This window comes from Bactrocera tryoni, chromosome 1, assembly GCF_016617805.1.
Source record: "Bactrocera tryoni isolate S06 chromosome 1, CSIRO_BtryS06_freeze2, whole genome shotgun sequence".
Classification (NCBI taxonomy): Eukaryota; Metazoa; Arthropoda; class Insecta; order Diptera; family Tephritidae; genus Bactrocera; species Bactrocera tryoni.
The window spans coordinates 80,519,422-80,663,600 of NC_052499.1; the positions used below are offsets into that span (position 1 = coordinate 80,519,422).

At 36.8% G+C, this 144,179-nt stretch overlaps 7 protein-coding genes and 1 pseudogene across 12 annotated transcripts; 5 read left to right on the forward strand and 3 right to left on the reverse strand.

Moving 5' to 3' along the window:
- Positions 1–31,952: 31,952 nt before the first annotated feature.
- Positions 31,953–36,857, forward strand: LOC120766635 (ATP-binding cassette sub-family G member 8-like). Its single transcript, XM_040092253.1, has 10 exons — positions 31,953–32,083; positions 33,746–33,877; positions 33,946–34,179; positions 34,255–34,379; positions 34,476–35,035; positions 35,100–35,487; positions 35,546–36,015; positions 36,082–36,202; positions 36,265–36,545; positions 36,624–36,857. The coding sequence occupies exons 1-10, from the start codon at positions 31,953–31,955 to the stop codon at positions 36,855–36,857; spliced, it is 2,676 nt and encodes an 891-aa protein (XP_039948187.1).
- Positions 36,858–37,448: 591 nt separating this feature from the next.
- Positions 37,449–39,856, reverse strand: LOC120777670 (annotated as a pseudogene).
- Positions 39,857–40,852: 996 nt separating this feature from the next.
- Positions 40,853–43,097, forward strand: LOC120782865 (protein YIF1B-B). Of its 2 annotated transcripts, none has more exons than XM_040115405.1 (4): positions 40,853–41,002; positions 41,352–41,926; positions 41,994–42,380; positions 42,445–43,097. In XM_040115405.1, exons 1-4 carry the CDS (start codon positions 40,969–40,971, stop codon positions 42,679–42,681), a joined length of 1,233 nt encoding a protein of 410 aa, XP_039971339.1. In that variant the 5' UTR covers positions 40,853–40,968; the 3' UTR covers positions 42,682–43,097. The 2 variants fall into 2 exon arrangements, with proteins under 2 accessions (XP_039971339.1, XP_039971338.1); XM_040115404.1 differs by having other exon boundaries at positions 40,952–41,017.
- Positions 43,098–46,549: 3,452 nt separating this feature from the next.
- On the reverse strand, positions 46,550–57,330 carry LOC120770803 (WD repeat-containing protein 20). Of its 2 annotated transcripts, XM_040098391.1 has the most exons (5): positions 56,083–57,330; positions 49,474–49,662; positions 48,200–49,403; positions 47,481–48,142; positions 46,550–47,405 (listed from the first exon to the last, which is right to left on the reverse strand). In XM_040098391.1, exons 1-5 carry the CDS (start codon positions 56,617–56,619, stop codon positions 47,343–47,345), a joined length of 2,655 nt encoding a protein of 884 aa, XP_039954325.1. In that variant the 5' UTR covers positions 56,620–57,330; the 3' UTR covers positions 46,550–47,342. The 2 variants fall into 2 exon arrangements, with proteins under 2 accessions (XP_039954325.1, XP_039954319.1); XM_040098385.1 differs by having other exon boundaries at positions 47,481–49,403.
- A 776-nt stretch (positions 57,331–58,106) lies between these two features.
- On the forward strand, positions 58,107–59,049 carry LOC120777751 (tyrosine-protein phosphatase non-receptor type 23-like). Its single transcript, XM_040109289.1, has 2 exons — positions 58,107–58,119; positions 58,175–59,049. Exons 1-2 carry the CDS (start codon positions 58,107–58,109, stop codon positions 59,047–59,049), a joined length of 888 nt encoding a protein of 295 aa, XP_039965223.1.
- Positions 59,050–60,400: 1,351 nt separating this feature from the next.
- LOC120777160 lies at positions 60,401–78,587 on the forward strand. 4 transcript variants are annotated; one of them, XM_040108316.1, is made up of 2 exons: positions 60,401–60,533; positions 78,128–78,587. In XM_040108316.1, the coding sequence occupies exon 2, from the start codon at positions 78,147–78,149 to the stop codon at positions 78,393–78,395; it is 249 nt and encodes an 82-aa protein (XP_039964250.1). In that variant the 5' UTR covers positions 60,401–60,533; positions 78,128–78,146; the 3' UTR covers positions 78,396–78,587. The 4 variants fall into 4 exon arrangements, with proteins under 4 accessions (XP_039964250.1, XP_039964241.1, XP_039964259.1 ...); XM_040108307.1 differs by lacking the exon at positions 60,401–60,533 and adding an exon at positions 66,008–66,118; XM_040108325.1 differs by lacking the exon at positions 60,401–60,533 and adding an exon at positions 66,155–66,243.
- A 12,783-nt stretch (positions 78,588–91,370) lies between these two features.
- On the reverse strand, positions 91,371–93,867 carry LOC120766290. The gene is made up of 2 exons (XM_040091693.1): positions 93,807–93,867; positions 91,371–91,925 (listed from the first exon to the last, which is right to left on the reverse strand). Exons 1-2 carry the CDS (start codon positions 93,829–93,831, stop codon positions 91,462–91,464), a joined length of 489 nt encoding a protein of 162 aa, XP_039947627.1. The 5' UTR covers positions 93,832–93,867; the 3' UTR covers positions 91,371–91,461.
- A 7,743-nt stretch (positions 93,868–101,610) lies between these two features.
- Positions 101,611–103,023, forward strand: LOC120782331. The gene has a single exon (XM_040114557.1). The coding sequence runs from the start codon at positions 101,815–101,817 to the stop codon at positions 102,421–102,423; it is 609 nt and encodes a 202-aa protein (XP_039970491.1). The 5' UTR covers positions 101,611–101,814; the 3' UTR covers positions 102,424–103,023.
- The last annotated feature ends 41,156 nt before the right edge of the window (positions 103,024–144,179 follow it).

The following is a 144,179-nucleotide window of genomic DNA, read 5'->3' on the forward strand; positions in this document are numbered from 1 at the left end:
AGTACGCAAATATTGTATAAAGTCGTGCGCCCAAAAAGGTTACACTCGCACGCGAATCTCATGGACGAGGCGCATCAGCTTGTTTACACTACATAGACACCATATATTGCCGATTTGGCTTTACTCGGCTCACTATGTCACATCGCATTAAGTTATGCGAGGATTACGTTCGCTTGCAGCGTGTAGTCAACCGTGAGAGGAGTAAATTTTAAAACAAAAACACCTCAAATTTGGTGCTGCTCAAACAATGCCATTCACCTAAATCTGCGCGGTGAATAGGTGAATAATTTACATACATACATACAGACTTGTATACAATTTTTACCAGCTTAACGCTTCCTCAAAACACAATTATGCTGTCGTCAAACGGGAATTCACGTCTGTGTGTGCACGTGTGTGAGTGTATTTGCATGACAGTACCACTTTCACGACTCAAATCCGACAGCACATCGAGTTCCACTTAGCGCAGCAGATACTTTCCATTCAACACTTGCTGCGAAATTCCATGTAAAAAAGAAATCATTAAAAAATTCACGGCTTTGATGACAGCGACACGACGAGTGCGGCATTTCGTCAGCAATGATTGTTAATGTATACCTATATATAGTTATAAGTAGCATATATGTATGTATGTATCTTAAAATATGATAATTTTCAATGCAAAAGGTAAATTGTTTTTTTTTTATCCATAGAATATATTCGGAGTACGAGCTTAAGAAACTCTTAGTTTATACCAGTACTTTTTGATTATGCTTAATTTTTTAAGTTAAGGAAGCGCAAAAAGAACAGAAATCGTTCAAAAAAGTGTAAATTTTTTTTAATTATAAAAATCTGAATACTGCTATCAGATGGTCCATCCGTTGAGTTCAATTTTCGATGACTCGAATGACATGCTAGATGGTATGCTCCAACGCTTGACCCACATAGATCGGAAATGTCACAGGAAAAACTTAAACTGTAGAAGAAACCACACCATTCCATTGTTATTTCTGAATGAAATGGCACCTTTTGAATCTGTTCAGGTTGCTCATCGTCCCAAATGCTTGTTTACATATCCATTGAGTAAGAAATTGGCCTCATCTTGGCTCAAAAACATAGGAACTTCTTGGAACTTTTCAAGAGAACGTGTGAAGACAGAGCAGCTTCAGTTCTTGCACAAGCTGTATTTTGTACGTTTTAAATTTCAGATATCTATGAAAATGCGCTAAGTCGTTCCATACGTCAGTCCGAGTTGCTGTGAACGGCGCCGAATCGACTCTCCATGGTCTTCTTGTACACTCTCAGTTACGGCTGCTATATTTTCTTCACTGCGTGATGAACGTGGTCTATTCGGTCAAATACTATTCAATAATGAATGCTGTGTCTTAAGATGGGTGATGATGCAGCGAATAATACGCTCAGGAGGCCGATTATGTTGACCAAAAGGTGACCTCAAACACCTTCTGTAAAGAATTATTAATAGTTTTTAAAATGATATAAAAATTAAAAAGCACATTTGAAATGACAAATCTTACTTCATTCTCAATTCTCAGAAATTCTGGGAACAGTTTAGTTTTTTTTTAATTTTTCTTCATCACTAATTTTCAGAAATTCTGAGAACAGTTCATTTCAACCAGAAACTAGTTTTACAGCAAACTTTACACCTACCTTAACAGTTCTTGGCACCTAAAGCGCCTAATAAGCATTGTCTCAAAAATCAAATAAGCAAAAAATTTAAACATTCGAAATCTTTTAATTGCTTCTAAGCTTAATGACTAGCTAATAAATCGATTCTAAATAAAACGATAGACTTCGGACACAAACTCGTTGCTAGCGTATCGTCTATCTGAGGCAATGAAATCAATCATCGTTACAGCGATTCACACATACACACGTACGACTGCTTGAAACAGTAGTTAATGAAGCGTTTGCTGTTTTCGCATTGACAGCCGGCAATACTTGTGCTAGTGGCGATCGTATCTTATACACGTCGCTAGATATTCTAGCGCACTTAACGGTTTAGCGGTGGCAGGAGGTGTGGCCGCCGCTGTCAGTTGCTTCGAACCGACGCTGAGCACTGATTGCTGATTACTGATTATGGTTTGGTTCTTTGTTCCATTTTTTATTTATTTAATACAGATTTGTGACTTTGTTATTTAATTTATTTTCTTTTTCTAAGCGTTCTTGCTTACATTGAACCGTTATGAGGCTTGCCAACGGGAATTTGCGGTATTTTTGCTGTGAACACCGCAAAAACAAATATTTTTTGTTCACTTTTTTGGTCACTTAATGTTGCTAGTTTGAGTAGGATTATAAAGCTTTTATAATATGGATTTGCAAGTAGTTTGCCTAACTATTGTCTGAAAATGTTTATAAAGAATACAAATTTTAATTTTTTTTTATTTTTTTAAGTCGTCATGAAATATTCTTTCATATGGTGGTAAGCAGATATCTAGCTTAGATCTTAATATGCATGAAACTTGGTCACAGTTCCATAATTTTAATTCAATATGCCACTATTTTATGTAAACGAATTGGGCAAATAAAATCACTAATCTCGATTATAACAAAAAATGTGTATTTAATTTAGTTTGGGCGAATTGAATTACAGTTTTTTCAAATCACGGACTGAGGACGTCTGCAATAAAAATAACAAAAGAGTAACCAATTTATTCAATTTTTATAATAAAATACAATGTAATTTTTACCGTTTTAATATTTAGAATAGGCTCCTAAATAAGCGCTTCAATCTACTTTGGAACATGGTTAACTAAATCTGCGCATTAATTTTTACTGATGGAGTTCCATACTTCTATACATCTACTAAATAATTCCGCCTTTGTTGTCGGTGGACTGGCATAATAACCTTTTTTCACTACTTCATTGTCTTCTTAGCTTTTTGCTTGCGATTTTTGTCTTTCATTACAACGATTTTGCCACTGTCCGGACCCTATTTCTCCAACGAAGAAAAATATCCTTGCCTTAATATGTCTATACATATTCTTGTTCATATTTCCGTCGATTAGAACTAGGTCCCCAACACCACTTTTGCAAAAGCCACCCCAAAAAAGTACTTCTCCACCCCCAAATTTGTGTGTTCGGATGACATCGCGGCTCTGGTAATAGTATTTGATGACTTCTTCCAAACGTAAAATGTTCCGACTGGCCCGTGAAGACTAATCTTGCTTTTCTCTGCACAAAATACATTCGCCCACAATTCTAAAGTCTACTTTTTTTGCGTTTTAAGAAAAGACGTAGTTCTTGATGACGCTTTTTAATTTCGAGCCTGGCTTTAAGCCCTGGTTTTTTTAACATGCGAGAGAACCAGAAGTTGCCGTGTGATCCTCATTCGAGAAACTTGTATTCCGTAAATTCTCTCCACTACTTTTTGAATCTCATTACTTCATTTTACTGCACCCGAGGTCATCAGACGGCTGACAGTTGACTATCGTGGTTATTTAAAACGGGTTGTCAACCAGATTGATGTTTTGGTATTGATGTTTTATGACAATTTGCAATATTTTTCACTGACCCAAAGGAAATTTCAGCTATATTAGCAACTTGGCCTTCATTCAACCATTAAAACACAGCTTTTTGACAATGTCAGCATTTTTCTTTATTTTGCTAAAAAAAACGAAGTTAAACAGCTTCGTAAAAAAACATATTCCTAATTTTATAAAAAGAAAAATATTTCTGAAAATGTTAGTTAATTGATAAATAAATATTTGAAATATTTTTTATTTGGTCTTAGCTATACTCTCAAGCCTGAACACAATCTCAATTGTAACACAATTGAGCAAGTGTACACGTGGCGCAAAACAGACACCGCCAGAAAATATTGAGAAATTGTAAGAGTAAATTTCCACGAAAAACAAATCAACTAGTGTAGCTATTTGAATACAAATATATTCTTTTTGAAGTTTACTTTATTGAGTTAATAATATAATTTACGATAAATGCGCCTAATTGTATACTTCACTACTTTTTATACGAACCAAAAGAGTATATTGCCTACCTTTAGGAGATATGATAAAATTTTTTTTGGTAGAATCAAAATAAGCAATGAGACTTATAAACTGTAAGTCATATTAGACCAAATATTTTTCCATTTCTCCCATACCAATTGCTTCTCCTTCAGATTTGACCGCATTCCAATATGAACAAACCATCAAACCATTGCAAACATTTATTTTAATTATTTCACGCTAATAATGACAAAATTAATTGCTGATGCCGATAACAGTTATGTCGTTGATTGGTAATCAAATATGAGCAGCGATTCGTTCTCGTTATTTTTCTTTAAAATTACTTTGCGTCTTTAAGCTGTGCTACTTTAGGTTGGCCAGACAGGTTTGCCTTGATTTTTGCGCAAGCTTTCGAAATAATTTAGTACCAAACTACCAGTAATGCAAGGAAATAATTACAAAACAGTGATTAATAAAGTAGCCAGCTTTTGAAATTTCATAACACTTCTATAAATATGGCATTTTCCAACAGCTGTGCAATAAACCTGTGGCAAGCGCATACTCAAACAATTTTATCATTTATTTTATGATTGAAGGTACTTAATACTAAAAACACACACATGTACACAAGCATGAAATATGTATATATTAAAAAGGAAACATTAAAAGCCAAAGCAAAGCAAAGCAAATACAATTTTCTAGACATACTTAAAGCTGAATCACATGCTCGTTGATACAGACATACGTACATACACAAATATACCTATACACATAGCATTTAATATGACCGGTTTGCATTTAATCAATGACTGCGCCGGATATGTGATGCAAGTGTGTTACTATGGTTTATCGAATAACCGCAAAAAATTTACTCACGCCATTAAACTGGAAGTTGGTGTAAAAAAATAATTCAAAAATCGTAAAAAAATTCAAAATTCGCAAAAAATGTTAAAAGTGGTTTGAATGCTTGTATTTTTTAAATTGGAAATGAAATATTTAATGATAAATGAAGATTTGCCTTCAACGATGAATTTATTTTAATTTTTTATTTGAATATTTCAAGCATTCTGCTTCCCTTTGCTATAATTAATACGCATATGTAACTATATAACGCATGTGTGCGCTTAAATGTATGTTGTTTACTGTCAACGCCTTACAAATTTTACTGATACTTGATGTATTTGATGGACATTTGTAAGTATAGTTGTCCAAATATGAGCGCAGCTCTTGCCGACAAATGAGTAATTGCAGTCATATATATATTTGTACATATGTATAATTATTTAGGTGTGAAAATGTGTTTGTTAGTAGAGTGTGCACATATAAATGTCTTTACATATTTTTCTGTTCATATGCATAATTGAAACGAATGCGCAGTGCTTGAGTTGGCATCGATTCAAAAGACTTAAGCAGCGAACTCACTGAGCAGTGAAGTCATTCAACACTCAAGTAATAATTTTACAGCAGTTTTCGTAAGAAAAATATGTAAAAAATAAATAAAAATATCAAAACAAGTTTCTTGCATAACAAAATAAATTTAACATCTTAAAAATGATGATGGTAAAGAATATTTAATCTATATTTTTTACGAATTATGTTTGTAGAATTTGAAGATAAAGTTTTACATATTTTCGTAAATTTTTCCATAATAAATAAATATTATAGAATAAATTATGAATAAATATAGTTTTTAATTTTTTTTTAATATTTTTAATTTTGGTTAGTATTTCTTAATATTAATAGTATTAATAGTTCCTTTACTTGCTACGAAGATCTTTACATAGTCTGTTGGGCATATAAAGTATAATACATCGCTATATTTGTTGTATTTTTTTTTAACTCACTTTACTACAAAAAGCCTTTTTGTTCCTTAACAACAAAGAAGTATATATTTTCGACACCTAAGGTTAGGTTAGATTAATCTGGTAGGCCAATGAACCATAGACCGTCCTTTGGTTCTTTGCGATACCAGATGGAGTTCACTTGCTAAGTCCAAGAGGAATAGTCATCGTTTAGGATGCCTGCGCTTGAGACGAATTTTAACAGACTCTGCGGTCTCACTATCGATGCCTCTATCATTGTATCATAACATGAGAGCCCCAGATGCTTACTGCGTAGTACTTGCGTAGTGCACATGAGATGATCTAATGTTTCCCTGATGCCCTGCTCAAAGCATTTCCTACAGCCTTTTTGTTCTGTCAGCACCATCCTGCGGGCGTGTGTCGCCACCAGACAGTTAGCATTCCCATCATATTCCTACCGTCTCTCTTATCGAGTGCTAATAGGAATTTTGTGTGCTTGATGATACGTTGATGGATTTTGCCACGCTTAATATCCTCCAGTCGGTAGTTGACATGTCCGGATTCTGTCTGTCTGTTGTGCCGCTGAGCATTTTCGGGTCCACCGAGGTATGTATGGTTATCTTCACTACGTGCTGCAGTCTTCCACCTCCAGCTTCGCTGCTTCCACACGTTTGGAAGAACTCTGATCGCTTCCCTTACCCATGTTAGCGTCGAGTCGTCGTTGCATTTCAAGATTTTGACTCTGCTTAGCCATCCTGCTCCATCAAATGACGGCATGGGCACGCTCGGATCGGCGTTCATTACCGTTAAAAAGGCTTCCAATAGCTTGATTTCCACTATAACGCTGTTGTGACATTTGTCTCAGCGTGTTCCTGCGATCTATGAGCGCGAAGGTCAAATGCCGTTTCGCAATCTAAGTCAACGTCTTTGCACTTCCTCTTTTTCGAGGCTGCCTTAGGTTCGCTCTCCGTCGAACGCTGCTTCTTTTCAGCAATACACTCTTCAATGCGATTAGCATACGCTGGATCCGAGGCATTACACCAATTACAAGCAGCGAAGTGAGCCCGTTTTTCACCTCCTCTCTAGCCTAAGTCAGCCGTTTTACCTCTTCGTCCTTCAGGCTGGACTTGCCTTTAAGGCGGTACATTAAAAACAAAACTTTTTTCAGTAAATCTAAATTTTTATAATATTTTTATTGATCACGACAAAAATCGTCTGAAGGTGAGGAAGTCATTTTTATATGAAATTCTCTCAAAGCCAAAACCCGACATTTCGTATTATAACAACAGATGAGTACAGGCAATGGGACAAGAATTTGGATTTTGGCAAAATGGCGGCTTTCAAAAAAAATCGATTTTTGTATAAAAAAACAATCAGAGAAGCTTAGAAATGGTAATTTATCATTAAAAACAATTTCCTTCAATGATTATCTAAGAAGGGCTTACGAAAATTTGATTTCGATCGGTAAAATTGTTTCGAAAAAATTTTAGTCACCGATGCTGAAGCAACGTCCCTAGAAATAGGCGTTTAAGGGGAAGAAGATTAGAAAATTTCTGAAAATGTTTTCAATTATATATGCTATCGATTAATAAGGGGAACCCCTTTAACAAAAAAAAAGGAACCGAACCTAACTTTTCGTAACTGAAATTCAAAAATTACTGTCGATACAGTCCATACTAATGCACCCACACATAGTTTGTAGGGTTTCCATTAAAAACCTGACTTGGAACACCTTCAATTCTATCAAATCAGCCATGACTGAGCCCCTTTGGTTTGATTTAATTGATTCGGTTGATTTGATTGCATTTTCACCACGGTTCACAAAGTGCATAACAATTAATAACAAGTTCGAAATAACCGTAAACAATGAAATTTATGCACAGTTTTCAAAAACGTGTGTTGCCCCTTTACGCACCCAGCTAAGTGCGTGTACAAATGGGCTGTCTGCCAGTAATGCTGCAGCAGCGCAGTGCGTGCGCACTAACTTCTTCGCATTGCCACTTAAGTTATTTTTCATTGGATTTCAATTGAATTAGCATAGCAGAGTGTGTGAAAGCAAGTAAACATGGAAAGTAGCAAAAAATGCCTAAATATGTAACTTACAATAGCTGAGACGTGAGCGCATGCGTTGCGGTCGCGTGCGTGACGCCGTACATACGCAAACAAACACGCGAGTGGAAGTCGGGCAAAAAAATGAAATTCATTTGAGGAATAAATTCAAACATTGCTACAAATACACTAGCTTTGACACAATGACAGCTTTGACAACACACACATACACGCAAACATATACACACGAAAGCCGCAGAGACTCATGCTTAAATGTTAATTCAAGAATGGCACAAAGAAGTCTGCACGCAGCGCCTCAAAAGCGCAACAAATTCATTTACCAACACACACATACATACAAATACAAATACACTGTCCCCCCTTACACTTAACTCGGGCACTTTCATGTCATTCAACACGCATTGTTATAGTTCCCGCGGCGGCCTCTTAGCCAACTTCTGCGCTATGCTTTTCTCAGCGGCGCAAGGCAGCACCTTCGACGGTTTGCCACTTTGCCGCGCTGCGCATAAATTTACCGTTAAATTTATGTCATTCAACTTGTGAATTAGCAACTTTCCGCCACTGCGCCGTCTCACCGCTTCCAAGCCGACGCTCATGTTGTGACCGCATGACAGCTGACGGCCCATTGGCTGAGTGACTGAATGCTTATGAATGTGTGTGTAACTCTTAGTAATTATGTGGCTGTGTGTGTTGCGGGGTATTACGAGTCCGCCAGCATAGTTGTTGCTGTTCGACGCGGCGTTTACTTGCCACACACAAGCGAGCGCTCATGCTTTGGCCATTACATCTTTCATTATCTCTCGCCAAACGACCGTGGGTGGGAACCGGCAAGGAGCCAGCAGTAAATGTATACTTTCGTGATCATGCAAGTACTCAAATGTGCGCAAGTGTGTGTGTATGTGTGTAAGCACTTATGCATAGATATGTAAGTGAATTCACCGTTGGCATGACTGTCAATAGATAAAGCCAAATTGTTGCTGTTGTTATTGCTACTCAATTGATGTGGTAGACACTGCGCCAAAACAAAGCCGCATGCTAAAGTCACTGGAAAAGTTGACAACAAATTCTCGCCAACAAAGCAAAAAGAACGCCTGCTGAAATTCAATTCGCTAAGCATATGAATAGGCAAGTCTTCTTTTGTTGTTGTTATTTTTTATATTTTTTTGTTCCAGCTTTGTTGGCTGAAATTTATGTGTGCATTGTGGAATTTGTGTCATTCGAATTTTGCCAATTTGCTTTTTCGTTGTTTTTGTTTTATTTCAGTCTAACAATTTCTAATATATGCATATACTAGACATTTTACATCCATACTATACATGCCTTCGTCTTACCCATGCAAGCATAGCAGTACGTGCCGCGCAAATTACATGAAGAAACTGCAAGTTAGATGCTGGCGAAAATTACTTGACTGCTGCAGCTGCAAGCCCTGTAAATAGTAAAAAATGTAAAAAAATTGCATGTGGAAATATTTAAGCGCTTTCATGTATACACATGTGTAAATGTGACTTATAAACATACAAACATGTGTGCATTTACACAAGTTATATGTAAAAGGTTGGGAGCCAAAAGTATAGAGCGAGAAAAAAAATATTATTGCGAACATAGTTTTTCCACGCCAGAAATTTCAAATGGTGTGAGGCAGAATTTCATGAAGAATTTATGAAAATACATACATAGTCCTCTCATTTTCAAACTTTCCTCATTTCAAATTGTAGCAAAATCCAATTCCTATAGTTTAGGTTAGGTTAATCTGCCCTCTAACAAGTTGAATAATCCAATGAGCACGCATAGACTAGTTTTGGTCATTTGCGATACCAGATGGAGTTCAGTTACTAAGTCCGTGAGGAATAGTTGTCCTTTAGTAAGCCTGTGGTTGACGTGAATTTTAACGGACGCTGTGGACTCACTAACGATACCTCCTCTAGTATATCATACCGTGGGGACCCCTGATGCTTACAGCGTAGTCTTGCCAATGCAGGACAAGTACACAAGATATGCTCCATTATTTTCCTGGTGCTTTGTTCCAGACATTTCCTGCAGTCTTCTCGATCTGTGAGCCCTATTTGGCGGGTGCATGCCGCCACCAAACAGTGACTAGTTAGTATTCTGATTATGTTGCTACAGTCTCTTCTATCGAGTGCCAATAGGAATTTTGTTTACTTCCAATCTAGCGTTTTGCAGTTTTGCACCCAGATAGTTCATTCTAACGTGTTTTGATAACTTTACCATAATTCTGTCTAGATCGTCGTATAGTCAATGCATGGGTTTCCCAATGTTGATCACATTGTTTCGGCTAGCCGTACACCATTCTTAACAATCTCCTCCACTATTTCATTGCCTTCGATGCCTTTGTGGCCTGGCACGCAGTAGAAGTGAAGTTGATTACTTCTGGCAGCACTTTCCATTCCTGACCTGCTTCTCAATACACTTCTGAATTTAAGATTAAAATTAGTTTTAGTTCTTAAAATAAACTCATCAACACTCAACTGTGGGCATGTCATACCTAAAACCTTTTAGTTTAAATTTCGCGCAAAAAATAAAGTAAAGGATTTGGTGCTTGAGAATCGGCGATTAACAGTCAGAAATCTTACTGGCATCGTTGTAATATGGGAAGATTCATTGAAAACCATTTTGAATGATCATTTGGGCCTAAGAAAAGGGAAAGCACGATTGAGACTTGAATTTATGCTTACGACCCCGAAATAGAGGATCATTCGGCCGAATATGGTGGAAAAGGTGAGCCGATGTAGAAAAAATCATGGCAAAGCAAGCCAAAAATCAAAAAGTTCCTGGACAAGATTGTTAATAGAAAAGTTTTTTCTCAATATACATATATTTGAGGAAAGTGATCATTTCGAAGACTCTTTAAAATACCTGTATTACTTTAAAAAAAAAAGTTTTCAATACCGGTAATACATTCAAAAGCTACCTACTGATAGTTCGAAGAGAGAAAACCGCTTTAAGAACAAAAAATATCAATCACTTCCAAGAGAAATAAAATAAGATTTGTACTTTATCTTATAACATAAGAAACTGCAATTTCGCTAAAAAATTTCAAACAAATTTCTAACAAACTCAAATGCACTGCTGCGAAGAAGCTTCATTAGTCATTGAATTGTGAATTGCATGCAAATATGCACAAATACATACTTACACATGTAAGCTTACTTTAAGCATAGCACGCCAACACATACCGTAGTGTCTAATCAGCGAAACTTAATTGTTATGCCACACCAACAAAATGGCAGGCGACAATTCTGAAAGTGAGACCGCACCTAAAGCTACAAGTATGGCAAATATGCGAGAGAAACCCCAATGCTGGATGAAATCAGACAAACATGAAAATTACACACATATGAAAAAGTTGATTTATGAAATATGCATAACAAGCAAACACATAATTAGTGATTTATAATTACGTTTATTCAAATATCGGCACATATCTAATACTTGCTTCTTTCGATTTCGAAATGCCGTAAAATAAATTAGCGGTTTTGGAAAAATTTGTACATATAAAAAATATATTTACAACATATAATATATGCAAATCTAGTTATTAATGTAAATAGAAGCTAAATAGTCAAGGTAATTTGCCGTTAAGTGTCATTGCCGTTGTATATATACCATATATTCATACACACTTATACACTTGTTGTTTCATACTTGTGTGTATGTATATGTGTTGTTTGGGTGCTTATTAAAGCATTTAAAACATCGGTACTATAACAAAGTCATTTAATTGCGCAAAGCCAACCCAGCGACACATATCAGAGATCAAATTTAATACTTTGTTAAACAAATGCGACCGACCTTCAGCGTGCTGAACTAGAGCTGTTGAAATTATATTTCAACACATTCTTCATGCTACTAGCATATGTTCAACAATGTATGTACTCAAATATGTATATACATAAGCATTTGTTTACGTGTGTGCTTATGTTTAGCTAATTAAAATGAATCTGAACCAAAAACGCATTTTAAATATTTTTGTTTATTTTTTTTTTGTTATGGTATGTGCCCTCAAGTCTATAAATTTTATGGAACATTTCTTTCGTTCATAGGCACTTGCTGACACGTACTGCTTTGTTGTTTGTTTGGTTATTATTATTACTATATTTAATTTTCTTGACCTTGAGTTTGTGCTCTTTAAGTGTACACAATTAAAATCAAAATATTTGTTTGTTTTAATTTAAAAAATTATTTTAGAAATCAGTGTGAAATAGTTTTCAAAACTTTTTAGGAATCATTATCAAAGGGAAATCTGCTCTAACAAATTTACTTGAATTTGTAAACCTTGTATCATTGGGTGTCAGGGAGCACAAGCATACGGATGATATATACACTGGCTTTGGCAAAGCTTTCGATAAAGCAATTATCTCGACTCTCGTACACAAACTTGATCTTCCGTGCTTTCAACCAAGATTTCTTCAATGGGTATCTTCTTATCTTTATAAAAGAAACACTCTTTCAGATTCAATTAATGTCTCTTCAGGTTTCCACATGCAGTCATCATTCTGTTCTTCTTATTTATTAACGATATCTCTTCTGTCATAGAATTCTCAAATATTTTATTAAATGCCGACGACGTAAAGCTTTTTAAATCATATACTTCAATTGCTGAAAGGTGTCTGTTTCACACAGACTGAAACAATTTGATTGCTTGGTGTGATATAAATGATTTGTCATTGAATCTCAAAAAAATGTTAGTCGATGTGCTTTTCTCGTTGATATGGTTTCTACTCTCCTTATGTAATAAAATACTATTATATTTACTAAAGCAAATTTATAACTTTATTGATTTGGGAGTTACTTTGGTTCCTAAGCTTAATTTTAGTCTTTATTTTGATCCTTTATATAGTCCTGAAAGCAAAAGGTACTCCCAGTTTTGTTAAACGTTGATTTAAAGAATTTAGAGATTCATATGTTATTAAAATACTTTTTACAACTTTGGTCAGACCTATATTGTAATATGGCTCTGTTGTATGCAACCCTAGTTTCCAAATCCATTTTGAGAAGTTAGAGGCGGTATAAGTAATTTTTAATTTTCGCCTTAAGACATTTCTGATGGGATTTTAGGTTAAATCTTCCATTAATACACCACTAATCGTAGAGAAATGCTTGGTGTTATATTCTTAGTAAAAATTCTGAATAGAACAGTTAGCAGTTTCTTCTGTCTAAAGTTAAATTTAATATCCCGGTTCGCTTTTCGTGACAATTTAAGTCTTAAATTTTTGGTGGGCTGGAGAAGGGTAATCGTTGGGTTATAATAATAATAATAAATGTTTCCTATTTTATTAAACGCACAACACATTCAACTCAACACTATTTCAAAAAGAGGTCGAAAATTGTTTAAATATTTCCACAAGTAACCAATAATTTGCCCTAATAGCCACTGCATACGTTCACTAGCCCTATATTATATGTGCATAAAATTGTATTTATAATAACTAACTTCTCACTCAAATGATGACAGCGCGCTTTGAAGCATGTAAGGCGCCAAGCGGTGTTCACCATGCGGCGATGATTGAATTATGAATGCAATGCAAATGGCTTGAAATGTAAACAAATGCAATTTCCAAGTTTCTTTTGTGCACTTTTTCCTCTTTCTTGAACATTTTAATTGTTTTGGTCAACGCATAAAGAGAAAATGCTAATGGAATACTGTTGCCTAACAATTTTGAGAGCATTATGTGAAGTAAAGTTATAGCGCTTTAAGACAACATTGATAAATGTTCATTTTAAATGCAATTTAAAAACCAGAAGTGCAGCATGTGACTTGAGTATAAAAATAATGAGTTACCTAATGTTGCAGCACCAACCGGACAGTCCTTCATCTTAAATACATATTAATTATTTCTTAGAAAAAAAATACCTATTGAGGGTCTTATTCTTGAAAAGGGAACCAAAAAAGCAGTAGATTGTGGCATTGAAAGTCATCCATCTTAGAAAAAGAAAGCATCGAATTATTTCGTTATAACCTATCAAAGACAATTACATCAAATCGTCTGCTATTTGTTTTGACAAGTGACAACATCAAAGAGAGAAACAAAGTGTAGGTGATCTTAAGTTGTTCATTACGCGCATACTAAGGAATAAATCCATATGAGACACAATTCCGGAATACATACTATGCTTATGGATATTCGTCGCATCATTGACATGACAAATCCTCAACTATGCTTTTGATGAATAAAAAGCTTCTGAAATCATTCTAAGCCACCTTAAGTGGAGAAATAAGATTATGATAGCATTTTCTTAATGTTTTTTTTTTTTTTTTGGTTTTTGAATGTTTTTGTGGTGTTCGTTGGAAATTTACAAATATTTTAGTGAACACTACAACATTTTTGAAAGATTTTTTTTTTTGTTTTTTGCATTTTGCATACATTATGGGGACTGCAAGTTTCATCTGAAATCAAATAAGGTTGGAATTTACTTCTAAAATTTGTCCTTTTCTATAAGAACCTAAATGCTATTAAAAAATTGATCATTGAAGCTTAAGAATTATATTTTGCCATTATTTCAACTTTTTTTTTTAAATAAAAGAAAGTTGAAAATTTTTCAAACTAGTTTCAAATTAAAAAAAAAAGTCGTATTGAGAAAAAAAATAGAATTTTATTTGAAGGGCATAAGCTACTTACATTAATAACTGAAGGTGTTGGGGGCTTTATTTGCAATATACTTTGATAATTTTGCCAAAAATGTATAAATTTTATTGAATCGCCTAACTTTGGTTCCCCCTTAATACCCGTTAATTGTACATGATAGAGACACCTGTCACAAATAGCAAAATAATCATTCAAATACCTACGTTGGATCTCTCTTATTATTATCTCATCATTTAATAGCCACACTATGATCATAACCCTTTTCAACGGCCACTAAAACTTTCGTTTACACCTGAAGCGCTTACTTTCACTAAATTTGGAGGAGTTTATACTCGCCTTCACATTTTGCGCGAACTTCGTTAATCGGAGAAAATAAGTTACGTTTTTATTTAGTCAAAACTTAATTGTCACAATGTTGTCATGTAAAAGTAAAATCAAAAACCAAAAAAAAAACTATTAATTCGCTTCCCACGTTCGCTCAGCATTTTGGAACTCCGACCGTATTCCTGTTGTAATGACTCAATCATGCGCCATGAAAAATCCTGACTGATCACTTTTGGCTCACTCAAGGCTAAATTATAAACGCACGTACAACGAAAACAAAAACAACAAAGCACCAGCCCACTAGCCGCTCTTTGGAAAGGCGCTACAACAACTTGCTTTCTTTGGTCATCAAAAATTTAACACGAATTTAAGCGGACTGAGCCGCGACAGCGAGCCGAGTGTATATATACGAACATACACACACACGTACACACATGCTTATGTGGCATACGCGATACACTTGCCACAAACTGCGTGTTGCAACAGCAATTTGCTGTAGGAAGATAAAATGTACAACAACAATTTGAATTTTGCAGTAGCACAACAATAAAAACAACAACTATACATAAAAGTGCAATATAAACTTGCATTACAGCATTCCATGTCAGCGCTGGCAACGATAAAACAACAACAAAAGCAACACCAACAACAGCGAGTGCATTTCATATTATTTTTGTTTTTGTAAATACCGATTATTGAAAGTGATTGTTGCGACCAGACAACTAACGTCCAAAAGATATCAGCAATGTCGAATTGGTAGGACTGAGTAAAAAGCGCGTAATGCAAAAACCAAACACAACAACAAAAACCGTGTATAAAGGCGATTGCAGAATTTTCAGCGAGAAAGTGAAATTTTTCATGTCAAAAACGCTTTTTCTGGGAAACAAAAAAGGGATGAGCACAAAATGTATGCAATGATTAACTGGCGCAGCCGCAAAACGTACAACAACAAAAAGATAAAAACACAATGGATGTATTAAAACACAAAACAAAAAAAAATATTGTGATAACTGTAACAAACATTTAACAATTCGAACTTTTTGCAGCCGACTGGCTGCCACAATGAAATGGAGTACATGCGGTGGGTGTGTGTGACTCTCTGTCTGCCTGCGCATGGGTGTGTGTGTGTGCCTGCATGTGCTGTTTGAACTCGTTGGCGCGCTGTGGCGAGGGTTTATGACTTGGCTTGTACGCAACGATGCCTGACGTTATAAATTTAGCAAATAAATAACATGCTGGCAGCAACAACAATAAATTAGAAAAGACAAAAACAAAACACATGACTCACTTGGACGTGTGCATAATAGAAATGTGGGCATTGTGGGGCAAGCAACTTCTTAACCCGCTTAAAATGGTTTGCATTTTTTATTACAAAGTCTTGCATGTGAATGCGTGTGTACTCAATGGAGATATAAGGGGAATTTGAGAAACAATAATTAATTATCTCCAGCTTATTGAGGAGTAAGCAATTTTTATGTTCAAAATTTATAATACTGAAAAAATGGAATATTCGCTGTTGCTAGATGTTTCACCGATCTCCACCTAAAACTTGTGGAATATGTTTCTTTAGATTTAAATACAAGGTCTGTCGCAAAAGAAACAGGACTGTTAAAAAAACAACAAAAAAATTTATATTTTTCAAAAGTTATATTTTTTTATTCAATGTAGTTTCCTTGTGCTTCGATACAGCGTTTAGCCCGGTCAATTAGCATTTCAAATGAGTGTTTAGGGTAATTTTTCGGAATGCTCTTGAGAATATCGGTCGTCGCCTTTTGGACAGCTGAAATGTCCTGAAACCAGTGTCTTTTCATGGGCAAATGAAGTTTTCCGAAAAGGAAGAAGTCGCACGGTGCCATATCAGGTGAATACGGGGAGTGGTTAATGGTTAAAAGGTGATTTTTGGTCAAATAATCGGTCACAAGCGTCGATCGATGAGAACAATTTTTGGTCGTCAGTCAATTTGTGCGGAACAAACTTGGAGCACACCTTCTGTAGACCCAATTTATCTATCAAAATGCAATGAATGGAGCCTTTGGTGATATTTAACTCCATTTCCATGTAACGCAAAGAAGATTTCGGCTCATTCTTAATAAATTCCTGCACTTTTTCAATATTGTTTTAGGTAATCACTGATTTTGGCCGGCCCGACTTCTGATCGTCACAGAGGTCCTCACGACCTTCTTGGAATCGCTTAAACCACTCATGCACATTACTACGGGATAGGCACTGATCACCATAAACTTTTTTGATCATTTGAAATGTTTCAGTAAACGTTTTCCCAAGTTTAAAACAAAAATTAATATTTGCTCTTTGTTCAAAGACCAAAAGCTGCTGTCACTTTTTGATCGATAACACAGATTGTAGTTATCCAATTGTCTTAAAATTTTTACGAAATGTCAACAAGAGATCAAACTTTTTATTTCATATATCCACCAATAGGTGACGCCACCAGAAACAGTTATATTTAAAAGTTCTGTTTCTTTTGCGACAGACCTTGTAGATGGATCTTCAAGTTTAAAGCTGCCGCTGATGATTTTTACTTTTTCTGTGAAGAGTTAGCTATTAGAATCACTTTTATGAAACTATAACTGAGTTCCGACAGTACTGATTATGTAATTAAAGTGAACAATGTTAACTTCGGTTGCACCGAAACTATAAAACTTTTCACATTTGCATTTCTTATACCATGTATGAATAACGGAATCATGTTTTTTGATATAAACTATCATCAAGTCCAACTAAGGTTACCTAATGAAGAAAAAATATCATTTAATGGTTAGGCATCTTAATTTTGGTCGGTCCGATTGTATGCCAACTATATATTATAGTGATCCGAACAATATGTTCTAAAATTAATCAAAGAATGTCACATTTCGTGAAGATATCTCGTCAAATAAATAAGTTTTCCTTACAAGAACTTGATTTTAATAAGCTATACGACAAGCTAACAAATATAATAGACAGACAGACGTATATGGCTAGATCGACTCAGCTCGTTGGTGGTCATTTAATATTGGTTAGTCACAAAAGACTTTTCGTATTTCTAATCACACTTCAACTTATTTTTTTATGATATATTAAAATATATCTGGCAAGGATTGTCAATACGCCTGCATGTCTGAAAACGAATTTGAAATCTTTTTTAAAAAAGAGTTTTTTGGGTAATGCGAATCATAACCACAACATTATCTTTACGCATAACTTAAAAATTTACCAGCATCATTTTCGCTGTCACAGCAAAAAACAACGCCATTAAAACAAAATATAATAATTATTACCCCAATTTGTTTCCATATTGTTTTTATACAACTTTTGATAAATGACTAAGAACAAAATTTCGAGCACTTAAAGTCTAGACATAAGAATTTCACTTAAATATGTGACGGCTTACTTAAATCGAGCTCATAAACGTTTTTTACATACATTCATTTCTAGACGAGCTTACGACGCACTAGTCTACATTTCTGCATACGAAAAATTGGTCCAGCCTTAGCGTAATTTAGCCACTCTTGCCGCGCCTTTCACCTTTCCAACAATGCCTAGCCTCAAAACATTTTTCACACATATCCGAAAGTGAGCAGCGAAACATTCACTAAATCCCAACTTTCATTTATGAATTTTCACATTTCCGCTGACTTTCGGTACACAGCATTCACGCACACACACATACACACATGTTTATAATTATACTATAATATATATATACATATATACTATATGTATATGAATGGCCAGTGCTGAGTCTGCGCGTTGTCAGAACATCTCTACTCGTAGCAAAGTACGCGCACATTAAATCAATTCATAAAATCAAGTTTGACCGACATTCCAACGCGACGCGTTAGTGAAGATTTCTTGTTTGCTCACAACCTCTTCTGCCATCGATATGTATGTATGTTGTTGTGTGTGTTGGTTTTTTTTTTGTTGACCGAGCAGGTGCCAATGAGTTAAGCTTACGCTCGTCTCATCAGACAGCAAGCATGCGCAGTTATTTGCGCGTTTACTCGCTACAAGATAGTCGGCGCTATTCTCTGAGCTCGAGTTGGGGGGTTGACTGCGTGACGTGCGGTGCGCGGCGGGTGTTCGGCAGCGCTAAATGTTTCTTGTCATAGACAAATTGCTTTTCTACTCTTCGAAAGTTTAGTTTATTTTAGTTGAGTTGAATGGCTACATTTTTACCCAATTTATCATCATCAGCAGCGTTACTCCATTTGAGAAGATTCTTTTGCCTTGACAGAGCTTTCTAATATTGTTTAGTGAATATCTGTAAATGATTGGCATTTATGTGTATATGTCAGAAGTCATGAATGTATTTTATATATGAGTATTTAATTAGTATACAACATTTTTTCTCAATTACTTTCGGACATTAAAAATATTTGTAGTAAGATGAAGTTAGCGTCAAAGGGTTAAAATTTGAAATTAAACTTCTTCAGAGGTTCCATTAATATATAGAGGCGGCCAATTGATTCGACCACTTCGTGAGATAACACGTTCACCAAACTTGGTTTTCAATACATCGATTTGGTATTCGCTGTGTGGCTTGTGACGCCGTTCTGTTGGAACCACATATCATCCAAGTCCATATCATAAAATTCGAGACAAAAATATTCGATTAAAATTAAGCGGTAGCGATTCCCATTCACAGTAACGTGCCGGTCTTGATCATCACGGAAGATGTATGGTCCAATGACGCCGCCGGCCCATAAACCGCACCAAACCGTAATTTTTTCGGAATACCATGTTGTCTCATGGAGTACGTGTGGATTGATGCCTGACCAATAACACATATTTTGCTTATGGACGAAGCCATTCAGCCAGAAATGAGCTTCATCGCTGAAGATGTTTTTTTATGAAAATCCGGATCATTTTCAAGTTGTTTCTCAGCGTAATTCACGATCATATGGCGACTCTGGTGGTCAAGCGGCTTCAGTTCTTGCGTCAATTTGATCTTGTAAAGTTAGTAGGTCCAGATCTTTTCGTCACAGAGATGCTCAACGCTTGAGAACGACATGCTGCAGACTGATTTAGGTCTTCCTTAATTGATGCGATAGCGGAAGCAATCTTCCCGACACTATGGGCTCTTTTTTGTCTCACTGGCACGGGAACATTTTGCACTGTGCCTGTGAATTCAAATTTTTTCCTAGACGCTCAATAGTTGATGTGACAGAACAATTATGACGACCATAAATTAGAAGTAGCGCTCTTAAAGTTGAGGCCACTGGCTCCGAAGCCAAGCGGCCCTGCTGAAAAACCCGTTATAAAATATTAAAATTACAAATTAAAAAGACAAAAGCCTCTTCTTAAATTTGTCATGCGAAAAAAGTATGTAAATAGAGCACAAAATGCGTTTCACAAGAAAACTACAGTTAATAAACAACAAACAGTTAGCAATGACCTATGTGCTATAGTAGCAATAAATGAAACTTTGAATGAAAAACAATTTACACAGATGGTCATAAAAGTATGTAAACATCAGTTGGGAGCAGAAAAGTGCAATGTGACATTAACCGGACGACACAGTTAGAGATATGCCGCAATACATTCACATTCGAACAACACTCACTGTTAGTCAGCTCATTGAGTATCTTCAAGGAAGTCACACACATATGTACATACGTACATGAAACCTCTTAGAGCCTAACATAATGGACATTACATGATGCGCGCTGCATTGCCGTCATTAAAAATGACAATTGCAAACTATTGGCGCAGAAAAAATAAAAATCACAAACATTATAACGCAGCCACACACAAATACGCACATACGTAGGTATGTATGTACATCGACACAAACGCATTTGTTTGCGGCTTTTACAAGTTGCCAGTTGCTGAGTGCGGTAACAGTATATAATCAAACAAAACGGTTTATTGCAAACGGGTTTGTTTGCCACGCCGCCGTCGACATTGCAACAAACAATGAGCGCGAATCTAAATTGATGGCCAATCGATCGCTTGCACGGTCACTCTGCTGTGCTCTGTTTAACTTCAGCCGTGGTCGGTGGCGTTGCGTTGACACACATACATTCACACATATAAATATTCACTTAGACGATGTAGTGGACTTGTGACTCTATTCCTTTTGACTTTGCCACCGCGAGTAATAAATGGTTTCTTCTTCATGGCTAATTAATTTGTTTGCATTAGTATCCATTACATTTAACCAGTACCGTTATACTGAGTACAGTAATGATTATAGGTTGGTGATATGAATGCCACTTGTTGCAACCAAGTTTTCGACAGCTCTGACCCATAAAGAATTACTTTCGAGTGGTTGGTTCTTCATTATTAAATATACTTAAAAGGTGATCCATTTCGAGGTTCCCTATTTAAAAAAAAAAAACACAGAAAATTCAAATTGAATGTGGAATATTTATTCTCACTCGAAAGAACATTCTTTGGCATTTATATTTTGCAATACTCCCTCTTTCAAATGTTGACCGCGGCTAAAGGGTTTGTCCGGAAAGTAATAGGACTGATTCGATTTAAAAAAATTTATTTAACCAATCGTTACAATTCTTTAAAAACTTCAACGGCCTTATCAGGCAAGGAAACAAAAAAAATGTCGGAAAGACGGTGTGAGCGGGCGTTGTCGTGATGCAACTTCCATCCTGGAAGTTCCCTCGGACCTGAATGACCCTTCGTTTGAGCCTCTTGAAGGCTTCCACGTTAAACTTGGCGTTGACGGTTTGTTCAGGAACAAATTCATAGTGGACAATGCCTTTGATGTCAAAGAAGACAATGAGCATCGTCGCAGGTCTCCCAGTACGATCTTTATCAGCGACCTCTTCCCGGCCCTCCAAAAAGGCCTGGTGCCACCGAAAATCATCACATCTGGGTAAGCCTGCTTGATCATATCAAACGTCTCTGTCGGATTTACCGAGTTTCACATAGAATTTAATCGCGTACCCCTATTCAAAAGAACGCTGCATTTTCATCATGCACTACTCACAGAAACACGTCCCGCGAAAATGTTTGTCCTGACTCTGACCGAAATACAGTCGCGGCAGAAGAAAATCAGTCCTATTACTTTCTGGACAAACCCTGTTTGTCTCAGATGGTCCATCCGTTGAGCCCAATTTTCGATAATTTGAATTTCAATTCATGAATTTCGAACTTTTCGACTGGTAACTGCCAAATGACACCCGTGATATTTTTCTCTAAGGTCTGAATCGAAGCGGAAGCTAACAGTGTCATATCACACGATATTGGTGGGCAATCAAACGGCCCAAACCGTGAAGAGTTCTCTCAATAAATCCATTGATTGATGCGATGTGTGTGAAGTGGCGCCGTCTTGTTGAATCCAAGAGCCACCGAGATCGCGAGCTTCAATTTCAGGCATCAAACAGTAGGTTATCATTGCCCGCTAACGGTCACCATTGACGGTTACGTTCTCCCCGGAATCATTTTTGAAGAAATATGGGTCGACGATTCCACCAGCAAACAAACCATACCAAACCGCTTTTTTCTGGATGAAATGACAGCTCTTGAATCTCTTCCGGTTGCTCTTCATCCCAACTGCGGCAATTTTGCTTATTTACATACTCATAGAGCGAGATATGGGTCTCATTGCTGAATAAAATTTGGCTCGAAAATGTCGGATCTTCTTAAAACTTTTCAAGAACCCATAGAGCGAAACTATGACGCTGGGAAGTTTGAGAGGCTTAAGTTCGTGCACAAGTTGTATTTTGTTGCTTTCAATCTAAGATCTCGATATAAAATACGCCAAGTCGCTCCAAATGTCAGTCCGAGTTGCTGGTAATTCTCCGCCTTCTTCGTGTACTCGATCGAATATTACTCAATAATGAATACTGGATCTGAAGATGGGGGATGGTGTTGCGAATAGTGCGCTCAGTAGGTCGATTATGTTGACCATAAGTTGAGCTAAGCGCGCGAAACACATCCTTACAGAACGTAAAGTTGAACGATTCGTAAACGTAGTTCAGGCGTAAGTCTTGCCATGATGAAATACTAAACAATATTGAACAAATAAATAACTTGCTTGATACGACTTACGCATGATCTGTCAAAAAATGGCTTTTGAGCAAAGTACCTCAACTTGGATCACTCGTTATTTCATCAAAAGCCATTAAAAAGGTATAAGGAAATTAAAAATAAGGCAAGTTATTGCTCACATTAAAACACTGAGCACACACTCCACTATAAAACACTCTAGACTTTCTCAGCTTTCGTACAACAAAAACCTAAGCTGCCTTACATTAGTTACGTAAGTTAATAATAAGTTAAGTGATATGAAATTAATGACTTAAAAATGTTTAATGCCATTTTTTACGAAATTATGAAATAACTAAGATTCGCGACTTTCGCTTTCTTTGGCTGCTTCGCCGAAAGCAAAAACAAAAAGCAGATGAAAACTCATAATTAATGAGGCTTTATAGTCGATTTTGACCCGTGGTCGCTGATAGCGGCAGACAAACACACAACTGTTAGGTATCAGTTTACCTACACTCATTTGCATATGAACACAGTTTAGGCGCTCTTTTTATGGCTCAACACATGGCAAGCCACTCATTTACACACATAAATGTCGGAAAACACACATTTTAATAAAATTTATTTTAATCACTTGTTGGGAGTTGTGAGTTGGAAAATTTGGCATCACTTTTTCAAGTGCTTAACACTTTCATTGCGTGAAAGAAATGCTGTAATAGGCAGACGCGTCTTTTGTTTTTGTACCGCAAAGTTAATGTAAAAACCGTTGAAAAATTAAAACTAAAAGAAAATAACAGTAATAAAAAAATGAAATTAGTGGGCAATATTTTGATTGCAAACAACAGGCATTAAACAGCAGCTTCATTATTCGCACGCACCAACTATCTGCGCTTAACTGCATTTATTCCAAGAAAAAATTTGTTTAATCTATGTACATACATACGTACATTTGTGTAAAAATGAGCTAATAGTAAAACAAAGTGAACCGCACATTGCACTTATTTGAAAACAAAAATGGTTGGTTAGTGGCTGCAACTAAACTACTTTTAGGGTGCGGCGTCAACACTGGCACACTATTGTTGGAAAGTGTAGCAGCGAATAGTTTACTAATATTAGGATGACGAATTCCTTTAATATTATTTAAAGTTCTGCAAAAATTAAGCCTTTCGTCATTTTGTGGGCCGAAATTTGTTTCGGTTTTTTATTGTCATTCAGTCTTCTCGACCTATCAGCCCCATTCAGCGACCAGTTAGTATTCCCATCATGTTCCTACAGCCTTTTCTTTTGAGTGCCAATACCGTTTTTCACATGACGATTGCAATCTTGCACCCAAGTAGCTCGTTTCATAGTTTTTTGATTTTCTTTACCATGCTTCTGTCGAGATCGTTGTATAGACAATGCATGGGTTCCCAATGTTGATCACATTTTCTGGTATTAGCCGTACACCATTCTTGGCAATTTCGTCCACTCATTGCCTTCGATACCTTTGTGGCCTGACACACAGTAGAAATGATGTTCCTTGCTTTTCACAATACTTTTTACCGCTGTCCTGCTTTCCAAGACACTTCTGGCCGATACGTGATACGAGGTTACTGCCTTGATTGCTGTTTGGCTGTCTACGTAGATGTTGACTCTGGAATTACCTGCAGGTGCATTAGAGGCCAGCTCTGCTGCTTTCGCAATAGCAAAGACCGGAATATACTGCAGTGGTCCGGCAACTTAAAATGTTGTCTTATGCCCAGTACTACTATATACTATACTATACTACTAGTATATGCCCGCACCAACTCTATCTTTCATTTTCGAGCCATCAGTATAGATGTTTAGAGTGCTGCGCGTAGCTAACATACCTTTACGCCAACTATCTTCTTCTGCGTTTACTTTGAACCGTCTTTCCCAGTTGAAAAGTGGAGTCGTGTAGTCGGTGTTTGCCCAACCGCCATTACCCACCGAGCTATGGCCGAATGTTCTATATGTAATAGTAGTCGTCCCGCCGATTTTGCTGCGCAATTTTCCGCTAGAAGCACAGTGGGGCAAAAATGGTCTAAAATTAGATGTTTAGCATCAAGGTACTTGGTACGGTCCTTGAGAGAGAGTTGTGTCGCATTTATAGAAGAGAACCTCCATAGAGGAGTTTTTTGTTTTCTTGTTAACACAAGTATATCCGTTTTCTACGGGTTCTACCCTAAACCCACTTACAATGCCAAACTCTGGACTGTATTGATAATGGTTGTCATAATACTGCTAATGGTCTGTAGACACCTACCCTTTACTAAGATGGCAATGTCATCCGCATATATCACTATCTTAGAAACTTTGCATTCGAAGTTTCTTAGCAGTTTATTCACCACTAATGTCCATAGAAGCGGAGTACCTGTACAGACGTCCTTGGTCATTTTGCGTCGTTCCATTCTGCTCTTCTCCGTCTAGAAGTCAAAAGGCTTCTGATCTAGCGATTTATAGTGGGATCAACACCGCTTGACTGAATACTCTTCAGAATGGATTCCGTAGAGACGTTGATGAATGCTCCAGAAATGCCCAGAAATGCTCCAAGAGCGTGTTCCTTATATTCAAGAGTCCTTTCAATATTAAATACCAGTGTATGGAGCGCAGAAGCGAAGCAAATGGGTCTGGTGGTGAACGAGGGCAAGTCGAAATATCTCCTGTCACCAAACAAACAGTCAGCGCACTCGCGACTAGGCACCCACGAAACTGTTGACAGTCATAACTTCGAAGTCGTAGATAATTTCGCCTATCTTGCAACCAGTATCAACACCAACAACAAGGTCAACCTTGAAATCCAACGCATAATATCCAGCTCTGAAATTATTCGACGCTGTACCTGTCGGGGGAAGCAGAGGAAGACCTCCACTCTGTTGCAAAGACCAGATAGAGAAGGACCTGGCTACGCTTGGAATCTCCAATTGACGCCACATTGACTGACGCGGTGTTGTTAACTCGGCTATACCGCGTAAGCGGTTTCTACGCCAGAAAAGAAGAAAAGTATGGAGTGCAGTCTCTACTGGTTTGCCCTTCGTATATGCGTGCTGTACCTTGGGCAAGCTTCTAGGAGGTGCTGCGGCCCTAATGTGTACGTCCAAGATCTTGTCTAGCGTTTTCATCAGGAGGGAAGTTAAGCTAATAGGCCTAAACTTTTTTCAGAACAAATTTTCTGCTTATATAATTTACGTCCAAAGACCAAAACACTGCCAATTTCCTCAACACAACTGCATATTTACAGCTAAAGCAGGAAAGATTAAGACAAAAGACCTGAACTGATGGAAAAACCATCTCACTGCCGGCCGCAAATTAACTAAAATCGCCGCTATTACGCTTACAACTAAATTTACAAACATTAAGCATACATAAGCACTCGGGCTAGTGTTAGTTCGTATACTCGTACGTCGTCGTACGGCCATATGTGATTAAAAGGTAATTCACATTGTTGCTTTGTGGTCATAGCTATTTAACAACTGGCCTACTATGCCAGGGTGATCATAAATTAAAACAATAACAACAGCAACAACAACGACAGCAATAATAACAACAAAAATAAAAGCAATTAACAAAACATTAACAAAGTGATGTTGTGTGCATTGAACCCGCCCGTTCAACGTAGAAAGTAAAAGTGCGCCGAAGTGAATGAATCTATTCAGTAAACTCATGCACATACGCAAATAAGTGCAACTATATACGAATGTGTATATGTATATGATTGTACATATGTATTAAGAAACGTATGCATGGCAGCGGGTATAGAAATGTTGTGCCAGCGTTTTCATTCGCGTCATATTTGCGGGTTATCAGCTAATCACTACAAGCATACACCGTTTCATACAAATATTAGCGTTCAAACAATATTTAAATAGATGCGTTATTGTTGTTGCAAACTGTTGCTAATTCTCGTCTAATATTCGCCGTTCATTCATAGCGCTTGTGTACCTTTCCTCAGGGCTTAGACGAACGCTTTAATAATTTTCAGCATTTACAACAAAAAATTCAGGCAAAACAAAACGGAAATTCATACGCCTCGTTGCACCGGCGCGCCAACACAAACAGTAGCTGCCGATGCCACTGCGCCGAGCCACAGCCAAGCCATTTTATTTGGCGGTGCGCTAAATGCGCGCAGCTGGCTTTGTTGTCATTGCTGCATTCGGCTGTTGCTTATTTGTGGTTGTTGTTGTTTAGGCTTGTTTACGCTTGCTGGTTGGCGTCGATCTATTAGCCAAGCCATTGCCATCGCTACTGCCACATATGGTGCACGTTGGCGGCGCTGCGTCTGCTGCCTTCAGATCCGTCGGCCGCCAACCAGCCGGGCAGCCAGCAGCCGTCATCCATATTGGTCAGCTTATGCGCTTACGTAATACCGTTTTCGCACGCTTATGCGTTGTAGTCTTTTGTGGTGGCATGCCTCCGATTGCTTGAGTTGCAACTTTAATTAAAAACTCATTTGCATGCGAATTCCGCGCCACCCGCGTGCCGCATAACTACTGTTACACGCGTAACCGTAATGGAAGTAGAAAATTTAAACAGCAATTAAAGAAAATAATGCATTAACTAGAACGCTAATGTCGTAATATGCGCTTCTTATTGTTCTCGCTGCTCAATGCTTGAATTTGCACATTCTCAGAGTTGTTGTTGTTTGTGTAGGTTTATGTTTCTATGAAAAGTCATAAATAATCATAAGCGGATTATATTTTTTTCTAAGTCTGACTTGTCCAATGTGTTTCCTGTGAAAATCGCAAGAATTTCATTTCCGCTCAGCCATTCAGAAGGCAGACACTTGACAGGTGTTGCGAAACCTGTTAATTTTCCGTCCTAAATTTTAAGTCGAGTGGTTTCGAATGAAATACCACATCTAATTAAATCATTCAAGGTTATAGTTGTACTTAAGTTATTCAAGGAAATTAAAATATTTATTTTTGATTTTATATTTGCATTTTTTTGCTTGGAATTACGCAATTGAAATAAACTCAGCACTGCTCATTTCATGGTTTGAAATCACAGAACCGTAATGTGAAACTAATTTTTTGTCAAACTAAAATTTGTATTAGTCATTTGTCGTATCAAAATCGGAATGTTGGATTTGACGTCTACGTCATACTTACGGTGACTCATTCTTCTTCTTCTTTATCGGCGTAGACTCCGCGTACGCGTCAGTCGTTCTTCCTTTTCGCTGTTTAGCACCAACTAGAGATTCCAAGTAAAGCCAGGTCCTTCTTCACCTGGACTTTCCAAAGAAGTGGAGGTCTTCCTCTTCCGCCGGCGCGTACTGCGTCAAATACTCTCAGAGCTGGAGAGTTTTCATCCATTCAGATGCCATGAGTCGTAACCGCTGTCTCAATGCCCTCGTATATTTGGTACAGCTCATCGTTCCATCGACTGTGATATTTACCGCTTGACAATGCACAAAGGACCATAAATATTCCGCAGAAGAGAGTTCAAACATCGACTCAACAGATTTTGTCATCGTCCTTGCCTCTGCATCATAGAGAGTTGTAGAGATTGGTCTTTGTTCGTCAAGAGAGGGCTTAAGTTCTCAATTGCCTACTCAGTATGAAGTAGCACCTGTTGAGACTGCGACGACTGTTTTTTTTTTATGACAAGAGATATTTAGTCTTGCCCGCGTTCACTATCAAACCCATTTGCTTCGCTTCTTTGACCAAACTGGAGAAACGCCAGCAGCTGTACACTCTTATATAAGGTTGTACCTTCTCGGTTTAGTTCTACAGCTCGAGCTCCTTTCTCCAAGAGTAGATTGAAGAAGTCACGTGAAAGGAAGTCGCTTTGTCTGTAACCTCCTTGGTATCGAACGGCTCGGAGAGGTCCTTCCAGATCCTGACGAAGCTTTTGGTGTTGCTTAGTCTTGTGGAGATACCAAATTCAATCATCGCAGCATAGAGGCAGCTCCTTTTCGTGAAGTCAAAAGCAGCTTTAAAATCGGGCATCAGTCACTAGATCACCTCTGGGGGTTCTATAAGAGTATGCTACGGTCTTGAATTATTCATTTAGATACAGCATCTTTTCGTGAAAGGAATAAAACAGACACGGATGAAAGGCTCTCATCATGGTCCTATTCTGTGGTAAGCAAAAAGCTCACTACCAATATGTTTGTAAATAGTTTAAATAATCCCCTAACGATTTCATCGGTTTCATTAATCACAAGACGCCACCGCAAGGATTTCACTGTCATCTCTCTTTCCTCTCGGCCATAAATAAAACAAGAATTACTCCAATTATCTTTTCGGCATCAGGCAATATGAGATGTAGTTGCAGTTTGCAGCAAAGGAGTTATGAATTCATGGCGTGCCAAAGTTCGGTCTATTTGATTTCAAAAGCATATAAATCTTGTCTAAGCCAGGATAATAATAAAATTTTCAGAAAACGTTATACTCAGGTGTCATTTCCACAAGCTCAAACATGAATACAAAATATTGCCCCTTCAAATTTATATAGTAAATGCGCCGCTTTTGTGATACTACCGCTTTTGGTTAGACATGAGTACCCATGAGCAAGCGACTTTTATGACATTTTTAATTTCCTTTGCTTGGATGCAAGATTATTTTATCTTTGACCAAGTCTCGAATAAAATCGCGCTTATATTTATTTTATATACATATATATATCTGTTAGCACATATAAATAATTATAACGAAGCCAACAATATGGCTTAAACTTAATTGCTGCAAAAAACCCGCTGAGGTAAATGTCAGACATTTTTGTGTCATGATTCTTCCGCCGTTTCTTAAGCAATTTTATGAATCATATGAAAATTTAATGACTCTGACCGCCGCAGCAATTTCGATAAATGCATGTATAAGTTTTTTTGTTAAAGGTGCGTATGTGTGTGTGTCACCATGTGAGAACATTAGATTGGGACGTATTCAATATAAAAATCTTGCTCAATTTTTTACGATCTTTTCAGCGGTACAGAGTGGAAAAAGAAGTGAAAAAGAAGTATAAAGTGATCTCACAAATGAAGAGAAGAAGGAGAAGGAGAAGGAAATAATTATTTAATAATCAATTGGAAACTATATACAGTCGAAACACTCTATAACGAATTCCAAGGGACTGGATATTTACTTCACTATAAAGAAAATTCGCTAAATGGAGATTATAATATGTACGCTCAAAGTAGACCCAAAACACAGTGTTCTTATAATTGCTTCGCAATAAAGAAAACTTCGTTATATGGGAGTTGCACAATAGACCTAAGGTCGCGATGCATTCCTCATTTATTTATATAGGAGTTCCTTATAGAGAGTTTCAACTGTAATTAAGGCTTGGGTAAGTATATAAGGGAAAAGAGCGAAAATTTTAGGAAAAGAAAAACTAAAAATTGAATTTTCGGTAGAGATTTTTACAAAAAAAAATGAAAACTTCGCAGCATTTTTTTCAAATAGTTGCATTCGAAAAAAGTCCTTGATCCAAGTCCTTAAGAATTGTATCTCAAAGACCTGTGTAAAATCTCATGAAAATCGGTTGACTTGTTCTCGAGTTCTCTATAAATCTTGCCTACCGACTACAAAAACACAGTTTCGAGAAAAACGTGTTTAAAGACAAAGCACTTAGCCTAGCTAACCTCGAGCGCATAAGTTCTCAACTACATATCTCCGAAACTATTAGTTGAACTAACTTAAAAATTTAAGACTTAAAATCGATTTTTTGAAACTCGTAAACTCATGTAACCTCTTAAACTTTCAGTTCACTGGAATTCCAATTCTTCCATTCCTTGCTTCAAAATAAGATTCCTTCCTAAGATACTCGATTCTAAATCTGTAGAACATGTTAGATAGAGACGTCTAATATTTGGTATAGCAAGAGCATTTATAACTTAGTTCGTTATACTTTCTGGCAAGCAAACCCAATTTTTTCGTTTTTACGCACTCTAATAGTTAACTAAATACATACATACATATGTACATATACGTATATTGAGGTTTTCTCCAAAGAAATTGTTATAAATAATAAAATAAATACTAACTGTTAAGGAATGTTGCTGACCGCACAGCAGAGTTCAGGTAAATGCCTAATAAACAACAACAACAATATTTATTGAATAAGCAAAATACACCAGTTAGTCAATATTACCTTAAACGCAGACAAAGCGCGTGCGCAACAGCAGCACAGCGCCATAAGCGTGTATTACTTATAAAGGTTGGTAAATATATATGCTTGTATATACGTACATATATATATTTATAGAGAGATATTATACATACATATATATGTATATATATCATATATACATACATATATGTACATCGAATCACACATATATGTGAATATTCGCGCAAAGAAAGGCTGAAAGCAAAGACCACACAAGAAACCCGCAAACTCAAACTCTGCAAATTCTAACTGGATTTCATGTTAAAACGCCAAAATTCACGGTATCACGTGTTTTTTATGAGTTCACTGAAGTGGAAGCTGGGCGCCAAACGCTTATGAGCGTTCTTTGTCTTCTATTGGCTTTGAGTGTTTGAGCCCGCGTGGCCAGCTGCTTGACCCAATTCGCGACTTGTTGTTGTTTTACGTTGAAAAATTGTTAACGGAAAGTAAAATTAGATGCAGAACGGACCGGCAGAGTTGCTAATTTGTAATGCTCTTGGCGCGTACGCTGTTGCCTCCGCTTCTGTGTTCGGTGTTCTGTGTTCTGCGAAGGAAAAGTAATAAATAATTTTGCTAGGGTTCATTAGAAATGCTAGAAGAGAACATTTATATAACTGATGATGTGTTGAGCGCATATTAAAATGACAAAGTAGGCTTGAAGAAACCCAGCACTAGCGCCCTGCAACACTTCGTTCGTCGTAATGAGAAATAATGCCCGCTTTTTATGGGTGCCCCACTAACGCGCCACGAACAGGTACCTGCCACCAAAGTTGTAATTATAATATATCGCAACTAAAAACATGTAGCACCGTTGGTAAAACCGCTTCTAGCCCCAAGCTGCAGTTAATGTGAAAAACGCCAGCAACGGTTATAGCAAAGTGCTTTAAAGTGTTCTTCTCTAAACGGTCAACTTTTTCTCAACGGACTTCGTCGTCGTTTTTTGTTTTGGTTTACGCGGTATTACTCAAGAAATTTGCAGTGTGTGAAAATCTTAATGAAGGTTCTTTTTGCGCTTTGTCACTATAAACGCTTGTCGTAGTTGTTAAGTAATATTTTTAGATTTTTATACGCAGACTTTTATGTGAATATTTTTATGCAAATTTTTGCTAAAATATTTTAATTTAATTTCTTCTTCTTCTTTGCAGACAATGGAGTTGAGCAATTTCAATGCATCGAAAAAGATATCGCGCGAGGAGCGCCGATATTCTGTACCTCACGGCCCCCATACACCACAGCCGCCAGCGGCCTCAGAGGACTTGCATGCCTGGTCGATATATAGGTAATATGCAGGAAGTATGCGGAACTTTAGAACCCAAAAACAATGTTGAAAAATGTTAGACCTAAATTAAAGATAGATAATGATATCAGATTATTTCTACGCGGAAATCCTCACACACTTTGACTTCATAACGGATCACTTGGATCAAGGAGTCGCCAAACCGAACTCTGGCGGCTGCTTCTCTGCCCAAATACCGGCTAGGGAATTGTGGGTGGGAAGAAGCCGTTGGAGTTGAGGGGCAGTGAGCTCTTTTCTGATGGGTCAAAGCTTGTGGGAAATGTTGGTGGAGGCGTTTACTGTCAGCTCTCTATCATCTCCAGCTTCAGACTTCTTGGCTATTGCAATGTTTTCCAAGCCGAGGTTACAACCATTAAGGTAGCAATAGATTTACTGCTCCGGAGTGCAGCCTGCTTCAGAGAATTGACCATCCATTCCTCATATAGCAGTGCGGCGATACCAATCTTGAACTCATCAACAGTACTACTAGATAGTTGGTCTTCGCGGTAGCTTGGCCAGCGCTGGTATATGCGCTGTTGCAAACAATTTTTGGGCCAAAATGAATCGCAAGATCTCTCTGCCCTCATTAAGGCTAGCCTCTCCCTAGTTGTGGGGCTTTTAACAGGCCATAGCTATATTGGCCGTGATTTGCAGAAGCTGTATGGATGAAGATGAGGTGGGAATAACTTAACACTTCCTTCTTGACTGTCCCGCGTTTGGGAGGTCAAGACTGAAACACTTGGGAGTGCATTCCTTCAGACATCCCACCGAACTGACGGGAATGGAAGTTAAACGCCTATGCAAATTTGTATTGGCTACTAACACAGGATTTCTACTTTTCTTTGGCTTCACAAGAGCCTACATATAGCATGTAGTTATAATAGTACATAGGCTTCTGTTTCTAAAACAGCGGGTTTCTGACCCGGACTGGTTCCATTTAAAATGCTTACTTAATGGGTGCTTAAAACCAAGGTCTCTCACTTCATCTCCAAATAGAAACGGTTTACGATATTACCATTCATATGAATTCCTATATGAAGCCTACAATTTGAAACTGTCAAATAATCCGTCTTTATTTGAACGCTTCGTACTCCAAACATTTGACCTTAATTTTCGTTAAAAAATTAGCTTTCATCTATTTTGGAGTAAGCCACTTATTAAGCGCACCTGTCACATGAAGTGTACATCTTTTATTCTATTACTTATTTCCGCTTCTGCGCGCACAAATCAAAAAATAGGACTGAGTGGTCGCATAGGTATGTGGGCTGCAACGCTCGCAGACAAAGCTTCGTCGATGCATTCTGCGGTTGAGTAGCTCGCTTAGGCGGAAGTGCTCATAAATTAACATTGATTGATTTTTGACGTTAAATCAAAATCGTTGAGCCGCAAGAGCCAATGTCAGGTAGCGCTTGAGCGCATCACAATACACCACACCACACCTTCCATGGTTGCCCGTTTAGGCATTTTGTTGAACGCCAAGCCCTTGTAACCACCAACCTCAACACATTTCTGTTTTGTTGTCATTGCACAGCAATGCCGCCAACAACTTATTGCATTTACGGTTATAATAAAATAAATCCATAATGTCATAGAAAACCGCACACAAAGCTTGAATTAAATGTAATTCTCCTGCGCATTGTTCCGCTCTTCTTCTTGCAATTGCAGACAAAATCTCAACTCCGACTTCACCGACTCCGCTTTGGGCTCATCGGACAAATCACCGCTGCCATATGGAAATTTCCAGCTACGCGACACCACTGTGCAATCAATTCTCAATCATCCGCGCTACGGACCGAAGTAAGTTCTCACTGCGAGTCAAAACGAAAGCTAAAACTTAACAACTTTTTTACTTTCCGCTTTCATAGATCCCCCTTGGGATCGAATATGTATACATATTTGAAATTCGGACTGCCGCGCGTATTTCCACCGAATGCCGGTTCGCAGCGTTCGCACCGACCGCCGGGTCCAGGACCGGGTGGCGTGCGCGGCCGTGTTAATCGTGGCTTCCGCGATAGTTCAGGTGTGCCGCCAGCAGGTTCATCTGGCTACGATAGCAGTGACAACGAAACAACGCGCAGCCGAGTGCCGCCCAACTTGAGGTGAGCTCACTGGGAAAACTACAAAACTCCGCATTTGCAAATACATTTAACTAAATTACGTGTTATTCCTTATAGAAAATACCGCAGTGAGTCGGACTTCCGTGCCATTGGCGGCATACCAAGCTCACGTCCCGAATCGCGCGCACAAGGCGTACCCATGACGGCGCTGCGACAGGCGAACAGTCGCGCAAGCATAGCTGGTAAGTGTTGTTTACTTTATCGATTCGCCTTTTTTGGCATACCGGTGCTAATTTTTCTATAATGGCTACTACTTTCCTCTGACACCCGCACGACAGTGGGCACACACATTAATACTCATCACTATGTGCCGAATGGCAAGCATTACGGTCATCGTTCGCACAGTGAAGCCGATTTGTTGGCCGGTGGCGCTGACGTCATCGGTTATGACTACGGCGAGTCACGTATCTATGGCACATCGCGCAATCGCAGTTCAGACCATCCGAACGGTGGACACGCCAGCTACATTATGTCCAGCCGGAAACATTCGAGTATCGGACTTGTCTATCCCAATATACAGGTGCACTGTCTGGATGTGAATCCATGTCTACGCGGAGTTTCGTTACAAGCTAAGGCAGGCGATTTGTTCGCCATAATGGCAACGTCGCAACGTGAAGGCACAGCGTTGACGGAGTGCTTGGCGGGTTTACACGAGCGTATGGGTGGTGAAATTCTTATCAATGGCCAACAAATCAATAGACGCGGCTTACGTGAGCTCTGCAGTTATGTGCCGGCGTTAAAAGTATCCTCGTTGGATCCGCGTATGAGCGTGCAATGTACTTTGAATTTCCATGCCGCATTAAGAGGACCGCTGGATCGAACGGACCTCAAGGAGAGGGTAAGTGTGTGAAGTAGAAATATTTTAGGAACAAAGCAAACTAAGTTATCTCTTTCCGCATTAGATGGATGTGCTAATCGAGGATCTGGGTTTGACTACCGTGCGCGCATCGAACGTGTCTTCGCTCACACACTCCGAGAAGCAGCGTCTGAGCGTCGCTTGTCAATTGCTTGCACAGTCATCACTGCTCATACTCGATCAGATTACCAGTAATATGGACATCTTCGACACATTCTTTCTGGTGGAATATTTGCGACAATGGGCTAGTGGTGGCCGTATTGTGATCATGACACTACAACCACCGACATTCGAAATACTCTCAATGTGTTCCAGTGTGCTGCTGTTATCAGGCGGGCGTACTGTCTTTTCCGGCAGTCGTTCCGATTTGCCACGACATATGGGCGAGTTGGGCTATCCTTGTCCGCCCTTTAAAAACCCAGCCGATTATTACTGTAAGTGTTGGTTACAAATAAATATTTATGTATCTACTAGCATATTATTCCGTTGCAGTGGATTTAGTTACATTGGATGACCTGTCAGCTGCTGCCATGCTGGAGTCATCGGCACGCATCGAATCATTGGCCAATTCGTGGGATCAAATCAACTCCGAACCACCGCTAGCCGCGCCACCGGCATCATTGCCCAACTTCACAAGGAAAGCGGGTTTCTGGGGACAGACGAAAGCTTTAATAAAACGCTTTGCCGCCTACAAACAACCGGGATCGCTGCTCACCTGGATTAGTAAGCTGATTGCGGCGGCGGTGCTTTCACTTTGCATCGGTTGCATATTCTGGGATGTGCCCGCTTCAGATGCACAACTCACTTACAACGATCGCTTTGGTTATCATCACTGCGTCATGGCGGTGGTCTACTGGCCATTGCTACTCTTGACCATACGCGACGCACAAGAGGATCGACGACATGCCGAGCGCGACATACGCTTGGGTCTCTACTCGCGTGGTCTCTACTTTACCATACAGGTAGGTTCAATTTTGACTTGCTGCTGAAGTGTAGTGTTTTCAAAAGAAGTCTTCATATGTTTATAGTGCTTATTGGGACTGTTTCCGAGCCTTTGCATCTGGCTGGCTTACTTGCTGCCGGCGCACAGCATGGCTGGGTTATACACATATTCGACCAGCAGCGATGCCGGCATCTATCTCTATATGGGTAAGTCTCAAAGTGTTGTTTATGGTTGTAAACGTACATTTAATATAATTTTGGTTTCACAGGCTACATGCTGCTCTATCTCACCGTCATACAAACACTTGGCCTATTCTGTGCTCACCTTATGCCCTGCAAGGTGTCCGCTAGCATTTTCAATGCACTTATCACACTGGGTCTGACCGCTGTGGGCGGTTATGCTGTGCATCCGCGGGATCTCTCGAAATTGTGGTCCTGGTCACAGCTTATATCACCCGAAAAGTGGTTGCTACCTGTGCTGGTGCAGGATGAATACAGCGCAGACACGCTCACCAACTCGGCGGGCCTACAACTCTGTCGCAACAAGCAGGTATGTGTGCGGTTTATCAGTAGGCCCTTGCTTCCGGCAACAAGCTTATGGAATTTGCTTATATTTTCGGTTTTGCAGGTGCAACATCAGGAGATCATTGTGCAGCAGCCGTGCCCACCACCGAACGGCACCCATGTGCTAGCTGATTTTCAGTTGCTGCCGCGCAATCACATACTGGATCCGAGCGAGACGTACGAGCAGACCACCACACTCGCTTTGGTGCTGGCCTCGGTCATATTGTTCGTGGTGACGTTTTTCGTTTTCGTGTGCAATTGTCGCAATACTTTTCGCAAGAAGCAGAAGCGAATGTAAAATAATTTTTAGAATTTTTTTTTTTTTAAATTTTTGAAAAAAAAAAAATTTTGAAGAAAAGTTAAAAAAAAAAATTTTGAAAAAAAAAATTGAAAAAAATTTGTTTTATAAAACAAATAGCTTAAAATTGTAGAGAAGAATGAACTTGAGCTAAGTGCTAAAAAATAAAAAAAATATTTACGCTGACTTCCATAGTTTGTAGCAGAATACGCACATTTTAACAACGCATTTACCGACGTAATTACTATAAATAGATATACTATATGCTAAAAAATACTAAATAAATTTAGCCAACGCGTTCCAATTGAAAATGATTAAGTGCGATGCGATGTTTATACAGCAAGTATGTATGTATGTATGACTACAATATTAACATACTTAATTCTTCTTAGAGATAAGCGCTTAAGTTTTATGTATAAATAGCGTCAAAAGGAAAATATATGAATATTTAAAATTTAGAATAAACGCAAGAAAGTGTTGTCAATGAGCGCGCAAATGATAAGCCGTTTGTCTGGTTTTAGAAAAATATGTATGTATGTATATTTGTATATTTTATATTTCCAATTGCTTTATTGTCACTAAGAAGGATTATGCTTTGCTTGCTAAATGAAATGTAGTATTTCTTATCAATGATGGAATAGACGCAAGTTTGTATGAGCCAACACGATGCCGTGTTCATTGCAGGCCTCGATAACGCCAGCATCATTGGTGGAACCAGCCGGACTGCCGATGTATGATACGCCACTCTATATAAATAAAAAAACAACAACAAATTTAGTATTTATCCCATATAGCAACAATTGCGCTTGCTTACCAATCTAGCGCGATCGATATTATCACGGAATGGGAAGAAGGCATCGGAACCCAAAGAAACGCCGTCCAATTGCTTAAGCCAATCTGCCTTCTCTTGCGCGCTCAACTGTGGTGGCACCTCCTCAAACCTGCAGCGTCGTTACAATAACAATAATTACTTTAAATATATTTTTCAAAATATTAACACAAACTTACATCGCCTCGAACTGGCTGAGCGGGCATGTCCTTGCCCACAAGCGCCGTTCACGTAGTTGTCGATGGCATTCGAGATTTCCGCGCGCTTGACGCCCGCCTTGAATTTCATGCTGGCAACACGTGGGTGTTGGCGCAGCCACCACCGTCGGCCTTTTCGCCAGCCAAACGTGTGCAGTGTATGCGCGACTGTTGGCCGGCGCCAATGCCAATGATTTCTGGCCATCGCGTGCATAGCACACGGAATTACTTTGCGTGAACTTCAGCGCGATGGTTGCGACAATTAAGTCGCGTATGGCATTCTCAGGTAGAGTGTTGAGCTTCGTGACGACATTGGCGAACAATGAGGCATCGATAACGGCATCATTGCGTGTTTTGTTCCAGCGTTAAACCGAAGATGGTTTTGCGTTCCAATGTGCTTGGCTCATAATCGGGATCCATCTGTGGCATAAATTAACATTAAAACCAATTTTAGCAAATTAAACGTTGCAACTTACCTGTAGAATGCAGTAACCGCCGTTCTTTTTCTTCTTCAATAACTCCAACGCGGCTGGCTCATAACCGGGCGCAATAATACCATCTGACACCTCGCGCGAAATTATTCGCGCAGTCACCACGTCACAAATGTCGGAAAGCGCAACAAAGTCACCGAATGAGGACATGCGATCGGCACCGCGCGCACGCGCATACGCGGTGGCCAACGGTGTCAAGCTGTCATACAAATCGTCTACCATGCATAACTTGGCTTGCTCACGACTCAATGGTGTGCCCACGGCTGCGCCAGCCGGTGAGACGTGCTTGAAACTAGTCGCGGCGGGCAAATTTAGTGCACGCTTGAGTTCGCGTACAAGTTGCCAGCCATTAAGCGCATCACACAAATTAATAAATCCCGGCGAGGCATTGACCACCTTCAGCGGAAGCGATTCGAGTTGTGTGAAGAGCTGTGCGGGTTTCTGGTGTGGGTTCATGCCATAACGTAAGTTGAGCTGCGACCCACCTGAAGAATATTGCTTGCGGAAATAATCGGAAATTGCATCGTCGTACGTGGCAGTGTGTGTGAAGGCTTTGAGCGCCAAAACTTTTCTAAAATCGAAATACATACATACATACATATGTTATTTTCAAAATTGGAATTTGAGATAGCCGACTCTTACCTAGTGTCCAAAGTAGTATCGCCATGCTCCTTGATTTCGCCGAGCACCTTGGCATAATCGCCAGCCTCACAGATGACCGTGACACGCGCATGGTTTTTGGCTGCCGCACGTAGCAGAGTGACACCGCCAATATCAATATTCTCAACAGCATCGGCCACTGTCACATCAGGTTTGGATACAGTATTTACAAACGGATATAGATTGCACACAACCAAGCTGACCAAGTCGAAGTTTTGCTGCTTCATATCGGCTAGATCGCTTTCTGTGGTGCGCGAAAGTATGCCAGCATGCACGGCTGGGTGCAGAGGTCTTGACGCGACCACCAAGCATTTCTGGTGCGCCGGTTATGTCGGAGACATCATCCACAGCTAGACCAACATTACGCAACGCCGTGGCAGTGCCACCACTAGCAACCAGACGAAAACCAAGCGCGGCAAGGTTCTGACCCAAATCGATCAGTCCGGTTTTGTCGGATACACTCAGGAGAGAGCTGGAAATATATTCCAAATATGACAAAGATTGATTTTTATAAGAAAATATAATTATGTAAATTAATGGACACTCACCAATACGTTTCAGCTGCCATTTTCCTTGATGAAGTCTGGAGGATATGTGGTAGAGAATCAGTACCGTTGCGAACACAGTTCAACTGTAAATAAAATGAGTTGGTTTGGTTTATTATCAAAATAAACAGCAATGATTTCTGGAGATATCGGTTACTTTCAGTTGTTATTTTAAAATATTGCAAGCAATGACCTGCTTTTAACACCCATCATCGCAATTGCTAGAGATAAGCAGTGCGTTGCTTTCCGCCTCTGATTTGAACCTGAAGTTGTACATGTGTATGTTGGATTCATATTCAGGCACGGGCCTACATTTAGCTAACAAAAAAAGAATCGTCGCTAATCTACTACTTTCGTCAGTACTCGGCAACCCCAAATCCTATCAAACACGCTCGCCAACAAGATTTATGTTTGTAAATATGTGTATACACGTGTTTAACTATGTACATATGTAAGCATGTTCTGCCTTCGCATGCGGCTCAAATTGCTTTGCGTCAATGTAAACATGTGGGTTTCGAAAACTTGTTACATGCCGCTCTACAAATACATAACTTTGCAATTTATAAAAACTTCAGGCTCTGTTCTGAAATCCTTTTTAAAGTCATTATAATCGCGATTGCTCAAAAATCATATCCGATTTCAAACTTTGTTAATTATGGTTTCTATTCTTCAATACTAATACCTAACACACTATAACATAATTAACTAACGTAACACTAATTAATGATAAATTTTAATATACAAAATTTAGAACTTAATATTACCACTGTCAACCAAATACACGTTATGACTGAATATAATTATTTCTAATTAGACTTTAATAAGTTGAGATTAGTTAGATCGTTAACGAGCTGCCAGATCATAAAAATGTGCAGTGAAAAATATATTGAACAGATGTTTCGCAGGAAGCATCCTTTACTTTTAATTAACTCTTTGGTCTTATTTTTTATATATATTTTTAAAACAAATTTTCGAATTTGACATATTAGCCATTATAATATAATGTCAAAACACAATCACAATTTTTTCGAACAGTTTTCAAACCAGATCCTTAGAATAATTATTTAGTATAGTGAAATGTTATAATTTGGATGATGTTCAATTATATTTTTTATAATTTTATTATAAAAGTAAAGCTACTAATTAAAATTTTCAACTGTAGCAGATCGGTTTTCGTAACATACCTGCATTTGAAATATGAACTTATACTCAGCTGGCAACACTCAGTTATTCTAATAAGAAACGTCAGCGCTGCCATCAGCTGTCAGCGGTACTGTCAAATTGATCTGATTGGTGATGTGTACTAGCTGCTTAAACACTTACTAAATTTCCAATAATTAATCTGAAATTCTCGAAACGGAGCACTGTGCATTTATAAATAGGACAGAGATGAACTACAATCCAAATGCCGGGATCCGGAATCGTAAGTTGGAAACCTGTAAGGATGAAGATAGCGCAAGTACAATACAAGCATCCGCTTGGTTCAACTGGTGGTGACTGCTTGAACCAAACATATCCACAAACGAAGTGGTTTATTGTTCTAGTTTTGTTTACCTTTAAATTAAATTTCATCTAATATTAAAAGTTGCTATCTGGTGTTTTATCAATTTGTTTGCTTGTTTGCTTTATTTGTTGTAATTCTAACATTTAATTTATATATACATATGTATTTGCTTGTGAGTATTTGTTCTGCGCGTTTTCGTCTTGCAGTTTTTATGAAATGCAATGGTATACATATATGTTAACATTCTCAATACTTTTTGCAACAAAAGCTCAAGGTCCATCCCGCAAGCCAAAACGTGTCAGTGATATAAATGCTATGGGACCAACGGCTCCAATGAACGCACCGCTGCCTTATATGCAGCCAACAGTTGGAGCCCCATTACCTGATCACACGACTGGAGTAAATGTGGGTTATGGCATGGCACCACAACAAACAGCCACCAACATTGGTGGATTCAACACTGGACCAGCGCCAGTGCAAAATCAAAATTACAGCTATACTGCGCCACCAACTTCGCAGCCAACAACATTTGCCGCAGCGCCTGCTGCTCAGCCACAATATGGTGGAAATATGCCAATGGGCGGTCCGGGAGGCATGGGAGCAGCACCAGGTGCACAAGGTCAATTTCAAGCAGGCGTACCACAATTCGCTATGTTCCAGCAACCGATTGTGCAAGATATGGCTATGCAATATGGTCAGCGTTTGGCTGATCAAGGCAAGCAGCTGGTGGAGAATCAATTTGAGAAGTGGGTGTCAGTTGCCAAATTGAAATATTATTTCGCTGTGGACAACAAATATGTAATAAATAAATTGCGATTACTGCTCTTCCCATTCACACATAAGGTATGGTATAAATATAATAAATTTTTCTTTATAATTTAAATATCTAATATAACTTAATCTGTTTAAGGACTGGTCACTGAAGTATGATCAAGAGAATCCTGTACAGCCACGCTATGACATCAATGCACCAGACCTCTATATACCTGCTATGGCCTACATCACGTATGTGGTGGTGGCCGGCCTCATGTTAGGCTTGCAGAATCGTTTTTCACCCGAACAACTCGGCATACAAGCGTCCAGTGCTTTGGCTTACTGTATCTTCGAATTAGTTGTCTATTCGATCACACTGTATGTGGTGAACATAAAAACAAGTCTGAAAACGCTTGATTTACTCTCATTCGCCGGTTACAAATTTGTCATAATCGTAACAAGTTTGCTGGTTAGCACACTTTTCCATGGCGTTGGCTACTACGTGGCACTGCTTTACACAAGTCTTACGCTGGGTTTCTTTCTGGTATGCTGATTAGAAATTTATAGCATTGCATTTTTGTAAATATCTCTCTCTTTCAATTTCACAGTTACGCACATTAAAGACTAAAGTGCTGCACGATGCTACACCGACAGTCAACAGCGGCGCTATCAACTATGACCCATACGGCAATCCGCAGCAACTCGACTACACTGGCGGTCGAAAGCGAAAGTTATATTTCCTCTTTCTCATTGTAGGCGGCCAAGCACTCTTATCATTTTTATTATCGAAACACTTGTACTTTCCGGACGCTGCGGTACTAGCCGTTAGAAATGAGCAATTTTAATGTCTAATCGTGCTTATATTGGTATGACCAGTGTGTGTACTTTTATTTCGGTTAGTGTTTTTGTTGTAAGCTGCTTTAAAGAAGTAAAACCATGAATTTTCGCCTGAAGGTTATGCATAACTAAAAAATAATATTGTAATTTTATTAACGAAATTAACCTTAAGTTGCCTGAAGTGAAAGTAAACATAACGAAACTTTGCAAAAGAGTGGTGTGAACAAAGGATATTGGTAGTTTTATAAAAGAAAATACAGAAATCGGCATTTCAACACTAATGTGACAAAAATAGAGATTACTAATTAGAAAGCTTTGTCATACGAATATACATACATACAAACAAATATTAAATTCGATTCCATATTCTAAGCATATTTTTGTTAGCGAATGACTAAAATAAAAACGAAAGAAACCATATAAAGCAAAAGGTGTTAATCATGTGCAGGTAAATATGCTTCAATATTGCTTACTGCTAGATTTTAATTTTCTAATTTATATTATTTTTAACTGTAACTAACCGAAAACTTTGAATTACTCAATATACTCACCGGCAGAGTTGCGAGTTTTTTAGTTATACTTTTGGATTTAAAATTTTCAATTCCGAATTTTGACTTTTCAAAAATTTTAAAATCTAATTTTTAATTAAATTGATTATTTTTTGATTTGCAATAAAAATTTTAAAGTTAATTTTCAATTCCAAATATCTCGGATTGAAAATTGAGAAAATATTTGAAAAATTGAAAACATAAGTTTTATTAAAATTGATTATTTTTTAATTAAATATAAAAATTTAAAAATTAATTTTCAATTCTAAACATTTTGCATTGGAAATTGAGAAAATACTTTCCAATATAAATATTTTAGGAATAAATAAAAATTATTATTTTTCAAAAAATAATAAAAAATTAAATGTTTAAATATTTCTAATTGGAAAACTATAATTGCAAGCGATTAAATGTAAATGAGGCAATATGAGCTAAACTACATACATATGTATGTCGACATTTTATTAAAGAAAATCTTTTCTAAAATAATTTATTTTCTAATTTTTATTGATAAACTAAGGACTAAATTCTTTTTATATTCATCCAGTATTTGGAATTAAAAAATTAAAAGTATTTGTAATTAAGGTTTTCGGGATTACGCAATTAAAAAAAATATTAATTAATTTATTTTTTTAAGTTTTTCGGGATTATGCAATAAAAAAATAATTAAATTACTTCTTAATGCATTATTTGCAACCCTGCTCACCAAAATATACATACAATATGGCACATACCAAACATATATTTGAAAGACTTTATTTTGTAATAATAATATTTATTGAATTCTTTAGTCTCTTTAATTATATGAAAACTTTCATCGGATGTTTTGCAAACGCACTTGTATACATATTTACATTTGCATGCACACTACTGTTTACACGTGTATGTATGTAGATTGCATCATCTCACACATGACTATTGAATGTCATGTCGTCTTCACCGGCATAAACGCTTACATCATTGTCAGTACTATTTTAATTATGTTTTAATAACTTATGCTAGAAAGTATAATGTACGCTTACGCATTCGTATTTGAATTGCACTACAGCACACTTTACTACATATGCATACATACAAGTATGTACAGAAATATTTGTTGTTATCGTTTATGCTCTGCAATATGCTCAATTGTCTATAACAAACTTGCTGTTAATGTTAAGCTAGCTTTCTGCTTTATTTGCTAAGTTTTTTATTATTTTCATATAAATTTTTATTTATTTAGTTAGTTTATGTTTAGAGTTTCGTAGTTTTTCATTCTTTTAAATGTTAATTTCATTACAATGATGCATTATATGTGTGTGTACGCGTGTGTATGTGTGTAATATTTCAACAAAATTTGCATTGTGATAAAGAGTCTATGATTTCTATAACTATTACTCAACTCAACAGCGCAGGCGAAATTTTTTTCTTACATTCGCTTATTTTCGATTTCAATAAATTAGTCCAAACTATTCTGTAAGCAATCAAAGATCATGGTTACACCACTCTATGGTATACATATGTATATGTATTTAATTTTCATAAATTAAAAAAAAAACATTTTCCAATTTTTAAAATCTTCTCCGCAAGTTTGCATTTTCGTATTTTTGCTGTAACATTTTACCGTTAGTGATTTTCACAAGTTTTCTAATTGATTTCAACCAGATGCTCTATAAATTTAGTATAATTTTCTCGTTTAATAATTTTTTTGTTCTTCAAATAATCAAATCATAACTTTGTACACTTTTTACATTAAATTTTTATATATTTTACATACATAACCAAAAGAAATATACATACATACAATTAGTAAGGCAAATTATTATTGAGGAAGGTTTGTTACGGCTCACAATTTCAACGAAACGAACTCACTGCTGTATTTTCATCGCAAAATAAAATATAAATTTAACCCATATTCGCTCGGAGAAAATTTAGCATTTTTGATGTCAGCGGAATCGAAGTAAGTGCTGTAACCAGGTTTAGCAACTGAAGAGCAACAATAAGACAACAACAATGATTTATGCTTTAACAAAACAAGAACATGTCGCAAATGTATGTCCATGGAAATTAAATATCAAATACAAAATCAAAAAAATTTAAAGATTTTTGAGAGAAATCATACAAATTTCCTGTCATAACTCGAAGTCTTTCAACTCGGAAGTTTTTTGTGTGGATTATGGTGATCCGAGTTAGGGAAGTTCAACTGTATATAATTTTTTAGGCAGTCGGGTCTACATAAAAGCTGCAAGAATTTATCCAAAATATTTGCGGAATGCTTTATATTGCAGCAACAACAACAAGAGAAAAGTCCCAATTATACGCAATCAACTGAATTAGAGCACTTGTAGTTGTTGGAAAACTTTGAAAGCCCGTTATTAACGAAAATATAACGAGATTTCAATGCTGCGGCAGCGCACAAGAAGTAGCTAATTAAATCAAGATTTTAAAGTCACCACAGCAATTTTCTTTTTTTATAATTTCTATATTTTTTGTTATCATATATGTACATACACTTAAGCAAAAACTTAAATAATAAAAAAAAACAGCGTTTAACAATTTTCACACGCGCTTTCGCTCTCTCGCTCTTTCTCCCTGTAATTAACGCTCTTTAACTTATTAACAGTAGCCATACAAATTCATCCAAAAAGCAATCGTCGCACGTACCGAACTGCTCCTCGACAAGACGCCACTACATCGTTCAACGCACTACAACTAATCAATAAATTTGCAATTTTAATGATATGACTTTAATACATACATAAATAAGAGCATAAAATCAAAAACGTATATACTATATATAATATTTATATATAGCATACAGTATATACATACATACATACAAGGTATATGAATTCATTATTGTTTTTTGTTTTGTTTTATATATTTATAACACATTATTAACATAGCGTTGCCCAACATAAACTACTAGTAATGCACATTTTATAATTAAAGCGATTTCTCTAGGATACTAAGATACTACAACATGGAAAATAAATTCAATTAAATTAGTTAAGCAAAAACGGTTCGAAATGATTTGCAATAAACACGGAAACAACAACTTTAACTCGACGCAGTGCTGCAGCAGCAACAACATTTAGCTGCGCTTCGTCGGCTTGCAGCGCGAGCCCTGAAGCATTGCTGTGTTGTAGCGCATCTCGACGCAGGAGGCGTGCAAAGCGCTGGCTATAACTTTAACAATTACCGCTTTGCGTACTTTGTGACGTGAAATACCTGCAGATGGGGACATTTCTGTGTGTGTGTGAGTGTATGCGGCGGCGTGGTTAATTGTGAAATCTATTTAGTCTACTATACATTCGATTTTAACAAGCGACTGCTTAATCGTTCAAAGTTTCAGTTCTACTGCATTTCGCATATATTTTTGTAATATAACAAAATTCACCGCACAAACACAATTACACACTACGAAATATTCTCTAGAAATATACTATGTACGACTTTGTTGTGCACTGAAGTAGACGCTGACGTGACGCACGCTGCTTTCTAAAGCACTCTAAATAGTTTGCTATTGCTAAGCTTCTTTCCTTTCGCTGCAGTTTTTTGTTTAGTGAGTTTATTGTTTTATTGTTCGCGCGTTTACTATGCGTTATGGTGTATGTGTGTAAGTGTGTGCTCACTATTTGCATACCTTAGTATTAAATAAATGTTTTATTTGTTTTTGTTTTCCTGTTTTGCTGTTTCATTCCATTTTCGTTATTTTATATCTTTGTTTTTGCTTTCAACAAGTTGACTTAAAGATTACTAAAAATATTTAATATATTTATATGCATAATAGTATTGTTTTACATACTTTGCTTGTATATATATATTTATGCTAATTACAGTGGAATATTTGAAAATAGGTTTATAGTTTTATCGCCGTCATTTTAAATGACGTTTAAATGGTATTTTTGTTTGTTTTGTTTATATATAAATTTTGCTTCTGATTTTCTTTTTGTTTTTACTTTCCAAGTGTATTTTGCATGCATAAATCTCACACCAGTTTAAATCCACGCACTCTCAACGTTCACTTTGTGACTTAGGCCGGCGCGCATGAGTTCGTAAATTTATTCTGGCGTTTCCAATGACATGCGACTGCTCCTTATGCGATTCTGTGCATAGTTGTTCATATTTATTTTATCGAACTATATTACCGTACCACCGGGAGGCGCCGCTTGACTTGGTGATAAATGCTGTGGTACATTTTGCTATAGGTTGTGGTACAAAAACAAAACAACATATGATCAGCACAACATTTGCGTAGATATTTTATGCATACTTACGGTTGCATAGCCGGGCCGGGCCCATGTGTAGATAAAGCCATCTTGGCACGCGGTTAGGAAGCAATCTTCACGAAATATCAACGCCGAGAGACGCTCATGCGCGATTTTCTTGCATATCAGCGGCTCGAGCAGTGGACATTCGTCGAAGCGTGGACACGAGGGTGTGCCGATCAGTTTCATGGGATCGTAGGAAGTCACTACAGCATTGGATGCTGCGCTCAACGATGAGCTGTGTGAATGTGTATTGGATTTGCCCAGCTTAAGTGAACCGAAGCTATGCGCCGTCGTGCTGCTGCTGCCAATGCCGCCGCCGGCGCCGCCACCGCCACTATTGTGGTCGTTGCCGCTGGCTGTCGCGCTGCTACCCGCACCATATGCTTGGTGGTTGTGATTGCTGTTATTCGTTTGGTTGTTGGACTTGAGCAGACTCATGCCCTTACGATGTGTGCGATGCGTCGCCGCAATTTGTGACGCATCAAAGGAACCAGTTATTGAGGAGGTCGTCTTCTTGTCCGAGTTGCTTAGAAAGCTGAAATTCGAAAAGCGCTGCGTGAGGCTGTTGAATGCCGAGACGCTCGAATCTGAAGACTTGGTGGAACTATTCGAGTTCTTGCTGTTGTAGCCGGACGTGGAGACTGTCGAAGCGGTGTCCTTGTTGTTACCTTCAATGGAGTCCGATTTGGTGGCACTGATGCAGTTGGGAAATTTTATTGAGTTACCTGTTGCATTCACCTTGTTGTTGGCATTGTTTGCTTTGATGTTACTGTTGCTATTCCCTGTTGTATTGCTGCCGGCTGGCATTGCCTCATCCGGTGGCGTATTGGCGTTCGACGATTGCGATGATATGGTGCAGTTCGCTGTAGAAAATTTACTTGAGCTGCTGTTGCTGTTGTTCTCAGGCGCTACTGTTTCTTTCGTTGGACTGCTGGTGTGTTGTGGTGGTGAGAATGGTGCCGATATATTACCTATGGCTATTGGCCGTATCACTTTGATGCCATCCGCATCGATACCGCCGTTCATATAACTAGTATCATTCAAATTAACGCTATTGACTCGTTGACGCAGCGACAATGGGTGTCTCAGCACATCCTCTGTTATGTCCCACAGACAAATTTGCGTATCCTGACTGACCGAGCCCAGACGATAGCTAATCGCCAGTTTATCCGGTGCCAGCGCCGCTGATGACGATGCATCCGAACGAAACGATGCTGAATGTGGCCGCTGTCGTGTATGATTCGGTGTGGAGTTCTTCTCATGCGCAATGCTGCTGACACCGGGTATGTAATCGAAGCCATTAGCCGTTGAATCGGCCGAGAAACGCGCCTCTCGCCCAATGCCGTATTCGTTCATTTGATTTTCGTCGTCGGAAAAGTCACCGCCATCCCAGTTGGTGTACGATGTGGTGTAGGGATCAAATGCCACCACGGACACCCATGAACGATGACCTTGACCGCGTGCCACTACACGTCGTTCATGCAGCGACCACACCGTCACCAGGTCATCTTCGCCGCCGACCACAATGTATTTGCCGTCTGGCGACCAACACACACACAAAAAGCCACCGAAATAGGAACGCGCTATGCCCAGCAACTCCATGGTGTCATAGTGAAAGACACGCAGAAAGCCATCCTGCGAGACGATGGCCAAATTGGAACCACATGGCGAGAAGCAAAACTCGTTGATGCAGCAATTCTCGGTGTTGAATATCCATTTGTACAGTGGATTACGCGTCGATTTCGATTTGCAGGTGAGTATTGTATAGCCGTCGCCCATTTTAAAGGGCTGATAGTTGGGCGCAGTCGGTGTGCAAGGGAGGTCCTCGTTGTATAAATACAGATTGCCTGATGCGTGCGAAGCCAAAAATAAATTCGGTGAATTCGGTAACCATTTCAGGCATGTCACTTTGGTCTTGTCAATCAGCCGCTGAAGTCAAAAGTTTAATTAATTATTTTGTTTCGATTTTTCAGTTATTATTTATATTATATATCTATACCTCTTCATTGTATAGCTTGCGCAGCTCACGTGGTCCTGGCTGTGGGGAAACGAGCTGGATTTGCCCTGTGGTGAAACCGACGAGCAGCGGCGCGCCAGTCGAGGTGGCTGTAGTCGCGTTGAAGTCATGACAACTCGGATTGGTGCCTTTATAGAACTTCTTGTCGATCGGTTTGGTCATTTCTGCACCCTATAAAAAATAAACAATTTTAAATTCATTTTCTTTATTTACGATTAAAAAAATTACAAAACTTTATAAGTATTTCATTGAAGTATGGGCTTTAGTTAGTCAACAAAGAAACAAAAAAATATTATTGGCTGGCATTTGTAAAGAAGTGTGTATGTATTTAAATTAAGTTTTGATAAGTTGCTGACGTCAATGTTTTTAAGTTAAGTATATTTATGCTATTTTGATCCGATCTAAACTACTTCTGCAGAAATTGTTGTTGTTGAGATTGTTGTGTTGCCTTGGACAATAATCTTTGCCAAATTTTGTAAAGATATCTTCACAAATCAAATGAAGTCTTCCATACAGGTATCGGATTTTGAACGATTAGTTTGTATGTCAGTTATATACCAAAGTAGTTGTTGTTGTTCTTGTAGCGGCAGAATTCTCCCGAGTTCACAGTTCTTGACCGAATACAAATTTGGCGTCTGTTCCGGTTACGTAGACCCGACTGTCGTGGGAACATTACCAAAATGGTTCAATATCGGCGGTTTTGATTTTTTTGGGGAAAAAGGGTGAGTGAAAAATTTTAGATGCACACATATAGGGACAATTACATATGTCTAAAGCGAATCAGCTCATCACGCTAATCATTTATATTTGTCTCTCGGGAGGTTGATTAGACTTTTGAACTCAGGGAGGTTATAGTCACCCATTAGCAACTTTGCCTGACCTATGCCTGTGAGTTGTTGTCATTGCTTTGCCTTTCTCTCCTCCTTGCTATCTGGACTAACCGCAATGCAGGATTCCGGTCCTCCCATCCTAAAAGAGCCGGCCGTTCCCCGACAGTCGGGTCTAAGTAACCGAAATGGGCCCGGATTAAAATCCGGCCAAGGACTACCAATTCGGCACAATTCCTTGAAATTACTTCAGGAATATTTTCTACCAAGAACAACAGCGGGCAAGCTAGTCGGCCAGTTCATTATCGCCTACACGCTATTGACCTGACACTAAGTCTCTACAAAGTTACATACCAATAGAAAGTGAATCAATTTAGAAACGTGATCTTCTGATATTATTAACATACATACATATTTACTGAGTATTGTGACTGTTACAAAAAAAATTAATATTCATTTGATTGATATATTTTTTCATTATAAATAATTTGTTTGCATTGTCATTATGATAAAAACTAACGTCAACATCATTACGATCGATCTAATAGTAAAGGAAAAATTATTTAATAAATATATAGAGATTTATGATATAATCGCAAAAGCTGTGGTGTTATCTTAAATCACCGATTAAGTAATGTAGAATTGATGATTTGCATTTGCGAACCATTTTGAGCTAATTCATCACAATATGATCATGCCGTCAATGAAAGTAAAGTCTGTAATTGATTTGATGCCTCATTTAATAACTAATTACACTTGAAAGAGTAGGCAATTAGCGATTCTTTACTTCCTAATACAGAAACATACAATATTCACCTACATACATACATATGTGGATATAAAAATTAATTGGCTTTATTTTTGAGTTGATAAGTTAGAAAATGCTTAACTAATAATGGTGTTATCACGGTGAAAAGCGTTTTATATGAGCTGTGGATAATAAATAAAGAATGTTTAGGTTGCTACAACTTGAAGAGATCGAAAAATGCATTACACTCACTTAAAAATAGCTTAAAATTCTTGAAAAGTGTGTTACTGTGGGTCAAGACATATTTTATAAACCGCTCCCACGACAATGGGGTCTAATTAATGGAAAGGCACGTGGACTTTTATCCGGCCAAGGACTGTCAACTCGGTACCATGCATCGACATTACTTCAGAAATATTTTCTGCTGCTTCAACAACCAAAACATATTTTATGTAAGTATAATCATGAAAGAAATTCTTTTGGCAGCTCAACTTTCTTAACAAACACGCTGAAGACGAAATCAAGGTCTTTATTAAATGAATTTGTGCTATAATTTCTTTCCGGCTACTCGGAATTTTCCTAATAGAAAAGTAAACAATTTTGTTGAGATTTAAAAGTAACTTTATTTCAGTTATCTTTTCAAAGACTCTCCAAGCGGCAGTTGTAAAGCATTAAATACTATTTTTGGAAAATATTATTTATAGAAGAATGTTTATAAATATAATTTTTTTATCATTAAAAGCACAAGCGGTTATTTACATCAACATATAACAAAATAAATATTCCATACAATGAGAAAAGCACAAAACCAGCTGTGCGCCTGTCCTCCCCTCACACGTACAATCCCGAAAACACCTAAATAAAAGAGAAATGCTTAGCTTACTTCTACAGCTGGATGGAACCGGCTGCAAGCACGCAACCTTAAATTCATTAATCTTTGACGTAGTCATGATATATCTACTAGTATTATCGCTCCAGAAATAGACAAATGTGCCTCAATATAAAATATTCATACATACATACACATATGCATACATACATATGTATACTTATTTTGTAGCGTCTCAACTGTAATTATGATATGCGAATATGGCCATAACGACGAAAGTGGATACATGCAAAGCATGCGAAGAGATTATACACTAATAATATTAGATTAAAAAAATATATACACATACATACATATGAATATGTATATGTATGTAGTGCATATGCTTGTACATCATAGATATACATACTTCATTTGTTCGTTTACATAATTAGTTTAGAAAATTTACAAAGTAAAAAATGAACTAAGGGTGTGAACAAAAAACGTTGACGGTATCAAATATCTATGAAGTTGTATAGGGCGCATTAGGGTGTCACCTATGATGTTTTTTAACTCATTTTTTTTTTAATGTGCACAATCGGTTCCCATACAAAAACTTTTCCTGTAATACAAATTTTTTTTCATAATCTTTATATTTTTAAATTATTATTTGGTTCCATCTGAAATTAACAGTTTTCTTCTAAACATCTTAATTAATTAATTGACAAATAAAATTTTAATGTATTTAAAAAGATAGAGCCATTTAAAAAACAAATCAAAGAAAACCCGTTAATTTCTTTTGCAAGGAAGCTGTAATACCTTTCAAAATTTATATCTTATGGCAAAAAGGGCATAAAAAGAGCGCTTTATCTTGTTTTGAATAGCCTAGTTTGAGTAACAGCTTTAGCTATATATGTACATATAAGCCCGATCCGAACAATTTATTTGGATATTATACCTTTACCTTGTATAATAATCCAAGCCAAATTTCGTGAAGATATCCCATAAAATAAAAAAGTTTTCCATACAAGCACTCGATTTTGATCGGCCATTTTGTATGTCAGCTGCATTTAATATTTCCCTAACAATTAATGATACTTTCTAAAAACATTTGGCATTATAAAAATACCCGAACACCCTAATACGGCTAGTTACAATCAGCTGCTTGCAACTGTATTACGGCAAGCGCAGCTTGATGCTTTAAGCTTTAGATCAAACTAAAAAACGAATATTGCAGCCTGTATATGAACTAAAAACCCACAAGCGAAATTGTAAACAAACAAACTCACATACACACATCTATCTACATAGACTTATTTGATTGAAACAATAACATGTGCGTCCACATAAAGTCGAAGACGAGTACTTGAATATTATATAATTAAAAATTGTGTTTTTCCCCCTTTCTTGTCGATCACATTACTGCCAAAAGTTTGTGATATCATGCTTGAAGGCGCTATGACCGCCATGAACGGCAAGAACTTCATGCTCAGCAATAGCGACATTCAACAGCAGCAGCACCCATCGTCGTCACCATCAATACACGCGATCATAAGAACTGTCAAGTTTAAGTTTGATTCGTGGCGATTATCTTTATAATTGTTGCGTAAGAGTTCAGTGTGACACAGCCGAGTGTTGTCACTGCTCATTTGAGTATCATTGTTGCTTCTCGGTAGTTACTGGCGGAGTGCGCGTGTATAGTATTAATGCCCACTGACGACTGCCATGTTTACATTTACACAAGTGCATTCTGTGAATGTAGTTGTATTCAATTGACGTTTTTGCAGTCGCAGCTATGTAAATGTACTTATTGTATGAGTGTACATACATATGTATGTAAGTAAATGCTTTGCTGCACTTGCCACTTTTATTGTTACAATTCAGAATTAAATTGTTGTTGATGGCAACGGCGCGCAATGGACACCAGCGTTTACAATTGCTCAAACACGCGCCAGTTGCTCAGTAGTAGGGTAAACATATATGCATTCGTTTGTATGTATGCACCCTATCGAAATGGAAGTGTCATCATAAATGGGACATCGTACTGGACAACGCTTGCAACATACTAACCTCCTTGCAAGTGTTCTATAATCTAACGATTATTATCAGAACAAGTTTGTGTATTACAACCATATTTCGGAGTTTGAATGGTTTTTTTTTTGTGTGTGAATAGAAATTACATAAGCATTATACATATATGTATGTACATCTCAGAAGGATCTGTAAAATCTTATCAAATTCCCCTTCTTCATTGATCAACCCAGTATTTTCCGAGCCTTTATCCATGCAGACATCGAAATTTTACTGCTACAACGATCGCTCTAACGGTTATAATAACAACAACGGAAGATTTCTAAACTCCATTAAAACGAATTTCCGACAAATGTCCAATAAATGTTGGTGTACTTATTTATATGCACATGAGTGTATGTAAGAATCTGAATTGAATAAAAATTGACTACATTCAGCGCGAATGCTTGAGAATCAATTAAGTATATCCAATTGAAAAGTTTGCCATATACATATTATAACTGAACGTTAGATAATTTCTGAATTTGATTTCATGAGTGTTTTTTTTTTGTTACAAATAAAATAACTTTTATATATAAAATATTTGCGTAAAAGAAAAAACGATGTTGTTGTTTAAAACTTTCAGTATATTTTTTCAGTCTGGTTAATAAGCGTAATAGTGAGTTTCTTGGGAGAATAAAAAAACAAAATATATAAATAAGAAGAAAAAAACGTTATCTTTGGAAGCTATATGCTATCTTAGTTTGATCTCAACAATTTGTTTGGTAATATACCGTTACCTTGGACACTAATTTTATTTCTTGTCAAATAAAATAGTTTTCTATATAAAAATATTTTTCCTATATAAACCACATTAGATCGATCAGTGTGTATGGCAGCTACATGCTATAGTGATCCGATATAGGAGTTCTGATAAATGAGCAAGGAGCTACTTTACAGGGGAGATAAGAATGTGTGCAAAATATCATATCGATTTTCAAAATATTACGGAAACAGTTATATCTTATCTCGTCTCATTGAACATTTATTTATATATTTTATAGGGTCTCCGAAGACTCCTCTCCGTTACAAACTTGGTATCAATCTTAATACTCCCTGTGAAGGGTATCAAAACAATCAATGTAATATATTAAAAATATCTTTGTAAATAAATAGATATTTGCCTTTAGGGTAACAAGTCTCGCGGCAGGTCTGTACAATAACATAAGCTCAAACAAGCATGCGGGTAAATTTCAATTTGTAATTTCTCGATCACCCAAAACTTTGCCTATTAGATGCCGCTTTAGAGCATCGTTTACAGCGAACGACTGTGTTTTTTGTTGTTGTGGCAGAGCATACGACTAATCGAGCCCAGTGGTCAGCTGCTGCACACAACCGCTAGCCGCACAACAATTGCCCGACAAATTAACCGATTGTTTGCAAATCATTTGAATGCATTTTTATACACATTCACACATATGTATACGTTGCAATGAGTAAACAAACTCGTTATATTTCAATTTTCATTTGCCACAAGCACTGCAGTTGTTTTGCTTTTTCAATTTTATACCAAGCAAATTCATTTAATTTCCTATTACAGCAGTTTGTTTTGCATATATTTATGACAATTCCTGTCTTTCTGTGTGAATCTAACACAATCTTATTTTGCAGGTTTGTTCTTTTACTTTACTTCATATTTGCATACTACACGAGCAATTTAACATTATCAACGCCAGCCATTACTTGTAACAATTGGTTGCAACTTGCAGCAAACAGCATGTATCACAACAACAACAATTTGGCAGTGTGTTAACACTTAGCAATCGTCCATGGAGTGACTGTGGGAGTTGTGTGAAAGTCGCTTTGACTGCTTTGCAGATGAAATGTCGGTATGCAGCAGCAGACAGACGCGCATTAGATAAGATAAGAAGTGTGTTTGTTATTTATTTAAATTCGTGTTTAATTTATACTTAGACTTTTAACAGAAGTAGAGAAGAAGTATGGCGGTGTTACTTTTGAAATGAAAAGGTGGTACGTATGGATGTGCCTTGCGATTGTGTAATCGCATTTAGAGCCCAAAACTCAGCTACGGCATCATAAAAATATTCTACTAATAATCGTTTTCATTTACTATCTATGAACTACAAACATAAACTTTATGATATATTTTTATTGTTTTACTGTTACAAGTCATTTACCTTTTTCACTCCTCTAAATGCATAGACGTATAATTCCCTGCCGAAATTGAAACAAATCCGATCACCTCCATAGATTTGACTAGCCAGACCATTTTGTCCATCCGAGCCACCGTTGATCATTGTATGCATAGAAATGCCCGCACCAAGTCGCGCATCCATGGTAGCTGGCACACCGTAAGCAGCCTGTTGTTGACCATTCACTAAAGAACCAGTGGCGGACGCATTGCTACCATTCGCAGAACCATCACCACTTCCTTTGGAATTATTTGTTGCAGAACCATTCACATTGCCATTTATAGAGCCAGCTATAGCGGTGCTACCACCACCGCTTGTGCCACTTATTGTATTTGGACACGGGTTATTATTAGGCAGCGACACAATGGAAACACGCACTTGCGGTGAACTTTGATTGGTATTGTAGCCAACACGATTTGGACGGGAGTACTCAGACAGCGTGAGTAACCGGTAGGTGCCTTCACGCGTCACGAACTGAGTCTTCAAGTCGTCCTTGACATTCGGATCGAGTTGTGCGGCCATTACTCCGAATCTATTATTTGTTTTGACTTGCTGAAGGTTGTATTAGCCGACTACGCAAGCGGCTGATTGTTTTCAGCTAATGTGCTAGTGTTAAAGTAGGTAAGTGGGTTTGGCGAAAAATTGTTCAAATACCTTTTGGCAACCCCCCTCCACCTTAACCCACCGACCGACTCGTTGTCGTCACAGCTCTTGTGGCACTCGCCACTGACTTGCTATCCCCTAATCGTTTGATCACACAACCACCCGACAACACAATATAATAAAGGAATGCTAAAACACTTGCACGTTATCTATTTGCTGCTTGTAAAATTCGTAACTTTTCCTATAACTAAACTTGTTTCTCGATTTATATGCAACGCGATATAAGAATTTTCTTTTGCAAGGGAATCACTATGACCACCAGTGCTATTCTTCCTGGCAGTAAGTGGGCTTGGGGGCGCGGCCGTATGAGTTGCTTTGCCACTGCTGCATTTGTTGTTGGGAGGAATTTTCTTTTCGCTTTTCACACTATATGCATTTTCATTCTTGTAATTTCAAAATCGACCACACGACGAAATCTCATTTTTTATTATACACAAATGTGACGTAAATTTTCGGTTACCAATTGGATTATTTAATTTATTGTAATCACTTAGTCCACCGCTATTTGTAATTAGAACTTTTTGCACTTTTTCACAATTTTCCGTCGATTTCTTGCGTTTTTACTTTCATTCTAATTTTTTCTTATTTTCTAATTGACATTTCTCGCTAATTTGACAGTTCTCTGATAAATTCTCTGATTTGACAGCTGAGCAGAATGTTGCCGTGCAACATTCTCCGGAACAGGTGACATAAAATGTTGCTTAACGACAAGTGCGTAGCTATGCAACGATAGGTGGCGCTAAATATTATTAGTTTCACATGCAGGTGACGCAGTTGGTGATTTTGTTGGACTAGAAGAAGTTTGGTTACGAATTTGCAAGTGTCAGCGCTTTAAAAGTATTTTAATTTCTCTCAAGTCCAAGTGTCGTCTATGATGCTCACTCGTTTATCGGTAATGCACGCTATGTTCTACGTTAATTTCTCATCTTCCATTTTTTCTAGATATCTAGAACGAAGAATGTTTCTTATTTATAGAAAAATATAATATTTAACGATAGAAGGGAATCAGTTAATATGTATTAAGCAAATAATGAGGAGACAGTGATCAATGGCATTGACAGAGCTAATCGGTCAGTGTAAAAAGGTTGCCTTTGCAATACGCAAACATATATATGTACATATACGCACATTCCTGTATAGCTTTCCCTTATATTTCTACTTACGCATTTGTTACACAACTGGGGAACTTACATTGAACTAAGCAAAGATATTTATAAAAAGAAAAAATAAAATAAAGTCTTCTTCGTAAAAAGTCTTCAGCAGAAGTATAAAAGGGTTACCAGTGACACCCGCGTGGTCATTCAAAGCTAATTACTTGGCGCATCTAACGGGATTTGCAGTTAACGATGCAGCTTATAAGTGAGTTAATTTTATTCCAAATAACTTTTATCAAAGAAATTTTAACCTTTTGTAGCTCACATACCGCTGCTCCTTGCGCTTAGTGCCAGCCTTTGTTATGCTTCGAGCAGCACGTACGATGGCAAGCCGGGTTGCAAGACGCCGGGCGAAATCGGTAATCTGTATAGAAACTTTTGGGATCCGATGCGTTATTGGCGTTGCATTGGTTTAGATATGGAGCCGCTGCGAGAGAGTTGTCCCGATGTTACCGCCTTCCAACAGAGTTTGGGTCGTTGTGTTCCGTGGCGATATTGGAAATGGGAGGTGCCTGTGTATCCGCCTAGTTGTCCCACTGGTGTTATGTGCATACAAACGGAGCCACAGCCTTCGTCATTATACCTCCAAGAATTATATCCACAACAAACGCCGCAAGCTTTATCGCCAATAAGTCCGCTTTATCCACGAGGTCCACAGCAAACACTAGTACCTACAAGTTCGTTATATCCTTATGCAGCGCCGCAAGCATTTATACCTACAAGTCCATTATATCCTCAAGCTTTGCCGCAAGCCCTAGTGTCAACAAGTCCATTATATCCTCAAGCTTTGCCGCAAGGCCAAGCGTCAATAAGTCATCAATATCCTCAAGCAGCGCCACAAACATTAGTCTCTCACTTATATCCCCAAGCATCGCCGCAATCCCTAGTGCCCACAAGTTCGTTTGCACAACCACAGGTATCCACGAAGCCGCAATTTATAGGTCCACTAACACCGCAGCCGTCACCGTCTCCCCAGAATGTGCATTCTCCTCAACCCTCGCAGCCTTTTGTGTCGCCACAGTCTCCTCTAGTCTGGAGTTCGCCACATCTGTCGCCGCAGTCTCAACAGGTACTGAATACACCATATCCGATGATTTCATCACGACCACAATACCCAGTGGGTCACAACGTTTAAACTGATTGACTAACCAGAGAAACTACTTGGAGAAGGGTTTCAGAGCTTGACTTTTATATAAATATGTATTTGTATTGATTTTATTAAGAAGTTATTACATTTGGTGCTGGTGAAATAGAGACTTTTGCCCTTGGGACTACAGCCAAGACATTACCGTAAGTAGAAGTGACTCTTTTAAAATTGATGGAAAGTCGATTATGGCAAACTAAGAAAATTAAAGATCTATACATAATCTCTTAGCGGATACTTTGCGCCATGAGAGCTTTATTATTACTTCGGAAATAAATAGGCGGACTACTCGAAATCTTTTCCATACTGTTACCCTTGACATTGTGGGACGAGTTGTCTCCTATCAGGGTATTTATTTTAAGTTTCCTTCAAAGTAGATAACACGAAACACCCGAAATCCTACATACCATAAATGATACGTGACAAGGTGAGTCGATTTAGCTTTGTCCGAGTCTCTGTCCGTGAATACGCGAAATAGGAACTGAGTTGTTGAGTTAACGATATGGAACTTTGCACACATTCTTTTCTTCTCAAGACTCTGCTAATTTGCTGGAATCGGCGATATCTGGCTACTATAGCGTATAGCTGTCATACAAACTGACCGATCGTACTCAAGTTCTTGTTTGGAATACTTAATTATTTGTTGAGGTATCTTCACGAAATTTGGCAAAGATTAATATTTAATGCATTCCTACAATATTCGAAAATATTGTTTAGATCGGACTACTATAGCATATAGCTGTCATACAAACTAACCGATCGAACTCAAGTCCTTGTATGGAATACTTATTTAGTTGAAAAGGTATCTTCACGAAATTTGGCGTAGATTAATATTTAATATATTGCTACAATATCTGCATAAATTGCTTAGATCGGACCACTATAGCATATAGCTGCCATACAAACTGACCGATTGAATTCAAGTTCTTGTATGGAATACTTGTTTATTTGACAAGTTATCTTCACGAAATTTGGCATAGATTATTATTAAATGCATTGCTACAATATCCGAGTAAATGGTTAAGATCGAACTACTATAGCATATAGCTGCCATACAAACTGACCGATCGAAATCGAAATAATGATTTTTTATGCACTTTTTTGTTAGCAGAAATAAACCTAAGAAGGATGTTATAACGGTGAATTTGAAATTAGCTTTTTTTTGTTTTTGTTTACAATTATTTTTTAATTTAATTTCCTAATTATTTGCTACTCAAAAGATAACCGTACTAACATTTCCCAGCTTGTGTGTAACAAGCAACAAATGCCTTTGCGAAAGCTCGCCAAAGCTCTCTATAGCTCACAACGAATGCACTAGGCACTTGTTCGTAGTTTTCCTAGGCCTCCCGCACTCTAGCAAATATTTTTCGTAAATCACAGCTGCTTTCAGTTAGTGTAAATATAAATTGAATGCCTTCACTAGTAAAAAATATCAACGAAATCAAATTTATAAGCCCAAGACACTAAAGAAAAAGGTAAATATTGACGGCGTGGCAAATAAGAAATACAGTTATTTATGCAAATATTAAACAAGTGTTCGTCAGCATCAACAAATAATTTGCTGCCCAAAAGTGCAAACGAAATAAATGTGTGTAATTAGTGTCGAATACATTTATATGTGGGTGTGCGTGTGTGTGTGCGCGCTGCGGGTGCCTGTGACTATTTTAACGCAATTTTTGCGGAGGTCAAGTGCATATTTTATATACTCGAACACATTTCTGCGTACATACTTGGCAAATGCTTATGGAATCGCGCCTAATTGTATGCTCTGCTGTTGTTGTTTTGTGCCTGCAGTTGTATTTGTAATTAAGCGTAGAGATGCTTGTTTCCGGTAGCTTTGCTGGGAAGTAGGTCAGTGGGGCGTGCCACAAGTACCACAAAGCAAACAAACAACAGCTGCTCGAGACGCCCCGCACGGCACACCTTCGGTGCGCTGCAATCGTGCCGTTTGTTTGGTCGTTACGAATAACGGTGAATATTATGCAGTTTTTATGTGTGTCTATGTGTTGCTTCGTACCCAGTAGGAAAGGAAAGGCTGATGATGTCAATGCCGATTTTAGGAAAAATATTCAAATAATGACCGCTGCATCTTTTTAACAGGTCAATGGTAAAGTCTCCGAATTGACACATAGTTAGCGCTACTATGTAGATGAAATCCATATGATTTTTAGTTATTCCTAACCTATAAAATACGTGTGCATAAATTTTACAGCTGTCGGATCATTCGCTTGCGAATTATATCGTTCTGAGTGAAGCAACTTTTCTTATTGTGAAAAAATTGAGAAAACGGAACTTGTTTGAAGGAAAAAGAAATACAGTTAAATCAAAAACTTGACTTGATGACGAGTTTCCCGATACTGCACTACGGAAATCAACTGTTGCAAAGTGGTTTGCTGAGCTTAGACGTGGTGAAAGTAGCACCGAAGACGGTGAACGCAGACGATGTGATGATGATCTCACGACAGACTGGTCTAAGTAGCCGGAACGGATCCGAATTTTAATCTAGCCAAGAGCTGTCAACTCACCAACAATTCCCCGAAATTTCTTCAGGAATGTTTTCTACCGCGACAACAACAACAAATCTGTGGACGCCCAGAAGAACTTGTTACCGACGAAACTATCAAAAAGTCAACTAAAGAAATTTTTGATGACCCTAAAGTGAAGTTGTTCAAGTTAGCAGGCACTCTAATGTTATCAACTAAATGTGTACATCATATCATTCACAAATATTTGGGTATGAGAAAGCTCTGGGCAAAGTGGGTGCCGGGCGAGCTCACTTTCGAGCAAAAATAACGATGAGTTGATGATTCAGTGCAGTGTTTGGAGATGTTCAAGCTTAATAAACTCAACAACTATGTGTCAATGGATGAAACTTGGCTCCATTATTTGACTCCGTAGTACAATCGACAGTCAACCGAGTGAACTTCACATGATGAACTCGCTCCAAAACATGGAAAACTCAACAGTCGGCGGGCAAGGTTATGGCGGCGGTACTTTGGAAGCGCATGAGATAATTTTTACTGACTACTTTGGAAAGGGAAGGACCAACAACAGCTTATAAGCGTTATTGAATCGTTTGAAGGACGAAATCGCTGAAAAACAGCCGCATTTGAAGAAAAAGATAGTGCTGTTTAAACAAGACAAACTACCGTGCCTCAAGTCAGTGAAAACGTTAGCAAAAATCAATAAATTTGGCTTCGAATTGCTGCCGCGTCCACTGTATTCTCCATTTCTGGCCCTCAGCGACAATTTCCTGGCCGCAGCCTTTCAATTGACCTTTCATGGGAAGCTTTTATGATTTAAACTTCGCTATGTATCCCTTGAAGCAAGAGTTTGAAGTGCTTACAACTTCTCCTTATATCAAATCATCATCTAATGTTACAATTTTCTCAGTGAAAATGACGAAAAATTTAAAGCTGCTTCTTCGATGTAAAACTTGGCAGCACTGAACTTTCCAAGTTTTGAAATAAAAAGTGGGAACTCTGAACAAAATCAAGACTTAATAGAGTATTGCATCCTATTTCAAAACTCTTGGACAGGCTTTTTTCAATTTAAAAACTTTTGGTTTAAAAAGTAGATATTCATAACGAAAATCTCTCTAATTTTGGATATTTTGAATTATTTTTTTTTTACCGAAATTTGAAAATCAGTTTTAATTAAGATCTAGATTATTGATTCAAAAATTAATATTTAAATGTTAACTATTTTTTTTAAATAAATCTAAATGAATAATATATTTTTAATTGTTGTATGTAAATTCTTTAGTGATGGACCCTTTAATCTAACAAGGTATAATACATTTTTATAATTTTTTCATAAAAAAATATTATAAACACTCATTTAATGCCAAAATAGCGGTTTCTCGTCATCACATTTCCTGCAGGGCACACGCACTGCGATTTGCAAATGGCCTTGCCAGCGTAAGGGTACTCAAGGTCACACATTTTATTGCACTTGAGTTGATACTTTCAAAATATTTTCTATTTACCAGCAAGCATTTCTCACAAATGTACAAAGCCATTAAACAAACGTGCATAAATTGACCTCTAAACTGCAATTAGGACCTGCCTGGCAAGGTGAGATTTAACAGTTATTCACTAAAAGCTCACGCGTTTTGGCACCTTTTCGAGACAGTGTGTTTTTCACATTTGCATTGTACAATTAATTAATTACACTTTCTACACGTTTCCACTTCAAATTTATCAGCAAAAGTTAAATATTATAAAAAAAAGCAGATAACTCAATGTGTGAATGTACATATGTATATGTGTGAAGCATTTTTGTAAGCGATAAAACTCGCCACTTAATTATAAGTCGACATGCAAGTATGATGTACTCGTATCATACCGTTACTCTACGCTATGTCGGTACATGTGTAGTTACATAAACACCACAGGAAGTAGAGTGAACGCTGGTGAGTAAGTTGAGTAAACGCCCTGTAATTGCTTGTTGTTCTTGTATTGATAAGATAAGCTCTGATTTGATTTTGAAGGCAAAGTAAAAAAATAAAAAATGCAATAATCGAAAAAAAATATAAAATGACACCTACACCATCATTGATAGCACAACCACTGTCAATGCGAAGGTGAAACCCAAAAGTCGCTCGCAGTAAACACGTGACAACCTTGAAGCTGACTAAGCAATTTGGAGTTTGCAGCGGTTGACGGTCGGTTTTTACTGACTATATCTACAGTCAAAATTTAAGCGACGTCAAAATGATATTTTTGCCGTATATTTCGTTAGGTCATGCCTTTAAAAATAACAAATTAAAATTCTAGTTTTTGGGATACTGCCCTCCAAGTGTTTTATCAGCTGCATCAGTTTGTCTTTAACCCCGTTGTTCTCAAGACTAGATTTTCTATTTTTCGTAAGTAATTAAAATCAAAATTTATCTGCTTTTATTGAAGCCCTTATTCGACTCGTCGACAGTAGGTCGTAAGTAGGATAGTAGGTAAGCACATTATCCTCTATACAAGATTTTTCTTTCGATTTAATCTATTTAGAAGATTGGAATCCATGTGACAATATGACTCTGTGTTTTCATCACCATCACCAGAGAGCGCATGTAATTCGAAAAATATTGAATTTGAATTTGAAAAATGTTGTGATCCACTCTGGTGAAATCGAGTTCCTTAACTTTACATATCCTGAAGTAGTATTTCTAACATTCTATTTAAATCTATCGAGTTACAGCGAAGTGCTCAGTGCTGCTTGAGTTTGTCATTCTCAAATACAAGTATGTGCGATTCTTGCATAACGCTGGAGACTACTCAATAAGCATTAAACGTTTGCGCATTGTAGACTTTAATATATGTTATATATGTATTAATGTACAAGTGCATATATAAGAAGAATATATAACTAACCAATTATAATTACTCTTAAATTGAAAAGTTAATAATCAATTCAATTACCAGGGAATTACCAAGTTACAAACGGCAATCAAAGCTTTCATGCCTATTCGCGCTGCACAGTGGTCTAGTTGCAGTTAAATGTTGAGAAAAACAGTCAAAGAAAAATTAAGGAGTCAGCTTTTATAAATTGAAAATAGATTACTTTTGGAAGAAGGTGACTAAATTTGTTATTTGAAATGAGCGCTTAACAAAGTTTTAGAATATTTAAAGATGAGATTAGATTCGATTTATGCATATAAAATCACTAGTCTGCCATTGAAAATTATAAAAAAGAAACTAATTCATTGTAGAATGCAATCTATCGCAAACGAAAGATAAAATAAAAAAGATATAGGAAAAATTATTTATGAGCGAAATGAGTGAATTTTTAAGGGTTAAGAATGGTTTATCTCGATTTCTAGCAGAACTACGAGCCCAATAGAAAAAATGTGTATGGCAATGTTGTGGGTAATAAAAAATTCTATAAATTTTCTTTTATTTTTTTCACATAACCTCAAAATTTATGTGAAAATTTCAAAAAAAAACCGAGATTTTGGGTTTTTTATTTTTGTTTTCTTAATTTTTTTTCTTTTTACAACATTTGGTGAACATTTATCTTCTTAGATCCCTAACATACTATATATTTTTAATGAAATTATCAAGGAGAAAACCTTATTTCGACTTGAAATCGAAAAATCTCAAGTCAAGCTTTCAAATTTTTTTCAAAAAAATCTCAGCTTTATATTGTTAAAAGGCTTTATTTTCTGATGGTATAATAATATATATACATTACTATGGCAAACTTGCTCAGAAGAAAGAAAGACCCCACCTTTTGGTACCAGGCATTTCAAGCGACTCTAAAAATTTATCTTTCAAAGGACTTTTCGCAAAACTGCATTTTTCGAATTTTATAAAGTGATTATTCGAAGACAAATGATCCGATTTCTAACAAATATTTTCTGCGAGTCCTTTATTTAGCAAAAATCGAAGTTTGGGTTGCAAGGAACAAAAAAAAAAACAAAAATTGGGAAAAATTAAATTTTTTTGAACGCTACCATTCGTAAATTTTTATTTTCTTTTTCGATAGTAAGTCATATTACGAACATATCCAATAGATTTTAGTAGAGATTTTTTTTTGTATTATTAAAATGTGCATAAATATACTCTTAAAAGTAAAAAAAAAAATTACAACAATTTTGTTTTTAACCACAAAAATCGTTTTTTAAAAATCTGTAGCTGGGAGTTAAAATAAAATATTAATAAAAATATAATATAAATAAAAATATAATATAAAATAAAAATGTTAATAAAATTGTTAATAAAAATATTTTTATTTTAGCAAAGTTTTCTGAATTAAAATAAAAATATTTCGACACCACTGTGCAGCGCCTAATACTAACGGATTAGTTCAAGATTACGAAACATGAACACGTACAAAATTATGAATGTCTTTTAGCGGGCGCTTGTGAAAAGCTCATATCGAAAGCTCCGCTAGGCAGTCAATAGTTTGCGCTAATGAAGTCTTTGGCACGCAACAAGTTGGAAATCGACTTTAGTTATTTACTTGCATGCGCTCCAAACGTCGAGAAACAGCTGTTTGGCGAATATTTTACACAATTTTTTTTATATAACGGTCATTGTGTTTTTCCACTCGGTAATAGAATATTGTAAGTAGTGACACGTTTTGCCAATATAGTAAATTATAAAGACTTAATTAAGTGATCAAGTGTTTAATTAAGTGTTTCATGTAAACATAATATAATATGCGAACGCCATCGCTTAGTAACATATGTTTGGTATGCCGGGTAGTATATCGGTGACCTTTGGTGCGCAAAATATTTACAGTTTGTTATGGTACTGCTATGAGCAAAAAATAGTAAGACTATGTTCATAATTTTAAAATTCTTAATTTGTTCTTCAAAATCTATGTGCTCTCCCTCTTAGTGGCCCCAATACACTTGCGTCAACGTTTTTTCCCAACCTTGTAACAGTTGTTAAAGTCAATTTCTGGGATAGCCTTCAATGCGCGTAGTGATTGTAGTTTAATGTCTTCAATTGACTCAAAACGGTTTCGCCGAAGTTGTTGTGTGAGTTTGCTGAATAGCCAGAAGTCATACGGAGATAAATCAGGCGAATATGTAGCTTGCGTTGGTTGAAAATTTGGCGAAAAACTCACGACGTATCAATGCAGTATGCGACGGTGCATTATCGTGATGCAAAAATTTTTACGAATAACTTCGCGCAAACGACGCATAACATTCAAATAGTATTACTTGTTGACAGCTTGGTCGTTAGCATAGATCCCAGACTCTCTAACTATTAATCGTCGATTTTTAAGCACCAATTCCTATATTTTATTGACGTGTTGTTCATCTGTTAACATTGATGGCCGTTCTGTATGTGCGAATGCGTCCTCGACCCTCTTTGAATAATTTGTACCAATCAAAAAAACTTGCTTGCGAGAAGCAATTATCACCGAAGGCCTTTTACAACATGCTGAACGTTTCGGCAACAGAAAATTGATTCTGTACACAAAATTTAATGTAAGTTCTTTGTCACTCATCACAAAAATCGCCGAGTACACTTTATGTACTTCAGAAAGACAAGCATTTACTAAACACTAATGATTATTTTGATGAGAAATTTGCCACTGTCAGTGAAAAGTCATAACAACCTAGAAAAAAAATGTCGATGAATGGGTTTTCGCGCAAAATTTATATTAAAAAGTCTTACTATTTTTTGCCCGCAGTAGTATAAATACATATTTGATTCTTGTGAATTTTGGAGTAAAGTTGCGGGGCAACCAGCAGATCTAGTATGCCCTTCACTCACACCTTTAGCAATTCTGGGAAGCTAACTAGATTAGAAAACATTATTTTATTTTTTTTTTATTAATAATCTTTATTTTAATTTTTCAGAATCAATTTTTGTATTATTTTTACTCTTAAAAACTGCCTTGTTTAAGCTATAACTCTACTTAGCCGTGCCTTAAGAAGATGTGTGTTGGGTTCAAGGCACTTAGTCCGCTAGAAAGGGGTTCCATTTTCATGCATTTATATTATGTTTAGCTAATTTTATCAATATTTTCACTGTATAACAAAAACAATAACCAAACTAATAACCAAAACAGTAACCAAAAAATAACCTAAAGTAACCAAAATCTTATCCAAAAAATAACCAAAGAATAACCAAAACAATAACCAAAAAATAACCAAAACAATAATCAAAAAATAATCAAAATAACAACCAAAAATAAACATAAAATAACAAAAACATTAACCAAACTTATAACAAAAAATAACCAAAACAATAACCAAAACAATAACCAAAAAAATAACCAAAATAATAATCTAAAATAATCAAAATAACAACTAAAAATAAACATAAAATAACAAAAACATTAACCAAACTAATAACCAAAAAATTACCAAAACAATAACCAAAACAATAACCAAAAAAATAACCAAAAAATAACCATGTAATAACCAAAATAATAACCAATACAATAACCGAAATAATAACAAAAAATATCCAAAAAAATAACCAAAATAATAACCAAAAAAATAAGCAAAGTCATTCTGACAATTAAAATTATATGTTTATCTATATGAAATTCAAAAAGCTAAACAAATGATATAATATTTCACTCGGGTATATAATCAATAACAAAATTTAGTTATATTTATTACTTAGGCACTTATGCCGTTAACTCTAAATATGCATGCGTATACTACCTTTCTTAAAAATTAGGGAGCAAATCTGTAAAATCTATAAGCAACACAAAAATTAGTGTGCAAAAGACATGAAATAATCGTTGCAACTAAATTTTCTCATAAAATACAAATGTCATAAAAGAACAACAAACCATATAAGCTAAAATTCCTAAAAATATAACAAAATTCTAACAACATCTCTGAGTGGTGGCAAGTTTAATCTGAATTATTAAGACGATTTCGGCAAATGTATGAAGCGACACAGATATAATCGAGCTTTGCAACAGCGCACACTTGTAGGTAAATATAAGCATGTGTATGTGTGTAGAAATCCACAGACTACACATACAAGTATATTCAAATGCATATATTAGCATAAAATATTGCTTGTATACACACATATACATATGTACATACGCACACTGAAATGTTTGCTACCAATTTGAGATACTGTGTAAGCAATTTATTTTCGGTCATAGGCACACACATTAAGCCACAAACACCCATAACGAAGCACACACGCACACTATAGCACACACACATACATATATAAACTATGAGCTAAGCAGACAGGTCGTATACGCAACTCTGACAATAAAGCGACCAGGCGACCTAAGCACATGTTCTCCTGGCTCTCATGTAGATGCGTGCGTGTCTGTGTGTGTGTGCGCCTACATTTGCTGAGCTTGGCGAAACCGCAAATGGCTACAAACAATGCTAATTAATTCAAAGTACACAGCTCAAAGAAATTTTCGTGCAACAAATATTTTTAGCATTTCAGGCAGAGCGAAGCTCAGACGGACAGCTGCTCAGAGCTCCGTTGCTCAGCCATCAACCTTCACAAATGGCCACATTTTCATTCAACTGCTTGGATAACAGAGGTGTTATTGCGCTCATTGTTTTTGTTGTTGCTGTTGTTTGTGTTTTGTGGTTGTTTTGGTTGATATTGAAATGGCTAAGAACGCTTGCAGAATGCAATATTAAATTGTGTAACGAGATATTGCCCGGAAAATTGCAATCAAATTGGAATTATGTGTGTGTACATATATGGTAGTATTGGTGGTGTTGATCATCAAAGTAAGGTAATGCATTAAGTAATTCTATTTACAGTTTATAGCTGTTTGCAGCGGTTTCACTACAAAACAACTAGTTACAAACTGCTTCCAGACGAACTAGTTACAAGTTTCAGAAGAAATGATTTCAAGCGCACTATAGCCAGTAACGAAACCAATTCTTTTGAAACCAGTTATTCTGGAACTAGTTCTTCTGAAACCAGTTTGTAACTAGTTGTTTTATAGTTTTTAAATTATTTTGGCTAATGAAGTTTGCGACTATTTTTGATCTTGAACTACTATTGAGTTTGTTATAGTGACCTTAAGGTATCACTATGGTACATAATTCTAATTGTTGAATTAAGCACTTGAAGAGCATTGTCTCAGGACTATATATATCATTTATAGAAACATTGCTTAAGGCTTGGAAAGCTTTTGAAAAGCATTTGATTACATAGATTGCCTTACAAAATATATAACTATATGATCAGTGTGACGAGTTGAGTCCAGTTTTGCCAAGCCTGTCTTTGTCTGTTATTTTATCTTTTTTCTTCCTAGAAGCTGCTCATATGTTGAAATTGCCGATATCGGACCATTGTAGCGTATAGTTGCCATACCAATCTCGATCTAAACTAACATAAATATCTTCATTAAATTTCTTTAAGACCGCTTTGTTTCCAGTTGACGCATTCAAGTCCTTTCGACGCTTTGAAGTCCTTTCGATGCTTTCAAGTACTTTCGACTCTTTCCGATGTTTCCATCGCTACAGCCAAGTGTATTCAGTGCGAGGCTTTCACTTAGAGGATCACGGATAGTTTAATCGTGACAGAGACGAAATTAGAAAGTTAATGTTAAAAACTTTCATTGCAGTGACTGATTTAAGACAGGTAATATCATACCTCCATGTGGATCTCTGAAGTGAAAAATATTTAAAAAAGTACGTTCATCGTTAGGAACACACTTTCAGACAAATACATCTTGAGATGACTACCTCTCGAGGGCTTTTGCCAAGATTTTCGTATCCAAATAAAAAGGAGCTTTCATGTGAATTCTCAAAAAGCTTCAATAAATACAGAATTTTCATATCTTTCCTATCTTCAAACTAGTTAAAAAAAAACTAGTTAAAGAGCTAGTTATAGCACTAGTTAAAAAGTAGTTAAACTTGTGTTCCATGCAATTTCAACACACTTATGTACATATAATCTACATATGTAAGTGCTTCTGCGAGTTCATGGCTCCCAACATAGCAGAGCACTATAAATCCCGTGTCACCAGCGTAAATGCGTAATACATCGCATTCGCGCTAAGCAGCTGTAACCGCAGCCAAAACTTCAAGGCGACACAATGCGCTTTATGCGCACTCAAACACACACACACACACATACACCTGCATGGACATTCGTTGGTATGCGTGCGTCTGCCGTTGAAACGCTCAACAATGTGGGTGCATAATTTAGGCTTTATCACAGCGTCCTATTTCCGAGCAACATTTGTTGTCATTGCGGCTGTTGACGTCGCCATTTGCCGTTGCCTCGTGCTGGCTGCCACTGCCATCATCATTGTCGCAACGCCATCAATCCGAGCCGACTGTGTAGTAGTGGTTTAGTGCCTTAAGCCGTACCGTAACATGGTAAATAGTTTGCACACTTGAGTAATTGCATGTGCGGCTCGGCAAAGTAGCTGAAATGTAGATGCCAGTCGTCTGGGTAGCGGTTTTCGGGCACAACAACAACAATTTGGCAAATAATTATAGAAGGCAAGAGATAGGTGAAGTGTGGCTGGGGGTTGTGCGGTACACTTATGAGAGCATATATGTATTTTGCGCGTAAGTGTGTATGTGCGCACATAACGGCAAGGTTAATGTGGGCTATGCAGCGTTCTCACCGGGCAGTCTTTGTGTGCGTGTGGCATGAATTGCCAGAGCTAATGGTTTTGGTTGGATTTAATGCTGGTTGGAGGCTGGCTTTGTTTTTGTTCGTAAATTCCTCATAAATTAATTTGAATGTTTAATGGCATGCAAAGTGGCTGGCTACCGGGCTGTGATTTTAGGCGTCTTTTGTGAAATTTATAGTTTAACTGCATTTTATAGTCTGTATTTTAGTTATATGCGGTTGTGAGTAAATATGTAATGTATGTGTGTATACCATACATATATACATACATATGTGTACATTTTTTACTTTTTAAAATTTATCTAAGTAAACTTTCTGCTATGCTTGAGTTTCGCCTTCTTTGGTGCATATGTAAAAGTGTCAGCAAATATAAGCATATAGCTTCTAGCACCTAGCGGTTTTTATGTACAAGTGATAGATATCAATGTAAGCATATATATGGAATGAAAAATCCATGTTTACTGGATCTGCAATAGCAATCAATTGCTTGCTTTGATCCTAAGCTTACGAAAGTCAACGAAAATGAAGTGATACTTGGTATACCGTTCACCACATAAATGCAATAAATTTTCTATAGAGTTGCAAACAAAAATAGGAAGAGGTTGGACCGCTGAACTTCGGTATGTAAAGTACAGGGTTTGTTTGGAAAGTAATAGAACTGAGTCGATAAAAAAATAAAATTTATTGAACCAATCGGTACAATTCTTTAAAAACTTTCAAAATAGGCTCCTTCTGCTCTCCGAGCTTTGAAGGCGTAACGGAAACATTCTCCGGAATAGTCTTGAGAGACGAGGTGCGTGCTGCTTGGATCCTCTCTAACGTCTCAAAATGCTTGCCTTATATCGGCCTTTTCATCTCTACGGCGGCTGCGGAAGCATTGGGATGCCGGCCTTGGTTAGGTGGGTCTTCACAAGAAAGGCGCTGTGAGTCGGGGCGGGGCGGGGGTGCAACTTCCAATCGGTTGCGATGTCTTGTCGGACCCGATTGACCCTACGTTTGAGTTTCTTGAGGACTTCCACGTTAAACTTGGCCTTTGATGTCAAAAAAGACAATAAGCAACGTTTTCACTTTGGATTTGAAGGTCGCAGGCCTCCCAGCACGGTCTTCATAAGCGACCTCTTTCTGGGCCTCAAAAAATGCCTGGTGCCGCCGAAACATACCACTTCTTGCTAAAGCAGCATCTGGGTAAGCTCGAGCTTCACACAGAATTTAATCGCGTACCCTGCTCTAACGAACGCTGCATTTTCGGCATGTACCACTCACACACAGTAAATCGACTCAGTTACAGGCTTTTCGGTTCTGGCTGTTACAAGCTTTGTGAAAAACCTAATATACTCCGTCTTATGGTACGAGGGTTGCCTTTTTTACTTCGGGATTTGGCAACCTTGCAATCTGGCAACTCAGAGCTTTATCGTAAAGTTTCACTGTTATAGCAACTCAGAACGTATTAACATACGTTTTGCGTAGCTTACAGTGACTTAAAATATTCATCTCGGCCATCTTAGTGCTAACAAGAGAACATTTGCGCACGATTATTTTTCACAACTTTCGGCATGGCTTACCTCAGCAACAGTTCATCGACAAACTCGATTAAATTTTTGGCGATAAATCTTCAACAAGCACCAGTGTTTATCGCTTTATCGCTGGTATGGTAAAATTAGTAACTTTTAACCAATCCATGTTTTTAACTCGTTTAGGGTATACATACATACTCCAGTTGCTAGCAATCGAAGAGTGAATTTGAAACTCCCACGTATATTCGGTTAGTTGGCAATTTGTCGCCTGTCACCAAGCCAAATTGTAACACGAAATATTGCATACACACATCTACGCTTATACATACTTACATATATTCACCTATACAAATACACACCCACCCCCACTGCACTCGGAAAACTCGTGCGCATAGCTTCCGGCTAAAAGCTAAAGAAGCTTTGCTTTGTGTATGCGGTACAAAGCAGCCACTTGACTGCCAGACACCTGTAAATATAAATAAACATGCACGCTCACACATACTTAGGCAAGCTTACACACACATAAATGCACATGTGCGCTTGTTTACTTTCGCTTTTGCACTAAAGATCGTTGCCGCTGAGCGTCGTACGCGACACACATACAAATGTTTGCATTGTTGGCGTTAAAGCTAAAGCGTTGTGATTGCCGATATTGTTGTTGTTGTTGTTGACAATGCTGCTTTTGATTTGTAACGCTTACAATAAACAAAAGTAAATACAATTTAAATCTTTTTTCAGCTTTTTTGCAAATATTTTTCTCGCGTTGGAGCAGGAAGAGATCGAACGATTTGCTAAGCGTGAATGTGTTGGCTGCGTGATGTTGAAGCCACCAAAAAGCGTGCTTGTATTTGACACACTTGTAACCGATAACACACAGAAAGTGCTATTTATTGGTGGTTTGATTGGTGTCTTGGAGAAGAGCGCTTTTTTCAGGAAAAATATAAATAATGAAATCCTTTTAAGTGGTTGCCAATATTCAGTGTTCTACTTGTACGTGTTTGCAAACATACATGTTATATGTATACAAATACATACATACACATGCATTGAGTAGTGCAAAATTGCTTTTATTTTATTTTCATTAGCTTTATTTCGTTTCGGTATTCTCCGTTTTGCATGACAATCACTAAAAATGTTCATGTTCATGTCTGCATAATGCTTTTATATGGATTAGCACATTCAAGCTGCTTTACGCAGTTCAATTGAAGTACCCTGTGGGACTTTACTTACACTTTACATAGAAGGTTGTAAATCAAAAACTATTGAAGATTTTTATTTAAAATTTTGGGATGACTTTTTGGAAGGTATAAACTATCGAAACAAAATATTTTTATACTTTATATCTTAAGTTTGTCACGAAGTATGTAACACTCAGAAGGAAACATCGGAAATCCTATATAATATATAAAGGGTGATTTACTTCGAAGTTCCTTACTTTTTTGCATTTAATTTAATTCAGTTTTGAAGATTATCTCTTTCAAATGTTGGCCGCGGCTACGTCTCAGATGATCCATTCGTTGAGTGCAATTTTCGATGACTCGTTCGAGCATTTTCACTGATAACTGGCAAATGACACGCCTGATGTTTTGCTCCCAGGCATAAATCGAGCAAGACGGGATTGTCCTCATAGAACTTAGACTTTACATATCCCCACAGGAAAATGTCTAACGGTGTGATAGCACAGGATCTTGGATGCCAATCGATCGGCCCAAAACATGAAATTATCTGCTCAACGAAATGTTCTCTCATTAAATCCATTGAACGCTGCGAAGTGTGAGAAGTAGCGCTGTCTTGTTGAAACCAAATGTCGTTAAGATCACGAGCTTCAATTTCAGGTCTCAAATAGTCGGTTATTATTGCGCGATAATGGTTATCATTGATGGTTCCGTTTTCACTGGCATAATGGCATTAGAAAATATGATTCCATTTGCCCACACCAAACCGTGTTTTTTTCTGGATAAAATGGCAGCTTTAGAATATTTTCAAGTTGCTCTTCGTCCCAAATGCAGCAATTTTGCTTGTTTACATACCCATTAAGCCAGAAATGGGTATCATCGCTGAATAAAATTTGGCACGAAACCGTCGTTGGGAAAGTCGAGCGGCTTCACTTCCTGCACAAGAATTTAAGATCTCGACGTAAAATGCGCCAAGTTTTTGCACACATCAGACCGAGTTGTTGCGAACGGCAACGAATCGGCTATCCACGGTCTTCGTGTACACTCTCAGTTACGGCTCCTATATTTTCTTCACTGTGTGCTGGGCGTGATATATTCAGCCCAATACTCAAGATGGGTGATGGTGTTGCAAATAGTACGCTCAATGGGCCGATTATGTTGGCCATAATTTGAGCGAAGCGCCCGAAACACATTCTTTACAAAATGTGAGTTTCCGTAATAAAGTTGAACGATTTGAAAACTTTGTTCAATTTTAAGTCTGCCCTTGATGAAATGCCAACCATTACTGAACAAAAATAACATGACAGCTTGACTTGACTCACGCGAGATCTGCCAAAAAAAAGACTATTGAGAAAAGTACCTCTACTTGGATCACACGTTACATATTTTTTCGGGTCGTTAAATCTCTTTTTATAACGGAAAAGGTAGGCGAAGGCAAAGAAAAACACAAATTTCAGTAGGAAAAAAGTTTTGTGGATTTATCAATCTCCCCAAAGTTGAATTTTCGCCTATATTTTCTTTGGAAGGTTTTGAACATTCACATAAAAATTAATTATATCGAGTTGAGGCTCTACGGCAAACCTCTGAATATACGAAAGCTCAAAGCTCTTCTCGAACGTCGAAATTATTTCTAAACTGAAACTACGTTTCTGAATAAATTTCGTACTTATTTTAAAAATTAGCTAAAGTCAACCAACCAAACACATTTTAGGAGTATGGTGTGTATTGAAAAGTGTTTGGTGAAATTTCAACAATAAATTTTCGCTTATGACATTCAATAGGCAAGCACGTAATGGTATAATATTTCTTTAACTAACTTCCATTATTCCTATTGACTCACCCTATGCTATTTACATATACACCGAGACAAGCAAAGTATCACGCGTTCAGTTGTTGCAAAGTGAATGCCAGTTTATTACAACATTTTAGTATGCAATATGCGTTGAAAGCTTTTACTATTTGTTTGCATACTTTCAAGCGTGTAGTCTGCGTTCGTATGCTGCTAGGTGTTTACAAAGGTGGCTTGCAATTTTTTCATCACTTAATGTTTGCACTTCCTGTGAATTTTTATGGCATGTTTTCTTGTAGGAAAACAACGAAAATCTGAAAAATTGCTAGCAATATTTGGATATATTTATGTACATATGATTACATATTTATATGTACATATGATTGTATATGTATGAGGTATGAGTGTTTTACCTTATGCTATTGTTTTTACAGTTATTTATAAAAGAAAAAAAGAGTATTGGCTTGTAAATAGTATTAGTCTGCTGTTGAGCTATTAGAAATTTTATTGCTGAAAAATGGAAAAATAAAATAATAACAGAAAATAATAATAATATACAGAAAATGTATAGTTAATCAAAAAGTTTGTTTAAAATTGCTGAGATTTGTTGAAATGATGCATTTGAATAGAAGATGCGAAGTGTAAAGAAAATTATTGTAGACTTTATTTGTATTATGAAACTTTTATTACATTTTCATTTCATCTTTTTTTGAGACTGGAGACTATTAAAGAATTTCATTAATGTGTTTGAATATTAAACAAAATATATATAAATATTTTTTATTTCTTTATTTATAAGTAAAAATTTTAACTGAATTTTTTTTGCTTTCTATAATTCTTGCATAATTTATTACATATATTTTTTCGCTAAGATTCAGTTATTCTTATATGTATGTAAGTAGTCGCTTTTGTTTTTGTTTTTGTAGTTGATGGGGTGGTTTTACGCCTAGGTGTCTTTAGAATATCCTTATTCGTTTGCGTGCTTATTCTGAGAGGAATGTGCCCATTCCATCAATAGTAGTAGCTCTCATTTTTCTATAGCGAGGTAGAGGTTATGTGAGTCAAGTCATGTTTTCATGTCCTGATTCAGCTTTCTTCGGGCTTCCTCTGTGTCGAAGGCTGTGACTACTGCAGCTATGTCGTCCTCGTAGTCTATTAAATATGATTCGTCTGGCATTTCAAGTTTTAATATTCTGTCATAGCTAATGTTCCACAGAACTGGGCCTAAAATGGACCCCTGTGAGGCTCCGGACGTAACTTCTATTTGTCGTGGTCCTTCTCTAGTCTGGTACAGCAGTTTTCTATTACTAAGATAGTTCCGGACCACCAACGGAACTATTGCTAGATGCCGAGCTGCAAGCAATATTGAAAGAAGATGATACTTTGAGTCAAAACAAACAAATTTTCAGAGCGTTTCAAAGCTATGGGAAAGAGCCAAGAGTGAGGAAAATGGGTGCCATATGAATGGAATGGAAGACAAATATAAAACTGAAAAAAAAAAACACTAGTGAAGTTTTGTTTCAAAGACACGAAAGAACATCAGTTTTGAACGAATTATCACATTGCGATGAAAAATGGATTTATTTTAAGAATACTAAACAGAGAAATCATGGGTTAATCCGGGACAATCATGCAGCTTGGCGGCAAAAACATACGGCTGTCTCTGCGACCTTTCTCGCTTCTTCGCTGCACGAAACTTAACACTCTATCCCACTAAGTTCACAGCGATCATATTCACAAACTGGACAAAGGTGTACAGACTTGACCTTAATATTGCAACTGCAAAAACATATATAATACTAGTCGCTACAGAAAACTACTGATCTATTTGAACCAAGCATTGAACGAAAACAACCAGAATGGGTAAGAAGACACGGCAAGGTAATTTTGTTACACGATAGTGCACATGCACACAAAGCAAAATCGGTTCAGCAAACAATCAAAGTACTTGGCTGGGAGCTGCCGCCTCATCCGCCGTTTTCACCAGTCTTGGTCTTTTTCAATTACTATTCGATTTCATTGATGAGACACGGATAAGCTGAGCTGCACTTCGATTCCTACGCAGAAGTCGAAATTTGGGTGTCTGTGTCTGAACATTTCTATTGGCATGGTATGCACAACTTGCTAGAAAGGTGGTCAAAGCTTATAAAAAGCAATGGTCAATACTTTGAATAAATGTGTTTTTACTTTTCCACTCAAAATTTGTATTTTATTATCACAAGAAAACATTTCATACCGATACTCTGTACAAACAATTCAGATCTTGGTTATTGTTCCTCTGATTGATGATCTGCCCATGTACCCCATATATTGACTTTAGCTTAGTTTTTACCACATACGAGTATACTCATATCTTACTTATGTTAATTAGGTTGACTTTAATACCAATATCTGTGCCATGAAGCAAAACATAATAATAAAACTGGGTGGTCTACGATCCTTAATGTGGCTCTTCCTTTCTTCTTCTGAAATAACTTTTAATTTAACATATAAACTAATCCTAAATCGTATTAACATTTAATTCTCTATTTGTATTTCCAGTTGAATCTTACAGAAAACCATGGTGCACGTTGAGGACAATGGTGAACCCGGTTGCAAAACTGTCTTGGAAGTAAATCAGCGATATCGTAATTTCGAAGATCCCACTTCATATTGGCAATGCGGTCTACAGGGTCAACCGGCAAAAATGGTGCGCTGTGATGCGAATAAACTCTACTCGGAGGAGGAACAAAAATGCATTGACTGGAAGAAATGGCATTGGTCGGATCCAAAAGAGCCACCAAGTCGACCAAGTAAAGCAAACAAGTGAAGAACGTGTAAAATCTTGATGAGTGGACTGTAAAAAATGAGCATACATCAAATTGAGCGTGTGGATATAATAAATAATGATAGTAATATAGTTTACAGTATCATCGTTAAGAATTATAAATACAGATTCTAATGATTTAAGGTAGACAAACTTAATATATTTACAAATAAATTAAAAGTGTTCAGAGTTAAATATTATTGTTGGTTACCATGTTACATATATAACTCTCTTATATCTCTTTCTTAAAGCTGTACACGTGTTCATTATATATTTTTTCTTTGAACAGCATCGGACATTAGCTCGGCAATCAGCAAAGATATACTAAAAGTACTAATTAACGGTTCTCGCATTTCACGTTCACCTCATCTGCTTGCTGTCTTCATTTCAGCGCGAATTATTTGCCACCACAAACAGTTTCCAAACAATTATACTGTCAATCAAAAATTCGCTGCTTATTGTGTTTGTCAGCCGAACTTTCATTGAGTTTGTGTGTCGTTTGGCATCTTAGCCACTCAAATGGTTGTCAACGAGCCATCGCTGTTTTGGTGCTTGTGGTACTGTCCCCACACAAATGTGCTTCGATACGCAGCCATTGACAGCCAGCAAGCGCAGAGTTGCTCATCGTCACAATCATCCTTACAATATTGTTCGGCCGCCGATTTCGATTGCTGTGAGCCCGCGAAGCTTCCGTCGCTGCTGTGTTTTGGCTGTTGCCGACCGCTAACAGCGTAAATACCCCATTTTATGTACCTTTCGGGCGTTTCGTTGCGTTATATTGTTGTAAAGTGGCTTAACGGGTTCATTTGCTTCGCTTTGAAATTGTTGTTGCTTTTACGCTTCAGCGGCTTTATTGCTTATGGCTCTTTTTAGTGTTGTTTTTGTTGTTGCCATTGCCGTCGTTGTAAACGCTTTTGTTGAGTTTGCATTCAATGTTCCATATCCTGAGTGTTCTAAGTGCTTGCGCTGCCTTTGTGCAGCTTTTAAGTATCTTTTTTTTTGCTTTGTTTTGTTGCTATCGAACTCGTGCGCTTTTAAGTGCTTGAAGCACATTACTCGGCTGTACCACTGATCCAGCCGCTTGTGCTACAGCCAGCTTCAGACACTTCATTGCCTTTTGGCATTTGTCGTCTGCTCTCGAATCCATTTCACTTAAGCGCCTATGCCCGCAAAGTGGGTTTGTAGCAAAGCACACAAACGCTGCAAATTTTAAATGCCCCTGTAGTCAAGTTGAGCAATTTATCGATGTAGAGCTCTGAGATCTATGAAAATTCTGGGCTAAATTATGTTTGCTTCCAATATAAACAGTCTACTTGTAAATAGAGAGCCTCTACAGGCATAGCTTACGTTACTCTATTTGTCATATTTTGAACCAGGGAGTTTGGTTATAATTATGTCCTTGCGAAAGACACATAACCGTTTACTTTATGTTTGTCTGAAGGTTTTTTGAGTTGAGTCTATTAGTTTATTTAATCCATTTAATACCCAAAAATCTCTTCGTTATGCTGTCTTACAAGGTGTGCCTTTAAAAATATATATAAGAGCCGAAGTTGTAAAAGTAAAAACCGAAGAATTATGAACTAGACAATTGTTCAGAACCTTAGCAAATTTTCAATCCAGCATTTGTTTATGTTTTACAGGATCATAGTCCATCTGTTTCAACACATGATAATACCGATTTTGAACATATTTGTTCCAAAGGCTTCAGTACTTCGAGTAGAAAATAGTTTTTACGATAGCCTCCATCTCTCCATCGAGTTACATGTTGTTACATGTAATAATATATCGAACGAAAAATATACCGATTTTCCGACGTTCAAAATATACATATGTACTAGTCTTCTTCATTATTGGCATAGAGACCGCTTCCGTCCTTCCCTCTTACTTTTATCGGTTTGGCGCTAATTGAAGACGCCAAGTGTAGCAATTACCATCTCTCCACCTTCTCTTCTCCATCTGCACTTTCCAAAGGAGTAGTGGTCTAACACTGCTTCCCCCAGACGGATACTGTGTCGAGTATTCTCAGAGCTGGAGTGTTTTCATCCATTCGGACGACATGACCTATTCAGCGTAGTCGCTCTCTCCTAATTCGTTGAATTATGTCAACTTCGTACAGCTCATTATTCCATCGACTACGGTATTCGGCCTTTCCAATGCGCAAAGGACTCAGATGTTGTCATCGTCCATGCCTCTGCACCATGTAGCAGGACGGGGATGATGAGCATAGCTCGTAGCAGTGCCCACGATAGTCGGGTCTATGTAACCAGAACAGACCCGCATTTTTATGCGGCCAAGGACTGTCAACTCGGCAGAATTCTGCCACTACAACAATAACAATGACTTACGATTTGCCTACACAGTTCGTAGTAGCACCTGTTGGATTTTGAGGCTGACGTTGTTGTTGAGGATAATACTGTTTCCAAGATACACGAAATTATCTACGACTTTGAAGTTATGACCGGCAACAGTGATGTGCGAGTCAAGTCGCGAATACAAATACTGTTTGTTTGATGAAAGGAAATATTTCGTCTTGTCTTCGTTTACAACCAGACCCATATGCTTCACTTCCTTTTCCAGTCTGGAGAAAGCAAAACTAAGAGTGAGGTCCACTGACCTCATTATCAATATCTTTGGCGTACACCAGCAACTGTACACTCTTAAAGAAGATTGTACCTTCTCTATTCAGCTAAGCTCGTATTATTTTCTCCAGCAATAGATTGAAGAAGCCACATTATAGAGAGTGTCCTTGTCTGAAACCTCGCTTGCTATCGAACGGCTAGAAGAGGTCATTTCAGATTCTGACTCAGGTTTTGGTGTTGCTCAACGACAGAAGGCGAAGAGGTGTTGTGCGTCGATTCTCTTTTCATGGGTCTTTTCGAAGATTTAGCGCATGGTGAATATCTGATTAGTTATTGATATTCCAGGCCTTAAGCCACACCGACATATTCTACAAAGAAGCTTATGTGTGCTCTTTATCCGTTTTTCGCCGCCGGGCATGAATAGCTCGGCAGAAAATCTATCGGCCCCGCAGCTTTGTTGCTCTTTAGGCTGGTAATGGCTATACGAACCTTATCATGGTCTGCTCCATCGTCATCAATTGGAGAATCGGCTTCACCATCTCCTGGTGTTATGCTTTCACTGCCATTCGGAAGGGCGCAGAAGTGTTCTCTCCATAATTTCAATATACTCTGGGCATCAGTCACTCACCTCTAGGGGTTCTGATTAATAGAATCCTATGAAGGTATTTATTCTTATTGATCTATAACAGCACTTAAACGATCGCTTATTGTCAGAGGATGACAACCCTACTCTCACATATATTTTTTAAAACCGACATAAACAAATTTATACGTAAACTACAACACGCGAGAAGAATATTATTGAATAAGACCCGTTCAGTATGTTTCCAGTCGTGCTGCATTGTGGTCGCAAATTTTGAGGTTACGCACCAAATGCAATAAGGCGTTAACGATGTAAGCATGGGGGGTTGTGCCAACGACAATGACAATGTTACAAAAATGAGACATTGAACCATAACAGATTGAAAAGCTGCGGTTGGAAAACAACAGGAAGCGACAGACATAATGAAACGTTGTGTGAATTTGGGCCAAATTATGTGTGGGTCCACGGCGGGTAGGTGCTGTGAGGCTGTGCCATATTTTCGGGCTACAGAATTAATAGGATACCGTATAGCCATACAAGTGAACACATAACGAACGCCGAAGAATATGAAAAGAAGTGGAAACAGTGCCAGAATACACGCTAAACTGGGGATCTGCAAATGAATGTGACGCACGCCCGACTGCGTTCACGTGAGACGCTTTGACGGTTCACTGCTTGACTGCTTGACTCGTTGGCTTCAGCTGGTGTTGTTGCCTGCCGCCTGCTGCTGCCGTTTGGAATTTGAAACGCATTGCTGGCGGCGATATTGGCCACGTTTTTTTTTGGTTGTGCCTTATGCATGTATATTCGCATGTGCGTACGTGCGGAGCCGGGCTTGGTGCACTGGCGCACATCCGTTTAAACGAAATTGGCGTAGACAGCCAATGTAGGATGCAATCCCCAAACGACGGAGACAGGGAACGGGCAAACACAGTTAGTTGCTAGTTGAGCGGCTTATGGCTGCGGCGAGTGGCATTCGCTAGTGCCACTGGAGTGTCACTTACACGAAATACTGGCAGGTTAACGCACTTGGCTGATGGCCCGGCTGGCTGATTGGTCGTCAAACGAGTGCGTAGATTTGTTTCCTTGGCATTTTCAGCCGTTGGCTGGAAGTGGTGTTGCTGCTGCTCTTCACGCTGTTGTTGCTGTTAAAACTGCTCCAGTCGCGGCAGTTGTGTAACGCATTGTTGGTGTGACGTATTGTGGCGTAATTTAGTTGTCAGCAAATGAAGCCAACTGGTGTAGCCATTTTGCTATTCTTCTTGTTGTAGTCGGTATCTCTGCTCAACATAATTGCTTTCTTATAATTTTGTTCAGTACAGACCTTCATTCGGTATATCCAGAGGAGTTAGTACTTACCGGTGTTTTTTGTACACTGCACGCGGTTAGTTTGACGAGGCCGTTAGAGGTGAGATCACCATACTCCAGCACCCAGATTCGGTCTTTGTGTCGATCATGAATATTTTCTTATAGATATAATTGCCTTTGGAGGCTATATTCATGCTTGGACTGTATGTCTGTCATGCAAACTTTTCTCATATAATAGAATTCGGAGCTGACATATCACAAAACGGCGGGTAAGAAAATCACATTCCTGCCGTCTTGTAGAATATGTTGATTGAATGCTCTAGACTACGAGTAAAAGGTTTTCGATACTATAAATACCGATGATATAGTAAGCCTGCTTGGACTCGATAGTACCCACCTGAGTCAATTCGAACATAAGTAGAGAACGATAGCATTACAATAAATTTGTCCAACAAAAATTTGTAGAAACTGTCAAAAGTGACGGCCCGGAAACCTATTTGAATCCGTTCTACCTGAGACGACGCGACAGCCGTTGGAGCAGTACTTATAAAGGTAAATAAAATCCGGGAAATAAACACCTATAGAGGCCCCTCTATTCTTTGAAAGTATAATGAGATAATAATCATAAAGAAGCTATCTTCTATACTAGATTTACGCAGTCTCCTAATAAAGAGGCAATTGAAAACCGAAATAGTGCGTATTCAGGCGATATAACTGTTTATATAGACTCTTGAAATCAGAAAGAACGGATGTTTTCATTTAAAGTTGCCTTCTGGTCTTAATTTAGGCCCAGCAGTTGATTCCTCAGAGATACTTGTAAGAAAAAATATATGTTCTATTTCGGGGAATAGATAGCTTTTCTCACCTGGGCGAGACTTTTTTGTTGAGAAAATACGCTATAAAAATTAGTTCAGCCTGGTAAAGATTTGGCAAAACCCAGAAGCGATACAGAATAGAAACACAAGGAATATTGTCCTGAATTTTCTAGTTGATTCGGGTAATTGTGTCGGAGATACAACCTTGAGAACTTGGGCGCTCGAGGTTAGCTAAGCTAAGTAAGGCATCTTTAAACGCTTTTTTCTCGAAATTGTGTTTTTGAAGTCGGTTCGCAAGATTTCTTCAGAACTGCTCAACCGTTCTTCATAAAATTTTTAACAAGTCTTTGAGTTACAGTTTAAAAGACTTGGATGAATGATTTTGTTTTTTCGATTACAAATATTGAAACAAAATGTCGCGAAATTTTCGCTGAAATTTTAATTTTTTGTAAAAATGTCTGCCAAAAATGCAATTTTCAGTTGTTTTCCTCCATCCAAGTTAAGGTTTTAACTAAAACACATATTTCTTCACTCAGATGATAAGGAGTTATCCTGCCAACGCGGGCGTGTATTTTTTCATATCACCGTTTTTTACCCGAGGAAACCCATGTAACCCCTTAAGAAAATTAAAGCCATATAAAATTAAAAGCTTAAAGAACTTAAAAAGTGTGGTTCCTGGCTTTGCAATTTCTGTCTACCACACAACCACACATTTCAATAAATCTCAAGCGAGCGTTGTGCGCTGCGCGCCGCTCTAATGACCACACGTAGCTGGTCAGCATTCTTTGCATTCAGCACCTCACGCTCCAACAGCAGCTGCTCGAGGCGCTTTACACCATGATGTCAACGACTTACAAGTAAATAGATTCATATATAAACACACACACATACGTGTATATATATATATGTACATGCTTGTGTACACTTATTTGTGTATGTGTCCATGAATCCCAGCGCGTTGCGACATCCCGAGTTCCCATATATTGGCAAATGAATAACTTCCGCTGTGGTCGTCTACATTTCAGCAACAACAACTGCAACAATGTGCTGCTTACTTGCTTTCGTTGTTGTCCTTATAGGGTAAAGTAAAAAAGTTGAGCAGAAAAGCAGGGAAAAAAGTGAAAAAATATGTGAAAATAGAAAAAGCTGGCGAAATAAGGGCCGTCGGGTGGCTTTAATTACGTTATTTCATTACACAACGCAGCACAGAAGTGGTAGTCGAGTGCGCAGAGTGGCAGAGTGGCAATCTACACCCGCCTGCTCATCGCTCACTGGCTTGCAAGTGTGGTAAATTGCAACGCATAACGCAACCGCAGGCAGCGTGAGTGGCAAGTGGCAAGTGGCGAGCAGCGTGTTAAGTAAAGCAAAGGAAAGTCAGGGCAAATGCCAAAACACAGGCAAAGGCAGCTGGTGTGGGTGGCTGCTCCAGTTCGGTGGCAGCTAGCGCGAAGTGGCAATTTAGCAAATCATTGTGGCGAAAAGGAACGTGCAAAGTGGCCACTTAAAGCCGGCTGCGAAAGTTTGTCGTTGTTGTCGTCGCTAACGTCATTGGCGTTTTCACGTGTTGTTTTTTTTGTGTTTCATTTTCCGCTTGGCGTCAGTGTAAATGACATTTTTAATTAATACTTTAAACAATAATTAGGAATTTTTAATGTTCTGCACACGTTTTTAATGCGTTTAATTCATTTCAGCGCAAATTGTATTTACACGAAATATTTCAGCGTGACATTTTTGAAGGCGTGAACGCTACGCTAAGCCATTACACACACACACACACACACATACATATATATATATATAGAAAAGCATACGAGTATTTGAGTTGTTGAGTGCGCAGAGCAGATGTTGAGCGGAAGTTAATTAGCAAATGTGCTGGCATTGTGTCAATGGAGGTTTGTGCTTGAATGTGTAAATCAGGCTTTATCATTGTGTTTACTTGTGGCTTACAGGGAAAGTCTCTGGCGCAATTTGTATCGCGCTTTACTGACGTGTTTTCACATTATTTTGAAAATAGTGAATGTTCAGTATTTTACTATTAACTTTAACTTTTTTCGAACCTCCATGTTGAGTTTATTAATCGGGGAACCTCTACAAATAGCGTTTTATAGCTACCACCAAGTACCTCATTAACCATGGCAGAAGGAGATTTACATCCTCTCACCGAGTGTCATATGTAAAACATGTTACCAGGAAGAGGAGAGTGTATATGTACCTTTGCCTTAGCTAGAGGCCGCCTGCTCGCACCACCTAGACTTGCTCTAGAAACGAATTACCCAGCTGATGACATGGCCAAAAGTGACATCCGTCTGGCTACCGCACAAGTGCAGTCAATACGGAAGTCACTAAAAACGATATACAACGGAATTTACGTAAAGGCTGACATGCGGATAAGGGCGAAATGGCATGCCTCAAGTACATGCAAGATCGCCAAGATCATGTGTAAGAAACCCTTAGGAAAACTCGCTTGCTTCTTACTCATACGCACTCGAAATGACTGGTGGACGGCTGTTGGTCTCTTGATAGGTCACAGCCTACTGGCATCACATGCGAGCCAAGTGGGCATAACTGATAACAATACATGCAGAAAGTGGAAAATTTAACATGAGAGAGTCGCTGGAACACCTCCTATGGCTTTGTCTAGCACTATGTAGAACTTGACTCAAGTATCTAGGAGCTTCGGAGTTCAAAGAACTGGACGAAGTATCAGACGTAGACATCAAATCGCTCTTAAAGTTCTCAAAAAACGTTGACTTCCTGCCTGACGAATTCTTCACCTAAAATTTAATTGAACCTCCAAATGGCATTACTAAGGACAAGTAGATATAGTATGTATGGCGTGATAGGCGGCTAGTATAACGTAACCTTACTATTAACTTCTGGAGTTTCTGCAAAGTTTTCAATGTATAATTAAACTTGTGTACAATATCATCAGTAATTCGGTATACGCCTCAGTTCCAGTCTCCATTGTTATTGTATTCTAGTACTTTTGGCTTTGAAGTTATTTATTTTACTGTATCTCTCTCTGACAATCGATATTCGGTACTTTTGTTCATTCGTTATTTATACGATTTTTATAGCTTACTTTTGGGCTTCAAATAACGATGTTGGAAAGCAAATTTCTCGAGGAGGAATGAAAAATCACTTTCCAAGAAGATCTGTACTTTCCTTTTCGAATTTTAGTAAAGTGTATGGCAAGTGATTATATAATCAAATATATTTGATTCTAAAGATTGGTATGTGTTAATATTATTTCTAGCTTTGGTCAATAGAGGGATAGATGTACGACTTTAGCTATTACTTCACACATATCATCGTCTTTAGCTTCCGGTACTCTACACTTCAGTTCACATTAGTTTACAATGATCACTTCAAGCTTTAGTCCTTAACATTGTACAATTCAAGGTGTAGAAAGCAAGGAAGGACCCCTTAACCCCATACATATTGATTATATAACTTAAGTATAAAGCATTAGAACAATTTTCTCTTCCAATTGAGTTGAAATGTGGAAATTTTTTAATACTTAAAAACAAAAAAAAGAAATCTTCACAACTTCCATAGAAACAGTATCTACACCCATGATTTCAGCTGCCCAATATAATAACCTTTTCGACCCTAAATTTTGTAGGCAATTCTTTATAAATTCTCAATAAATTTATTCCCATATCTTGCACCTAAAATTATACTTAACATAACTTTGGTAGTTGTCTAAAGTGAGCTACTTGAATTACCCGTCACGAGAGCAGTTTGATAAGAGAGTATATTGGAAAGTTCCGTGAGAGCCAATGAAAATTGGCAACATTGGATTTTATGGGTGAAAATTTCAAAATGTGAACGATTCTGCTTAAACATCGAAAATTAAAACTAAAACTGGAATTATTAGCCGAGTCATGGATACCGCGTTGGCAACCTCTAACAATAAATTACAATATTTTTATATAATTACTGTAGAGAAATTTAACATTCTATTTGAATTTTTTATACACGCGATAAACTGTAGATTAGCCGCCTCATGAGTATGTTATTGAAAAGAGGAAGAACAGATCATTGATCAAATAATATTTTGAGCTAGAGACAGTTGCAATGCTTTGAAATATAGTAACCAAGTGCTTCGATGGTAAATTTTCTAGGATATGAAATTTGGTCGGTGGTTGAATCGGATAATGAGTACGCCATTAAAAATTTACTTACTCGAATGAAAATGTTTTGAAACGCAAGGACTTATCAAGCTATCTGAGCACAATTTTCAATCTCCTCCCAAATCAGTTAGATTTATGTTATTTCTTGTATATAATTGAGCAGAAAGTAGCTCGGCATTATACCGCGGCCGGGCGACATAATTGGCGACGACATTAAGTGAAATCTTCTTCTCAACCACCGTTGTGGTGAGTGGCACTTGAGCGCATTTGCAGCTGCAACTTTGTCAACTCGACGAACTCACAAGCAGCGATGGCAAAGAAAGAAAATAATAAAAAAAACTCATATATATAATAATAACCCCACTAGTGTTGTTGTCATTGTTGTTGTCGCTGTTGCACTTGAAGTCAACTCGTTAAAGGTAATTGCCGCTGACTCTGCACGTTTCCAGGTGCATGTCAAACGATCTTCCTGCCGGCTGGCTCAAGATGTCTTTGCTTTTGGAAACTTTTTTGCGCTTTCTTCGTTTTGCATTGCTTCCTCACCGCCGTCTGCGACTTCGTTTATTTGATAGCGCGGTGCTGAGCTGTTCATTGCTTCGACGCTTAGGCAATGGTATTATTCTCTCGAGTTTAAAAGGATTTTTCTAAAGACGTTCATTTTCTTTGGTAACATTAAAAGCTCCAATTGCTTTCTTTCCAGTTTTCTTGCTTATTTTGGTCGCACTAACTATAACACCTTCTCTTATGTCCTGTTAACACACACAAACATATGCTTGTATTATATGGGAATTTATGCTGATTAAAATTTAAATGGCCCATGAAAATGCGCTCCTCTACGAGTTAACTGAGCAAGAGCTTTCGAACTTAGCGAAGTGCTTGTGAGCAGTTAGCTGATTGGTTCATTTTGTGCACTATTTGGAGGCACTAAGGGTTTGGTATAGCATCTTTTCAATTTCAGAATCTCGATTTAAGATTATAAGTAGATTTTCAGAAATATTTTTGATGTCAAAAACAGTTAATAACCTTTAGAAATTATAATAATTTAAAGGAATTTTGGATCTTTAGGTGTTTAACGCTTTAAAATGAGAACAGATAATGTTTTATTATTTTCTTTTTAAATCTCGTTCGATTCTTTGAATAGCATAAACTGTGGAAGGAAAAATATGAGATTAAATTGTTCTTTGAGTACATTTGATTCAAATGGCATTTTCAGGTAAGCTTTTCTTCTTTGACTCTACAACAGTAGGTAAGTCTGGGCCAAGAACCCAAAATTTCGCCAGTGCCTTTCGTCCATAAATTGTCTGCGCCCTTGGTTTCGTTGTCCACCTATGGCTTACAAATCTAAGGAGCCTTTCGCCAGAACATCGTCTTCCAAGTATATGAAGTGACCGAACCAACGAATTTGTTTGGTTTTTAAGCGCTTAATTATATTCATATCGCTAAACTATATACTCATCGCTCATGCAAACGGCTCTAAAGACCTTGGGGAGAACAGCGCTTTCCAATCTCGATTCCTTTTTGCTGTTGGCGCCAATTGGAGATTCCAAGTGTAGCCAGGTCCTTCTGGTCTTTCCAACGGAGTGGAGGTTTTCCTTTTTCTCTGCTTCCCCCGGCGGGTATTGCGTCGAATATTTTTGGAGCTGGAGTGCTTTCATCCGTATGGACGGCATTACCTAGTCAGCGTAGCCACTGTCTCTTAATTCGCTGATCTATATTAATGCTGGTTCCAAGATAGACAAAATTATCTACGGCTTCGACGTTATGACTGTCAACAATGACGTGGGAGCCAAGTCGCAAGTGTGATGACTGTTTGTTTGATGACAGGAAATATTTCCTCATTTACTACCCAGACCCATTTGTTTCGCTTCCTCATTCAGTGTCGATAAAGCAGAACTAACGCTGCTGTTGTTGAGGCCAATGATATCAAAATCATCGGCGTACGCCCGCAGCTGTACACTCCTATAGAAGATGGTACCATCTTTTTTTAGCCTTGCAGTTCGAATTATTTTCTCCAGCAGCAGATTGAAGAAGTCGAACTATATGGGGTCGCCATGTCTGAAACCTCATTTGGTATCCAACGGCCCAAAGAGATTCTTCCCGATCTTGACGGAGCTTTTGGTATTGCTTAAAGTCAGTTTACACAGCCGTATTAGTTTATTAGTTTTGCGGGGACATCAAATTCAGACATAGCAGCATAAAAGCAGGCCTTTTTCATGCTGTCAAAAGCAGCTTTGAAATCGACGAAGAGGTGATGTGCGTCGTTCTTCTTTTGACGGGCCTTTCCAAAATTTGGTACATGGTGAATATCTGGTCAATTCTTGACTTTCCATGCCTAAAACCACACTGATACGTCCAATCAGTTTTTTGACGTTGGACTTTAATCTTTCCAACAATACGCTCGATTGAACCTTGTTGAAGAGGCTTATCCCACGGTAGTTGGCGCAGATTGTAAGGTCTCCCTTTTGGAAGATTCGACAGAGCACATTTAAATTCCAATCGTCGGAAATGCTTTCGTCCGATCATATTCTACAAAGAAGCTGATAAATGCTCCTTTCAGTTCTTCGTCGCAGTATTTGAATAGCTCCGCCAGCTATTCATCGGACCTCGTCGCTTTGTTGTTCTTTAGATAGGTAATTTATCCGTGATTTAATTGGAAAACATGTTTGTTGCAGTTATCTATTTGTAGTTTAAAATTCTCATTTGCTTACAGATTTATCATAGCCTTCGGAAGGAATGCCTGGCGCAGATAATTAACTCGAAATGATAAGAGTAGAAGCATAAATAAACTATAAATACACACACACATACATTTGCATATTTGTTTGTGAACTAAGAGAACTGATTTGCAAAGCAATTAATTAGTTTCCGCTAATACGATATTTTATCTAGTCAAAGCGAACGGTATGAGTGCTCTAGAATGGGCAATTATTCACCGCTACTGGCGCCGAGTGCCAGATAAGAAACTCATTAGCGAAAGCAAACGCAAGAATGCTGAATGGCAAAAGGTAATTATGATTTTTTGATTGATCTCAAATTTTCAATGGACTGTTGAGTAAAACCACTCAGGTTCAAGAGTTAAATGAATGGCAATCGCATAAGTTAATCGCAATTAATTATTTCTAAGTAATTAAGATGACAAATTGCTTTGATAAAGAAGTATTTCATAGCAATTAAATTATAGCTAACAAATTTCATAAATATAATATTTTTAAATAGATAGTTATGCTTTGCTTACGGCCAATTGCTTGAAGGTTTTTGAAGAATTTTTGCTTGAAAAAAAACGCAACGCAAATAAATGATTTTTTAACTTGAAAATTATGATTTTGAAATTCAAATCTATCTTTATATTTAGTTTAGAATTTTTTCGAAGAAAAATTCTTAAAAATTATTATTAATTTGTTTTATCCTAAAAACAAACCAATTCGAGGGTAACTGTTTATTGCTGGAAAAATACAAAATTCATGATTCGAGGTATAAAACAAGAAGGACTATTTATAAATTATTGTAATTTTATGTATGAAAACCATATTGATACAAATAAATATATGTCAGTATTTACAGTGCGGAGCACAACTGTATATTTTCACTTTAAACATGCATGTCTCTTAACTAAATATATTTCATTTCTTTCTCATCACCTTTGACTGTTCAAATTTGATTGGTCAGCGTGTAGCAATTGCGCAGCGCACGCCACTCGGTCCAGTCGAAGCAGCCCAAATATCCGTCCTGCTTAACGAACGCTTTGTCATCCGCGCAAGGTAACAACAAAGGCGTGGCACCTTCACTAGTGCAGAGATAGAACATAGTTGGGTCCGAACTGGGCTGTGGCTGTGTGACGTTGATGCCGCTACAGGCGCCTACTTCGGCCGTATATACACAATTGGGATCCATCAAAGCGATTGGTATACAACCGGTGAGTGTCGCGTTACGTACGAAGAAAGTTTCATCGGGGCAATCTTGTATAACTGATGTATTAGTGTCTTGATCGCAGAAATAAAATTTGGTGCCATCGTCAGTGCCCCACAATTCATCCTGGTACAAACAGCTGGAGTCATCGACGGCTGTAATAGCGGTCATGGTTATGCCGAAAAGGCAGGCCAATAAAATTGCAACTGTAAATAGATAATTGGTGGAAAATAATGAGTCTAGTAGTTAAAATATATAACAACTTGTTATTAGTCAGTTTAAAATTTTTAGGCGTTCTCTATATTTGAGGAATCACTAAGTCTTTAGGTGTTTATCAGAATGGAATACTCTTTCGACTTTGGTTACTGAGAATTCAAATGTCAAATTCTCAGCTACTAAATAAACCCATAAAGCTTACGAAATCCTGTAAGATTATTTTACTTCTTGAAGTATCATAAGAGATATATTTTCGATTGCTTCTCTACTTGCTGAAAACTGTCGAAGTCAGACATTTTTTCGTGTCCTAGACTGGCCTAACCCTTTATGGGTAAGTAATAAGTAAATGGAAAATTTTAGGCTAAATGTCTAAATTGGAGGGTTATATCTTGTCACTGGTATTATTTACAGTTGAATACTCTCCGAATTTTACCGAAATTTAGTCACGAACTTAACCACCGCACTAAAATCATGTGATGATATGGTTTCAAAGTTGGGTTTGCATTTTCTTAAAAGTCGAATAGGTTTATTTATGACTAACTTTTGATTGGTGGTTCGGCCATAGGCCCTAATGGCTCTAAAAATTTATTAAGGGGTTACATGGGTTTACGAGTATCAATAAATCAATTGTTTTTAATGTCTTATTAAATTCTTCAACACCTCTAGAATATTGTGCACAATTTTCAAGTTGATCCCATAATAGTTTCGAAGAACTTGTGCGCTCGAGGTTAGCTAGGCTAAGCCATCTTTAAACGCGTTTTTCTCAAAGCTGTGTTTTTTCAACTCGGTTGGCAAGATTTCTCAAGATTTACTAAACCGATCGTCATGAAATTTTACACAGGTCTTTGAGATACACTTCTGAAAGACTTGAATGCAGCATTTTTTTTGATTACAACTATTTGACAAAAAAATTTTGCGAAACTTTTACTGAAATTTTAATTTTTTTGTAAAAATGTCTGCTAAAAGTCCAATTTCCAGTTTTTTTCCTTCGTCCAAGTTCTAAGTTAAGGTGTTAACTAAAACACATATTTTTTCACTTTGGATGATCTTCTAAGGAGTTATCCTGCCAACGCGGGCGCATCTCTTTTCCGAAGGGTGACTGGAAATGTCGTCTCAAAGGTCGAGTTTAAAATATTTTTTTCCAAAAATTTCACAATTTTAAACTTTAAGAACACAAAATAACAATAAAAAATTCTAATAAAATACTTAATTTTTTATATGAGTTAAATATTGTTGAAAAAAACTTGTTTTTTATCCGAGTAAAGCCCTGTAACCTCTTAAGAAATATTTTTCTTAGCAATTACTTCTCGCTAGAACCCTTGAATAGAATACAAGTAGAAAGCTATTGAGGTATGCCCTGCGTTCAATGTTCTATTGTGTTCTTCCTTCTTTCAGAATGCACCCTTACGAATTCAGTTTACTATAAAGTATCAAAAACAACTTTAAGCTGTTCGAGTACTTCAAAATGTACACTAGTTCACAATTTTCTCAAAGTATTTCTCACATTTAGAACAAATTTCGAATCAAATATCCAACAATTATCAGGAGAATTTCGTGAGTAAGGCCGAATTTCAATCCTTTCTTGACCATGTCAACAACCTAAATGCACTTCCATGCCGAAATTCGACGTCTTCATACATATTTAGGCCACTTTTTTATCGAAACATAAAGGAAACGCTGAATATATATTTAAATATTATTATTTTTCGTAATTTCTAATAAATGCAAGGAAATTATTTTTGTTTTTTATTTAATTTCTGAATTGTTATTTCATTTCAATGTCCTCTTTTCATTCAATTATATATTTTTTAAAGTCTATTGCACTACAGAAATTTTTAAAATCTTAGCACTTGATAAACTTGTTTTCACACCTTTATTCATGTTGATGCCCGACATCACTTCACTTTAGAGTTTTCTCTTTTCAGTTTTTATGCCCTTGCGCTGTTTCTTTCACGTTGTGCACGTTGATCCGTGATAAACAAGTATTGAACGTAAACTGATTTGAATGCTTTTGAATTTTGGCATTTTATTACCTCATTGACGTATGCCAATCGCCAATTAATTTGACTTATCGGGCGCTGTGATTTCCACAGGCCTTTAATTTCGCTTGTGTTATCTTTCTATTTGCAGATATAACATTATATTTGGCAACGCTATAAATATTCATCGTAGAAGACTACATATATACACACGTATGTGAGACTGATTTCGTTACCTTAGAGTCCATATAACAAATATAGATTGTCTCGCGTGATAAACTTACTATTTCTAAATTAATGACAACGCCATGTTTGGGAAGTTTTCCCATAATTTGCTAGGGAGTTAATTCCAAAATTTATAAGTAAATATTTATGAAATATAATAAATAGTGATACGTCTTATGGCACATTATATTGTCGCCAATTTAATGGGTGCATAAATATTTTTATTTGTGAACTCATTGGCTTCCGTTGAGGCAATTCCTAATGTCTTGCGTTTATTTAGAAAATGCACTCATGCTCCGAACCGTATCAAAATCCGCATGAGGAGATAAAACTCACGTACAGAAATTTTGATTTATGGTGAATGAATGAATGGCGGGCTAACAATGATTCATAAATTATCGCACATTAACCCGATTTTTAAAAAGCACTTATGTCATCTTCATGTTCTTCAAAAAATAATGAGAAAGTAATTTATTTATGCTACGTTCAGACATCATAAGCTATACACAAAATAAGTACTACATAATTGGAAATAGTACCGTTTATAATATAAAAATATTATATATACATACACATGTATATACATTATTATTGATTTTGATCGATCAGTTTGAGTCGCTGCTATATGCCATAGTGGTTCGATCTGAACCTTTTGATCATCACTGATTACAGCGTTGCATAGGACAATACTCTACATTTCGTTGAGATATCTTGTTAAATATAAAGTTTTCTTTGCGAAGACTCTATTTTAATTCATCAGTTAGTGTGACAGCTACTTTCTATAGTGGTTCGATATCGACGGTTCCGACAAATGAGCTGCTTCTTAGGTAGAAAATGCCGAGTGCAAAATCTCAGACGGACATCAATAAATCGAGTCAGTTCGTCAGGCTGATCAAAAATAAATAGACTTTATAGGGTCTCCGACATTTCATTCTGGTTGTTACAAAATTCGTAGTTAACTTAATATGCTTTGTTCAGGGTATAAAAATGTAACATAGCAAACACAATTTTCTTTTTGAAGCAACTTGGTAAAAAAACTGAGTGAAAACATGTTACATTCCAGCCCCAAATATCAAGTGTTATGATTTTCAACTTTTCAGTTTACTGAAAAAAGATATATATCTCAGAAATAAATGGACAAGTGGTGTAGTGAATATTACCTTATGATTCGCTCGAATTAAAATGTTAAGTTTCTTCTTGGCAATCTTTTCTAATGATTGATTATTAAAGTATGCCAGGAACTTCCTATATAGGAACAACTTTTTTGCTCGAATATTCGAAGATAAGAACCTTCGAGATCTACCAGACTTAACAAAAAAGAGAATTTTGTCATTTGTGGTCATAATAATCGCCCACCTGTACTCGCTATGCGTCGAATTATTGAAAATTTCGAGCGTACATTGTCTTTACACAATGTTCCAGCGCCGATAGGACAAAGAACCGCTCGAAGCAAGGAAAAGATTGCTGCCTTTCAGGAAAGTGTTGCAAGTGATTGCAATTTGACAATTCTAAGATGTTTTCAATAACTAAGACAACGTGGCAGATCTTGAGAAAGGATTTGGGCTTGCATTCATATAAAATTGTTCTCACTCAATATCTTAAGCTATTGGACCACCGTAAATGTCGTGCATTTGGTGATGTTTCCTTAGAGCAACTTCAAAACAAGAACGATTTTTTAATGGCAATCATCTTCTCCGTTGATGCTCACCTTCATTTGAGTTGTACGGTGAATAAACAAAACTGTCGATTCTGGTGCGAAAAAAATCCTCGAATTATTCATGGACAACTATTACTTTCATCTAAATTGATAGTTTGGTGTAGTTTATGTTTAAGCTGGTGATACTGTTACTGTCAATGGAGGGAGGTATAGATCGATGATAACCAACCTCTTATGGCCGCAATTGTAATAAGTTGATCTTGACAATATCTGGTTCCAACAAGACAACCGAAATATTGCGAGCAAAGTATCGAATATTTCAAGATATTGTGATATTGAATGGTCTCCAAGAAGTTGCGATTTAACACCATGGTACTATTTCTTGTGAGGTTATTTGAAGTCATTGGTCTAAATGTGACTCTCTACAAGCTTTATAAGTCAATATTGAACATGCTATTCATGACATACGACTTGATTTAGTGCAAAAAGTGTTCAGAATTTGGGTTCATCGAAATCGTACATGCAAAAGAAGTCATGGAAGCCAATCGAATGATTCTTAACTGTATCGATTCATTACATTAAATTCACATTAAATAAAAACATTTTAATGCCCTTAACAATGAGTGTGTTTTTTTAGAGAAATCATATCACTCTTATTGGATAATCCTGTAGAAGATAAGATAGAGGTAAAATTGGGTTCATCACTGCAAATGATCGCCTTAGACCACAAACGCATTTATTTTAGTACTTCAGTTCGGTTTTTCTGAACTACATCATCGTTTTTTGCAGAATTCATAATGAATGAAATATGAATTCATTCTTAGGGTTCTGAAATCAAAAAAAAATTGGCCACAAGCAAAACAATTTTAAGTGTGTTGGGTTCTACGTATGTCTCAAGGAGTCAAAATAGAGCATAGTTATGCCGGCGAATTTTTTTTCCTGCTATAAAAACATTATCAAAATGGCTGCATTTTATTTCACTTTTCTTCAAACTGCTTTAGCAATGAATATTGTCATAATACCTATATCTAAAATGTTGCCATAGTATAAAAAAATCGTGTGACCTGCCTGGCGCTGGGTTCATTAAACTTTTAACCATTGAATGGCTTACCGAACCAGGCAAAGTCCACAAGCCCCTATGTACCTACATATACATATCAGTATGTTTATATGTGTGTGTTATTTAGCGCTGAGTTGCAGTAGCTGTCAGCAATCACTTTTTGTTGTTTTCTCAACGAAACTTTCACAACAAAACAGCAGCAAAGTTTTGACGGTCGCACATACACACAAACACACGCAATTGAGAGAACCTCCCGACACTATTGTTAGGTATTTGCAATGGCGGAAACGTCAACTGGCAAACAACAACTTCAACAGGCAACCAGCAACAACTCTAACAAGTGTTAACATAAACAAATCGGATTTGTTCGAATTTAGCTCAGCCTAAACACAAGTCAATTCGTATCGGCGCAGTGCTCACACACACACCGACACACAGAGTGGCGAAGATGTACTGTAGAGGTCCTGCGTGTGGGAGTGTGCATAAACAAAGTCACGTTATTGTTAGCATTTCAACAACAACAACTTTGCGTTTATGCATTTCATTTGGCCAGACCAGACAGCAACATAAAGAACGACACCAATACCAACGCACCGCACCAATACTTAAACCCACCAACAACAAAAAACGGTGAAAAAATGTTACAGCAACAAAGCAATCAACAATCAGCAATGAACATCCGACTGGCAATCAACGCCGTTTGCTTCCAATTGATGTTTCGGTTCGCGACCGCCTGTTAGCGACCGCCGCCAATGCCACCCCGTGCTGCGACCGCTGCGAAATGCCGCATGCTGGTGAGGCTTGTCAAAACGTTTGAACATGTCAAATTGTTGCTGGGTATTTTTGGCATTTTAGCATTTTTGGCCAACTCTCCAAACGGTAAAGCACTTGCCAGGGGATTTGCCTTTGTTGCAACATGCACTAAATCCAGGCAAACCACTTTTACGGCGCGAGTGTGTTTGTGTATGTGCACCAGTTGCCCTCTGGAGGGCTTGTAATCGAGCCACATCGTTGACTGTGCAATTAATTTGAGGGCTTAGCTTTTAATCCTGTGTAACAAAAATGTGCCAATTAAGTTAGTCAAAAGCGTTAAATTGTAGCGGCGGTTGCGCGGTGCTCCAATGGCCTGACCTGCGGGGCAGCAAATGTAGGGATGAAATAAAATGTTGAAACTTAAATGTAAATTATTTAATTGTGGTGATTTGGGAGAGTGCGCGTTGGAAAGTTAGTGGCAGCAATAGTTCTATAATATGTTGAACCGGTTATAAACTCGGTTTGATAGATAGAGGAAATAGGATACTGAAAAACGCGTCATGTGGTATCCACGCTCGTGGGGATTTAACACTTCGGTTTCATGGAATATATATAGGACTCTTGTTATTGTTCTTATCCAAACTGAAATCTTAGCATTGGTTTTGAAAACTTATATTGAGTATACAACTATTGCTGAAAGCTTGTCAAGAGATGGCGTAGCTTTTCGGACCCTGAACAGAAGATAGAGACCCTATAAAGTAAATATATACAAGTAAATGATCAGCGTGACGAGCTGAGTAGATTTAGGCTTGTCCGTCTGTATATATGCGAGCTATTCGCTTAATTTTAGAGTTATCGATCAGAAACTTTGCACAAGTCCTTTGATGTGCTAAAAGCTCCTCATTAGTTGGAACGACCGATACTAATTGAACGATCCAAGTACTTGAACGAAGAACTTTGTAAATTGACGAAATATCTTCGCGAATTTCGCATGGGCTACTGTCCAAGTCAACAATGCAATCTCCTAAATAATTATTCAGATCTAACCACACTATTCTGATCAAAATTCTTTGTAAGGAATCTTTTGTATTTGTGAAGGATATCAAAGCATTGGAATAACCGAAGTTAACATTTTTTCTTGTTTTCATTCAAATATGTCGATCTTTGTGCCTGAAAAATGTTTTTGCGAGAAGTTATTATTTCTTCTTCTTCTTCTTAATTGGCGCCAGTCGTTTCTTCTTTTCACTACGTGGCGCCAATTGGATATTCCAAGCGAAGCCAGGTCCTTCTCCACTTGGTCCTTCCAACGGAGTGGAGGTCTTCCCCTTCCTCTGCTTCCCCTGGCGGGTACTGCGTTGAATACTTTCAGAGCTGGAGTGTTTTCGTCCATCCGGACTACAAGACCCAGCCAGCGTAGCCGCTGTCTTTTAATTCGCTGAACTATGTCGATGTCGTCGTATATCTCGTACAGCTCATCGTTCCATCCAATGCGATATTCGCCAGGGCCAACGCATAAAGGACCGTAAATCTTTCGCAGAACTTTTCTCTCGAAAACTCGCAAGGTCAACTCATCAGTTGTTGTCATCGTCCAAGCCTCTGCACCATATAGCAGGACGGGAATTATGAGTGATTTATAGAGTTTGGTTTTTGTTTGTCGAGAGAGGACTTTGCTTCTCAATTGCCTACTCAGTCCGAAGTAGCACCTGTTGGCAAGAGCAATCCTGCGTTGGATTTCCAGGCTGACATTGTTGGTGGTGTTTACGCTGGTTCCAAGATAGACGAAATTATCTACAACTTCAAAGTCATGACTGTGAACAGTGACGTGAGTGCCAAGTCGCGAGTGCGACGACTGTTTGTTTGATGACAGGAGATATTTCGTTTTGCCCTCGTTCACTGCCAGACCCATTTCTTTTGCTTCCTTGCCCAGCCTGGAGAAAGCAGAAAGTTATTATTTACAACGGAAAAAACTTCAGTTCAACGTTGGTGGACGTTTATGATGAACATGCTCTAGCCGAGAGAATGTTCCAAAAGTGGTTCGCTCGATTTAAAAGTGGCGATTTTGGCTTGGAACTCGAAAGGAGAATATTCTGGACGCATGCCTCCAAAGTTTGAGGATGTGGAATTGGTTGCATTAGTCAATGAAGATTATTGCCGACCACCAAAAGAGCTCGCAATATCTTCGAAAGTCGCTCAAGAAGCTATTTGAAAACGTTTAAAGGCTGCCAAATCCTTTCAATAGCAAGGAAAATGGGTGCCATATGCATTGAAGACACGAGACTTTGAAAAAACGGTTTTGCATGTCAGAAATGATGCTTGAACGTTATAAAAGTAACCAACCCACATCAAATTACAATTTACATCAAATTGGGACTGGTAATGAAAAATGGATTCAATACGAGAACTCTTAACTCGAGAAATCATTTGAGAAACCTGGTAAGCCCGCAAAATCAACGACAAAGCTGAAAATCCATGCTGCGAAGGTAATGCTATGTAAAGTTTGATCCATTTCCCTACTTGTTTAAATAAAAAAGACAGAAACTTCAAATTTTATGGAGAATGTTTATTATCGTATTCCGAATTGTCCACCCACTTTTCGATGACTCATTCGAGCATTTCGACTGGTAACTGGTGAATGACATGCGTGATGTTTTGCTCCAAGACCTGAATCGAAACGGGATTGTTCGCATAGATTTCAGACCTTATATATCTCTACAAGAAGAGTCTAACTTTCTGATATCACACCACACCATCACACTATGTGGCCAATCGACCGCCCCAATATGTGTTTAACATCTGCTCACCGAAGTGTTCTCTCAATACATCCATTGATTTATGTGATGTGTGGGAAGTGGCGCCGTCTTGTTGAAACTAAATGTCGCCTAGATCACGAGCTTCAATTTCAGACATCAAATAGTTGGTTTTCATGGCGTGATAAGGGCCGTCAATGGTGATTCACGTTCTCACCGGCATCATTTTTGAAGAAATATGGATCGATGATTCCATCGGTCCAAAAACCTCATCAAACCGTTGTTTTGAATTTTGCTCTGAATCTATTCAGGTTGCTCTTAGTCCCAAATGCGGCAATTGTGCTTGTTTACATACCCATTGAGCCAGAAATGGACTTCATCACTGAACAAAATTTGACTCGAAAACGTCGGATCACCTTGAAACTTTTCAAGAGCCAATGGAGCGATGCCGTGTCGCTTGGGAAGGACGAGCGTCTTGTACGCTTTCAATTTAAGATCTCCAAGTAAAATGATTATGTTGACCATAAGTTGAGAGAAGCCTGCGTTATAAAGTTGAACGATTTGTCAACGTTGTTCTGGGTAAGTCCTTCCATGATGAAAATGCTAAACAGTACTGAACAAAAATAATATGACAGCTTGACACGACTAACCCGTGATCTGACGAAATAAGACTATTGAAAGTATTTCTACTTGGATCACCCGTTAGTAAATATATTCAAAGGTAAGGTTCCTAATTTTTTATCAAACTCAAACTATATGACAATTATTTTTAGAGTGCATTTTAACGATGATTACAACACGTGATCTTGAAGTGGTGAACTAAAATGTTTTAAAGATCGGTATTCTTATGCAAGTAGATACGATCTGTAATTTCAATACGAACTGGTATCTAACGGTTTTCAAAGCAGCATAAAACTTTGGTTACCCATTTTGCTTTTCATCAACAACAAACATTCTTATCGGAGTGCAAGGTCGACATTGCCAATTACAAACAATAATGATTGTATACCACAGAAACATTGCCTCAGAACTTATAAAGGTTGATACACACTCATATGTATATACAAGTGTTTGCCTCTTCATATCGACAAGTAAACATATTTTTTCGTCTGGAACACTGATTGCATCCAGCTGTTACCAGTACCGTTGACACGGCTGTCAACTTGCTCAGTCGCGAGCCTCACCCACAGCAGCAACAACGTCGCAGCCAACGCTGCCATTGCGCCATATGACACTGTCATAAGCGAGAATGTGCGGTAATTTCTATAAAAGTAAATGAGAATGACACTGCATCAATCAGTCAATTTGTGAGAGTGCGCGCACACGACGGCGATAAATTCATTAACCTGTTTATGACGAAAACGCAAAAACGTTTATCTAACCATAAATAAGGCGATACGTTATCGAGCGAGCGCGAACGTGAAACGAATAACTGTGAAGTAAAGAGAATAAATAACAATGAAATGGCTGACGATGGCGAACATGCAATCGCCGATTACACTGATCTCCTTGCTGGCTATCGTGTCCGGCGTCAAATCGAATGCCAGCATCTCTTCTGCTAACAAACCTTCAAAGCCTACTGAGCCGGAGTACTGCAACAGCACCACGCAAGCCCACATGTGGGGCGATGTCAATCCGAACATATTCTACATCTGCGATGAGTCGACCAACGCCACGCGTCAAATGCGTTGTCCAGCGGGACGTGGCTTCTTTCGTGGGCGCGGTTATTTCGGTTGCATACCGTACGCCGACTGGCCGGCCTGCCTCGACCGTCGCAGTCTGCCCGAAAGTCAAAACAGTGGTAGTAGTGGTAATGCCACTGTGGAACTGTGCAAGGACGAAATGCATCTGCAGCAGACCTGGGCGGCTGTGGACCCGAATAAATTTTACATGTGCCAAAGTGAGCACTCCGCACCATTGCTGCTGAGCTGTGAAGCGGGCAAAGGTTATGTCAGCGCCTGGACTGGCGAGGGTGGTGGCGTCCATAGCGGGGAGGGCACGCACATTGTGGGCTGTGCCACATGGGAGAAGTGGCGCATGTACATGCATTGTACGGACTTCTATTGAGATCTCCGCTAATTGAGGTTAAAAAAAAAAAATTAAAACCTGCGACGTAAAAAAATGACTAACGTGTGCAAATATGTATGTGTATGGGCGGATGCTGTGCTGCTGGGCAAGGGGGCTGAGTGAGTGCATTCATGTGTCGCGGTTGTTCGAAATATTTCATACATTATGCATACACACACACACATGAACGCAGCATGTATCCTTCATATGTGTGTGTTGCAATAAATTTGTTTTGGTTTTTGTTGTTATACGACCCACAACGCCAACAATGTTGTGGCAGCGCTTTCGTGTTGGTAAAAGTAAAAACTGTAATTAAGTTAAAATAGGTATGATAAGTTCCGAAATTGTTTTTTGACTGATACTGTTGATAAGATAGCGTGCGGCAGTGTATTGTGTTGGAAAAAATCTCTGCTTGGTTTCGGGTTAATAAATAAATTGATTGAAATTGCTGTGGGGCATGAAATTGAAATGCGATAACAATTACGATTTCTGCTAGCAGTGGTTCCCAGAAATACAATGAGTGAAATTATAATGATAAACAAATATAAAATGTGTGTAGGTGCATGCATATTGAAGCAGACATGTAGGGAACAAAATTTAAGCAGTTTATTAAATTTTATAAAAACACTTATGAAATTTTCCAAATATTTCCTCAAAAAGTATATACATATGTGCACATAAAATACAAATAAAATTTTAAATGTAAATAAAAATAATAATTTTTAATAAAACATGTATTTTTGTATCTTTAAATTATGAAATTTTCTTACAAGTCTACTTGAGTTGGAATATTTCATTCTCAAAAATACTTCAAAACAAGTAAGAAAGGACTAAGTGCGGGTGCAACCGAACAGTTTATACGCTTGCAAAGGAAAGGAATCTAAGCAAATTTGTATATACATACAGCATATATAACTTATACACTGACCTACATATATATTCGGCATAAGATTTGTTAGAGAAACCAAAATCATTATACATAGTCATTATACGAAATCAGCCGGATATTCGAAAATCTTGGTAATGATTATTTGGGGGTTAGGTCAAGTTTTCGCCCAATTGTATCCATTTTCAACACAAAGATATACTGCTATAAGTAAAATATGTTTACGAATTACGAATTTTCATGGAGATAACTCAAATATTGGCCGATATATCCAGTATAAAGTCACCAACAAGTTCGAAAATCTTTATATTAGGTATATGGGGGCTCAAGGAAGTATTGGCCCCATGCGACCCATTGTGGATACACAGAATTACTACTGCAGGAAAAGGATTCTGCTTGAATTTCTATTGTATATCTCACACATCGACTAATATTTTCGAACAAAAGTCAACTATAGGAACTGGTGTCCACATATTCGGTACCTAGGGTCTTGAACAGTCTTTGTCATAAGGTGACACAGTCTAAAGACATTGTTCGTGCAACACGAATACCACTTTCCTAATTTTGTCGAAATCGGTTAGACAGGTCTCGAGATATGGGATTTCACAAAAAATTGGCGATGCTACGGCCATTGTCAAATTTTACCTCGGCCTCTATAAAGCCTTGTCATACCATCTCTGAGGCAAATTTTTACGTTTCTGGAGCACTTAGTTATTGATTTATCGCGCTTTAAGTAGTTTTGAACAGTACCGTTATAAGGTGAATGAGCGGGGTTTTCATCCGATTTCCTCACTATCGGTGGGAGTTCTTGTAATATTCGTGCCGGGCCGGGCGAGTTTGGTTGTTGTAGCTTTAGTAGTTTAGTAGATATGAACATTAAACTTATTAGAGTGCGGGGCCACGCCCTCTTTTTAAAAAAATTTTATCCACAGGTGTCCCTTATTACTACTACAGGCCGAACTAGTGTTAATTAAGACATCTAGTACTAATTAATGGTCATACTGCCTTAGTATTAACCTCGTTATTGTGTCATTTTATCCAGAAAAAACAAAGATTTGGTTTGTTAGTCGGTGGAATTAACTGTCCATATTTCTTCAAAAATGATGCCGGTGAGAACGTAACCGTCAATGGCGACCGTTATCGCGTCATGATAACCAACTATTTGATGCCTGAAATTGAAGTTCGTGATATCGGCGCCACTTCCCACGCATCGCAGATAACTTCACGTTTTCTGTGATATCACACCGTCTATGTGAACAATTCCGCTTCTTTGCAGGCCTTGGAATAAAAAATCACGCGTGTCATTCGTCAGTTACCAATCGAAATACATGAACGAGTCATCGAGAATTGGACTCAACGGATGGACCATCTGAGAAGTATTTGAAAGAGATAGTCTTCAAAAAATAAATTCCAAAGAATGTTCTTTTGAATAATATTAAACGTTTTTCATTAAATTTGAAATTTCTGTGTTTTTCTCTTTAAAAACGTAGGAAACCTTGAAATGGATCCATCCAGCAGGACAAACAGGTAAGCGGACATGACTAAATTGACTCAGTTCGTCATGCTGATCATTTATATCTATATTTTATATACTTTATAGTGGACTTCGATGTTTTTTTTTGACATTACAAATATCAAACAAGCTTTTAAGTTTACTACTTCTTTAGATCAACTTGGCAATTTTAAATTTCAACAGTTAATGAATAATTAATTTTTGCAAATAATGGAATTTTTATAACTTTTCCGTAATACCGAATCTTTTCACATATGTATGTAATCTCCAAGGATTTGTGGTGAAGTAGGAGAGATCGGAAAATTGGATGTAATTTTTTAAGAATTCATACACACCTCTCTGTGCTTCTCTCCAGTGTTTCGTTTCAAAAATTTACGCACAAATTGAGTTTTCGGATGAGCCAGGAAAAAAGTTCTTTCAGAAATTTGCCATTGAAATTGAATAATTTAAAGGAATTCCAAAAATATTACTTCCAAAAATATTTTTATATTATCATACAATTACAAAAGCATATGTCTTCATATATGCGAACAACTATATTAGAGACATAAAATATGCGAAAAAATCTTTGACCGGGACTCGAAGCCAATCATCTTAAAAATCATTAATATGTGCTTTCTATGATATTAGGTGTTAAAATATTATTTGCTTAATTTTAAATCATTTATAAAATAAAATGCTGATTTCAATAGATATATCAATATTATCATACCTATAATTTTATGTACTCGCCAGCTTGACAAGAGTTACCCCAAGGTGCCTTGCTGACCCTTAATAATAATGCCAAAGCTTGCTTTAAGTGGTTTGGTTAGTCTAGCATTTTCAAAAAGAGGGAAATTGTTTTGGCTTGATGAATACTTTAAGGTCCCAAAATATTGTTCCATTGGTTGAATATAGAAATAGGAAATATGTCCCTGTCGAATTCACTGTAATGTCGAATCATTCAGCTCACTCACTTTCAGTACGCAAAGCTTTCAAGGATGTTTTCTCGAAACTGCATATATGAAATCAAGTAATTCACAAGCTAGGGGACGGTGATTCTAAAGGCTGGGCTAGCAGCAGTCATTTCATGTCAAAACGCCATGTTAATAAAGCCGGTAATCTGTACTCATAGTACAAATTGGTCAAGTTAGGACTCTTTATAGGGCTCTCAGGCGGTCTAACCCCTTGAAACATTATTCATTAGGAATATATAAGTTTACAAGATTAGAATATCCTCTTCCAGCTAGCATCGCTATAAAAAATTTATAAAGGCAACGCCCAACAAAATAAAAATAAAAATTGCACATAAAATAAGGCAGCGATCTATTTATCAAGAAATAAATACGCAAGCAACCACCTTATCTCTTTTATAGACTGCAGAATGATTTGCTAAAATCTCAGCTATTAAATACAAACGCCAAATCATCATGATCAGTATTATAAATATACCAACTGCATAGTGAAAAAGAAGATAGTCTTTTTGCCACTGAAATATTGAGGTAACTCATACGCCAACGCGGTCGTAAATGCAATGATTAAGCACAGCAATTTGGAACAATTTTCATTGGAAATCACATATGCACAACGCAAAATATTTTTTTTTTGCTTCCATGTGCAGCTTGTAAATTTCTATGATTGGTGGTTATGTAATAATAGACATGGCAATACCTCTGCACACCAGTGGCTCATCACAAATAAAAGCATGTTGCTGCATATTGATTGTTATTTGAAAATATTTGCCAACTATGTGTTTTTCATTTCGAATTCATTTATATGCATTTGAGTGTGTGCGCGTCTGTGTGTGATATGTGAGCGCAGCCATAGATGACAAACAATCACGAATGTCAGCTTCGATGAGCGTCAGCGAAATTGAAAAATCCATGCGGTTTCATGCTTGTAAACTAAATTCCAACCACTTTGCCAACGTTGGAAAAACACATGCACATGTATGTGTGTGGCTATGGTCTGCATTGCCACAGCGAACTAAAAATGATGTTTGAAATGTAAAAAAGGAAATGCAAAATATTCGTTATAAATAGAATGAGGATGTAGTTCATCCATGGCAAAGTTGTCAGGTGAAGCACGGCCATGAATCCGCTGCAACATAATGCTTGCAATTGTGTGCATAAATGTATGTGTGCGTGTTCTGGATGGTTCTTCTCTGTTTGCATGTCAAAACGCTGGTTCAGGTGAGATTGTGCGCATTAGCAATGCCGCTTGCTGCCATTATCCAGCTGACATACTGCCACGGCTGCGGGCGGAGGCGCTGAATGGTGCAACTCTCGACTGTCGCAATGCATCATGCAACTTTTCAATTAAGAAATATTGCCATATTGATGTGATATTGGCGCTGTTTGGTGAATGAAATGAAATCCATGCGCTGGCAAAGTTTCGAACGGCGTGTGGTTTAGAAAATAAATTACGTACGTGATGGCAATCGGGTATTGTTTTCATTTTCATTTGCGCTTTTCTTTGTTGTTGTTGTAAATTTGTGTGTGTACGAACTAGAGTTAAGTTAGGTTTGCGTCTTAACTAGTGCATTGCAGTGATTTGGAGTTTCAATAAAATAAATTTGAGAGTTGTAAGTACTTTAAGGCTTGATTCCACATATAATTAGATGATGAAATGAAGGTAAGTATTTTGTGAAATTTTGAATATTTCTAATGTATGCAGCTTTTTACAATCTGGGAAAAAAATTAATTTTTGGACCAGTTCGGGTCAAATTTGATCAGATGATAGACAACTTTTATTGTAATCTGCCTGATACGCGATATAAAAATTTTTTTTTTGGATCAGTCCGGTTCAAATTTGATCAGATGGTAGACAATTTTTATTGTAATCGGCGATTCGTACTCTAATATTATGCAAAAAATAATGAGTTCAATAAACAACTTCATGTTGCAAAAGGAAGAAGGAGAAAGAAAAAAAAGAAAATAACGCTTCAGCTGTTGCACTGTTGCAACATCCCACCATCAAGCTGCCTTCATCATAAAACTATGCTCAATATTTTTATTCCCTGTATTTTACCTAGCAACTCATAATTTTTCTCACTTAAGGTTTATGACTTTGCTAAAATTTATAAGAGAACACATACTTTTATACTGCTTTTCACATTACTCTGCTCTCGTCCCACGATATTAAAAAATCGTGAAATTAATATGTATTCGATACCATCGTATAAACCTACATAAATATATTTGCATTTGTTGATCTAGTATCCACTTTACATTCTACTCACTCATCCGTATGACATTTGGATTTGTTGTATCAACGAGCGTTTGAAGCGCGGAATTTTATTGATATTTGGTTTCAATTTATACACTTTTCTATTTGCAGATATATTTTTCAATTTGAAATCCGCTGTCATCTATGTCACTATCAGCTTCCGAGCGCGTGATACCGGTGTAATGAAAGTGTGCAAAAGAAGAATGAAAGAATAGAATGATGAAATGTTGATTGTTTAACATATTTTTTTGTGTTTTTGTTAGTGTCTTTTCGGTTATCTCAAATTGGCAAAGTCAGCCTGTTTGATTGGTGTCATATGTTTTAATTGAAATGAAAACTGATAACTTAGTGAGTCAGGTGTTCCGGTGAGATGTTGAGTTCTAAGGTGAATAATTTAATAAGGAAGTGTTTGTTTTTATTGGGTGAATATACTTTTATTAAACTCTGAACTTTTAAAATAATTTTTAAATTAATTTCTAAGGAGTTTAGTTGGTCTCTTATTGATAGAGAACTGAAGTTTAGAGATATATATGTACATATAGTATACTGATAACAATTGTCTTAACATCTGACTAGAAGACCATGATTGATTTCAGCTCAACAACTATCGCATAAGCCAAAAACAAAAAAACTTTACCAATTGAGTGTTAAGGGGCACCCCTAGCCTCCACAAAAATATTATTTTTCACATTTTTCTAAGTTATACTTGTAGAAATAACACATCACAAAAAGTTATATTAGATTAGATTCATCTTGAAAAAGACATACAGTCGCACAGCAGTCGACTGTTGTTTACTTTCCCGTTACTTGTTTTAATGTTGCTCATACTCGTAAAATCATGTCTCATCACCTGTCATGATGTCATGGATGTGTTTCAACGCATTACTATCGTATTTTTTAGCTTTACTCCCGACTAAACGACTTTTTTTGAGCGATAGGCAAACTATGTCCCACTAATTCCTATAGTTTTCTCAATCTCAGAATAGGTCACATCATGATCTTGCTATCTCAGTTTTAGCACAGCATCAATAGCTTCTGGAGCAACAACTGATTACGACCCCTATTTAATTCACCATAACATCGATAAACACCGCTTCTTGTTGGAGTGTCGCCGCCAAAAGTTGAATTAAGTTCATTGATGCGCTGTTGCTGAGTTAATTCACATCAAGACTTGTAAAAAATAATCGCTCGAAAATTTTCGGGTTTTAATACCATTTGTTGGCCGAGTAGAATGTTCTAAGCGCTCGTATGTGAAAACGGGCCGAGTATGCATCCAGAAAAAAAGTCAAACTGTACGATAAAGTTGTGAGTTTCTACATTTCAACACAAGTGTTGCCAAATCCCGATATATAAAAAAGCAATCTGTGTAAAAAACAATGTCTCATTAAAATTGTTTTTATAACGGGTGATCAATAGGCCTTTTTTGATAGATCACGCGTGAGTCATGTCTAGCTGTCATATTGTTCTTGATCAGTATTTTTTGGCATTTCATCATGGAGAGACCTGAACAACGTTAACAAATCGTTCAACTTTATTATGAAAATTTACTTGAATTTACTTGTCAATGGCGACCGTTATCGCGCCATGATAACTGACTTTTTGATGCCTGGAGCTGAACCTCGTGATCTCAGCGAAATTTGGCTTCAACAAGATGGCGCCACTTCCGAAACAACGCATCAATCAATGGATTTATTGAGATAACACTTCGGTGAGCAGATACTTTCACGTTTTGAGCCGCTTGAGTTATCACGAAGATCGTGCAATATCACACCGCTAAACTTTTTCCTGTGGGGATGTGTAAAAGGTAAAGTCTATGCGGATAATTCCGCTTCGATTCAGGCCTTGGAGCAAAACATCATGCGTGCCATTAACCAGTTACCAGTCGAAATGCTCGAATGAGTCATAGAAAATTGGACTCAAGGGATGGACCATCTGAGACGTAGCCGCGGACAATATTCGAAAGAGATAATATTTAAAAGGAAAATTACCTTTCGAGCTATAATAAACATCCCCCATTAAATTTGAAGTTTCTGTGTTTTTTTTCAAAAAAGTAGGAAACCTCGAAATAGATCATCCTTTAATTTTTCTAGTGCAAATGTACTAAAAGTTATTTGGAGTTTTATTATTATTTTTGGTTTTGGTTTGGGCCTACCTTCAATTTATTCTCCAGTTAAATTTAGACATTCTTATCAGTGCATATGTACATACATACATATATTGTACAAGCACAAAGCCAATTTACCTCCCTATATACCGACATTTGTATATAAAACTATTTACTGGCTGCTCATAAAAGACTAAATCAGAACATCAACAAACACAAAAAAAAGCAAAAATAAAAAACAAACATTATCGTTTGTATCATTTGTTTTGCTTGTGGTTATTTTTATTGCCGCGATTTCACGACTGAGCAAATATGTGTGAAGTAGCAGCACATTCCTCACAGCTCATAGGCAAGACGTTTACAGTAATGGCGCATAAAAGCTTACAGCCTAAACGCCGAAAATCTAAAATGACAACAAATTCTTGCTATTTCCCCCTTGCACACACACACAGCCGCACCTTAAACAGAAACGGCACTTGTGTGTGAAATGGGTGAAAATGATTTATTAAAGCAAATCGCATTGCAATGCAGCGGTTGGCAGCCAACCACGAGAATTACGGCGAAATTTTTTTTGCGGCTTGAGAGGGAGTTGAGGCAAAGCTTCAATGGCGTTGTTTGCGGAAATTTGTCATGAGAATTCTTCTTTTTTATTTTTGCCTCAATATTCCCACAGGTGTGTGTCTTCACAAATGAAATATTGTGGTTTGAAACAAAAAGCCCGCTTTGAGAGAAAAACATAACCGGCTTTCAAGTAGTTGGTGAATGTTTATATAAAGCTTAGCTCTTATAAAAGATCTGTAATTGTGAAAATGTGGCGTTGGAGGTTTTTACTTCACTTTGTACCACTGATAAGTCTTCGCTTCATATATAAAAACTGTCTTGAGAAATCTATGATCATGGTACTCTTTGATTGCAGTAACCCGCTAAGATAGATGTCACAGGAGCGGAGCAAAATAGTGAACATGAAGCTTTTAGAAGCCTTATTCTCAAGCATGGACTAGGGTATAACAGATCTATTTCGATATTTGGGAGAATTGAATGATATAGCTGAATCAAAACCCTTGAATGCAAAAATGACCCCTTAGAACCTGTGTGATAGTTCAACGGAGCCAAAGGTAAATACAATTATACAAGTACCTCAGGTGATAGACCAGAAACATTCGCTGCGGCTTCAACAACGTCCGAATCCGGACCCGACAAGCGACTGGAGAATATTAAGCGTAGTTAAATCTAAGAACAAAGCTTGAGGCTACAGCCAGATCAATAAGGAGGCGGTTGGCACCGAAAATTGAAGAGCTTCGGTAGGAACAAGCGACTTCACTTCCGTTATTTGCCAGAACGCAAAGGCATTCGATGGATACGATATAGTGGTCAAGATTGCCAAGAGTGGAGTATAGTTGTCATCCGAAAATGTGACAGCAATTGGTAGACCCAAGCATTGTTCGTACGACGATCCAAATGCGATGGAATGTTCAACCGGGTTGCAAAACTTCAAAAGTCATGTACAAAGCGGTATATTAGAAATATACAAAGTTCCTAATAACTCTAGAAGGAACTGTGGAGAATTATTGTCACAGTCTGGTGGTTCCAGATCAAGATGACTCCAGGAAGTGTCAAGAGCATGGCGCCAGTGAAGCAATGGAGCATATCTTGTGCACTTATCCCACAATGGCCGAGAAACGCCACAGGTATTTGAGGGCTCCACGGTATGAAACACTGGGGGAGGTATTAATAGTGAGGTCGCAGAATATATTGTATTTCATATAAGGCATCCTGAATGCTGAACTACACCACGGCATTCAATTAAGAAAAGAGACCGTTTTACGAAATCAAACTGAAAAACTTCAAAGAGATTTTATCAGCTATTTTGTTGTTAATTTATAAGAAAAAATTTCAAAAAAAAGTTTGGGAAATAAATAAGGAATTATTAACCTCCTACTATTAAAGCTTTCAAAATAAAATGAGCTGAAGTTCCCCAACGGAAATTATTCCTTTTAAAGGTTTTATTGATACTTGCGTGCAAGCCGCTTTCATTATTCAAAAGCGGAAGTGCTACAGCATAGATAAAGTGGACAAAGAGCGCAAACTTCCGGTCGCGTTGCAGCATAGGGAAGCAATTTTCAACGTGGCAAGGTATTACAACTCCTGAAAGGTAAGGGGAAGCGACATAATACAATGAGCTCAATTTTTCTTTAACATCTTAAGTGGGGAGGCAATAATGTTACACCTTTTTCGTTTTTCTTCGCTGTGAACATTTCATTGTTTTCGCTCGGAAGCTGACACATTAATTACACCAATAAAATTCCAGTGAAATTCCATTTAATTAGTTTGGCTGCAATTTTATTTAGCTGGCACCCGATGCCCCATTTCATTTGAGAAATGGTTGAATTTGCGAAATTAGTTTGGAATGCAGCTATTAAATTACCTTAAAGAGGGTTAAACTTGTTTTATAGGTCTGCAGTTGGCGGTCTGGGCAATTGTTGCGCATTTTGATGCGGAGGGTGGGAGGTGTGGACTAAAGCAAAAGCGCAAAGCAGAGACGGCGACATGCAAATGTACTCACTCATTCACCTACTACGCTTGCCTTGTTCGCGTAAAACGAGCATTAACGGCGAAACAATAAATTTTAAATGTAAACGTGGCGACCAATGTGGCCCGCGACGAACCAAAGGGACCAGGGAAAAATATAAGTAAGTGAAATAAAATGTTAGAGTTGGAAAAAAATGTAAGAAAGGAAGTCATCGGAAATGAATACAGCCAATTGTAAGGTGAATACATAAATTAGGAGAAAAGGAGCGTGTAACAAATGCCATCTAAGCCCACGGGCTGATAACACGTTTTATTGCAATTCTGTTTGGCGAAACAGGAGCGGATCAGTAGTGTTTGAAATTTAGTTGGGCGCGAAGGTTTATAAACAAGTTTTCAATATTAAAAAAAAATTGTTGCCTACATTTAGGGTCACTGCTAAAAAGTAATGAAAATGGTTACAAAATTAAAAAAATATGTTGCCTACATTTAGGGTTAGCGCTGTATAGTAATAATTAGTAGATAATAATAATATAATGAAACCAAGGGTCATGGAGTGAATTTTTATACTCGCTATTACTATGTGGATCGAGAAAGAAGAAGCGTTCTTTCAGTACCTTGATGTTTCTTGTAATATTTTTAAAGAAAAAGATTTTGAAAAGAAGGAGAAATTCTTAGTGCATTACTCATGTATTAATCTGGAGCTTTATAGCCCTTAACAGTGCATATAATACTGATGCGCTCCTGTACCGAAATTTGCTTGCTTGTGGGAGGGGCTAGAAACCACATTTTTCAAGAGTGAATAGGATGCGAAAGTGCACATAAATTATGCATATTTAGTGGAGAAAATTGAAAACTAATTAATTACATTTGTTGCACGTGCCACAGACAGCAGGGCACTACGTGCAAGGCTACTTCCATAGAACAGTATTCGAGCGCATTTATTGAATCGCTGTGGAAGATGAATGCCAGGCGACCAAAGTAGGCCACACTCGTGAGGGCATTTTGGTTAAGTGTTAACACAATCGAGCGATAAAATGCTGATGGCAATGTTAGGGATTTGCATTTAAGTGCAAAAGTGGTAGAAAAGTAAGAGGATATATAGGAAAGAATTACTGAAAAAATGTCTTCAAAGAGAATAAGTGGGAATGAGTATATGGTGAAAGGTTGCGGAAATAAATTTTTTTGGACTATAATGACTGATAATTTTTGAGTAGAGCTGACTTGACTAGAGTAGAATAAAGTAGCGTATAGTATAGAGTAGAGTAGAGTAGAGTAGAGTAGAGTAGAGTAGAGTAGAGTAGAGTAGATTTGAGAAGATCAGGGTAGATTTGAAAAGTAAAGTTCATCTATTTAAATTTCAAATTACTTACTTTCAGTTTATTGGAATACCCCTAAAAGTTTTACTATTACACTCCTTTGTAGTTTGAAATGTACCACCAATATCGTCGTATCATTTGTCAGACTAATGAATTGTCATTCCGTTTGTACCCTCATATACTTATGCTTTATCAATTTCTTCAAGCATTAAAAAAGTCATTTATCATTCTAAACTATCACAGGTGGTTCTAGTGTTATATATAATAACGATAACGAAAATTTTTGATTCTATGGCGCCTAAAAGTGAGCAACAAATCATTAATAATATTCACACCGAGCACATTAATGGTCGGAGCACGCAAAGAGCGATTAAGAGAATATTTGATAAAGGAACACTTTTTAGTTATATACATATATACAAACATAAAAAGCCAATTATTTATGTTGTTATGCTTGTGATTATTATCACTGATATATGTGTGATTTTATTTGTCAAATACCTTTACCACTTTTCCACATGAAATACTTTAAAGTGATTTGCTCTCAGCGCTTTTGTTTAAAGTAAAGCGGTTGAGAAATTATTGTAGTCACACAAACACATGCAAACGCACGCACATTGTTGTATTGTATGTAGATATATGTGGCGTTAGTATAAGTACATGTGCACTTAAGTGTTTGTGCCTACACTTGGCTGCATGTATGTATATGTATATATGTACATATATGTGTGTATGTAAGTAAGCTCATATTTGCTCTCATGCATTTGTATGCTTACGATACTTTGATGTTAACTGTTGTTTGCGCACACAATCTCAGTATTTTATTGAATTTGCTTGAGGGAATTCATTCATTAAATTGGAATGCAGAGTGTGCTGTTTGCTTCAGTGTTCGCAGGTACATACTTATATAGAAAGTAGACTACCCTGTAGGAAAATTCAGCGATCAGGATCAACATTATTCTTCTAAAATTGGATTTTGAGAGGAAGAAGTGATAAATTTAAGTTTTTTTATCGGCAATATATTTACTAATAATGTTGTGTAACCAAGTTAATGTACTACAGGATGTTCCAAAATTAAGGTTAGATTAGAATTTGCCGCCATTTAAACTAATTGTCACAGTCGACGAAGTTAAAACAATATTTTGACCATACTTTTTAGGATTTTTCTAGATAAGTGGCATAATTTTAAACCTTGCATGAATTTTGGGACACCCTGTATTTAATTTTGGTACACCATTTATAATTATAAAAGTATGTGGAAGGCACAGAGCGGTAATCCACACATTTCTGTACAGTATTCCTACCTGTTAATATGTCCTGAATACTGCTTCAAATCACTAACCAAGGAGTAGTTCTAGTAATATATATTATCTGTTGGAAACAAACACTCTCGTGCATCATAATTTTGTGAAGAATCCACAACTTTATTTATCATTCATGTCTTCAGCCGCAGGTTTTGACACATCACAAATTTTAGTCAGCCAATTCCTGCAGGGTATGTGTTTAAATACTTGCAACTTTAAGGTAACTTGCATGCGAATTGTGGATTAAAACATGCGGTAAGGTTGGAGTAGTCATCGGTAAGCGGTTATTTGTATAAAAGTCACGTTCATCGACACTTTTCTTTCCCATACAGACTTTTATTCAATAAAATGATTCAACTTTATTGATTTCAACCCTTCAGAAGGACTTGTAAATAAAAATTGCTTTGAAGAGGGATGTGAGCAAGAGTTCTAAGAATGTACATTGTATATAACTGTATACATTTTTACACCATACGTAGCTTAACATGGGCTTAAATGATATTGGAACTCAAATCTTCTTAAAAATTATTCTTATTTTTGCGTTCAATGGAGAATAAAAACATATATCGGCTTTAATACATACTGAAATATTATTAAAGAAATTGGAATGTTCAATATAATATATATACAAGCTTATCAAACACATTTATAGCTTCTCTTTTAAGATTTTTGCAAAGGAATCAGGTATTTTTGAATGTGTGGCATTGACTGGCTTCCTACCCAAAACTTTAACCAAAATGTGTTGAGTCAATCCATAAGAGATGTGGAGATTCGCTGCTATCTCAATGATCCTAACAAGAAGATTTTAAGCACTGATTCTATAAATTTTTCGCTGTTATCATCATTAACAAAGGTGGATGGGCGACTCGCAAGCGACAAGTTTTTCCATTGGAGACACAAAATTTCAAGAAAATTCGTCAATCAAGTTCTTTCCGTGATAAAAATCTCCCGATTATTTCGGTATCCCATTTCGTGGATTAGGCAGAGCATACCTAAAATCCAACCATCGGGCATGCTTTCGTCCGACAATGTTCTACAAAGAAGCTGTTCCATGCTCCTTATCATTTCTTTGCTTCAGTATTTGAATAGCTCGGCCGGTAGTTCATCGGCCTCCGCCGCTTTGTTCTTCTTCAGATGGGTAATAGCTATTCGAACTTCTTCATGGTCGGGCAATAGAACGTCTGCTCCATCGTCATCAATTGTAGAATCACGTTCACCATCTCCCTTAGTTAATTTTTCACTGCCATTCAGTAGGCTGGAGAAGTGAACCCCACTTAATTTTAGTATGTTCTGGACATCAGTCACAAGATCACCTCTGGAAGTTCTACACGAGTACACTTCGGTCTTGAACCATTCTTTTCATCGCATCTCGTTTGACTGTATGTTGTGGTTGCAACTTCTGGACTTCGAAACTTCCTTATGTTTGTTGAAGTGGGTTTATTTGCAAAGAGGTGGGTGCATATCTTCGCTGTAACAAGATAATGGTCCGAGTCAATATTAGGACCTCGGAGCGTACGCACGTTTAAAACACTAGTGACGTGTCTTCCGTCTATCACAACATGATCCATCTGGTTGGTGGTGTTTCGATCCGGAGATAGCCAGGTAGTTTGGTGAAATACCTGCTATGTTTAAGAATGGCGTGGATTGTGGCTAGACATTCGTCCACCGGGTTGAATGCCAGTATTCGGCGACAGAGTCTCTTTTCCACCACGAATCCCACAACGGATTTGGGCTCCTTTATATGGCCACTGTAGTAAATGCCACAAGAACCTACTTGTCCTTGTCTACCATCGCATTTCTTTTCCCCTAACGAGGACATCAACCAGCTGGGCAACGGCACATTCCAAATTAAGGGACCGGACATTCCAGATGAATGCCCTTAAATCGTAATCTGCATGGGTCGTCATCAAAAGGAGATCTCTTATCCAAGGCAGTTTTCTCCTTTTCCTTGGCAGTGAATTTTACGTGGCGGATTCCAAACTCAGCGCACAACCCTGGGGAGGAGATGTTTCGTCTTCTCACTTTGGCTTGCCTTCATTTTTCTTTTTGGTCTCGGACCGAAAGTCGTGAGCTGCTTGAGCAGTATAAAAAATAATCATTTCTGGCAACTCCTAAGGGGATGACGCTCAGAGAACTTGGCTCCATTCTCCAAGTATGATGTTTTATTTTAGATTAAACAAATTTTGGAGCTGAAAGTTAGAAATTGATATATTAAAGAATAAATTTGACTTTTTACTAAATGTTTTATAGTCAGCTTAAGTCAACTTAAGCTTTCTTAACATACAGTCCACGAAATATTATTGAAATTCAAGTTTCTTAGAAAACAAAATAAAATTAACTTTTTGCAAAACTTGCTTAATATGTTCTCGATTCCTTGAATATCAACAAAAAGCAATCCTATTAAACACACACTAAGCTACTTCCGCTGCTGTATCATTCATCAATAGTAATAAGCCACCTCGCCAGTAACAGCTGATCACACTTCAGCCCTCAACGTGTAAAAATAATGCCAATTAATTTAGCACAAAATCACTAATTAATCCTGTGGATGCTGACACCCACGGCTTTGAGCATCCAGCGCTGCTGACACACTTCAATTTGTAAGTTAATATGTAAGCATACACACAGGCGCATCGAACACAGCGTCAGGTAGCGGCGTAGGTGGTAAGCAAGTATTCAAGTGGAAGCAACACCAAGTCGCCACACTTGAATTCATTTTGCGGCATCGATTCGCAAACGAGCCAATAGAGTTGGGGTGTGTGTGTGTATGAGTGCGCCAGCAACGGGCTTACGCCAGTTAGTGAAGTCAACAGGATTCTGCTAGGACTGTCAGCTGCTATGAAATATGAGGCAATTTCTTTGATTAAAGTGTCAAGTTATTGCGTGCCAAGTGTTGTTGCTGGCAAATGTAGTTGAAGAGCATTTCACAAAAACACAAACGACAAATGCCAAAGCAATTGCGCCACACCCACCCACGCGCTATCACTCCATGCACGCACACATATTTAAATACTCATTTCTGGATTATGTATTATGTATCCAGTGGGTCGTTTGTCACAGCGAACTTGCGGCAACGAGCGCAATTCATCTTCCTCGTTGGCAGCGCTCATCTCGCCGCAGATTGGTGAACATATGGAATTGCATGGTTGGAGGCTCGACACAGAGGTCACTTAGCGGCCTCTCGCTGGCTTTATTGAGTTTAAATTTACATATTTTAAACGTAATAAGAAACCATACTGTAATGAAAGCAGAAACTGAATATACGAGTGTATTTTTGGGACCACTTTGAGGTTATGAAGAAATTAATAAATTATTTGTAAAGTATACTTCAGAAAAAGCAACAGTTATTTCATACACAGTTATATATTTGAATTTAGGCAGTTGACGAAATTTTCTTCCGAAAGCAATATTCTTTGCAGCCCAGTTCAATTTCGCCGAGATCACGTGCGACTGTGGCACACACGAAGTCATTTCAAATTGCGCGAAAATCGAGTTCAAATTGGTGGTGTCAACGGAAAGTAGAGCACAAAGAAAACATGTACAGCTTTTTATGCTTTATCTAATATTAGGGGTGTCTGAAAATAATTGGAAGCTTAAAAAGGTTTAGTTAGGAAAAAATATAAAAAATGAAGGAAAGGTGTTTTTCAAAGTAAAGAGGACTTTTTGAATCTAGTGCTCCTGGTGGAGCCATCTATATGTTGACTGGTGCGTTCAAATTTGCTATTTTAATCGATTGTCCAGTAAGAATTTCATGGCATTTCGTAGATTGGAAGTGAAGTTATTGCGTTTTAAGTGTCAGTATGTTTGTGTTATCGGTGCGAAAATGAGCTTCAAACACAGAGCCAACATTAAATTTTGTTTTAAAATTGGTAAACCTTTTACCGAAACGTTTCAATTGATGAAACAAGTTTATGGCGATGATTGCCTATCCCGTAGCAGAGTGCACGAGTGGTTTCAACGTTTTCAAAGTGGTCATGAGGACATAAATCACGATCAACATGTGGTCCAATCAAAATCCGTGATCACCGGAAATTCCATCGAAACTGTGCCTGAATTCATCAAAAATCAGCCGAAATCATCATTGAAATTCATGGAAATGGAATTGAACATCTCCAAAACATCGATTTATCGCATTTTGACTGAATATTTAGGCTTACAAAAGGTGTGTGCACGGTTTGTTTCGTACGAATTGACAGACGACCAAAAATTGCTTAAAATCCAACATTCGAAAGACGATTATTTGACCAAAAATCACATTTTAAACACTAATCACTCCCCGTATTCACCTGATATGGCTCCGTGTGACATCTTCCTTTTCGGAAAAAGGCATTTGCCCATGAAAGGAAAGCGTTATGCAGACGTAGAGGCCATACAAAAGGCTTGCACCGGCATAATGGCAACCATACCGGCCAACGAGCTAAAACACTCATTCGACATGCTTTTGGACCGTGCAGAAAGCTATATTCAAGCAGAAGGCGACTATTTTGAATAAAATAAATTGATTTTGCTGAAAAAACCATTTGTTCTGTTTTTGTTTAAGACCTGTTTACTTTTGACTGCACCTTGTATACTAGTATATTCCTTTATTATTTGTCTAAATTTTTAATAATAAAGGATTTTGAATTTTTTCACTATTTTGATTTCGCAAATAAAGATATAATAAACAAGAAAAATCGTTAACTTCGGTTGTACCGGAGCTATAATATCCTTCAAATACAAAGGGTTCCAAAACCGAAAGAAACGAAACTGAAAACTACCAAAAATTTTTGGGCGTAGATATTTCTTTGAAAATTAGTTCGACATTGACAGAGAAACCGATTGTTATTCAATTCAGTTTTTGAACTAGCAAGGTTAAATTTACATATTAAAAGTGAATGTGAAGATTAGTTACTTATCAGTGGCAGGCCAACATCGCCTTCTCAATGTAGAACGAACTTTGTATCGGATAATTGGAGGTAGCTGAAGTTAAAATTAGGTAAACAAATGAGGGAATGAATATTTTTGTTGGCGCTGCTTTAAACAGAATTTCGCTGAGGGTCTCTTTATGCTTTGAAGAGAAACTCTCATGTTTCAGAAAAAAAAATTGCTAAAAATTAAAATATTGAAATAGTCTGAACTTCAAAGTGGTATAGACAAGATAATTTAGATAATTTAAATTTAAATTTAAAACAAAACTAATCATAGTTGGATGAAACCCAACGGATTCAAAAGTTAAAATAACAGATATTAAGAGAAGATATTTTATGGGTGATCTGAGGACGAGAAAAGGAAGGGTAGGGTATTTTTATAATAAAATTTAACTAAATACGCCATAGACATTAAATTTTACTCGAAAACGGACGAGGGGCGTGAAATCATATATCTCGAGATGCGTCGAAACGATTTTTACAAAATTTGGTACATGACATTCCTCTAACATTCTTACGTTATAGTGTGACAATTGGCGAAATCGGACTACAACCACGCCTACTTCACATATAACAAAATTTAAATTCCATTTGAAACTTTCAAAACTTACTGAATATGTGGAGCAAGTGCTTATAGTTGACTTCTTACCAAAAATATCGGTAAATATATGAGATATATATTTGAAATTCAGGAAGAATGGAAGAATCCTTTCCTGATAGTAGTTTGTTTGTGTGCTACAAATGGGTTGAATCGTGTAAATATTTCCCTTAGCCCCAAATATACCTAAAGTTAAGATTTGCGAACTTCTTGGTGACTTTATACCGCTTATATCGGGCAATATATGTGTTATCTTAATAAAATTAAGAGAGCGTGTCTTTCTTATAACGTTGAATATTTGTGTTCAGAATGAATAAAATCCGGTGAAAACACGCCTTAGACTCCATATAACTAACAAGCCTTATGTATTTGATGGTACTTTCATGGCTTTAATTCTTGCAAGTTGCAAGAGTATAAAATGTTCGGTTATACCTGAACATAACTCTCTCTTATCTGTTCCTTATATTGACGCATTATCGAAAAAAAAACAAATTTTCAATCACCAAGTTTCAAATGAAAATATAATTTTTTAAGTCAGTAGGCTTTATGCTTGTGATTATAGTATAAATATCTCTTATTGCATACAATAGAAAATTGCAATAAAGCCTATTAACCCTAAGGAATTAAATTTCTTCAAATTCTTTATCGCCAATAACTTCAAAAGAAAGGACATTAAGAAACTAGTTTCCAGACCAACTAACTGCTAGTTGGTCAGCCAAGAAACGTCTAACTGACCTACCCGCATTCACGAAGAAGAGAATACGAAATAACGAAAAATTCAGCGAAATTAGAAAAAGACAACAAAACAGACATGATACATGCATATGTAGGTGTGTTGCACGCCGCTCGAAACAATATCAACAGTCAATTATGTGTCGTAAAATGTAGCGGATGCCGCTGGAATAAAAGCTTGCTTCCTCTGCAATTCTTGTGCGGCTATTTTCCAGCTGCCACGTCTGTTTTCTGTTTTGTTGTTGCTTTTATTTTTAGATTTCGCTTATGATAGTGATTTCGCTGCAATCAAAAGTCAACTCGGCTAAAGCAATGACATGTGCTGCCCCCAGACATTCGATATGCCATTGTTGTGTACAGCACGCGTGTGAGTGTGTGTGTATGAGACTAGACGACATACATACAAATACCACTCGTACATACGCACATACATCCATACACGCAAGTTGTCAGCCACAGCGAAATGAAGAAATTGTTCAAAAACTAACAAACGCGAAACTGAAATGTCCATTTACTGTTCAAATCCCGCTTCGTGCCTTCGGTTATATCCCGCCGGATTTGAGACAAAAAATACGAATTTCGTTCGCTTGGACATTTGCGCGCCTTTGGGGTAAGCGTCAGTTTGGCGTAACATTTTTTCCCCCACATTAGTTTTCGTGCTGTGCATAACAACTGGACTGCAACTACACTAACAACAGCAAGAACTGCGCAATAAAAAGCGGCATTGGGGTACATAAGCTGCCCTCACATACACTGCAAATCCACGAAGCGCTCAACTAACCCACTGAGCCTGCGCGGCACAGAGGCTCGCTGCAATTTAGTTTGATTAGAAAGAAATATCTTTTTAAGTGACGGCAACGTCCGTGACAGCAGCAAAACTGCAAAATGGTTTCGTTGACACGTTAACGCCTAATTGACGGACAAGAAATTTTGATGGGGTAAGTGCCATGTTCATTATAAGAACAACAAAGTATTGTTGCTAACGATGGTTGATCTAATTAGTTCTTTAATTAAGATGGAAATAAGTATGTCCAAAAAATTCGACTAATTCCTGAAAATATGTTTAGTTATCTGAAATGGCTCTCTTCTTTTTCTACATTTATGGCATAGACAACCTAACGCGGTTATAGCCGAGTGTACAACAGCGAGTCAGTCGTTCTTCCTTTTCCCTGTTTTGGGCCAATTGGCGATTCCAAGCAAAGTCAGTTCCTTCTCCACCTGGTCTTTTTAACGGAGTGGACGTCTTCCTCTTTCTTTGCTTCCCCCGGCGGAATACTCTCAGAGCTGGAGTGTTTTCATCCACTCGGAAGCTTAGCCGCTGTATTTTAATTCGCTAAACTACTTATGTCAATGTCGTCGTATATCTCGTACAGCCCATTGTTCCATCCAATGCGATATTCGCCGTGGCCAACGCGCAAAGGACCGTAAATATTTCGCAGAACTTTTCTCTCGAAAACTCGCAAGGTCAACCCATCAGTTGTTGTCATCGTCCAAGGTTCTGCACCATATAGCAGGACGGGAATTATGAGTGACTTATAGAGTTTGGTTTTTGTTCGTCGAGAGAGGACTTTACTTTTCAATTGCCTACTCAGTCCGAAGTAGCACCTGTTGGCAAGAGCAATCCTGCATTGGATTTCCAGGCTGACATTGTTGGTGGTGTTAATACTAGTTCCTAAATAGACCAAATTATCTACAACTTCAAAGTTATGATTGTCAACAGTGACGTGAGAGCCAAGTCGCGAGTGCGACGACCGCTTCTTTGATGAGAGGAGACATTTCGTCTTACCCTCGTTCACTACCTGACCTTTTTGCTTCGCTTCCTTATACAGTCTAGAGAAAGCAGAACTAACGGCGCCAATGAGGCCAATGAGATCAATACCATCGGCGTACGCCAGCAGTTGTATCCTCTTATAGAAGATTGTAACTTCTCTATTCAGATTGGCAGCTAGAATTATTTTCTCCAGGAATATAGTGAAGAAGACGCATGATAGGGAATTGCCTTGTCAGAAACCTCGTATGGCATCGAAAGGGATAAAGGCAGTTCCTTTTTATACTGTCAAAAGCAGCTATGAAATCGACGAAGAGATGGTGTGTGTCGATCCTCTTTTCACGACTTTTTCCAAGATTTACCGCATGGTGAATATCTCGTCAGTTGTTGATTTTCTAGGCCTAAAAACACACTGATAAAGTCCAATCAGTTTGTTGACGGTGGGCTTTAATCTTTCACACAATACGTTCAATAGAACCTTATACGCAATGTTGAGGAGTCTTATCCCACGGTAGTTGGCGCAGATTGTGGGGTCTCCATTTTTCTGGATTGGGCAGAGCACACTTAAATTCCAATCATCGGTTCTGCTTTCACTGTCATTCAGCAGGCTGGAGAAGTGTTCCCTCCATAATTTCAGTATGCTTTGAGCATCATTCACTAGATTACTCTCTGGGGTTTCTACAAGAGTATGCTCCGTTCTTAAAAGCCTTTGTTAGTCGTCGCATCTTTTCGTAGAATTTTCGAGCATTATTCCTGGGGGCGAGCTAGTCAAGCTCTTAGTACTCACGCATTTCGGCTTCTTCTGTTTTTGGTTAAAAAATATATAACCTAGAAATTGTAATGGAATTTATGGCAGAAGTAAGCATATGTAGTTCCCACGGAAAAACTATTTTGTATGGCATTGAAATTAAAAAAGAAAACTTCTCTTTGTTTTACCCTCCTCCACTTACTATATAGAGATATATGTATATATACTATAGAGTGTGGAGTATATTCTCAGCTGATTTCCTTTGAACTCCGAGACGAGCAAGCGACAGAAAAATAACACCACAGCATGCGCATGTATGTGCATTTTGAGGAATAATTGAGTGTGACAATATGTGGCATGTGTCTATGCTGAGCATGCAGTATTTTTAGACACCTCCTCGAAAGGGCGTGCGACTCGAAAACTATTTCAACTGCAATCGAGATAATATGCCAAGTTGCCGAGTAATTACAGTTGCTGTCGCTTTTGAAGTGCAACGAATGCCAGCAGTTGAGGTGGATTAGTGTGTGGGTACAAGTATTGCTTATTTTTCGAAGTTACAAGCGAGGAGCGAAATGCGAGGATTCGCAGACTAGCATGTGCATGAAGGAGTGTCACTTTAGTTGGTGCTGACATTGGTGTCAGTCTACATCGTGTCTGCTAAAGTAAAGACCGTCTATGTGGAGGAGCTAGCGTTGCATTTCAAGGTTAATGAAGAGCAAAAATTTAGTTGTGTGGAAGATATTTGAAAAGCTGATGTGGGAGCTCATGTTGGTAGATACCTCGTTATCGCGGTAATATCAGATGATATTATATATGAATATGTGGTTGCAGAGTCATTATTTGAGAAGAAGGAAATTAATTTTTAAATAATTTAGAACTTAAATTTTATAATAACTGTTATTGTAATCGTGATTGTATTAGCAATTATAGTGTCAATTGTAATTATTATTGTAATGATAATGGTAATTGTAATTAAAATTTTATTTTAACTTTAAATTAAATTTTAATATTTATTTTAATATTAAACTTAACTTTAATTTATTTCAACTTAAATTTAATTTTTTCTAAATTTTTAAAATTATTGTTAATTTTAATTATAATCTCTATCTTAATTTTAGTTTTTTTTTAATTTTTAAAATTTAATTTTAATTTGATTTATTTTTAATTTTAGTTTAATTTATTTTTAATTTAATATTAACATTTTTATTAGAATTAATGTTAATCACAGTATTAATTTTATTTTTAGTTTTAATTTTTAAAATTTAATTTTAATTTTAATTTAAATAAATTTTTATTTCAACTTCAATTTTAAGTTTAAATTTAAAATTAAATTTTTATTTTGATTTTGTTTTTAATTTTAATGCTAATTTTAATCTCAATTTTAATCATTATTATTAATTTTAATTAATTATCTTAATTTTAATTTTATCTCAATTTAATTTTAAGATTTTAATTTTAATAATTATTAATTTTAATTTTTATCTCAATCTTAATTTTAGTTTTATTTTATTTTGATTTTATTTTTTTTTTATTTAAATTCTAATTTAATTTTTTTTATTTCCTTATAATTGTTATTATAAGAGATCTTGAAAATAAGTTATTATTCCAAAAATCTATATCCATTCCTCTATTTTTCTTTGTATGTATACAGCTTAATATTTTTGAGGAAAAACTCACAATCTCATAAATTCTTTACGAACCCACCGCCTACATTTTATTTAGTGCCACTAGCTCCAACGAAGTTTTTCCCCTACCCAAACCACTTTATAGCTTCATAAAGTCTGCGCCAAATCAGCCGGTGGCACTGCCGCACCTTCCAAGCACTTAACTGATAAACAGCAAGTTGCCGCAACTAAACTCGAGCGAGCAAATAGTTACGCGTACATAAATTAGGGCACACACACCTCCCTCCGCACATCTTGGGTAGCCCAGCAGCCGCGTGCTGCCATAAACAGCCATGTAGTGCATACACCTGCTGATACCACAAACACACACGCACCCCAGCTTGGGAGCGCGAGCACGAATCAATGCGCTGCAGTGGTCGCTGCCGAAATTCCCGGAACGTTACTCTTGGGGCCAATTAAGTGCGCCACTAAAATGTTCCCCAATAAGTTGGCCAGTGTGTGATGTGCGCCGAGGCTTGCTCACGCGTATTTGTAGAAGTGTATGTACTTATGTGTGTGTGTGTAGGGTAAAAAATGGTCACTCGAAGTTGTATGTTAAACTCTATATAGTACTCTTAGGCACTTGCTATTTACTTGAGCACTCGTATTTATTTATTTGCTTTTGTTTTTGCACTTATGGCCGAAGCGTTGCTCTGGGCACATGTCGTTTCACAGCTTTAATGTGTGCTTTGGTAAATATTTGATATGCTGCTGTACAATTTATTAGTGAGCTGGAGTTGACCAGGCACTGATGTGGTACTCGTCACCGCGTGTGAGTGGTCAGCAGACCGGTTGTGGCTAGGGTGTTAGCTGTATGTTAATGAAAGTGTTTTAAGCGTTGAAAATTTAGTTCATATCTCAATCACTTGCCGTTTGAGGTCGCGACTATTTGGTACTATCTCCATATGTTAAGCTATAAAATGTGACCTGTTCAACCGTTCTACACATTACAAAAATTACAGAAATTTAAGCCGTATGTAGTATTCGGAACCCGAAGTTTTCAGAGCGTGTTCTATAGCCAGTCTAAACTTGATCCAGCAGAAACTGAAGTATCTGCCCTCATTGTAACATTTGGTCTGCGTAAAGAAACTCCTGCTCGAAAGGAAGCATTGAGTAACTTTTATTTACTGGAGCCATCCATAGGCCAGGTCCAAAGGTACCAAACAAGTTATGATCAACTGTATCTCAATTGTATTTTAGCATTTTCTTGGAAAAGACGGGTGAATATTTATTCCTTATTTTGATAAGATTTACTAAAAAAGCAACATTAATTATAAGGGTTTTGAAAATTTCTTTTTAGGTTCTTAAAGTTCCTGAAGATGAAACTTCATATGGATACTGTGGGATCTACTAAACAGCACACAGAATGCAACTTTTGTTCGAAACTTCGGAAGCCATATTTTGCAACTCCTAAGTGTTTTTAACATAATTCTTCTGCATAATTTTTATTCTCCCAAAAACTTCCACGGCCAAAGAAATGGCATAAAAGAATGGGTAAAACTTGGTGCCGAGGAATAAGAACAAAAACTTGCCGCATTTGACAAATTACTTTATTTAGAAGAGAAAACTCTGCACGGAAATCTTTTTATGCTATGACGATATTTTTCCAAAAGTTAGTGAATTTGCAAATATGCTGGCACATAAAGTACATTCAAGCGAATTGGGAGCAAGGAAAGGCGAAAAAAGCAAAAGCGGAAACTGGATGTCAACTGCCAAAATACGGGCTTCACATCAACTGGCTGTGCAGGCAAAGCGTGTGGCATGCAACAGCGAAGCGCACTAGCGACTTCCGGAACACACACACACCCGCTGTCGAGCCAAACGAGCCTAAAATCGGTTTGAATGCAAGAAACACCTGCCAGTTACATGGAGCTGGCCCCTATCTGCCCGCCGTGCGCTTGCTGTACATTTCCCCAGTTGCTGACGACAAACTTTGACAATTCAACCTGCACTTCAGCGAAGTGAAACTTGCAGAATTTTTCACAACTTTGCCGCATACACAATTGAGCGGGCCTAAAGGAGCGTGAAGGTGTACTTATGGAAAAATAATAAAGTAAATTAGTAAAATAATATACAATAACATACACTACACAGAATTTAAATTAAAATAAATTAAATTAAATAAGATGAAATAAGTAAATAAAATAAAATAAAAAAATAAAATAAAATAAAATAAAATAAAATAAAATAAAATAAAATAAAATAAAATAAAATAAAATAAAATAAAATAAAATAAAATAAAATAAAATAAAAATAAATAAAATAAAAAAATAAAATAAAATAAAATAAAATAAAATAAAATAAAATAAAATAAAATAAAATAAATAAAATAAAATAAAATAAAATAAAATAAAATAAAATAAAATAAAATAAAATAAAATAAAATAAAATAAAATAAAATAAAAAAATAACATAAAACAAATTAAAAGAAAATTGGCAAAAATTAATGAAAACAGAAACATAATAAAAAAAATTAAACAAAGTACAATAAAAAAAACTATATAAAAATAATATTAACGTTAAATAAATTAAAGTTAAATAAAATTACTAAACACAAAACAATAAAATTAAAAAGCAATAAAAAAATTAAATAATAAATTAAACTCCCTCTGCAAATTCTGCAAATTCACATAACAATAAAAAATAGAAAAAAAACTTATAATGAAACTATCATAAAATAAGGAATCACTTAAAAAATAAAATAAATAAACGTTGTAAAAAATTAAAGTAGTCAAGATTTCTAAAATAAAAAATTATATGAAAAAATGTAAATAAGATAACCCACAAACTAAATGAAAGTTATAAAATGTAAGATAAATAAAAATTTCTAAACTAAAAAAATATAAAAAAAAATAATAAAATATAAAAATAATATAAAAAACATTAAAAAAATAATAATAGGCTTAATTAATTCAAATTAACATAAAAATAAAACGAACAATAAAATTTAAGAATAATAATTAAAAATATCTTAAGAAAAAAAATTAAATTTATTGAAATTAATATCACAATAAAATAAAATACAAAAATATAATAAAAATAATATTGAAAATAAAATTAAATACATTTTCATAAAAGAAAATTAAATATGTCAAGGTTCCTAAAGTAGAAAAATTTAAATAATATAAGACACAAAATAAAAAAAAAAAAAAAAAAAGCAAAAAAATTAAAAATAATATTAAAAAATATCTTAAGAAATAAAAATAAAATTTATTCAAATTAATATCACAATAAAAGCAAAGAATAAAATGATATATAAAATATAATACAAAAAAATTACATAAACTCAAAATAAATAAAAGTTATAAAATGTAAAATAAATAAAAACTTCTAAAAAAAATATTAAAAAAATAATAAAATATAAAATTAATATAAAAACAAAAAAGAAAATAATAATAATAAACTTAATTAATTCAAATTAACATAAAAATAAAACAAACAATAAAATTAAATACAAAAATTTAATAAAAATAATATTAAAAGTAATAAAAAAATAAAAATTAAATACATTTTATAAAAGAAAATTAAATATGTCAAGGTTCCTAAAGTAGAAAAAATTTAAATAATATAAGAAACAAAATAAAAAAATTAAAAAAGTTATTAATAAAAATAATATTAAAAATATCTTAAGAAATAAAAAAAAATTTATTCAAATTAATATCACAATAAAACAAAGAATAAAATGATATATAAAATATAATACAAAAAAATTACATAAACACAAAATAAATAAAAGTTATAAAATGTAAAATAAATAAAAACTTCTAAAAAAAAATATTAAAAAAAATAATAAAATATAAAATTAATATAAAAACAAAAAGAAAATAATAATAATAAACTTAATTAATCCAAATTAACATAAAATATAAAAAAACAAACAATAAAATAAAATTAAATTTAATAAAAATAATATTAAAAGTAATAAAAAATAAAAATTAAATACATTTTATAAAAAGAAAATTAAATATTTCAAGGTTTCCTAAAGTAAAAAAAATAAATAAATAGGACACAAAATAAAAAAAATTAAAAAAATAAATAAAATTTAAAAATAATATAATAAAAAAATATCTTAAGAAATAAAAATTAAATTTATTCAAATTAATATCTCAATAAAATAAACAATAAAATGATATACAAAATTTAATAAAAAAAAAAATTACATAAGCACAAAATAAATAAAAGTTATAAAATGTAAAATAAATAAAAACTTCTAAACAAAAAAAAATATTAAAAAAAAAATTATGAAATATAAAATTAATATAGAAACAAAAAATAAAATAAGATACAAAAATATAATAAAAATATCAAATAAATAAAGATTTCTAATATAAATATTCTTATATAAAATAAAACACGAAAGCAAATCAATTTTAAAATCCAACAATCTCAAACTTTCTGCGCATAAAAAGCGGATTACAATAAAATAGGATAAACATTGGGGCTAACGAGGCTAAAACGGATGTTGAAGTGCTCGAAAGTTTGGGTTTACGTGTGACTTCAACTCACTGATGGTTGGCGTAGAAATGCTTTTGCGCGGCGAACGGTTGCATTGCCGCAACTCGGTTGCAGCACTACGCCATCGCTAAGCTTTATTTGCTGTTTCTCTTTTTGTCCACTCAATGGAAGTTTTTCCATTTGGGCCGGGGTACATACATATTGACGAAAAGTTTTACTAAATAAATTATGCTGTGGACCTTTGTGCACCGCATATTTGGCAGCAACCGGGCGACTACGACTGCATTTAAAATAACAAAATCCAGAAGTTTGCGCCGGTTCAAGCAAGTAAATCATGAGCAAGTTGAGATATTGTTGCGCTGCTCGGCCGACTGGTTAAAGTACTTCACTCCAGCGGCGAAACTTCATGCGACTTCTGCTGCACGACTTAACAAGGACTTAAAGTTTTTTAATCTGCGTGTACATTTTCCGCCGTTTTGCGTCGCTTCAAAGACAAAAGTACTGCGAAACATCGGAAAACAACAAAAAAGTCGGTGCGAGTGGAAAATAAAAATAATGCAATAAAAGCGCAGAGCGACAGTAAATGAACGAGACTGATGCCGGTATGTAGTCTGACGTTTTTGGCAGCTGCCACAATTGCCACAGCTCCACAGGCAGACCTCCGAAAGCCCATTAGTGTGTCTCGTGTCACGCGAATCTCTCAGCGCTTCCAAGCAGACAAGTAAACGGCTCTGTTCATACGTTTGTTTGTGGGAGTGGCAAATAGGTAAGTAGGCGTGTGTGTGTGTAATGGCGCGAATGCTCTGGCGTCCCTGCGGAAAATCGCAGTTAGAATAAATTATGAAGTGGCAAGAGCGCGCTCAACAAGTGTGATTAAATGCACTCAAAGGCGTAGTTAAGTGCACGGGAAAAAGTTTTACAAACGACGAGCGATAAATGTATGACAAAGAAAATAAAGAAGAAATATGTTTTTTTCCTATTTTAAAAATAAATAATTATTTGGCAACAGAGTGGGTTATAGCAGCAGTTCCCCGAGGGAGACTTTCCCCGTTAAAGGAATTTTTTCATAATTTAATTTGTTATGCGAAAAGAAAACTTGTTTGAAGTTAAGCTTAAGTCAGATAAGATTTAGATGAGTTGAGGTAGATATGTATGTATATAAAAGGAAGTTGTTTGCTAACTGTGCCAAATTCAACTACAGTGGTGTTTTTGTGAGCCAAAATGTGTATCAGGCTGAGTGTTTTAATAAAAAATTATACTTGAATTATATATGTACATATATATCAACATGTGGGCCAATCGAAATCCATGATCACCGGAAATTCCATCGAAACTGCGCGTGAATTCATCAAGAATCAGCCGAAATCATCATTGAAATTCATGGAAATGGAATTGATTCCAAACATCGACTTATTGCAATTTGACTTACGAAAGGTGTGTGCACGGTTTGTTCCGCACAAATTGACTGACGACCAAAAAGTGCAATCCAAATCCAACAATCGAAAGACTTCATTAAAAAGGTCAAAAAGAACAAAAAATCACATTTTAACCATTAACTACTCCCCGTATTCACCTGATATGGCACCGTGCGACTTCTTCCTTTTCGCAAAAATTCATTTGCCCATGAAAGGAAAGCGTTATGCAGACGTAAAGGCCATTCAAAAGGCTTACACCGGCATACTGGCGGCCATACCAGCCAACGAGCTAAAACTCTCGTTCGACATGCTTTTGGACCGTGCAGAAAGCTATATTGAAGCAGAAGGAGACTATTTTGAATAAAATAAATTGATTTTGCAAAAAAAAAACATTTGTTCTCTTTTTTTTAAGTCCTGTTTACTTTGGAACGCACCTTGTACATATAAAGTAAGAGAGCAAACAAATTTTCAATACACCCTCTTTCACCTAAATCATAAAGTGCACGCCAAACAGGTCAATTGCAAAGTCCCCGGCCTCCCATAATCAAACGTATTTTTTGGCAAAAATCGTTTTTTTTTTTATTCAATATAGTTCCCTTAAAAGATGATAGATTGATTGTAGCGACCTTCGAACTTTTCAATACCATTACCATTTATTTGATCTGTTGCTATAGAGGCTAACAGTTTTGTTCCCCCAACTGTTGCAGATATCACCTAAAACTAAGCGAGATAGATCAAGTGTTATAGCAAGATATGTGAATGATTAGGATGACGAGAAAAGTTGAAAACCGGATGATTTTCTGTCTGTCCGTCCGTGCGTGCAAGCTGTAACTTGAGTAAAAATTGAGATATATTGATGACATAGGGGTTCCTTAGAGCAAAAAAGTTTCGAATTTGTAGATGGGCGTAATCGGACCACTGCCTCGCCCACAAATCGCCATTAACCGAAAACATATGTTGTGCCATAACTGTAGATTTAGTTATAAAGCTATAATTTGGTACAGAGTACAGTACCAAGAGGCACTTGTGAGAAAATTTTTTGAAAAAGTGGGCGGAGCCTCGCCCTCTAATATACATATGCCCTAAACCACTTAAGATACAACAACCAAATTTGCTGGGTATAAATCTGATAAGAACTACTACCCACAGTATGAAAATGGATGAAATCGGTGGATAACCCCGTTCACTCCCCACATAACGGTACTGCTAAAAATCACTAAAAGCGCGATAAATCGGTAACTAAATACGCCAGAGACGTTAAATTTTACATCCGAGAAGGTATCAGACAGCTTTATGAAAGCTTGTCGGAAAATCGGACGATGGGCGTAGCACCACCCACTTTTTGCTGAAATCCTAGATCAAGCGACTCGATCGACAGATTTCGACTAAATTTACTACGTGAGATTTTTCTCATATTCATATGTCACAGTGCAAAAACGACTACAAACACGCCTACTTCCCATATTACACATTTTTAATTTCCATTTGATTTCTTCACTTTCCAGTGTACAAATCAAGAAGTAATTAATACAACGGAATACAAATTTGCACTAATAATATTTTTAAGGTATGCCACCTTACATATGATCAAAAATTTTCCAAATCCAAGCAAAACATGCTCCCATACACCGAAGATGTGGACTCTAATATCTGTTATTGTGTTTTGACCGAAAATACCGGTCAATGTATGAAAATATTGCAACAGTGTCTCTGTGTATCAAAAATAGGCTGAGTCGGTTTAAAACTTCCCTTAGCCCCTATATATCCAATAAAAAGATTTTCGAACTTCCAGGTCACTTTATATCGCGAATATATACGCCAATATGTGAGTTGTCTCAACGAATATTACAGAACGGGTTTTACATAACCGTGTATCTTTGTGCCTAAATAATACAATTTTGCGAAAAATTGTGCAACGCCAAATATAACTAATAATAAATATCTAATATATATCAGTCTTTCTTTTCCTTCAAATGCGGCCGTTTTCGGCGATTTCGTCCTAAAAATGGTGTAATAACTCTAATAGTCGCAACACTTTTTCAAAATCGTCAATAAAAATTATTTCAACTGCATCCCAAAATACAGATGCTATAACCTTGCCAGCCGACTTTTGCGTTTTTCCACACTTTGGAGCGGGCTGATCATGTGCAGTCCACTCGGATGGCTGTTGATGGGATTTGGGAATGAAATGATGGATCCATGCTTTATCCCTCTTTACATTTCGATGTAAAAACTCGGGCTTATTCCGCCTCAACATTTCGAAAACTGCTCCGAATTACCAATTCTTCGTTGATTTTGGTCAAAACTTTTACTCGTGAGTGATGGCATAAAAAAAAATAGATTTTTTCACACTTCAAAAACTTACACCTTTAAAAATATAATTAGAGGTTTCGTAGAGTCTCATAAAACTATAAGTTATAACCAAAACATAGCGTTGAGAATTGTAATTGCCTAAACTTATTTTTCTCCAACAACAATTTTTTTAAAAAAATGTAAAAATTTATGATATTATGATTTTACGATGTCTTATGACAAGTACCTTAAATCTTTAATCGATATATGAAATAATTTAGAGTTAGAAACTATAGAGTATATCCACTCAGTTCCATTAGTTTTCCCAAAACTAAATTGAGCATTTTTTTCATAGATAAAATAAAAAATCTATGAAAATTCCACACAGCCTTATTTAAAAAGCTGAATATCTCGAGAAGTATCAATGATAGCGATTTTGACCTCGGCCCTTTCTTGTAGCAAATAAAATTTCCTACAAGTTTGTCCTGAACATTTTTTCTATAGCTCTTACCATTTACGAGATATATAAACGAAAAGGCGAATTTCGTGGAAAAATCAGGTTTAGAACCTCGCCGGTGTGAGTTACGACTTTGTTGCATTAGGCACTTTTGTAGAGTGAACAATTCTGAGAAATATGTGTCTAAAGTCAAAGCGATGCCATAAAACACCGCTGATCTTAAAGATAAACAAGTAAAGAAGGGCTAAGTTCGGGTGTCACCGAACATTTTATACTCTCGCATGATAAAGTGATAATAGAGATTTCATTATCCGTCATTTACATATTTTTCAAATACCGTAACTGTGTAAAGTTTTATTCCGCTATCATCATTGGCTCCTAATGTATGTATATATTATACAGAGAAGGCATCAGATGGAATTCAAAATAGCATTATATTGGAAGAAGGCGTGGTTGTGAACCGATTTCACCCATATTTCGTACGTGTCATCAAGGTGTTAAATCGGTCTAGTAGTTCCTGAGATGTGGTTTTTGGTCCATAAGTGGGCGAGGCCACGCCCATTTTCAATTAAAAAAAAAAGCCTGGGTGCAGCTTCTTTCTGCCATTTCTTCCGTAAAATTTAGTGTTTCTGACGTTTTTTATTAGTCGGTTAACGCACTTTTAGTGATTTTCAATATAACCTTTGTATGGGAGGTGGGCGTGGTTATTATCCGATTTCTTCCATTTTTGAACTGTATATGGAAATGTCTGAAGGAAATGACTCTATAGAGTTTGGTTGACATAGCTATAGTAGTTTCCGAGATATGTACAAAAAACTTAGTAGGGGCCACGCCCACTTTTCCAAAAAAATTACGTCCAAATATGCCCCTTCCTAATGCGATCCCTTGTGCCAAATTTCATTTTAATATCTTTATTTATGGCTTAGTTATGACACTTTATAGGTTTTCGGTTTTCGCCATTTTGTGGGCGTGGCAGTGGGCCGATTTTGCCCATCTTCGAACTTAACCTTCCTATGGAGCCAAGAAATACGTGCACCAAGTTTCATCATGATATCTCAATTTTTACTCAAGTCACAGTTTGCATGGACGGACGGACAGACGGACGGACGGACAGACAGACATCCGGATTTCAACTCTACTCGTCACCATGATCACTTTGGTATATATAGCCCTATATCTGACTCTTTTAGTTTTAGGACTCATAAACAACCGTTATGTGAACAAAATTATAATACTTTCCTTAGCAACTTTGTTGCGAGAGTATAAAAATCACGATTGTAGTGTATTTTCGATGGAAAATTTTTACATGCCTTGGTCCAGTTCTTAATGTTAATATTAAGGGCTAAAATTTTCAGGGAATTTTGTTTGGGGTATTTCCAAGGAAATTTCGTGACGGGATTGAAAAAAATTAATGGTTCAAAAAAAAAAAAACACCCCAATGTATATACAAATACAATTTAACGACCCTACGAGCTAAAGCCCCTCATCCAACTGCTTATTGTCAACGTCGCTTAAGGCTCCAATATAATTGCGCTTATTAAAATGGATGCAGGAAGTAATTTGACTAATTTTCACCTTTGAAGTGTGTGTTAAATTCTTAAACACTCGCGTAAAAAATAATTGCACACGACTCGAGCAATTAATGAGAAAAATCATCATTAAAACTGAAGAGTTTGCGGTTGCAAAAAGTGACGCTTCATTTTCAATATGCCCACACACACATGCATGTATGAGTGTGTGTAATTCTCGCCATTTCGCTTTGTGGTGTATTTTTTGCATTACGCGCCTGCAAACACCTGCATATTTCCTGGCCATAATTGCAAACCACAAAAGGAGCTGCAAACAGCGCACGAACACGCACACACACACATACAAACAACGGCAGCTGTATGAACGGAGATTAAAAGAGAAATGTGCAACCGCCGCCGTCGGACAAAAATATATGTGTGAATGTGAGTGTGTTTGTTGCCACTGCGGCGCTTTCCTGTGACCCCTTTGCTGCAGGCGACAAATACACTCAAACACATATTATAAATGTATGTATGTGTGTGCGCCGTTATATAAATGTATGAAGTGAAGAATAAAACAAAGCTGGCAACACCATTGCTGTCATCAGTGACGCCAACTGTTGACGCTGCGGTTTTCTGCTTCAGTCACCCGCTCGTCGTTAATGTGTGCGACCGACGAAGAATAATGCACGAACAGGTGGAGGCGGCGAATGTGAATGCAGGTCTTATATGTACGTATGTATATGTGTATGTGTGTGGGAATGTGGCAGTGGGCATGAAAAGGCAATGCAACAAAGCCTAAATTAAAAGTTCACAACAAAGCGAAGGTAAAAGCTGCAAGCGCATACTTGTATGTGTGCATTTATATATGCATTTGTATTAGTGTAAATGTGTTAGTGACATAATTTATGTCAAGCAACAACAAAGAGCTGGCTTTGATTTGAAGCGCACGTGTTAAAGGTGGATTAACGAAAGGAGCATTTCTAATGTTTTTGAAGCTCCAGGAGAAAGCATAAGGAAAATGCTTGAAGTTGATTCTACATGAGGATGAATGCAAAATATATGTTTATATAGATGCCATTTCAGGAAGTAGATTTACTATTGTTAAATTTAGTAATACAGAGATCTTAAATTTATGTGGAATAAGTTAGATTAGCATACGTATATGAAGGGGCAGAAATATAGGCACATAAAACAGTATAAAATGTGTAGTCTTTAACTACTGATAAGAGCTACATTTCTGTGACCACCTGAACTGCATATTTTGAAGACCAGTTTAACGATCAATTATTGCTGGTAGTTTCTTTCATAACGCGCAAGTAATTTAGATTAGGTTAGGTTAGATAAATAGGCTGATATTAGTAATCCCACTTGGATGCCAGAAATGCTTGGCTGTTGCGATGCCCAGAGCTCCTCAGTACATATCGAAAAGACCGTATTCATAAATCGCGAAGAACTGGCTAATATGCACTCTAGCTATTCGCCGGGTACGTAGAAAATATTCCAACCAATTTGCTTCAACCTTTGTCAGGCGAAAGCAGGACAGTACAGAAGAAAGTGTCTCGATGTTTCCACCTCGTCTTCTTAGACTAGAGTGATCTGGCAATTAGAAATAAGAGTTGATTGAGAGCTCCCGACGAGAGAAGACTCTCCTCATTCCCCTCGGGCTCTGATGCTTTTTCCAGCGAGTCCGTTACACCCACATATTCTTCGGAGATACATATCTCTGTGTGGGGAGAAAATGTCGCCAAGAGCGGATTCCGCAGCACTGTGGTCCAAGTTTTCAAGGATGCAATCGAAGTGCGAAAGGATTTTGGAATGTCCCACTATAGGGCTCTTAATGTGTCCGTCTTCTCCGTCCTTTTTAAGTCTATCAACAACCTTCGCAGCTATGCATTTGCCATCTATGTCGACGAGTTCTATGGCATTAAGTGCCACTGTTGAGTTGTACATAGTGCACTACTTACGCAAATGAGAGCCGCTCGTTGAACACGTTCCAGGTGTTCAGTGAGTGTGGCTATATTAAGCGTCTTCCACCAGAACAGTATTGACTTAAGACGGTTTCGTAAACCCAAAGCACATTTTTTGGTGAGAGTCCACATCAATTCCCAGTTGCTCCCTTACAACTATATAAGGGAACTAATACCTTCCTCAACCTTTCCTCAGCATTGGGCTTTCATGATAGTATATAATACTATGAGATACTATGAGGCCCAAGTACTGCCCCTTTTCGACAGGGTGAGGCCGAGATCTCGCAATTGAGGTAAGGGGTGTATCTGAGATTTCATATTTTCTCGTATTTACAATAAAACTAGTTCAATTTTATTTTGATTAAAAATTTAGACTGTCTTTTTTTCTCCAAGAAATGCCATTTGTCGGAAGCGTACAAACAAACTCATGTCCATGTGTGGAAAACTTGTTTTATTTGACGAAATATACTCTCGAAATTTGGCTCGAATTATTATTTAAGACAACGACAACAACAACGGTACGATCTCTGAAGAAAATATTCAAATGGACTACTTTAGCATTTATGCGTTATAAACTGAATCAAGTGATTGGATGGAAAGCACGATTTCCACGAAATTTAATTTGAGCTATTGGCTAAGGCAATAATGAAATCTTCTAAGAGATTTTTCAGATCGGCTCGCTAGAGCATATAGCTGTTGATTTTCACAAGCTTTTCTTGAGTCAAACATAGAAATATTATTCGCAATAGACAGGAATAGGTAGAAATCTCTTGGTGTGAGAATAGGATTAAAAGTTGAATACCAGAACGTCTCAAACAAGCTCTCGGAACTTTTGGCGAATCACTATCGATATTTGTGACCTGGCATTTTCCTAGGATAACATAATTTTTTTCCTATTGGCCGAAGTTGGCTGATTTTCGGCGATTGGCTCCTCCAGACAGTTGAATTCTTGATAATTTAAGTTTGAGTTTACAGTTTGGCTGCAGTGAAGGAACATAGTAGATGATTCCTTACCAAACCCTTAAAGACATAGCAAAACTTATCCCAATCGCCTATACTGGCTTGGCTACCAAAAGTGAAGGATGTGGTGTTTGAAAATCGTCAGGAAAGTGTTAGGGAGATGGCAAGAGAGCTCGGCATTTCTCGCGAGTCCGTTCGAATTATTTTTTCGGATATTGAAACGCATTCTTGCTCGACTCGTCGCAATAAAGCTGATTTTTTCGCATCGAGACACGATTGTGATCGGATTTGAAGCCAAAAACATAATGAATATAAATTTTAGCAGTAATTTGTCGGTTTAAAGGGAAGTAGTTGGTCTATTATGTTACTAGTATATTATTAACTAGTAGAGGCATCTGTCTATCAATGTTCTGAGTTTCATTTGTGGCTACAACGCAAATTTAGAAATGGTAGAAAATTTTTTTTAGAAACTATGAAGAAAACTGAACTTGTTTCTGATAAAAGAGAAAAAACATTTACATTAAATTGAATCGCTGCTTAAAACTACGTCGAATAATACATACAAATGCTAGTAAAAGCTCGGAGTTCAAAGAGCTTAATCTAATAAACTTTAGTACAGAAAAAGCAGTTTTAGTGCGAGAACTTGCTGAAAACGATTTTTCCCAATTGCACTAAATAATTTCAAGCACTCAAAAAATTATCGAAAAACTAATCTGTATATCTGCTAATTGATGAAGTGAAATGTTGAAAATAATAAACAGAAATTATTGCAAAATGCAAATGTGCCTTTGCACATTTACAATTCAAATCTGACAAAAATATCTATTTCAAGGTGCCAATGTATTAAATATGCCGAACAGCAAATGCGTTTTCATTATTTCGCTATGGTTTGCTAATTTGCAACAAATTTCACAACGCAACAACAAAACAAAAAAAGAAAATAATAATTTGCAAATTTGAGGCGAAATTAGCGACGAATTTGTAAATACAAGCTCCTGTGGGCAACTGTACGCGTGTGTGTAGGCAAATAAGTGTGTGTGTGTGTGTAAATTCATGTTCGACAGCTTTTTATTGACACACATTCCACAGTTTACACATGTTCCATTTCAATTATTCTGCGCGAAATTTAGGTCATCTGTGCAGGAATTTACTCATGCAATTTTATCAGCACACATTTGTCGGCAATAACTGTTAATTAGAACAAAATTATAGCACACGAGTTAATATAAATACCACATGTAACTGTATATTTGGATATATATAGATATATATATATAGCAAGTGTTATATTTACGCATACCCTGCAGGGATAAACGCTCCTTTCTCACTGTTGACCTTCAAACGCGTTCGCTATTTGTTGCTCTGGCAAATGAGTGCAAGTTTTTCGAATAATGCTTGTATAGAAAAATGAAAGGGATATTTGAGAAATGTTTATGCAAAAGGTCTTATGGATTAAGGCTTATGAAATTCATAAATAAAATTTAGAAGGTCGGCGAAGAGCCAATATTACGAAGGGCACATAATCTATCATTGAGAAGGCCTGTAAAGTTTCATATTGTTTCTTTAACCATCACTAAAAATACGTCTAAAATTTTTAGCAATAAAAAATAAAATTTTAATCTATGAAGCAATTTTACGCACCCTAATGTGCTGCGATTACAACCATATGTGCGAGAACTAGTAACTTCCTCAAATTTCATTGCTAATTGTAATGTAAGCTGATATTTAGCAGCTGTAAATATACTTAAATCAATGAAATGTTTGCGATAATTCGCTTCAAATTGTATTTGCAAAAATTTGATGAATGAATTGCCTATCTGAAGCCATAGTGAAATAAGGCTTATTCAAGCTCAATTCAAATTAGCTCGCATATTTTACATACATACATATTTCAATGTAATTTGATTATTAGGTAGATATGCACGAAAATTTGTTGTAAATTTTTTCTGTTTAAAATTTTATTGAAATAAGTTATTTAGAAAATGCTGTAATTACTTTTGAATTCTGAACAGGGAAATACCGGAAGAATTTAAAAAAATCAATTACTAAACGAAATACTCCTGTCGAGAATATAGCATTGGTGTAGCCGATGTCAACAGTTTTCATACTTTTGCTATAGTGTATAATAGTTTTGTTCACCAAACGGTTATTTGTATCATCTAACCCAGTTGAATAGATATGGTTTTATGTACATATAAATGATCAGGATGACAAGTAGAGTTGAAAACCGAGTGACTGTCTGTCTGTTCGTCCGCCCGTCTGTGCAACCGATAGCTTGAGCAAAATGAAGATATCTTGATAAAGATTGAACAGATGTTTCTTGGCAAAAAAAGCGGGGACGAGTTCGTAAGTGAGCATAATTGAACCGCTGTCGTGCTCAAAAAACGCAATTAACCGAAAACCTATTAAATGCAATCTAAACACTAAGCTTAAGATATAAAATTATTATTTCGCACAGAGGAACGCAGTAGCAAGAGGCTCCTGTCCCCTTATAAGAGCCAGTTTTAAAATTGGACAATACGCATGATATCGCCATCGTTTAGGTGAATTTACATATCCCGTCATCTGCTCGAATAAAATTCGGTACGTGACATTATTTTAATATTCTTATGTCACAGCGTGAAAATGGGCGAAGTCGAACTACAGCCACCCCTTCTTCCCATATAACACAATTTTAAAATTCATTTAATTCTATCACTTTCTTGAATATAAATCAAAAAGCAATTCGTATAAGGAGATAAAACTTTGCACTAGTATCTTTTAAGGTTGGCACAAAAAGTTGTCCAAATCGAACTAAAACTTTTCCAACCCCAAAATATCGAATATTTGAACCCCGGTACCTAGAGCTGACTTTTTACCGAAAATATCGGTCAATGTGTGAGATATATAAATGAAATTTAAGAATCCTTTCCGGATACCAGTATCTCTGTACAACAGAAATAGTTTATTTTTGCTTAGAATGAAAAAATAGGGTGAAAACTTGCCTTAGATCTCATATAACTAACAAGCCTTATGTGCCTAAATGTATGTATTATCCCGCCTTTAATCCTTGCATGTTGTAAAAGTATGAAAGGTTCTGTTTTACCCGAACTAAGCCTATCGTTACTTGTCATTGCTTTTTTTTTTGAATTTCAATTTAACTTAAGTCGATATCAAGCAACGGGATTAATTTGAGTTATATTGGGAAACTTATACGATATAAGACGTAGTGAGTCACATACATAACCTTAAGATTGAAAGCTTAAATTTTGGTTAAATAAAAATGAAAGGATAGCAGCTTAATCTTTCTACAATTGTCCACTTTATCTTTGATCAACTTAATTTCAACTCGATTTTAACACACTCGCAGAATATTAATACATAATTTGCTTTGAAACACAACCGACTAGTACCCAAGTGACTCTATATGAATTGAATAGACTTTGAAGATTATGATATAATATTTTCACAGACGTCGTCATCTCTTTTTTTGAATATTTGATATAAGTAATTATAAAAAATGTATTATGGAAAGTTCATCTTTTATAAGAGAGTATGGAGAAAAGGGCCTAAGAATGCCTCGAAAAAACTACTGATATTGTTAGGAGGAAATTTAGGAGAACTATTGCGCTTGACAGTTAAACAGAACAGTGCCAGATAAACATCATTTATATGCGTATATACAGAATATATTATTCTTTTTAAAGAACTGAGCGCTGTGAAATAAATTTAGTCAAATTTGTTTTGTTTAAATTATGAGTCGGAGAAGTGAAAACGCAGTATTTGATAGCACAGACTTGTAGATTAATTTCAGGTGAGAATATACTTACACACTTCCGATGTGAAATCCCTTGTAATATGGAATAAACTATATGGTTACTTGTAGTGTTATTTTTTTGCAAAAAAGTTTATAATTTTATGAGAAAATTTCTGATAACATAGAACTAAGTATGCGCTCTTTCAACAAAAAATCACAGAAAAGCTTAATGCAATCTTATTGGCTCTTTTAAGGGACGTATTTCTTCTTAATATGCTCAAAACTAACATAGTGTGTGATCGCTTTTAAGCATATTCGTTAATGAATTTAAAATATTTCCCATGCAATATGCAACAAAAATTTTGTTAGGATCTAGTACAACCAAGGCAACTTGTTCAAAACATCTAATATTTCACTTAATTTCTCTTTAAAAATTTATGTCATAATATTAAAAAAAATTATAATTTTAACCATTAGTCTGTAATATTTTCATATAAATAGTATATATTGATCAAACATTGGCCCTTAATTCGAAGGTACCAAATGGTTATTGCCTGTTTCTGTTTATGGCAAGTAATTTTACTGGTGAAAAGATCGCCTCAGGAAACACAATTATATCTCCAAAAATTTACTGTTTGGCGCAGACTTTGATATGGTGGCATCATTGGACCTTGTGGCTTTCGAAATGAGAAAATGCTGTTACCTTCAACAGCGAGCATTGTAACCGGACGTTGATCGACTCTCTTCCCGGAATTCGATGAAATCAACGTGGGCGATCTCTATTTCCATTAAGACAGTGCGCCGCTACGTGTTTCATGTCTAAACATGAACACATTTGGTGCATAGTTAAACGACTCGTCAATTTCGATAAATGTCCCCGTCAAATGGCCGTCAAAATCATGCGATTTAACGCCTTTAGATTATTATCTCTGGAGTTAGACTAAATTAAAGAATTACGCTAATAAACCTGATCAACGCTCGAGGAGTTTAAAGACAATATTCAACGCAGTATAGCCAAATTTCTAGCCGAAACGCTGCAACAGTTCATCGACTATTGACGTAAACGGGTGGAGATGTGCAAACGGAGCTGTGGTGTTCAGATGTTCAAGTTATAAATGGCACAAAATAATATGCATAATAAAAAACAGAACTCATTTTGACCGAATTTGAATGCTTTATTTCAACTTTACATCACGTCGTTCTTATTGGAAGACTCTTTATATTCAAATACGTAAAACTTCAACCTTTTTAGTTATTTAATAATTACATATATGTACTTATTATTGTTCTCAAAATTATATAAAATGTTTCTTATTTAGATAGTCTGAGTTTCAGAAAAAAAACATGATTCAAAGTTTACGAAAGCTTCATCATTGTGTACCTAACTATATCTAGCAGCATGCCAGATAAACGCTTCCGTGTCAATTTAAAATAAACATTACTACCGCTCTCGCAAAAAGGCGCTCGTCTTATTTACGAAGCAGCGCTATTAATGAGCAAAGTTTTTGCCGTTAATGCACAGCTAATATACCACAAGCTTTAATAAAAATCTATGCCATTTAATAAATGTAGGCGTACTCTTGCGAATAATTCTGTTTTTGTTAGGCGTGACAAAGAAACGCACAACCATAAACTTATGTACGAGTATGTATGTATATAAATAGGCATATCTATGCATCTTGCTGAC

What these genes read in the sequence shown, in the direction of transcription:
- LOC120766290 (XM_040091693.1), bottom strand. Translation starts at nt 93,831, where the DNA reads ATGTCGGGCATCAACATGAATAAAG. An exon ending in GGGCATCAACATGAATAAAG is followed by an intron (nt 91,926 to 93,806) that starts GTGTGAAAACAA and finishes ATCTATTTACAG; the next exon opens with TTGCAATTTTATTGGCCTGC.
- LOC120766635 (XM_040092253.1), top strand. Translation starts at nt 31,953, where the DNA reads ATGGAGTTGAGCAATTTCAATGCATCGAAAAAGATATCGCGCGAGGAG. An exon ending in CAGTCGCGCAAGCATAGCTG is followed by an intron (nt 34,380 to 34,475) that starts GTAAGTGTTGTT and finishes CCCGCACGACAG; the next exon opens with TGGGCACACACATTAATACT. An exon ending in GTCTCTACTTTACCATACAG is followed by an intron (nt 36,016 to 36,081) that starts GTAGGTTCAATT and finishes ATATGTTTATAG; the next exon opens with TGCTTATTGGGACTGTTTCC.
- LOC120782865 (XM_040115404.1), top strand. Translation starts at nt 40,969, where the DNA reads ATGAACTACAATCCAAATGCCGGGATCCGGAATCGTAAGTTGGAAACC. An exon ending in GAATCGTAAGTTGGAAACCT is followed by an intron (nt 41,018 to 41,351) that starts GTAAGGATGAAG and finishes TTGCAACAAAAG; the next exon opens with CTCAAGGTCCATCCCGCAAG. An exon ending in TTACGCTGGGTTTCTTTCTG is followed by an intron (nt 42,381 to 42,444) that starts GTATGCTGATTA and finishes TCAATTTCACAG; the next exon opens with TTACGCACATTAAAGACTAA.
- LOC120777160 (XM_040108316.1), top strand. Translation starts at nt 78,147, where the DNA reads ATGGTGCACGTTGAGGACAATGGTGAACCCGGTTGCAAAACTGTCTTG.
- LOC120782331 (XM_040114557.1), top strand. Translation starts at nt 101,815, where the DNA reads ATGAAATGGCTGACGATGGCGAACATGCAATCGCCGATTACACTGATC.
- LOC120770803 (XM_040098385.1), bottom strand. Translation starts at nt 56,619, where the DNA reads ATGGCCGCACAACTCGATCCGAATGTCAAGGACGACTTGAAGACTCAG. An exon ending in CATTTAGAGGAGTGAAAAAG is followed by an intron (nt 49,663 to 56,082) that starts GTAAATGACTTG and finishes TATTTTTTATAG; the next exon opens with GGTGCAGAAATGACCAAACC. An exon ending in CCCGGCCCGGCTATGCAACC is followed by an intron (nt 47,406 to 47,480) that starts GTAAGTATGCAT and finishes CACAACCTATAG; the next exon opens with CAAAATGTACCACAGCATTT.